The sequence below is a fragment of the Pelobates fuscus genome, chromosome 5, assembly GCF_036172605.1.
Source record: "Pelobates fuscus isolate aPelFus1 chromosome 5, aPelFus1.pri, whole genome shotgun sequence".
Lineage (NCBI taxonomy): Eukaryota > Metazoa > Chordata > Amphibia > Anura > Pelobatidae > Pelobates > Pelobates fuscus.
Window position 1 is genome coordinate 99,796,661 of NC_086321.1, and position 144,179 is coordinate 99,940,839.

The window sequence follows — 144,179 nt, forward strand, 5'->3', positions numbered from 1 at the left end:
CCTCCTGTCCTGTACCTTTTATTGTCCCCCCTCCTCTCATGTCTCTTTTATTGACCCCCTTCCTCTCCCCTCCTGTACCTTTTATTGCCTCCCCCCTCCTGTCCTGTAACTTTTATTGTCCCCCCTCCCCTCTTATACCTTTTACTATTGTTCTCCCTTCTGTATCTTTTATTGTCCCCCCTCCCAACTGTACCTATCCCCTTGTACCTTTCACTGAACCCTCCGCACCTCCATCCATGTGTCTGAGCTGGAGGTCCGTGGCGAATGATCCGGTTTCCTGTTCTGGTCTGACAGGAAATGCAAAGAACTGCTTCCTGTCAGACCAGAACAGGAAACCGGATCATTCGCCACGGACCTCCAGCTACGGGTAAGTAGCATTCCGCCCGCTCAGCCACGCACTACACAGTTACAGACAGGAGGGGAGCGATGCGAATGGCGCTCTCCTCCTTCTGGTCACCGGAGATCGTGCCCCCTGGACCCGTGCGCCCTAAGGCGGCCGCATTAGACACAGAAGGGTAATCCTTAAATCCTGGACAGTTCGGGGGTCCTTGAGGACTGGGTTGAGAACCCCTGGCTTAATACATTTAATTTCTCTTAGCAAAGTGCTCTCTCTTTTCCATGTACATACCATGCACTCATGCCTTATTTTTTTTGCAGCCTTATAATACAGTTGTTTAAATAATTTTTCCCACATCAATCTACACTCAGTACCTCAAAACAGCAAAGTGCAAAAAATACATATTTGAAATCCTTGCAAATTTATTAAAAACAAATATATATATAATCTACAGAACTGAAGTATTGTTACTTTAACTTGTGAAATAATAAAACCATCTTAATCCTCTTAGACGGACAAACAATAAACCTTGCTCATCAAGCCATTACTGGTAACAAGTAGAAAATTATATTTTGGATAATCCTATCGGATTAGCAGGACAAGCCTATTAGGATATTTAGCCACCATACTTACAAATGTAGAGTTTATTCTTAAATAGTTTCTCTAATTAACTAGAGTATATAATTGAAATTCACTGTATGTAATGTTGTTGTCTGTTATCAATGTATGTTTTGTCATATATACATCTGGCCCTTGCAGATTCAATGCTCAATTCTCTGCCATGTTGTTTCTATTGTACTTAAATGATAAGGTGTAGCGTCCCATGAAACAGGGATTTTCATTTAATCCTTAGTCATTCACAAATGGAAAAAATGAAAACAAGATATAGTTAAACCTTGACATTACAGTGATAAATATATAGTGAGTCCTAATCATATACTATCAAAGAAAGAGCCAGTCCTGAACTTATTGGTTCTTTAAGGCTACCCAGCAGCCACTATGGAAGCTGTACGTTAAAGAAAAGCCTTCACCCAGACAAAGAAACTCAGCCATCGACCCAATGGGAGAAAGACAATAAAGAATAGTGTAGACTGCTACAAATAAAACCAAAAAGGTGTATAGACAATGGCCAACTCACATTATATTGAGCCGGTTTAGGGGCTATACATTACGAGCACACAGTTGTTGTGTAATCCTCAGGCACAACCTCAAAAAGCCAAAAGGATACTGCTAGACAAGTAAATTTGTAATAAAAAAAATAGAAATATAGAAATAGAAATATTTAATCATAGAAAATGAATGTACCCAAACACGTTCCCCCCAATTCTTTTGGCTTCCTCAGTTCGTGAATTACAAATGCAAAATGTGAACATATACATATAAAAAGCTATGCATGTCTAATCGCAGTGTCCTATGTCAAATTTGGAATCCAATTTTTTTAAGAGACACAGCACCATATCATTTAAAGGACCACTCTAGGCACCCAGACCACTTCAGCTTAATGAAGTGGTCTGGGTGCCAGGTCCTTCTAGGGTTAACCCATTTTTTCATAAACATAGCAGTTTCAGAGAAACTGCTATGTTTATGAATGGGTTAAGCCTTCCCCTATTTCCTCTAGTGGCTGTCTCACTGACAGCCGCTAGAGGCGCTTGCGTGATTCTCACTGTGAAAATCACAGTGAGAGCACGCAAGCGTCCATAGGAAAGCATTATGAATGCTTTCCTATGTGATCGGCTGAATGCGCGCGCAGCTCTTGCCGCGCGTGCGCATTCAGCCGACGGGGAGGAGAAGAGGAGGATCGGAGGAGGAGAGCTCTCCGCCCACCGCTGGAAAAAGGTAAGTTTTTACCCCTTTCCTCTTTCCAGAGCCGGGCGGGAGGGGGTCCCTGAGGGTGGGGGCACCCTCAGGGCACTCTAGTGCCAGGAAAACGAGTATGTTTTCCTGGCACTAGAGTGGTCCTTTAAGTATTTGTTTTTAATTTTTTAGAGTAGGCACAATGTTGGTGTTTAGTGACAGTGATTGGTTATTCCGCTTTAGTTTTATTTCTTTTTGTGCGCTGGTACTTTTTAAATTTGTTCTTTTCCTTGTTTCTTTTTATGCAGCAGCAGTAGCAGCCATACATACCCTGGCTGTAACTCACACAATCTCCATGAACAGTGGTTCCATTTTCAATCAGCTCTTAGAGTGCAGTGTATTTACTTTAGAAGTTATCTCTAGCAGACTGTTAATAAAGCAGGGTGTAAGAAATTCTAAATTAAACACACAGTGCAATAAGTTTTAAAATCTCTCTGCACAGGAAGTGTGTTAGGAGACTGTGTAGGTTACATGCACTGTGTAGCTCACATGCACATGCGTCCTCACAGAGTCCAGCATCAAATAAGATCCCCATAGAGAAAACATTGAGTAATGCTTTCCTAAGGGCGGTTTGAATGTGCGCGCACCTCTGACTGCGCATGCACATTCGGCTCCACTCGGGAGCTGATGTCGGCAGGGGAGGAGATATCACCGGCGCCGGGGCGCTGGATTAAGGTAAGTGGCTGAAGGGGTTTTAACCCCTTCAGCGCCGAGGTAGGGGGGCCACAAGGGAGGGGGGCACTATAGGATCCCTTTAAAGGTCAAAATAGCCGAACTGGAAAAAGTAAGCTATGCTTTAAGTTCTGCTACTCTGGTCTTCAATGTTATATTTACTTTGAATTCTCAGTTCAGTGAATTACTTCGACAGAAACACATTATTCCTAGAATCGAGTAGACTATACCATTTTCTTATAGTTTCATTTTATAGCAAAATCAGGGCCACCATCAGTGGGTACAACTAGTACAGCCTGGGCCTATTAGCCCCAATGTGCATATATATATATATATATATATATATATATATACCCACAGAAGCCCCTATCCTACCCCAGAAATGTATATGTACTTTCCTTGTGGGCAGATTCGGGGGCCCAGGCCTTGAGCTGTGTAAGAGGCCCCAAAATTTCTGAAGGCAGCCCTGAGCAAGATTCACCATATCATCACACATAATGGATAGTCCACATTAGAGGATGGAGGGGGTAGGCAAACAAAATGCATCTTCATATGCTGGTACTCTTTTCCAGTCAGTTGGTATAAGAGAACAACCCTAACACTTGGTATAACCCCATCGATGCTAGTTCTGAAATTGTGAAATTTCAAATGATTTCTGGACTTGAGAGAACTATTTGCATACACTGCAACCTTGGGGATTTGAAGCAAACATTGGAATGCCCAAGGCAATTATATTGTATATTGTCTTCAGATGCTTGTGTCTTCCTAGGTGGATCACTTAAATATGGAGGGAGACCACAATATCTTTAATCAAAATTGCAGATACAAAATATATCTTCTCAAGGAGCATGTCTCTATATGTAGTAGAACACAGGAACAATCCCGCGATCTTCTATGTTAGTTCAATAAGTCCATAACAAAATAAAACAAATAAATAATACAGAAAAGCAGTATATTGAGGCATGTTTTGTCCGCTCTGTGACGACTTCTTTAGGAGAAGGGCTGGTTTGTAACACGCTCCCTCCCAACCTAGCTTTCTTAGAAAGTGCTTCATGCACGTTGTAAAGCATTTAACCAATCCAAAAAGGTTTCAGGGTCCATCTTGATCACTCCGTCCCTTTAGCGTTGCAAGTCTTGCTTTCGCATGTTGGCTGTATGATTTATTTGCGTTTCACGGACCTATGCAAAATAGCTTGAACTCGGGAAAGAAGAAAAACCTTAAGTTAACCACATAATACTTCACATAGTATTTATAAATTATATATATCTACTAAAAAAATCTACATAGGAAACTGAGGAAGAGATATTAGGCTATACTAAAAAAAATTATATACATCTACAAAACCACGTCCCTTACTTAAATTTTGCGAGTCCTCAATATGGCCATTTTAAAGGGATTCTGCAGTGCCAGGAAAACAAAGCCATTTTCCTGGCACTATAGAATCCTACAGTGCCACCCTTCCACTGGGTTGAAGGAGTTAAAACCCCTTCAGTCACTTACCTGAATCAAGCGCCAATGTCCCTTGGCGCTGGGTCAGGCTCCGCCCACGCTCCTCATCAGCCGGCGAGGAGACCTAATTTGCAGGCGCAGGAACAGATGCGCTCACATTAGGATTTCTCCATAGGAAAGCAATTTTCAATGCAGAGCATGAGGACGTCCAGCGTCACATAATGGACCAAATGTCGGTTTTGATACAGGAAGCCCTCTGGGGACAGACTTAGAGCACCAATGTAAACATTGCAGCACTAAGTGCAAAAGAGACACAGCACCCAGTCCACTTCGATGAGCTGAAGTGGTCTGGGTGCCCACAGTGTTTTCCCTCCCTCCTAAAAAATTTTTCCCCTCCCCCTCACTCTCTCGCTTTTAGCAAGCAGGACAGCATAACTACAGGATTCTCTAAGGCAGTTTGGTGATGGAGGCTTGACAGACAGAGTCCGGAGCTTCCCCTGGCAGTGGAGGCGAGTAAAAAATCTTTTGTTTGTAGGTTTTACTCCAAAATGAAGGGCAGGTGGCTAATTCATAGTGATTATTAGGGCATTTTAAATAAATCAATAAAATATGGGTAACCCTTTAAGTATTTGATATACATTTAAAAGAAAACATTTATAAGTTTATAGGTGATTTTCAATCGTTTATTCAGTGATATAATTTCCAGAGAAGTGGAAATCCTTTTTTCAATTTTTATAAACTATTTTGCTATGTCAAGATTGTGTCCAGGTTTATGTGATCTGCAAATGTCTACATTAGTAGCTCTAAAATGGAAAAGTATAGGCAAAAGAAGGAGGTATGTGTTTGCGTAAAGCCAAAAGAATGGGAATGCTGGTATCAATTATAGAGGAAAATGTATTCATACTTACCGTCATTTTCTTTTCCTGGCTGTTATTCATGGCAGCATATACACATGGGCAGGGCCGCCATCATAAATTTTGGGGCCCCTAACACAGCTCAAGGTCTGGGTCCCCCTTCAAGCCCGCCCACATGGCCCGCCTCCAAATCCCGCCCACAGGAATACACACACACTAACATATACAAATACTGAAACAGACATACACACATGCATAGGGAGATACTGACACACACACACATATATACATGCAGACATACATACTGACAAACATACATATACATACACATACTGCATACTGATATATACATACATACACACACACTGGCATACATACACACACTGTGGCATACATACGCACACTGGCATACACACTGGCATACATACACAGGCATACATACACTGGCATACATACATACATACACTGGCATAGACACATACATACACACATACACTGGCATACACACATACATACATAGGCATACATACACTGGCACACTGGCATTCATACACTGGCATACACTGGCATACACACATACATACACTGGCACACTGGCATACATACACTGGCAGTAAACACATACATACACTGGCACACTGGCATACACACATACATACACTGGCACACTGTCATACATACACTGGCACACTGGCATACACACATGCATACACTGGCACACACACATACATACACTGGCACACTGGCATACATACACTGGCATACACACATACATACACTGGCACACTGGCATACACACACACATACACTGGCACACTGGCATACATACACTGGCATACACACATACATACACTGGCACACATACACTGACATACACACATACATACACTGACATACACACATACATACACTGGCACACTGGCATACACACATACATACACTGGCACACTGGCATACATACATACATACACTGGCACACTGGCATATACACATACATACACTGGCATACACACATACACTGGCACACTGGCATACACACATACATACACTGGCACACTGGCATCCACACATACATACACTGGCATACACATACATACACTGGCACACTGGCATACACACATACATACATTGGCATACATACACTGGCATACATACACTGGCATACACACATACATACACTGGCACACTGGCATACACACATACATACACTGGCATACATACACTGGCACACATACACTGGCATACACACATACATACACACATACATACACTGGCACACTGGCATACATACACACACCTCATTTTCAGCCACCCTCCTCTCTTCCTTACCATTTCGTTGCAGGAGGGTGGCTGGGGATGATGTGCGTCGGCTGCCTCTCCTCGCAGCCTTTCTCTTCTCCTTCCCCCGCGTGGAGTAAACAGGGAGGAAGTGACCGGACGTCACTCCCTCCCAGCAGCACTTGCTTTCCGGCTGCATTTTCTTTTTAAAGGGGCCCGGTCGCGCTATTACAGCGCTGACCGGGCCCCTGAAGATAATAGGGCCAATTGGGTGGCCCTAAATGCTTGGGCCACCTGATGGGCCCCATCAGCGTGTGGGCCCCGGTGCAAATGCACCAGTGGCAGTTAAGCTAATACACGTGGGGCCCGGGCGGCTGGGCCCCCCAGGGCCGCCTGGCCCGTGACAATTGTCACGGTTGTCATGCCCTGATGGAGGCCCTGCACATGGGTTAGCTTTTTCTCTTACAGCCAATAGAACAGGAATAAAACAAATGCCTTTAAAAGGAGTATGGCTGGATAGCTCCCTCAGTCAGTAACAAGCTCCTACAGAAGAAGTAAAACCAACACTGGGTGGGTAGTATATGCCGCCATGAATAATAGCCAGGAAAAGAAAATTACGGTAAGTATGAATACATTTTACTCTTTCCTGGCAAATCATGGCAGCATATACACATGGGAATACCCAAGCTTATCAGGGAGGGACATAAACATACATAACTGCTGAACAAATAATCAGAACAATTCAACATAGATTAGAAGATTGAACTGAGTTAAGGACGTGACGTCCAAATTGCGCCTCATTGATTGCTTTATCGTCCAGTATGTAATGCTGGACAAACGCGTTCAAAGGGGTCCAAATGCCAACTTTACAAAGTTTCAGCAGAGACCATTGCCATGGAAGCCCACAGTGCTGCAACTGCATGAGTGGAGAGTGTCCCAAAACCCTTTGGTACAGGAAGAGAAGAGTTCAGACATTCACCTTGCTGAGGTACCAGCCACTAGCAACAGCACCTTATGTGCTAACAACATGGAAGCTCCTGCTAGAGGTTCGAATTATGGTTTAGTCAGAGCGTGTAAGACCAGTGGTAGGTCACATATTGGCTTCAACACTGTAAAGAAACCACACACTTTATTCATTAGCTTTGATTTTTCTTGTTCGGTAGATAAAACTACCGAACACAGACCACCCCCTGGCTCATTATTTACAAAGAAAACCGCAAATTAAGTGCTCTTCCTGTGTGGCCACTGTTCGTAAGGCCGAACACCATGTTTTGGAGAAAATGGCGGCCATCTTGTTCACAGGAAAAGAGGCAGCGGGACTTGATGGTCGAGTGCTTGGAACTAAAATCGGACATTCGACTTCCCGAACGCCAGTCAACTTCGCGAACGCCTGCTTCTTTTTACCGACCAGCCAGGAGAGCGCTATTCTGTAGTTTTGTTCTCACAAAGTAGGGGAACAAACGCTACCCATGAGCCAGGGGAACAGTTCGTGAAGTTCGTGAATTTGTTCGGTTTTTAGACTTTCCGAAATGGACCGACCGCTACCTCTGAAACTGTGGAACAGTTTTTGGGCGTAGAATCTTGTATGCTGTCGGTCAAATTATGACCTCCATGGGAATCCTGAACCCCTGAACCGATCTGGGTGATTTTTGGATATGTTGGTCCCCCAGATCTGGGCTATCAGGGCATTGATAAGCATTCAACTTAGGCAGAAGCTCCAGTGCTAAATGCAAGACAACCATATCCTGTTGAAAATTAGTGAATGGAGGTACACAGGATCAAGCCTGGAGTTCACACATTCACCTTGCTGAGGTACCAGCCACCAGCAACAGCACTTTCTCTGCTAACACCATGGAAGCTCCTTCTAGAGGTTTGAATGATGGTTTAGTCAGAGCCTGTAAGACCAGAGGTAGGTCACATATTGGCTTCAACACCCTCAGTGGAGGCTTGAATTTAATTGCTGCTTACATGAACAAAAGCACCATGGGTTCCAGTGCTCAATGGGTACCCATCAATGTGAAAAGTGACAATTTGTGCTCCTCTAGAGTGTTTTAACCATATCAGGCCTGATTGATGAGTAATTCAAACCTCTATTCTTGAGACCAACAAATGCATGCCAAGTTTTGTAATATGCAAAGCCTTTATAGGACTGAAAGAATGACCATCTCAGGGGTGCCTATACTTCTAGAGACACCTGCATCAACACCAGAGCTTAGGATCTTGGTGTGTCAAGGGACCTTATAATAATAGGTCTGGAAGTACTGGTATGTCCCTTGGATGTTCCAAATTCATCTTACTCATCATAGGGATTTAGAGTCTTTGTGGCCTTTCACTGCCTCCTTTTGAATTTCCTTTAGGAACATTGAAAACAGGAAAATATGTATATCAGACTGAGATTCCAAATCTAAATCAAAGTATCCTGACCTTGAGCATTCTGGTCCTAAAAACTAGAAAAATGCTGCTGGACCTGTTAGTTCTGAGAAGTGGCCCTCAGATCTACATAGGGTATCAGCCAAATCTTAGTCAGCCCTGAGGATACGTCGGGACAAAGTTGCCATTCCATCTTGTCCACTGTTACTCAGCTTAGGTAATCAGCCATTGTATTTTGAGCCCCTGGTTGTTCTCCTGTGCCCTGATCACCATGGGCTGTAATTCCCTTATCAATAAGTGGCTGTGAGACCCACATTGATGATTGATATAGGATACATGTGCATTGATATTTGAGCAAATTTGGACCACTTGTTCTACAGCAACCTTCTGAAGTGAAGAAGAGCCCTGAAAATGACTCGTAATTCCAAAAAATTGGATGGAAATATTGTTCCTTCCCTTATCCACAGACCTTGTGTAACATGGTCCAGACAATGTGTATCCAATCCTTGAAAACGGGAATCCGAGCTTATAATCGCCCAATGAAGTTCTGTTCATTGGAAACCCAGAGATATATTCTCTCTTTTCAGCTACCAGGTAAGGTGTAACTCCACTGATGGTGGCTAACTCCGATTCATCTTTCTCTTGTTTAACTGAGAAAGGAAGGACCTTTGAGGAATCCTGAGATGCCATTGAGCCCATTTGAGAAGTCTGATGGTGGAAGCCAGGATTCCTAGTAGTTGCATCTAATTTCTCGCTTTTACTAAGCGAAAATGAAGAAACTGGAAGAGAAAACTTCCACAATCTGTGGAACTGTTCCTGAGATATGGGGAAAAGCAGAGTATAGAATACTACACCCAGAAATGTCATCCTCTGAGCTTGTGTGAAACTGCTTTTCTTGGTATTCATCAAGCAGCCAAACTTCAGGCGTTCTCAAAGAACTATATCTCTCTGTGCGCCTGCCTTCTGTGGGTCTGAGGCTACCAGAAGTAGATACTCCAGATAATGGAACCAGGTGGTGTTCTGGACTCTAAAAATCACTAGAAGCACACGTAGGGTTCTTGGGGCTGCAGTGAGGCCAAATGGTAGGGCACTAAAGTGAAAGTCATCGGTATTGGGCCCTTAAGGCACAAACTGCACATGCGCGGGCGTCTTCGAAGTGCATTTGCTGTCTAGAGACCGGGGAGAGAGCATACATGGCCAGTGAACACCCAGGGAACCGGGCATAAATCTCAGGGACCGAGGGGAAGCATAAGAAAAAAAATAAAAGTGCCTGCAAGGTGATAAAAAGGCAACAAGGTACACAGTATAAAAGGCATCACAGCATAAGGCAGAAAATGCACAGCTGCATAATGCACCACAGTTTAAAGATATCACAGTTGAAAGGAATCACAGTGTAAAAGTACCATAATATAAAGGCACCACAGAAAGAAGGCACCCTAAAATAGCAAAAACAAATAAAGTAATGAAGAGAAAAAACATACATGTCCATGATTAAAGGGAACAGAAATGCTCACATCCTAAGTGCTGTAGGACAGGAAAAAGACTGAGGGACCAATGCAGGCTCTTTTTTTTTTTTAAATTCTTTATTTTTATTGTGCAGGTTAATACAAATCATAGCCATACGCCACAACAGCGTACAACCATATTCATGCATAGATAGGGTAAACAGTGGCATAGAAAATTGCACATTTTTTGTATTGAGAACATAACAAGGTACGCAGGGAGGCCTAAAATATAACAGTCTATTTGAGAACGATCATGTTTGCAACATCCTAACAATATTGGCATTCTGAATTTAACATAAGAAATAATCTCATTATATGGCATACGTGTTTGTATCATTCTGTGGTGCTGTGTCCTGGAAACTAATGTGTTTGGTAGTAATTAGCAACTGGTTAACCCTAAACTCACCTTAAGGTTTCAAAATGCTGTCTAGTGTTCATAGCATAAGCCTGCATGCATCTGAAAAATCTCAGATATAGCAGATTTTTAGTAAGTAAATTGAGCATTCACAAGATTAGTACATCAGGCATGGGATGTGAACCTATCACATTGTACGACTAGCTTCTTCCTCTTATTTTTTTTTCACTGTTTTTGTCTCCCCCTCCTCCCCCTTCCCTTCTAGTTCTTTGTTTTATTGTGCTCATAGGATATGTAATTGCAAGTGATGTCGCAACAGCATGTACCAGCCGGAGTGTCCACATTTCAAGACAATATTGGGCTTCAGTGTATATTGCACATGTATATGGTTTGGGTTGCAGGATTATATACACTAGCTGCATACAGCTCTTGTGCCCCCCCCTGGGCGAGTTAACGAAGTGTGACTCTAGGGTCGTGGTGGACACGTTGGGGGGTCCCCCTAACCGGATAGCTATATGTGTGAGTGACTCTAGTTCCTGGTAGGTCTGCGCTTTGCGTGGAATCCCGTTGTGGGTGAAAAATACTGCTCGCGGTGTTCCCCATCGATAGGGCATATCTTTGGCTCGGAGGTGCTGCAGGAGTGGTTGCATGGACTTTCGCCAGACAAGGGTGTTCTTGGTAATATACGGAAAAATAGTTAGAGTCGTGCCCTCGAACGGCAACGGTGTCTTATTTCTTAGCGCAGCTAGGAGAGTAGCTTTGTCCGACAGGGATTGGAGGCGCAGTATGAGGTCTGCAGGTGCGTCTGCTGGTGCTCTTACCGCCTTCGGTAGTCGGAACATCCCGTCTAATCTCAGGGATTTCACTTGTTTAGGTGGAATCAGGGTCCCCAGGAACCGCCTGATGTAGTGAGTCGGGTATCCCTCGGATTTTTAAGTTGTACCTCCTCCGCTGATCTTCTAGTGCGTCTAGCCGTTCCGTGGTGGCGTTCTGCTGTTTTATCAGGTCCGCCATTCGTTGTTCCACTGTGGTTAATCTGGAGTCCTGTGTGCTCGAGCTGGCTTCTAGCTGCGTGATTCTGGACTGGGCTCCTTCTATGGCCTCTCTATAGTGGGCCATGTCCGCCGCTAGGTCCCTGCGCAGGTCTGCCAGCATACTCTTTAGTTGGTCTGCTGTGACCGGATCCCCAGTCGCTTTAGGTGCAGTGTTACGGTCCGGTACGGGGCCAAAGCTCGCTCCCTCCATGAGGTCTGTGTCAAACTCCTCTGAGGAATATGAGGCTAGGTCATCCACCATTTTGGGCCACGCGGCCTGTTGAGTGTTTCTCAGCATGTCGCCGATGTCTCTGCCGTGAGTGCCTTTTTCTACCTTTGCCTTCTTAGTTTTTCAGCGCATGGTCTGCAGTGAGGCTTAGGCAGCTGTGTGGGCTCTTTTGGGGCTGGTTCCACCATGAAAAGTGTTACTTTAGATTGTTTGAGAGTCAGAGCTCACAAAAGCGTGTCTGCTCCGATGCGCTGCTAGCTCCGCCAGGCATACTCCTTTTAAAGGCATTTGTTTTATTTCTGTCCTATCGGCTGTATGGGGAGGAGCTAACCCATATGTATATGCTGCCATGATTAGCCTGGAAAGTACAATACTGCATAGTTATGGAAAAGGTATGACATAAGTACCAATACTAAACATTTAATAAAGTGCTTTTATGAAGGAGTGTTTCTGGGCAGCAATGATTTTACTGAAACTCTGTACTTATTATCATTAGCATCCTATGTGAAATATCTAATATTTATGTTGCTTTAATTGAAATACAATGGTTCCATTAATAAAAACAACTCATCACAAGCCACTAACAGATCTAGTAATCGAGAAACAGGCAGTTATCCAGTAAATCTATTGATTTTGAAAGGAGATAATGTTTAGAGTGTATATCCGGCATGCACTTCTCATTGCGTGTGGTAAAAAAATATAGTTGTAGAAAAACTGGTCACAATAACAAAGCATGTTTTCTTATAACTTGTATCCATTGCTTTTCATGCACTGCAGAATATGCTTTACAGATAAAGAATGTGAAACTTTTTTTCTCAATTTTGTATGTAACAAATTGTGCAATCTAATGTTTTACCCCCACATATTTTAACATGAGTTACAGACAGATATTTTTAAATTTCATTTCATAAAATGTGTGACAGTTTTGTGGCTATTCTGCTTTCATTCTCCATGATATACAGTAGGCAATAGACTTGTAATAGAAAAAATGTGGTTAGTCCGAATCAATCATTATAATTTTGTTAATGCAATTGGTTTGAGAATAGCAATTGCAAGAAAGCAAAATGGAGCAAAAAAAGCATCTAATAGTATAATGCAAATTAGTGAGGTGGAAAATATGTAATTACGTAAATATAGATTTATTTCTATTTACTGCTCCTCCTCCCCGCCACCCCCCCCCCCCCCCCCTGTTGGTCACTTCTCAGTTGTTCTGTGAAAAAAAAAATAAACAACATTTAGTAGTTCTCCCATAATCATCACACAGCTTTCTTTTTTGCACCATGGACATTCCACAACAATACATCTACTGTCCATTTCCTGTTCCGTGATACATCAATATGAGTTTAGAAGTAAACCAGCCAATCAACCCCCCACTTACAAGTCTTGTGCAATGCTTCCCATAATTGGTGCATTATGAGGCCAAATACATTCCGTAGACATTACTATCACACATCGGTCAAACCATTACACATCAGTGAAAATATAAAGATATAAGCATGGGAACTCACATATTCAAATTTGTTGTTAATGTGTACCTTAAGGTGATACTAATTTACGGAAGCTGTAGTTCAACCGACTGCTTTCTATTAAACGTTGTTCAGCTTGCGGTTAGTGTAATTTATAAAAAACAAAAAACAAAAAAAAAAAACATGGATAAAACGATTTGTACTGGTAATGTACGCTGGGCCAAGTAGCATCATTTATAATTGAAGTCCCATGAAGACTATAGCATTTTCTGTAGAAAGCTACAATTTGTGATAATTAACTTGATTTACTGGAATGCTGAAGACTGGGGGTGGATGCACAAGTGGTGGGTTCATGGGGAAAAAAAACTATTATTAAAGAAACAAACAAAACAAAAAATTATTTAAAAAAACACACACAAAACTTAACTAACGTAACCAAACCAACACATTTTGGAGATGCATTGTTTTTATTGCCTTAAAGGGACTCTCCAGTGCCAGGAAAACATATCCCTTTCCCTCCTGTAACCGCTGGCGGTTCCCTTATTTACCACTATAATGTCTTAAAGCATACAACTTAGTAGGGCTAACCAGACAGATATCTTAGCCATAATTTTATATAGTTAGTGTATGAGATCCTCTATTTAACGTATATAAATAATTGAGAATACAATATAAAATAAGTATTGTCTTGGAAGCAATAGTTTTGTCTTTTAGATATTTATTATATAAAAATATAAATATAGACATATAAAATCCATTATATTGTAATTCGTCTGGGACAAAATGGCGCAAACATATTATGCACTGAGGTTATTGCTTAAAGAAACAGTTATGAAAAACAATATGTTCCATTTCTAACACCTTGTCAGTTTGCAATATCTCTTAAAGACAAAGTACACAGTTTAAGAAATACAACTTTTCATTCTAAAACTTGTAATATTTGCATTTGCCCATAACACTCCCATCCCTCATCCCATGTTGCTGAAGGGGTTAAAACCCCATAAGTAACTTACCTGAATCCCACGCCGATGTCCCTCGGTGCTGGGTCAGGCTCCGACAACGCTCCTCCCCCGCTGACGTCAGCCGGCGGGGGAGACCTAATGCGCAATGTGCAGCAATGGCCGCGAGCATTAGACCTCCCCATAGAAAAGCATTATTTAATGCTTACTTATGGGGATTCCGGCAAAGCTGGAGGCCCTCATGCATTGCGTGAGTACATCCAGCGTCGTTGGGTTTTAAGAACCAGGAAGTCCCTCTAGTGGGTGTCTGATAGACAGCCACTAGATTAGGACTTAACCCTGCAAGGTAATTATTGCCGTTTATAAAAATGGCAATAAATACACTTGCAGGGTTAAGGGTGATGGGAGTTGGCACCCAGACCACTCCAATGGGTAGAAGTGGTCTGGATGGCTGGAGTGTCCATTTAAGCTTCTCTGTTAGTTTTAGTGTCATGTTTAAATATGGTTTTCTTTTCAAACAGTTTCCACCTATTAAGTGAACTGTTGAAGATGCCTTCATTGCACAAAACTTCATCCATGGCTGTTTTCCAACAGAAAACCTTTTGGCTGCAATTGTAAGCATGTTTAACCAGATAAATTAGTAAGAAAGTAACTCGTTACATGATACACTTGAACAGTATATTGTAACAAACAAAATGGATATCTCCTGACATGCTCCACTTTCTGACAAAAAGAGATCTAGTTTCACATTATGAGGCGAATGAAGGACTCAGAGATGAGGTTACTTCCGTATAACACAATGGGAGTGTCAGAGAAGGGCTTGACAGAAAACGGTCCAAAAGACAAATGTTAGAATAATCACTACTCATTGTGTTAATTTACAGAGAGCAAGTTATCACTTTTCTGGAAAACCTTTTAAAACAAGCATAATATTCTTCTCTAATATGATTGCAGGTCGCTATACATCTATACATTTATATTGTAGTATTCAGACCATTCATAAAATAGTTTGAGAATGTTCAAACTATATAATGTCATAAGATATAGATTACAATATCACACCAAACCATCTACACAACAGTGCTTGTTTGCAGGTTCAAATACACAACATGTGTGTTGTTAAGAATTCAGTGTAAATTTAAAGGGGATTTCAAATGTTACGGCAAAATAACTAATTAGGGAAATTGGTCCACATCACTTGAAAAATGCTATGAATTCCTAACCAACAATCCCCACGTTAGTGAATAGCCCTGCTAGAGTTATAATGATGAGCTGGATTACTGAGAAGACAGTGGATTCTAGAACCTAATTGTCCATCTTCAGCCATAACACCACATAAATACCCCACTGAAGACTTAGTTTTATGATGTCAAATTTCAGAATATATAACAATACGCATCAATCATCAAGAAAATGAATTACAAAAGAAGATAAATCATAAAAATGTCCAAGTTATATTCATCTCCCACACAAATTAAGTGCGTACACAATATATTATATTATATATATATCATATTTATCAAATAATATTATATATAAACCATTGCAGTAGAATAAACCCTAATTAAATATTATGATTACTTTTTTTTTCTTTTGGATTCATTATGTGAATGCCTACTGCAGGTTGTTTACAGAGATGGCTATTAGACATTTTGTACTGGACAGATATGAGTGTAATCAAATCATTGGCAATATGTGTTTATCCCTGTATAATAAATTTGATTAAAGGACACTCTAAGCAGCTAAACTACTTTAGCCCAATGGTGGTTTTGGTGTATAAATCATGTTCCTGCAGCTTCTCTGCTCAATTCTCCAACATTAAATCACTTTGTCTATGCAGCCCTAGTCATGCCTCCACTGGCTGTGACTTACACAGCCCCAATGAAAAAAAGTGACATTTCCAATCATATTGTAACTCAATTGGCAATAACGCAATAGGACCTGAAACCTCTAGATATTGCGCAATAAGAGGAGCTAAAAATAAATACACCAAAATCACTTAATTGGGCTGAAGTTGTATTGATGCTTAGGGTGTCCCTTTACAATCACAATTATTTATATAACACCAACATATTCCCCAGAGCTGTACAATACGTAAAGGATAACAAGCAATTAATACAAAGAAAACACATTTCACATATGGGAACAAAATGTGAAGAGTGCCAAGCCCTTTAAGCAAGTTCATTATAAAAAAAAAAAAGATAAGTACATATTGTCCATGATTCATGATTTGATTACACTGATATCTGCAAGTACGAATATTTTCTGCTAACCATCTCCGCTTACAACATGAAACAGGCACTGACATAACAAATGCAAGTGTATCTTAGATAAAGTCATAGAAGTATATGAGGGTCTTTAATCTTCTTTGCAGCAGGATATTACAAGAAACAGTATTTTCTAGAGCCTTAGATATGTCCACAGCAAGCTATCATAATTACAGCACAAGGTATCACTTGATGCAGCTGTTGGGAATATATTGGTTGGTACAGTTGGAAAGACTCTAGAACACCCCAAGCACATTACCTGTGTCAGCACCATGGACAGAGTAAGATATATGAAGCTGTTTCCCATTGTTGCTAAAATTGTATGAAACCCATTTTAATCATTACATATATTGTACACAACTCATTCAGGAACACCAGTAAGCTGGAAACTTTATAAGTTCTAGAGAAAAAATAAATAGTTTAGGAATATGAATAATGTAGATCCAGAATAAATTAACACATAGTTTGCCATGGTATATTTTATAATAAAAAAAAAAAAAAATTATATAGAAATACCCAACAAAACGATAAAATAAGATATTACATGTACAATTCAGTAAAGTGAAAGTGATTGCATTCAATAAGCATGACATTGTGGTAATAGTTAAGTTGGGAATACAATTCACAGTATTGTTAATATAACTGAAAGCAAGAGAGTGACCCAAACCAAAGAGCAGCAGGTAATAGTTGAAAGAAATAGGTACTCTTCTAAAAATAACACAGTAGTTTGGGCTTCAGGTTTACAAAGGATTGTTGATGGAATAGGATTGTAGTTGCTGTGATTAAGAGAATGAGAACAGACTTCTGATCTCCCATGTTATTCATTTCTCATCATGGATGATTTAATAATACCTTAAATATTTGGTTGTGGTTCTGCTTCAAATCTTGACTGTTAATCTTCACCATGTCTAATCCCACCATTGTTTGACAACCTGGTAAGCCTCATATTCTACAGGGTTCTATCTCAGTGGGAAAGTCAAGTCCAGGAGATCACTAAGATTGCAGGCTACTAGCCCAAATACAAACTGTTACAGAGCTTTGCTAGGGAAAGCCATGCACATTTCCTGCTGCTTATATTTGTGCTGTCAGGATGAAGCCCATACATTTTCTATGCTAATGACACAGAGGTAATTGCCAGCCTTGTTAGCCATACACTGCTGGTTAATATATGCAACATTATAACCTGGTCTGGGTCTAGTTTCTGATTGTAGAAATCGGGGAGCACTTCATTGGGTAATTCAGGTGCCATTATTGTAATGATTAACCCAACACGCAGTGTGAATACCCACCAATAGAAACAGAGACAGATAGAAAGTCCCTAAACCGGTCCCTTAGAATGGTCGGAATATAGAAAAAAACGACAAGAAATGTCAAAAACAAGCCAAGGTCCAGGGAAGCCAGAAATACAGAATCACAAGAAACAAAGCCGAGTCAGGGGAACTAGAAAACAGAGTGGTCAATAACAAGCCGGGTCAAATACCAAAAGGACAAAAGAACGCTCTATTGGGACACTAGAGACACTAGGAAAAGGAAACAGGGCACTGTGCCTTGGGCAAACAGAGTTTTTATATCTTTGGGGGTGTGGTTAGCATAACCACGCCCCCAAAAGGGGGCGAGTGTGCTGAGCTCTATTGATAGAGCTTTCATGACGTCATGACGATGTCATGATGCCAGCACGTGTGCGCCGCATCATAAAAAGGGGCGGGCGCACAGCGTCTGGCATCCGAGAGATTGACTGGTGCCTCTGACAGTGTGGGAGCGGTGGCAGATCAGTGAACCACCAGGGTGAGTACAGGAGAGCTTACAATTATGAGTCCCCGCTATGTGCATGCTCATTTTTTATTACGTCATTAAGTACTTTTAGTTAAACAATTATTCGCACAAAGGAGACATAATTGTCACTATCACCATAATCTACCATATTATAATGCACGTGTTCCATATTTAACAATACGTATTAATAAACAATCTGAACTAAATGTCAGACTTGTGAAATTAAAACAAGAAAAGACACATCAGAAGAGGGAGAAAGAGACAAAAAGGGGAGATAGGGATGAAAAGAGAGATAATTGCCTGATTGCCCTCTAACAAGGGGTTGAGATACTGTCAACTAGCCGTGTTACTAGCTATTTGTTAACGCATAATAAGGTAAATAAATAATTAAAGCAAGATAAATGAAATAAAGTAAATAGGCTTTGCTTGCTCTGCTAGGCGACTATCATACAACCTTGATTAATTTATTATTATCACTTGCTGTGATTTCATATATATTAGAATAAAATGAAATTGCGGGTCAGCACTCGATCATACAATAATGAGACATACTCTAAAAGTTCCTTCGGAAAAAATAACTGTAAATCTATAAATGGCATTGGTAACATCATTCAGTTTTAGGTCATTATTCCATACCTTTCACACTTTTGTCCAGGTATTAATATAAATCATAGATGCTCCAACGGTTTGTTCCATTTTACAATTTTGAGTTATTAGTTCTCTAACTTCTTGCAAGGAAGGGAGAGAGGTTGAGGCCCATTTCCAGGCTAATAATGTTAGGGCCGCTACTATAAAATGAAAAACAAAATATTTATTTATCTTTGTAAAATATGCAGGTGGATGATTTAAAAAAAAATAATGCTTTGGGGTATATTTGGTATTGTCACCCCAACACAAGTTTGAGTTAAAAAGAACTTGTGGCATGCGCATTAGATCTCCTCATAGGAAAGCATTGAATCAATGCTTTCCTACGGGGAAAAATCTGACGGTGGATGTCCTCATGCAGAATGTGAGGACGTCCAGCGTCAGATAATGGACCAAAAGTCAGTTTGGATTCCGGAAGCGCCCCCCATGGCTGTTTTGGTAGACAGCCACTGAGAGCAGACTTAGTGCTGCAATGTAAACATTGTAGTTCTCTGGAACTGCAATATTTCACATTGCAGCATTAAGTGCAAAAGGGACACTGCACCCAGACTACTTCAATTAGCTGAAGTGGTCTGATTGCCTACAGTGTCCTTTTAATGATGGTTGAGGCAGGTCTCAAAACTTCTACACAGCCTGTTACTATTAGTGAGCAGAAATAGAACCATGATGAGCAATTTTGGACTCCAGAAGCTGCAAGTTCCTGCTAGTAGCAAGCAGTGCAGATGTGGAGAGCAGGGCTTCTCATGTGACTTTTCCCACGTGGCGTGGCTTGCACTGAGCTGCTAGGAGAGACTTACATGCTGCAGCTGCGAGAGGCAGAGATCAAATTACACTCAGAGTGGGCTTCCAACCCATTCCATCACAGCCAGTTTGCCTCCATGTAGTGCATTTAACCCCCAACGATTGTCAGCAACCAAAAATAAAAAAACACACCTCCTGATCTGACCCTAAAGCAGGCAGACTGAGTAAAGAGTGATATGTGATATTTGCCCAAGTGATGCCTTTACGCTGTTCCAGTGTAACACATAGAGCCCATATTCACAGTTCTGCATGTAGGTGTGTCAATCTACATTTTATTTAGGCATGTGAGAAACAATCATAAACTTGACATGAGTAACATCGCAATGCAAAATGCAGAATAACGCATGCACAACATGTTGTACAGTTGAGTAACAGAGCACAACAAATAAAGTATGCAAGATAAAGTACAAGTGGTGCATAAACTGCGCAACAGGAGACACCACTGGCTAATTAGCCCTGTTTTTATGTAGTGTAATGTAAGTGATGAAAAACTTGTCGCCTGGGTTACGAGGCTAGATGTGAGGGAACTTGTGAAGGGCTTATTAAAGACAATCATCAAGTCTGTTTCCGATGCATTGTGAGTTTAACAATGTGATGTCCAGTGCCTCAATCTAGGAGCCACTAATGGTTCTGGTAGGGAAGTAGTACAGGTTTGCTGATGGGAGCAATATATAGTCAGCCCTGTCCAATCGGACCTCCGGCATGTAAAACATCGATATGACAGGATGTCATGGCCGTTACCAGTAATTCCTGTCTCTTCCGGGTTGACGGACTGTAACCACACCCCCCCTCTGACGCGGTCTCAGTGCGCTACATAATGCGACCGCGCCAGACAACAGACGCTGGATTAATGAACAGCGTACCGCGGAATTAAACCGGCTGCAACTCTTCTCTACAATTTACCTGTGTACCGAACCGGACTCGTACTCGACTAACCTCCTTCTCCTTCCCTCGACCACGGCTAGAACTTTGACTCCTCTCGACCTCTCTCCAACAGAACTTCCCCAGAGGGGACTCTGGGACCAACTTCAATCCACTGGAAGCTAAGTTACCTCACTGTGTTATATGAACTTTTCCCTGACTACTGAGCTCTCAAGCGTTATAGGAGTAATGCATATTCATTAACCCTTCAGTCTCCAGCTGAGATGTTTTCTATCAATTGAGCTAAATCAAATCTCTGCAAGTTAATCTGCATTACCTTTCTTCATTTTATTGCTGCAATTCAATTGTGTAAGATTGTCTAAGAATCCACTCAGCAATCCTGAAGTATTTAAAGATACAGTACCTATGGTTCTTCAATCAAGATACTAAAGACACAGTATCAGTGAATTCTCTGGTGAACTGTCATCTCTTTATTTCCTCAATTTATCACATTCACATCTAATTAATCTGAAATCTGCAGTTGAGCTCCATCAAACTCTATGTGAACGTGACACAGGATGAATGAGCTCCATATTCCTGGAACTCAAGGGGGGGGGGGGGACGAGGGGGAGGTGCCTACTTTAGTGCAGTGCCGGTGTGCGGGCAATTTAGGGCCATTGCATTTCAAGCGTAGGAGTGGGGGTGGGAGGGTACAACTAGGTGCAGAGTCTCCCATAAGTATGTGAAGGAGGTTCTACATGTAATTCTTTCAATCTCCCATACCCACCCTGTCCTTCCTATGGAAGTGTAAAAATTTAAAATAAAGTAACGTCATGAGGTGAGAGGGACTGCACAGTACGAGGGAGGGGAACACTATCTTCTTCTTCCAGACTTTCAGCTTACAAGGTAGAAGATCATATAGGTCGCCAGTGCTTTGTGCACGCTTGCGACAGATGCTAAATAGGCACAGAATTAACATTAGGAACAATGGGTGCACCTATCCCTGGCACACAATTAAAAATAACTCTGGATGTGCAGTGTTTCAAACAGACCACCATAATCACTTCAAATCACTAAATTATTTCCAGTTATTTAAGTTAAGGTTTGACCCCTGGACACAAAGCCGGCCATGGGGATCATAGGAAGGGTCCCATACACATATCCCCACATGTCCGTTATACATTTTCTCCTCGGGTGCTATTTCCCCCCAGAGGGGCACGCCAAGATGCCAAGATTGCACAAAGGCCCTGCATATGCTCTTGCTCACTGCATGCTGCCACTGTGCCACAAGGGAGGAAAGGGAAACACTCTCCCTCACTATCTGCTGCTGTGGCTCGATGACATCCTCAGTGTTCCGTCAGCCTCTATGATGTCACTGTGCAAGGCTCTCCTGCAGCCAGCAGAGAGCTGAGGCCTAGTCTAGACATTTACAGGGCAACTAAGTGGGGAGGGCATAGTTTGGCACCAGGGAGGGATGCAGGGAGTGCAGGTAACACTTTGATAGAAATAGTAAATATCAGCGCTAACTAATACAGCCCAAAGTGAGGCTAAAGGCAAAGTAAAGACAAGCTGGGCTTTGCCGGACAAGCCAGGTGTAGCCAAATCAACGAAACTAGAAATCATAACTCAGAACCAGGTACAAACTTAGTCAGTATGGGGAGACACTAATCACGTGTACAAATACCAGGAGCTGGCCTAGAATATGGCTAAAATGTGTATAGATGTTTATAGAATGGCAATGACTGCGTGAGAGATTATGTAAACAGTGGAACTGTTTCTTTAAGAAAAACGAGAGTTCAAAAAGAAATGTAAAAAACAAGATGAATGTAAAAAAAGTATAGAAAAAAATGGGACAAAAGAGAAATAGGCAAATGAAAAATGAATGTAAAATTAATATATAGATAAATAAATAAATAAATATATAACTAATGCAATATGTGCAGTGCAAGTGCCTCTATTGCTGCTATAGAACAGAATGGCTGGCACTTGCTCTAAATTATATACTTTGTACCATGCAAAGATAAAGATGCAAATAAAAATGAAATACTGCAATATTGTACAATACAGTATATGGAACTGTAAGCTAAGATGTATCACAATGTAGCAACAAGTGATAAGAAGCAATGGTTCCAAAACTGGATATAAGTAAAACACCAGTTTATTAGACAAAAATATAATAAAAGATGTAAAAATATATATATATTGTTAAAAAATATACTTCAGGAAAAGTTTTTCTTTTTTATTTATTTATTTATTTATTTTTAAATATTCTTTATTTTTGTGTGCATAAAGAGTACAAACATGCTGTTAATGCCACAATAGCTGGTACCGGCATCTCATAGTGAACATTCATATGGAATAGATTAAGACTGCACGTTTTTTTACAATATTCAAGCGTAACTTCAGTACATAACAACAAAGTAGCGTAAGTGTGGATATAGGATGAGTATTAACAATAAAATGAAATAAACCACAAAGATATGAATCCCTAGAACATGGCTGTCCTTGCTAGATATGTCAGGCAATGTGGTGGTTCATACAATATATGCTCAATCACTCTATGAAGCATGTAACTGCAAGATTAATAGAGGAAAAAGAGAAGAACGATAAACTCCACTGGTTAAATACATTGAGCTGTTTTTGCAGCTGGGTGAATAGCTCATTATTGGAGAAGGAGACAACTAAAGGATAGTTGGCATTATTAACAGTGAGAATGGCATTTGAACAACCCAGCCCTGCAAGACACTGACATGCCTCCTAACCAATGCCCCTACTTGCAGCCAAAGTTCCTGGAAAGTCCGTTCCGATCCTCTCCCCATAGTCAGCCCAGGTTTCCGCTGGGGTTTGCAGTTGCAGAGCTGTGGTCTTGCGCTCCCAGCAGCAGAAGGCAGAGACCTTCCATTTAGGCTTGTGCTGAAGGCAGGGGAGCAGATCCTCTTGCTGGTGAGGTGAGTGAGAACGGGAACACCCCTGGTATGTAGAGGAGCCGTCCGCCGTTGCAGCTTTTTACGCCATATCCTTTTTGGCACCTTTCGGGAGACACGTGTGGGATGCTTATGCTTGCGGTAGTGAGCAGTGTGGCGGCTCCGAGGAGCCACTGATTGATCAACAGGAGCGGAGGTGGGTGCCCTTTCGTATAGCTTTGCCCTGAGGGGGTACAGGTCCGGTCAGGTGCCCTAAGCTGCGGTTCCATGCGTGTTGGCCCCGGCAGGGCAGCATGTTTATCAGGGGATGTGAGCGTTTCAGATCTGTGTGTCAAACATTCCCAGAACCTCTGGCATATCTCCTCAAATCTTGCGTTGAAGTGCTCTGTCCACTCCGGGTCTGCTTGGTGTGGTTGAGGTTTGTGCATGGCGGCCATCTTGGTCGCGCCACGGTGCTTGTGGGTCTGCTGGAGTCTCCCGCACAGCGGGATAGAGTTTGCCCAGTGGGGACCGGGATATCCCCCGCCGGTCCAGAGGGGGGTGGTGGTGGTAACAGGACTCCCTGGATGCTGCCACAGAGCCTGCACACTGCCCCTTGAGATCGGCCACCTCTCACCGTTGCCTGTGCGCCAGCCCAGTAGGCCTCAAAGAAAGCAGGCGGGAATGCTGGTAAGCAGGGTGTCCTGTGCCAGATTTTTCAAGATGTACTGTTTTAAATAGTCGCTTTCTGCCTTTTCGGGTCCTCTGGTGTCAGAGTGTCAGCATTAATCATTGTTTTATAGCGCAATGTGCCAGGGCCTAGTGGCTAGTGGAAAGCACATCTGGCCATCTTGGATACCAGGCCCCGCCCCCATGCTGTTATTTTTCATTGCACTTTCTCTTGCTCCCTCTGGTCTCCCAGGCTGCTGCTCCTTCCCCTGCTGAGGGCTCTTCTTAAAGACACAGTTACACTGTTTACATAATCTCTCACGCAGTCATTGCCATTCTATAAACATCTATACACATTTTAGCCATATTCTAGGCCTGCTCCTGGTATTTGTACACGTGATTAGTGTCTCCCCATACTTACTCTTTTATAGGTTTTAATGGATCCCTATATATTTCCAGTTTTGAGCGGCCTAGTGCCAGTCCTACTCCCTCTATCCTGTGTAACACATTAGGTGTACCAGAACCAATAGTTTTTATTTTTCCTAATTTTCACAAACTTAGTCAGGACCACAAAAGCATATACTACAAAATAAGGTGGTTAAGAGTTTACAAATCCAAAGGCACTTGTCCTAAGGTTCACAGGAGTTTAAATAGGACCACGACCTTTTGGCCAGAGTGACATAAGCACAGAATTGAGGTTAAAATAGCGCAAGTGCATCTGGGTGACAATGACTCTGTACCCTCCCAAAGTAAACAGTCAAATTGTTTAAAGGAACACTCCAAGCACCATAAACTCTGCAGCGTTCAATGGTGGTTATGGTGTTTGGAATGTTCTATTAATAATGGTTTTGCAACTTTCCTGGGGGCCTGCAGTGTACCAGCTGCCAGCTCTACCACTGAGCTTAGGGCGGTGGTGCAGCTGACATTTTCAGCCAATGAATCAACCATACCAAGGATTCACACCGTGGAGAAAATAAAAGCCCCTTGTAGAAGGCTGCAATGGGCTCCAGGCAGGACACAGGTAATTTTAACATTCAAACAGCTTGACTATTTACTGTATGTGGGCACAAGGGCACTCCTGGAACCATAACTGCTGCAGTGTGCTTGGAGTGTTCCTTTAATTATCAAGGTAGTATGCATGAACATATTGTCATATAAATATAATACAAATGGTGCACTAAAAAATAAATACAATTCAATATACAATACTTGTGAATTAAGTTTTGTACTTTTTGCCAAAAGGAACCTAAAAATAAGTTACAAAGCACACATTGTGCAAATTAGTATCTACTAAACTATATAAAAAACATAACCACTCACAAAATCCAACTGTCTGAACTGCCACTCAAAACGTTCGATCCCAGGGAACATATTGAATATTGAACATATTGTCTACAATGAACTGTAACAAGTTCCATTTAAAGATGCCCTTCATAATATATTCAATGGACAGATAATACTATATATTAAACTTTTCCAAATGGGCCATTTCCAAATATGTAAGAACTACAACTCCCACCATGCGCTGCACAGAAAAAACACAAAGCCTTTTCCCACATCTGCTGTACACAAAATAAATAAATATAAAAAGGGAAAGGGTTCTGAGCAATACAACTCACAGTATTGATTGGCATGGATGAGTTCAAGAAGCTCCAAAACAATAATCCTCATGTTTGTATGCGCACCTCTGTGTAAATGTTGCATATGTGCCCTTTGGGAGGAAGGGGGGCGGCAAATTGCATCTTGGCCCACATAGCCAAAAATCAGGGCATGGATCCTACACTTGCCTCAAGGATTAATACCGTAGTAAGGACTGATTGGTCATTGTCATATGCACATGCCTACAGCTTTTAAAGCAGAAATGTGATATTGTTCTATGAGGCATGGAAATACAAAGAGCTAGATTATATAGAGAGAGTAATTTGCAAATCTGTTTACTGACAAGAAATATTCCCATAGATGTTAATGAGAATATTGTTATCCAAGAAGTAGAGTTAAAACCTACTAAGGGAATGCACTGTGTAAATAAATATGATTTTGCATAAATGAAGACTGTGCACAGCTATGTATCCTATCCACCACTGGGCTCCAGGCATCCCGCAGCAAGGACTTTCATCTACTGTAGGTTGCAGTTCTAAAGGTCCTACTTGCAAGTCCATGCTCCCAAATCATGTTGTAGGGCACTCTCCGTTTGCAGTCTGCCGTTGATGTCGTCCTACACTACTTTCAAGGCTTGCTGTCTCATAGCCATGGTGGTGGACTTCTAAGCAGTGACAAGGAAAGCTTCTCTTGAAGGATGGCCTCCACCAATGCCACATTTTCTGCCTCCATAAAATGTAGGCCCTTATGTCTCTCCTATGGTATGTCAATGCTTCCTGCCTCCCTCCCTGTTAAGACTAGTATCCCACATCCCTGTTTCTTTCAGCCCCATTCTGACTTGTGTGCTTCATTCATCTCACGTTTTTATTTACTTTTTGGGTATTTAAGAACAGGTTTTAGTTTCTCTCAACAGGCTCCCTTGATAAAGGCATTCTTGCCGAAACGTTGGGGGTGCTTTGGTGACTGACTCCGTCCCTGCTTCTCACTAGGTCTGCTATGCTTTATGTATTTCTTCTATATGTACTTATATTTGTGGGACTGTATTGTATTGGTATCTCACTGAACTACTTTTTGTACTGATATTTTGCTACTTTTACATTAAGCTTTTGGCGTTTATATATACATCCAGCATTGTTCTGGCTGTTACTTTATAATATGATATGACTTTATATCTTGGTTTCTCATGTAATGAGATATTCCAGTATTGTGTACCCACTGAACAAATACTTTTTTGTATATATAAAGGCTTGGCCTGTAGTTGTGGGAGGGGCTTGGTTTCCCTATAAAAGGGCTACCAATCCACTCTCACATTACCGTCAATGGTCTGGCGAGTCAGAAACGTTACTTCCGGTTCTGACCGCCATCTTGGATTTTCGTCTTACCTGTTCCTCGCGGTCTCCTGGTCTCCTGGTCTCCTGGTCTCCTGGTCTCCTCTTTCAGTGCTCTCCTGCGTTGTCCGGGCTCCCCAGGGTCTCTTTTCCCGCCACCGCTGTCCGCACAGTTTTCCGGTACTCGCTGCCGCCGAAAAACCGTAAGTGGGGCCCGCCGTAAAGCAAACTGCTTCTTACTCACAGCTTACACGGCGGAGCCCTTTCGCATTTCGGCACTTCTTTGTAAATCACTCCGCCGCTCAGTAAAATAATCCATGTCCTTTTAAACTGCAAAACGATATCGCTGCATTCGGCTACACACTTAAAATTTTCTGCTTTCAACTAAACGGTTTAAATATGTACTGTATCACTATTTTAAAATTCACACGTTAATTAGGAATTTTAACACGATCCGGCACCCACTTCTTAGGTGGAATTTCGCCCCCTACCGGTCAATAACGATACTACACACAAATTATTATTTTTTTTTTCTCCCTCTCTTTCTCTTATTATGTATACATAAATTATGCTACACCTGAATTATGATTTCTGACGTCTTCCCACAGGTTCTTTATCAGAAGTTATATTAAGAATTGGGCACCGGAGTCGGTACCATTTATACCTTATTTATAGGTTGGTAATATTGTCACTGGTTATGTTTTATGTAATGGCCATATAACATATAATATTAGGTTAAAAATATTATTTACTCTCCTAGGCTTAGTCAGCGGAACGGTAGCTTTTACAAGCAAGAAGCCGGTTTCTCTCGGTTATATCTCCTCCGCAAGTTATCGGGTAGGTTCTGGTTCTAAGGTCCACGATCTGGCCTAACCACTACCCCAGTTTCAGATATTTATATATCATCTTATACCCACAGGTTAACCCACCGACAATATCACAGTTTCTCTGCAATTGAGAGGTCAAGCCTGACTCACTCTTCAGGTACTACGCCAGATCCCACTATTTCCTAAAATATTATTTGAGGGGTACTGGTCCTAGATTAGGTGGCCCAATTAGATAAATATTTTCTGGTCTTAATCCTTAGGCTAGTGGTCCCGCGAGGCCAACATCCCTAACCTCACACTCGGAGGTAATACGTCCCTCGGGCCAAATCATAGCTAGCCGCCTCGCATCAATGCAAAGAGAGGGCCTCACCTGTCACTCCCAATCTTTCTTATGCTTTAAATGACACCGAGAGGCCAACACCCCGCCACAACGTTCGGTGGCCTCAAACGTCCCCTCGGGCCCACGCATAGATAGTGCCTCTCAAGCCGCTTGGCAACTAGCAGGGCCTCATCTGTCACGTTTCAAAAAAGCTTAATTGTTTCACCGCTTGGTATTTTGTTAGCCCACCAGTACCCAACCACAAAACAATTCATACGACTGACTATATATATTTATAATTTCAGTTATGTCACTAACGCCAGCTATTCCTGAAGAACTGTCACCACCTAGCACACCCGCTAGGCCTACCACCCCTGGTCCAAGTACAGACGTGAATAGCCCGGCATCCCTTAGATCGTGGACCATACCACGTCTTACAGCTGAACTAAGAAGACGCTGCATCCCTTTCCCAGCTACAGCTAGAAAGGCGGAGTTGTATAGGCTTCTGAACACTACCACTGACAACTCCGAGGCAGGGGAAGGCCCTAGCGGGTCTCAAGTACCAGCATTTCATACAATGATGACGTCCCTTATGACATCCATGGGGAAAATCACTGACAGGCTGGACATATTGGAGGCCGGTAGTGCTACTCACTCCACTACAAATACAACGGTCGCCACTCAGCCTCTTGCTGATACCTTACCCGGTAATACCCCACCAGCCACGGGGGACATAGAATCTATAGATCCCTCACACATGGTCCCAGCTCACCTTAAAAAGGACATTCTGGAAGGCAAGGACGTTAACCTAGCTTCATTGCTTATTGCCTCCCAGGATGTCCTTGAGAACAGGACCTTTGCTTGTGGGGACATTTCTGTAGTCCTTAAAGCTAGGGACCCTCGCCTGAATAAAAAATTGAATATACCAGAATTTGTGTTAGGTTTTGGCATCTATAGGGACGTATATTGCACTGTATACCCAGGGAAAAGAGCCGAGCTGGATGCGTACATGCACAAGTTGGTGGATTTGGGGCACAAATACGGTGGTACAGCGTTCTACGATTACCACCGTTCCTTCTCTGCAAAGGTGGCCGCAGCTCTGGCTCAGTTCAATTTAAGCATTAAGTGGAATAAATTGGACACGGAGCTATTCTGTAGGCACTTTGCAGGCCTCAAGCCCCCAACTTGTGCAGTATGCTCATCAGCAACCCACAGCACTAATTTCTGCCCTAATACAGCTGAGGCAGAACAAAACCAAGCAACTACTATCCCCTCAAGGTCAAATAAAGGTTTAAAAGACAAACTAGGAAGAGATATTGTCTTCTTAGGGAAATCCCAAGTATGCAACAATTTTAATGCTGGCAATTGTGGGTTTAGTTCATGTAGACTAATGCATGTCTGTTCACATTGTTTTAGGGCTCATTCCAAGACAATGTGCCCAAATAAAGCTTTTCCTAAACCCTATCTCACATGCGTGAACCTCAGCTTATTCACTGATTTACTACATCTACACCCATCACGACATTTTAGTGACTACCTCATAACAGGTCTATCGGAGGGTTTTCACACAGGGTTGATACACTTACCTACAGGCACACTGGAATGTGACAACTTACTTTCCACACGAGATGACCCACAGCTGGTACATAAACTTATCACAACTGAGGTGGACCAAGGGTTTTTGCTGGGTCCTTTCCACTCACCACCTTTTACTTCTTGGAGAACCAATCCCATTGGGATTGTCACGGGGAAAAACTCACTTAAACCCAGGCTAATCATTGATTTATCCGCACCACATTCCTCTACAGTCCCCAGCTTAAATTCCCTCATACCATCGGAAGAGTTTTCACTGCATTACGCCACTATCGACCATGCCATTGGGGCTATCATTAAAGCAGGCACAGGGGCATGGTTGAGTAAAACGGATGTAGTGAACGCCTTCAAATTACTTCCTATGCACCCTACACTTTGGCACCTTCACGGCATTAAATGGGAAGGGTTATACTATTTTTTCACTCGCCTCACTTTTGGCTCTAAAAGCAGCCCGCATATTTTCGACACATTTGCAGAGGCCTTATGTTGGTTGTTACTCAATATATGCAAATGTCCCTCAGTGATTCACTATTTAGACGATTTCCTCACAATTGAGAACAACACACTTCCACCCACAAGTTTAAGACACATGTTGGCATTATTTGAGTCACTTTCTATCCCAGTCTCCCCACATAAGACCCTGGGGCCTGACACTCAGATGCAATTTCTGGGGATACAACTAGATACAGTACACATGCAGGCTAGCCTCCCTCATGAGAAAATTGAGCGTATCCTGGCAAGCATTGACCATTACCTACAGCAAGGTCGTTGCACAAAAAAAGATTTACAATCATTGCTGGGATCGCTTAATTTTGCAATGAGAATCATTCCCCAAGGGAGATCATTTATTTCACATTTGCTGTCACTATTTCCACAATTTACCTCAGACACATCTTACATTTCATTGGACAACCACGCAACATCAGATTTGCACATGTGGAGAATTTTCCTCACTTCTTGGAACGGGCGTGCCATGTTTATACCACCTCACTCAGACACTTCACCTACACTATGGACAGACGCTGCAGCAAACACAGGTTTCGCAGCCATATGGGGAGACCAATGGCTTGGGGGTCCGTGGCCAACTGAGGTGACAGCTCTCACAAAATTCACAGAGACCTCTGCTTTATTTGAGTTGTACCCCATCGTGGCAGCAGCCGTTACCTGGGGCCACCAGTGGTCCGGTCACACGGTTTGGTGCTATTCTGACAACATGGCTACTTGCCATATTGTCAATAAAGGCCGGTCATCATCACTGGTAATTATGAGGCTCTTGAGACGACTCACATGGGTAGCAGCCACTTGTCAATTCTTTCTAACATGTATTCACGTTCCAGGGTGCACAAACATCAGTGCTGATCACTTGTCTCGATTTCGTTTTCAGGAATTCTTCTCGACACTGCCCACCGCTTCCAGACTGGCAACACCAGCCCCACTTTTCACAGACATGATAATGGATTAAAAGCCTTGTTAAATCACGCACGTCACATTTCTCACCTTGCACTTTCTGTAAATACAAGAAACACTTACGACAGAGCATTTCACATATTCAGGAAATTTATCACGGATTTTCACATTCACGACATGTTTACGATAGAAGCAATTTTGGGTTTCACTTCTTTTTGCCACATCAACCTAAAACTATCATTCAACACTATTAAATTATACCTCACGGGAATTCAACACCACATGCTTATTCAACAACCCAAAGCCACTAGTTTCTTGTCATCATATCAAATCAAGACAGTTCTTAGAGGCATTAAAAAATTAGACACACATGTCCCAGCAAAACGACTACCTATAGATAACCATATATTTCATGCCCTAATCAACTTGTTAGATTCCTCCCCGTTTGAGCCCAGGACAAACACGGTCATAAAGACAGCCATATATCTAGCTTTTTATGGATTCCTCCGTCCCAACGAATTCACAACCAGGACTATTATGACCACTGATTACTTAAGAACCATGGACTTAGAGAAACATAACGACCATTACCTACTCATACTCAAACACTCAAAAACCAGCACCATGGGTCATACCGTCACGATCCCTTTGTACCCTACTCATAACAAATGGTGCCCGGTACAAAATGTTGACAATTATCTGCAATCACTCCACAAACAACCATTACAACCTTTGCTAGAACTGCACGGTAACGTTCTAACTACAGCGAGGTTTATGCTCTATGTAAGATTGCTGTTGACTAGACTCGGCTTGAACCCTAGTCAATTTTCAGGTCATTCTTTCCGAATCGGGGCAGCATCCACAGCCTCTGCTAACCACATACCTCCACACATCATCAAAACAATGGGACGCTGGAAATCTTCCGCTTATACTCTTTATATACCCAATCCTGTTAAAGAATTAAGACTAGCTTTTTGTGACTTATCTAAATAAAGTTTGGTCAACGTATTATGTCTTATGGTATTTATTTTTGCCCACTTTTTACAGGCCTACTGCTCTGTCGGTTTCGGCACACCACAACCGACTAATTCCAACTAATTGGTATTTATGTTATTATATGTTATTATATGTTATGATCTCATATACGGCTATATGGCCACGACCACAAATATAAAGGCTTGGCCTGTAGTTGTGGGAGGGGCTTGGTTTCCCTATAAAAGGGCTACCAATCCACTCTCACATTACCGTCAATGGTCTGGCGAGTCACCCCACCCGCCACTCCCTCTATTACAAACACCCTCTAAGGTGGGCCCACTTTTTACAGGCCTACTGCTCTGTCGGTTTCGGCACACCACAACCGACTAATTCCAACTAATTGGTATTTATGTTATTATATGTTATTATATGTTATGATCTCATATACGGCTATATGGCCACGACCACAAATATATATATATATATACTTATGGTTGTGCTCCTTACTCTATTTGTATTTGTATTTGTATATATTTGGGCTTTTGGGGATAGAGCCTTTTGTTAGTGAGCACCCTATTTCTTATTTATATAGAAGCTCCATTTGGGGCTAGCTTATATTCAATATTGGAGTGTGCCTACCTTATTTCATGTTTTACTATTTACAGAGGGAACAACAGCAGGGGTGATCAACAGAACAATAGAACAATCCCTTCCCTGCACCACCAAGTCTGGGTTGTGAAACACTGATTTAGTCATTGTCCAGTTAATTAAATTTAAAAAAGTCTTGCCTTCACAGACATGAGCGCCAGGGATTCCGAACCCCAAACACCCTTCTTACCAACAGATACTCCCCAAATCTTGTACATCCTCAGTGTGGTTTGCTAGCACTTTTTAACAGTTTCATAACAGCTCCTTTTTATTTTAAATTTATATTAGCATACCTCCCAAAATTTTAAATGGACAAAGAAGGACACATTCATTTTAGGGGCAAGGCTGCCATTACAAATCCCGGGCCTGGGCCCCCACGAGCCCGTACCCACACACCGTGACACATCGATATTACTCACACACATGCACATACCCAGATACAAACTGCTTGACAAACATACTGTACACACAGGGATACTAAATGCTAAACACACAAACAGATACCAATACACACTAGCATACAGACACACACACATTTAGAGCCTTGCACAAACATATAAACACCCACTGCCAGAAACACCCACACTAACAGAAACACACACATATGCAATATGTTTTAGCCACCCTGTTCTTTGCCTACCTTTTTTCAGGTGGGTAGTTTCCTTGTGGTCCAGCAGGGCTCTGTCCCCAACTCCGAGTTGTGCTGAGGGGGCTGTGCTGGGCTGTTCTTCTCCTCCAACGTAGCTTCTTGGCCACATTGAGGATGTGAACAGACATCTCTTACTTCCTACATAAGGCAGATCATATTTAACTATGCTTGTCTTCAAAGGCCCCATGTGTCTCTAGTAACAAAAATAGGAAAAAAAACACACTTCGAAAATGTGCCCTGGAGTATAGTAATGAACTTTGTGCAGCCTTACAGAAAACACTTTCCATAAGCATCCTTGATTTATTCTGAAGGCAAGTAACACAACCTTAACAGATACAAACACGTGTGCAAACAAAACTACACAGGTGCATTTAAAGTTCATGTTTAAAGTATGCAAGTATGAACATAACCAGATCGCTAAATCTGATACATTTGGATTTATGCTCCTAGAAATATTTTATATTGCCAGAAATAGCTCACAGTTGCCTGTAACCTCCATATTTTTTAAGATATTTCTTGCCTGTTATATAATAATGTATATAAGGATTAGCAATTATATTGTCTTGGTGTTTTATTTAAAGGAACACTTAAGCGTTAGGAATACAAGTTTGCATTTCTAACACTTTAGTCTGCCTAGTTACAGAGGTCCCCCCTGCCCTTTTGTGTGGTTTAAATAATATAATAAGGTTTTTACTTACGTTTTCAGGTGCTGTTTAAATAATATAATAAAAACGTTTTTACGAACCGTTTTCCAGTGCCGAGACTCCTACAGTGCTGCTTAATTCTCTACCTTCTGTTACAGCATGGAGAAGGGATTACTTTCTCCACAATGGTCCAATCCAAAGCTCTTAATGGAGGAGCATAATGGACCAGATGTGCATGCTCTATAACCACTGCACTGCACATGCATCCAAGCTTCCCCATAAGAAAGCATTGAATCAAATTGACTAAATGTTTCTGCCATGCACAAGTCTGGTGTTCATATGAGCTTCTAATCACATTTACACACACCTATGGTTGCCAGGTTCACCAGTGACCAGTTCCCCCTCTGCACACTAGCTGACACACCTATGCCCACAGATATATGCTAACAGTCACACAGATATTTATTCCCAGACAAACTCACAGATATACACTCACAAATACAGATACACATTTATGCAAAAAACAAACACTTAAGGGTGCACACTGTAACATACATGCAAACGTAGATACACACAGCCACGCTCACAGGTACACACTTGAAGTCTTGAACATACAGATATACACTGCCACAAACACACTGCCAAACACTGCCACACACATATACAAACACATAGACAATGCCATACTCATCTAGATATATACACTTGTAATCAAAATTATTTAACCCCTATTGAAAATCAGGTTTATTGTCAAAATTTACAGACAAACAAAAGCAACTGAAATAGCTCAACACAATGGATGCTTCAAGTGGATTCCACCACCTGGAAATACAACTTATAATGACTTTTCCAGTCTCAAAATTATTCAACCATCTTAATAGACTACCTCACAAGAGCACAAATATGCAAAATATGTGTTGTCACAAGAGCAAATATATGCAAAATAGGTGTTGTCTCTAGTCAAGGGCTTCATTAGTTGCACCAGGGGTGCTTGAGCTGGAAAACTTGAAATAGCTGAACTGGCTAGGAGTTTGTTGAGTGTCACATTTTACTGCATGTTAGAAATGTGGCTAAGTCAAACGAATGGTCTACAAAGTTAGGGGAAGAGATAATCGCCCTTCACAAACAAGGAACAGTATACAAAAAGATAGTGAAGTCACTAAATGTTCCTAAAATCACCGTCGGAAGCATAGTTCGCAAGTTCAAAGTTGAAGGAACAGTGTACTCTACCTGGACAGGCAGGGCCGGACTGGGAAAACAATTCAGCCCGGGCATTTTTTGTTCACAGCGGCCCACTGAAAAGGGGGCGGGGCCAGATAGGGTGTGTTTTGTCATCCCCAATGACAAGCACGCCCCCATCTCAAAGTGAGCATGTTGGTTCAATGCTCTTCCAGGGCATGAGAAAAAGGCCCTATATTTGTTCTGCACAGTGCAAGCAAATTTAATAACATGCTTGCATTGTTTGCTTGAAACTTGTCTCAGGGGTTTCCATAATTGGGATACTCACTGTATCCCATTTATGGAGACACTATGTGTTTGCTTACATGGAATCTAGTGTGTGCATAGGGGATCCAGAGTGTGTATGTCAGAAATGTAGTGTGTGTGTAGGTGGTGCAGCGTCTGTGTGTAGGGGATCTAGTGTGTGTTTGAAGGACTCAGGAGTGTGTATAGGAGATCTAGTGAGTGTGTGTGTGCGTGTATAGAGGATTCAGAGTGTATATAGAGATCTAGTGTGTGTATATCTGTAGATATCCAGAGTTTGGTAGGAATCTATTGTTTGTCTGGAATTTAATGTGTTTAGGGGTGCAGTATGTGTGTGAGGGGTTCTGTAGTATATATACATATATGTTTGGTGTGTAGTATTGTGTGTGTGTGTGTGTGTGAGTGGTGCAGCGTGTTTGGGGGCTGCTGTGTGTGTGAGGTGTGCAGTGTGTGTGTGTGTGTGTGTGCTGTGTGAGGGTGATGTGTGTGTGTGTTAGGGTGCTGTGCGAGGGTGATGTGTGTGTGTTAGGGTGCTGTGCGAGGGTGATGTGTGTGTGTGTGTGTTTTAGGGTGCTGTGTGAAGGTTCTGTGTGTGAGTGAGGGTGCTGTGTGTTGGGGTACTGTGTTAGGGTGCTGTGTGTGTTAGAGTGGTGTGTGTGTTAGGGTGGTGTGTGTGTTAGGGTTGTGTGTGTGTTAGGGCGCTGTGTGTGTTAGCGTGCTGTGTGTGTTAGCGTGATTTGTGAGGACGCTGTGTGTGTTAGGGTGCTGTATGAGGGTGATGTGTGTTAGGGTGATGTATGAGGGTGATGTGTGTTAGGATGCTGTATGAGGGTGATGTGTGTTAGGGTGATGTATGAGGGTGGTGTGTGTTAGGATGCTGTATGAGGGTGGTGTGTGTTAGGATGCTGTATGATGGTGATGTGTGTTAGGGTGATGTATGATGGTGATGTGTGTTAGGGTGATGTATGAGGGTGATGTGTGTTAGGGTGATGTATGAGGGTGATGTGTGTTAAGGTGATGTATGAGGGTGATGTGTGTTAGGATGCTGTATGAGGGTGGTGTGTGTTAGGATTCTGTATGAGGGTGGTGTGTGTTAGGATGCTGTATGAGGGTGATGTGTGTTAGGATGCTGTATGAGGGTGATGTATGAGGGTGATGTGTGTTAGGATGCTGTATGAGGGTGATGTGTGTTAGGATGCTGTATGAGGGTGGTGTGTGTTAGGATGCTGTATGAGGGTGATGTGTGTTAGGATGCTGTATGAGGGTGGTGTGTGTTAGGATGCTGTATGAGGGTGATGTACCCTAAATAATACCCTAACACACATCACCCTCATACAATGATAATAATAAACATATATTTTAACCCCTCCAGTAGTTAAATCATTAGTATTACTAATGTGTTGGAGGAGGCAGGTAAATGCCAATATTGATGTGGTTTTTTTTTTATAATAAAAGTAAAAAAAAACAGACATTATACCCCCACCCTTAATTTCTTACCTATAGCCTGGAGAGGAGGGGGGCTGCTGATATCCATCCCTGGTGGTCCTCGTGGTAAGTGAACTCTAGCCCTTTGGGGCTAGAGTTCACTCTCGCGAGACCCGTCCGGTTGCCATGGCAACGGACGGATCTCGCGAGAGAAACGCGGCGGAGCTGCAAGTTAGAGCTCCGCCGGGTCCTCTTTCTAGGCAGGCTGTCTCCCTCCCTCTCTCCCCCGCCCGCTTTGATCTCCCCACCGGCCCTTCATGCAACACAGCTGGGCCGGCACTTGGATAGCGCCGGCCCTGCATAGACCGGCTGGATCTCCCCGGCCCGTGGCCATCGCGGCCCACCGGGCATTTGCCCGGTTTGCCTGATGGCCAGTCTGGGCCTGTGGACAGGGCAGAAAAAGGAAGCTATCAATGGCTGCAAAAGATCTGCAGCAAGACTTGGAGGCAAGTGACATTGAGGTTTCAGTGAGCATTGCAAGGGGCGTACTAAGCGCATAAAGTTTCTATGCCCGGACTCCAAGATGTAAACCACTACTGATCCAAAAGCCCCCAAAACAGCTCCAATATGCTCAAAATCATATAAATAATCGACAGTTTACAAAAAAAAAGTTTTGGTATTCTGTTCTGTGGAGCAATTAAACAAAACTGAAACTTTTCGGTCCAACGATTAACCGGTATGTCTGGAGGGAGAAGAATGAAGCATATGCTGAAAAGAGCACTCTGCCTACAGTCAGTGCCGGACTGGCCCACCGGGATACCGGGAAATTTCCCAGTGGGTCGCAGACAGCCTTAATAATCAGCATGATGAAGCCATTTAAATATTTCCCCTCGGACTGTGCCAGCCTGTCAGTCCGAGGGGAGTAAGGAGGGAGGAGCTGGGGGCTGGTGCGGCTGCAAGCGGCTGGAGGGAGACCTGTCAGTCTCCCTGCACAGCGTAAAAAAATTTTGCCCGCATGCCCGCCCCCACGTGGACGCCCCGCCTCCTGAACAGAAGCCCCGCCTCCCTACGCAAGCCCCGCCTCCACACACATTGGACCACCAGGAAATAATTACAGTGGAAATTTCACAGTCCCCCTACCCACCATACAGCCCCCCACCCACCTCACAGTCCCCCTACCCACTCACAGCCCCCTACCCACCATACAGCCCCCCTACCCACCTCACAGTCTCCCTACCCACCATACAGCCCCCCACCCACCTCACAGTCCCCCTACCCACTCACAGCCCCCATACCCACCTCAGAGTCCCCCTACCCACCAAACCCACCCCTACCCACTCACAGCCCCCTTATCCACTCACAGTCCCCCTACCACCATACAGCCTCCCCACCCGCCATATAGCCCTCCTAACCACCTTACAGAACCCTACCTACCTCACAGGCCCCCTATCCACCATACAGTCCCTCTACCCACCTTACAGCCCCCTACCTACTCACAGCCTCCCTACCCACCATATTAGAAAAATAAATATATACATATATATCTCAATAATATGTACGCCATATATGTATATGTATACATGTCTTGCCACCACAGATGATTGAGTAATATATGCACACATAATATATATATATATATGTGTGTGTGTGTATATATATATTACTAGATCATCCTCAGACTGACAGGCTGGAAATATTTAAATGGCTTCATCGTGCTGATTATTAGGGCTGTCTGCCTGGGGAAATTTCCCGGTATCCCGGTGGGCCAGCCCAGCACTGAGGCACTCTGAACTAATTGAAAACTGAATCCAGGATCTCAACCCAACACTTAAAAACCACTGAGATTGACTTCTCATTCTGCTCTTTTTTTTCACTTTTCATCAGTTTGACACTAAAACCTAGTGATGTTAACAGTGATTTTGCATGCAGCTATCCTTAAGAAGTGTTATCCAAAATGATGTAATGATAGTGTAGCCAGATAGCAACTTCCTTGACATGTAGATTTCTGTTGTGTTATGTGTCTGCAGATTGTTATAATCACTGGATACCCCCTTCACTCCCTATACCAGTCTATTCCAGTCCTATGGTTATATCTGCACTGGGACACATTGTTTAGGAGAGGGGAGGAGGCAGTGTAAGGGCGGTGCTGGCTCCTCACACAGCTAGGGTTGCTTGTCATGAATTGTTGATATCATCACAGCATATCAAGTTTATTTTGATTTTTCCATTAGCTCATCTCAAATAGCTTGTAATCCAAAACCATAAATATTCTGGCTCTAGTCTGTAGCCTGACTTTTTCTGTCAGATGTGTGAGGATCCAAACTGGTCTACATTAGATTGCAAGCTCTGCGGTCCACCTGCTCTCAGAAGGAATTTTTCTTTATTGCAGTACAAAGGGGACTCTTCTAAATGGTTAAAATGGTCGAGTCAGACGAAATCTTTCAGTTTGGCTTCATAATTGATACAATCTCAGCAAACCAGGTAGGAAGGTCTGTGGGGATGGTGGGTGTATCCTGAAAAGTATTTAATGAATGATACTGAGTAGCAGGAATTCGCATTGTTAGTAAATGGGTCTGAGAAAAATATCTATTGCTCTGTAAAAACTAGATACTGACTTTAAAATGTCATCAGCTTTATCTCCCAGTAAGTATGGCTTAAGAATTCTAAATCTGTTCAATAATGGGTGCTTTGTAGCAATAGATGGAGAGATCAGTGCCAATTGCCACAACATGTTCTGCCCTGGACTACAATTTCAGCAAGTCATACTGGGGATTGCTGTTCTATAAACACATTTGTTCTTTTTTTTTATGTATAGCTGATTGTCCCAATGTAACTTGTGTTTTAGTACTGGATTGTTTTAACATGTCGGTTTTTGTACTTTAAATTATAGGCTATTCTAAAATAAATAACATTCTTTGAAATTTCAATTAGAATACTGTTAGATTTCAGAGTATACAAAAAATGCACTTTGGATAATTAGTAAACCATCGGTGACCTCACAGGTCTTTAGTAAATAATCTATCTGTATTTTGGCTGACAAATATAATGTTGACATGATGTATCCATAATGTGTATAGATTTAAAGAGGAACTGTCACTTATCTTGGAATTAAACCATTTAATAAAACTCTGACAGTCACCTATACTTTGAGTTAAGGTTTTTTTTTTTCACTTGACACTATTTTCTTTTAAACCGGTTACAATGAACATTTAGCAAATTTATATCACTTTCCAGTTCTGGTCAGGCACAGCTAAGGCAAATATTGCAAATGAGCAGGATAAGTATAAACATTGCTTCATTATGTATGTTTTCTGTGTGTTGATTGCCAGGTACAAAGATTATAACAATGATGGTCAGGGAGCTAACATGTGGGCACACCATTGCAGGATTAAAAAGTGCGGGTTTCTGCATTAAATATTTATTTTTTCACACCTATATGAATTTGTTAATTATTGGGATATAATAATATTAAAAAATCCTGGCAGGCGACAATAACGGACTCAGCTCCACACTTTTAGCGAAACTGCCGTAGAACATTTTTCACCATAAAGGAAGACTTGGGAACCATAATCATCTCAGTGAAGTTGTTATGGTGCCTGAAGATCCTGGGCACTTTCTCACTATTATTTTTAGCGTTTATATTGCGCCAACATATTCCGCTGCACTTGACAATGATAGAATTGTGATATTTGACAAGTAATTGATATGTTTTAAGGCCGTAAGGCCTGTATTTGTGGGAGGAGTTAGCGTTCCATATAAACGCTACTCCCCCCCCTTCCTACCTGCCGTACGCACGCTGTTCACCCCACCCACCTCTCCCTCTTATACAATTCATTCGGGGGGGCCCTCTTTTTCAGGCCTACCCTCTACGTCGGTTCCGGCACACCACACCGACTTAATTCCAATCACAAGGTATTTCACTATACGATATTAACCGACCACAAATACAATATAAGAGAGACAAAAGGTGAAGGCCCTGCTCAAACAAGTTTACAATCTATGAGGCTTTAAAAGGTTAAACATGGGGTAAACCATTTAACCCCAAGTTGTGTAGACTGCTCTGCTCCAATATGGAAGAGCCTTGAACTGGGTACTGGTGATAAGCTGAAGGTATCAACTAATGCTCACAGCCTATTACTAGCCACCTAATGAGAAAACTTTGTGAGAAATGTAAAATGGTGTCCAGGACTTCCAGGCACCATAACAACTTAATTTACATAGTTTTGGTGCCCCATGTGTTCCTTTGAAATCTGGGTGCATTAGGATATATGCTACTTTATGAAGAGGTATTTTTTTGTACTTATTTACTTGTGACAACAATATCTGCAGACTACTCATTTTAATGCACCAGCTGGTACTCCTTGAGAATACATTGTAGGCAGTGGTGGATCCAGGGGGGAGCACTTCACCCTCCATACACACACTGCCCCCACTAAACTCCCATACACACACTACACCCTCATACACACACTGGCCCCATTCACAGTGTTCCCACTGCCCCCCCCCCTCCCCCCCCCTGGTTTGAATATTTACTCTGGGAGGGCACCACGGCATCCTGACACCATAACCACTACAGAGAGCTGTAGTGGTTATTGTGCCTGGATTGTTTCTTTAAATTATCTATGAGTGCCCCTCCCGAGATAAGGCTCTGAATCCGCCAGTGGTTGTAGGCAGCCCCGTTTTGATACGAAGAGTGGAGAGGGATGGAGCAATGAAATACTGTTCCTGATGGGAACTTTATCTTATTTGTTTAATTCAAGTTAGGAAACATTAATAGACTTTCATTACGGGACCAGTTTGACATGATTTTGCTGTCTTTCTTGAATTGTTATTATTTGCTTGTTTTATCTTCTCTGGCATCTCCCTAATGTAGACTCCTCCTTTAGATACACACAATGTATGATGCTTTCTTGTTATTTCCCCATATTTATTTGCTAAGAATGGTGATTTTCGTTGTTTTTTTTATAGACTTGTAAGACTTGGTAGGAGGAGGTGTTGGGTTGTGTGTTTGCTGTTCTCAATCAGTATTTTGTTTTTGTTCAGTGTCCTTGTGTGTGTTTGTATGGTTTGTCTGTTTGTACGAAAGATCAGTGTGTGTATGTACTTTTCTATATGTGTGTATGAGTAGAAGGGTCTCTATGTGGTCTGTATGTTTGGTCAATGTGTGTGACTCCAGGGGTTCCACCTCTTTCTCTGTCAGCTTTGTCTGTCTCAGTCAACTTTGCACTCTCTTGTTCAATGTCTTACAGAGTTATTTACAAATGTGAGAATTCAAAGTCGATTTTAAATTTAAGGTCAGAGTAGCTGAGCTCGAAGCAGAGCTGATTTTAGAATTATTCAATTTTGACTATTTTAATCTTAAAGCGATTCTAGAGTGCAAGGAATACAAAGTTGTATTCTTTACACTATAACTCTCTCTGGCGCTCCACCGCTTGCGCAACGCGACTACCTCCTTCCCCATTCTGACATGGAAAGGGTTAAAAACACTTTCTGTACTTACCCAATTTTTCGTCGGTGCTCCGCTTTCTCCAACATCACCCTGTGGGAGAGGCTAATACGCATTTGCCGTGAGCAACGCAAGTGTATTAGACCCTCCCTGTAGAGAAGTACTGCTTTAATCCTTTCCTATGGGGATTTTACTGACACTGGATGTCCTCATGCAGAGCATGATGATGTCCAACGTCAGTTAGGCGACCAAAAGTCGCCTGGCCACTAGAGGCAGTCTTAGTCCTGCAATGTAATTATTGCAATTTCTCTAAAGCTGCTATAATTTACATTGCAGGACTAAGAGGGACAGGGACATTGCACCCAGACCTCTTCAATGAGCTCAAGTGGTCTGGGTGCATACAGTCTCATTTAAATTCCCTTTAGAATAGAACTTTTTTAATCCTTACTTTAGTAAATAACCCTGTTAATGTTGCATTATTATTATTATTATTATTATTATTATTATTATTATTATTTATTTATTTTAAGTAAAACAAGAACAGTACATTTTTGGTAGACATAGGAAAATAGACTCCTAAGAAAATCTACCACTTTTTTTTTTTTTTTTTTTTAAGAAACTAGAAACATGCTGGATAATGTTGCTATGCTGACAGGTCTAGTCAGTGAACAAAATGTGATGCCTAAGGCAATTATGTAACCATAAGAAACATTAGTAAGTGATGCTAAATAGCACACTAGGCAGCAAGAACTACTTATGTCGTATAGGTTTAAAGGAATGCTTTAGTCACCAAAACAACTTAAACTTAACCCCTTAAGGACCAAACATCTGGAATAAATGGGAATCATGACGTCATGTGTCCTTAAGGGGTTAAGGAAGCTGTTTTAGTGTATAGATCATGATCCTGCCGTCTCACTTCTCAAATCTCTGCTATTTAGGAGTTAAATCCCTTGTTGTTTCTGTCCATGCAGTCCTAGTCACACACTCACACACCATGCATGAAAAAAAATGGTTTCACTTTCAATTAGATGTAACTTACTTTGAAAGTTCTTATTGCCTGCTCTCTAAAGTGAACTTTAATCATACACAGAATGCTTCTGTGGGGTCTAACTAGCTATAAACAGTGCAGGGGATAATACATTTTAAATTAAATAGCATTTGCAATGAAGGAAGTGTAAACATTAGCTGACTCTTTGCAGGAAGTGTTTAGGAAGGCTGTGCAAGTCACATGCAGGGAGGTGTGACGAGGGTGCATAAATAAAGTGATTTAACTCCTAAATGGCAGATAATTGAGCAGTGACACTGCAGGGAAATGGTCTATACACCAAAACTGCTTCAATAAGCTAAAGTTGTTTTGGTGACTATAGTGTCCCTTTAAGTTTATGTGGCCTGCAAAAATCCCCCCCCAAAAAACGTACATTTTCATAGATACATAGGTATAGTATAAAAAAAAAGTGGCATCTCCGGCTTCTAAACCTCAGTCCTACTAAATCCTATGAACCCCCTCTACTAAACACCGGCCCCCGTTTGAAAAAATATATATAAAAAAAACAAAAAAACAATATTTGCCAACAAGCAGACACCACACACATTGCCGCTGCCAGTATGCGACTCTGTAGTTCAGCCTCTGGTATACCCCCAGTGGTGCCGGCTGCACCTTTTGCCAAAGCATATCCTCACGCTATTCCTTGAAACCCTGTGAAGGTGGAGCATGTTGATATCACATCGGAACGTGGCGTTGCGTGCTTCAGTGCACCTCCAGGTCTTCCACTGTTCAGCTGCAGCCATCGCAACACTGACCAACACACACTCACTGACACACCCATACACACACACACACACTCACTCACTGACAGACACACAAACACATTTACATATTCTTGCACACACTCACAAATCATTTTATTTATCTCCATGGGGTGCAGTGGGGATCTTCTCTCTGGAGATCTCCCTTCTTGCTCCTCACTGCTCCCTCACGTGCGATGTTTAGTGATTTATGATTACGTCATATTTCGGCACCCAGCATCACTACAGAGGGCGCGCGCCAGGGAGCAGGAGGAGCAGGAAGAACAGACGGAACTCCCTCTAGCGTCCTCTTCCCCCTGGCTGGGTAAATTTTAGCAGAGTAGGCACCTGCTCTCCCCACTCTGCCTTAACAGTAAGCATGTCAAACTTGCGACTCGCTGGGCCACAAAGATATTCATTGTGGGCCATGAGTTTGACATGCTTGCTCTAGAACCACAAAAATATAGGTATTTGATATCATGTTAGCTGAAATGACTTAGAATGTAACCTCTAGGAGGAAATAGAACATTATTAAACCATACCACAATAATAAAAGAAAACGCTTATCTAAAAATAAATGAAAATGAGTGGCCAGGTATTTGAACAAATAAAATGTTGTCCGCTATCGAGTAAAAAATTAACTCAATTGACAGCCCTTTCAGCAACTTCAGCTGATTCCCATGAGCGCCAATGCTGTTTCATGTCCAAGGTAGATTCCGGACCAGGGTGCCCCCCCAGGCTTGCGCAAGGGCAGGTATCAATGTACCACAGACTAGAACACTTCTAGAGGCCAAGTCTATCCCCATCTGGGGGAGGACGGAGGGTTTAGATAGCAGTCATCACTGGATGAGGCTAAACTTCCACCCACGTGGGCGATGCGAGGAGGCCAAGCCTCGTTGTCTCTCAGCTTAGACAGGCGGGCAAAAGGTTGAGGGTGTTTCTTCTTAATGTTTTCACCCCGAGGGGGGCCTCACTATCACCAACTGCGTGTCCCCCTATTTCCCTTTCGGTGTGTAGGCTTGTTGGGTGTAGTGGTTCCTTATTTTTCACCAGAAGCGCTAAAGAACTTCATCAAGCCGTGACTAGAAAGAAGCAGTAGAGCTGTGGATAGCCCTCTATTTGAAGTTGCAAGAAGGGTGTTTGCCATTTTTGGCGTTTCGGTAAGTGGGTCAGAAGCAGCTCTGGATATAGGGTAGGTATAAGTAAGACTGCTTAGATCCTTTCAGAGGGGCTCGGGATATGAATAGAGGGATATAGATGTATTACCGAGCCTTAGAGTGATCGGACTTAGTATTATATAAAAATAAAAACACGGTCAGAAATAGCCATGGTCAGGACTAGATAAATTTAGATATACAAATAAATACTCCAAGTCAGGATACCAGACATATTCAAAGTGAAATTGCAAGCCAAGGTCAATATCAGAAATTCAAAAGAGACTATATGTGTATCGAGGTAGAAACCACCTGCATATTCCCTTCTCTGAGGAAAAGAGCTTCCCATCACTCACTGCTGCTCCACGCATTGGCTGACTAAATTAACACATAAGTAGAGAAAAATAATGCTGGTACCAGCCAGCTTCCCTGCCCAATACCCACAATACCCAAGATAAGGACTCGTATCCAGATCTTGACTGGGGGAATGAGAGCCATCTCATCAACACCACAATGTTACCTGGTGGGGAAGGGTTGTCCTTTGCTTTTTGTAAAATTGCAGCTGCCGGCAAGTAAGGTTGAGCAACAGTTTATCAGATATTAGTAGACTCTGACCCAAAATGGCTGCTGAGCAGATAAAAAAAGTGGAATGTTATAAAAAAAAATCAATAATTATTATTGCAAAAAATATATAAATTAGCACCATAGCGTTAGGAATACAAACACTTATTCCTAATGCTATAGTATTCACTTCACTATTTAGGCCCCCGCTCCCCAAGTTAAATAAAAAAAAAAAGTGAAAAACGGTTTTCCACCTTTTTACCCAAACCGACACTCACTTGGTGCTGCCACACACTCCACATATAGTGTAGTCGTCCTGCAGGTGGAACTCTACGATTGTCCAATCACATGCCTCTCATAAGGAAGCATTGAATCCAATGCTTCCCTACGATTAACATAAGTGTCAAACTCAGTTGTTGCCATGGAAGAAGAAGAAGAAGCCACTAGAGGTGTCAAGAAGACAGCCACTAGAGGTGTGTTTTATCTCTGCAATCAAAACTTTGCCGTATCTACTAAAGGCACCCGGAACCACCCAGAAAAGGGGTGAGTCCACCTGAGTTAATGGCAGGTCAGCCTGGCGTAAATATACACCAGGCTGCCTGTCCTTCATGCCGGCCGGTCCACTGAGGGCAGACTCTTTAGGGAGCACAGTTTCAGTGGTCACTACAGGGTCCTCGTGCCCTAATCCTAGCGTGAGCGTGTGTATTGATGCGCTCAAATTCTGTGAATGCTGGGTACAGGTCCCTGTTTTTTTCCAAAAGCTGGACAGTAGACAGGAAGGCAAGACAGGAACTGAATATCTGGACTGTCCCGCTGAACTCAGGACAGTTGGGAGTTTTAGTTTGCTGGATGCCTTTTAGTTTACAGACATACTGACACACACACACACACACACACACTTTACACTTTAAAAACCACCCTCCAGTTTCCTACCTTGGAGGCTGGCTTTCCTGCTGGTGGCTGCTCTCTCAGCCAACTACCCTCCCCTCTGCCTACTCTTCTCTCCGGCGCGTGCTCCTCTCTTTGTGGGAGGAAGTGACGTGCGGCCATCACTTCCTCCCAGCCGGCTGCCGAAAAGCAAGGGGCCCGGTCGCGCTGTTAAAGCGCCTCAACGTGCGACCGGCCCCTGCTGACAGAAGCCCACAGGATGGTTGAGGCCAGCGGGGCCCACGGTGCAGCTGCTTTGGGTAACAGGGCCCGGGGCAGCTGCCAGTTTGCCCTGCGTTATACAACGCCCTGCTTGTAACTGGGCAGTCTGGGGACCAATCTGAGACTTTAGCAGGACTGTCTCATTGCGAGGCAGTACAGCAATAGCAAAGTGACAGATTAAGTGCATGAGTATAGAAACTGAAAGCCTATCTGACTTAGAGAATTTTCCAGTTTATTTATTTTAACCTTAAATTTGAAATTCACTTTAAATTCTCCCTTTAGTAAATAAACCTGTGACAGTTACGTTCTGTCTTTCTATTTAAGCATTCTATCATTCATACGTAAAAGCATTTATTGTTTCTTTTATGAAAATGGTGTTCCTGTCATAGAAAACAAAGAGATAATTACAGACAATTATGCATGTATAATGGGATAGCTAACAGCACTTAGTTGCTTATCCTTGACCCCTTCTGTTATTTAAAGAGTACTTCTGGAGATAACAAGGTTGGTCTTTAGAAATGTTGCTTTAAGAGAATTCTCACCTTCTGAGTTCTTAATAATATTATGTGTGAAATGCTTGTTGTGTTCGGATGCAATGAGAAGGTGTTTTTGTGTGTAAATGTCTAATGTAATATAGAATTACTTACGCTAACATGCTCTCTTGTCCTGATTAATATAAGAAAGATATTTCTAAGCAGGATGTTAAGAAGAAGGGTGAACGGGTGCTAAATAAAAATAAATACTTTGTTTCCATATGTTCCTAAACTTATTAATTTACGCATATATGATTTGATTGATATGCTACTTGCTCCCTCTCAATTCCACTTTGGGGGGGAGATACGCTCAGACAGGTTTTAAAGCCGTGGCCCTTGGCTATCAACACTAATGATTCTTTACAGGAGGCGTTCCATATCCCAAGCAACTATCCTGTAAATCTGGGGAAAATCTTATCCACATTATTGCTTGTATATCACTAAAACATTCCACAGGGCATTATAATTATTTATGTTATATACTGGCTTGCGTGGCACCACCTATGTATGCAGTATAAATCTCAGTAACTCTTTATTTTTGGTTCATTGTTGTCTGTACTATATTGAATTTATTTTTTTTTTTAGCAAAAATGGCTGCCTCATACCAAATGGCATTATGGGGAAAAAAATAACCAACGACACATTACCTTCCTGTTAAGGAGACCATAAAAATGGAGAGGCGAGTATAGATTAGGTGCATATGTAACTGGTCTGTAAGCAATGTGGATGCTTTAAGGAGGCGTTTTCTCCATCTAAAAGATTCACTCAGTAGCAAATTAAGCTTATCTGAAGCTTGAGTCATTTTCCCCTGGCTGTTTTAAATAATCAATGAACACTTACTTAGCGTACCCAAAAGCCAGGTCTATTGGTGCAGTCACACACCATATCACAATAATTGTATAAAATATTTATTTATAATTTATTATTTCAGCTCTGGATTTGTTCGTTTTTTGTTTTTGTACAATATCTTGTATATCATGATTAAATTCTGCAGGGCCTTTTATAAAAGTCTCTATAACCACACTTTGTTTGACAAACATAAACATTAACAAAGCTGTAGAATAGGGTTTGAACGCCATGCCAGCTATCTTACCACTGGTCATTTTCATGTACAGGGTGTGTGTTATTCGTGTTTATTGATTTTAGACAAGAGTCTTTGTGTATGTATGACTCACACGTTATTTTTGTTATGACCGTGTGTGTTTTTATTAAGTTTATTGTGAGTCAACAAGCCACCTAGACTGTTGTTTGGCAAAAGTTGTGCTACTGTAACGATATAATTGATAAGACCCAATCTCCAGCATGGCAGATGGGGGCAAGAGGAACGTTTTAAAAGTCCCCAAAGTTAGATGAGGATCATATTGGCCTCTATAAGCTTCTATTTTATTTTTAAAAAAATAAAAAAAATGACTGTGTCAGCTGGTAACATGCCATGGCCAGCTGCCACGTGGTTAACCCTTGCACTGCTGAGGATTTAGATTTTAACTACCGTATTTTCCTGCTGCTACTAGTTTTTAGAGTTCACTTGCTTATATGCAAGTTTCTTAAAATGACTGGATGCATTTGTTCATCCACTGACTGGTGCTTTGTAATTGTGTAGATCTTTCACGTAATGTAGGATTAGGATATGAAAATACTGAATTTAAAGCTGACACTGAATGCATGTGACCAGATGGTGCAGACTTGATCAGAACGACTGAATTTTAAACAAATTTGCCTTTGGTAAATATGAGAATTGCTTATCCGGTTAGAATTTTTAGTGATTTTCACCACGTTTTGTCGGTCTGGACAAAGTTGGTTGTTTACTGAATAGCCCTGACAATGTTCTCGATCCTTTTACGATGCCATATAAAGTCACTTCCTGGTCACGGCCGAACTCAACGCAGATGCTGTGTATCTTGATGACTTAAAACAAATGCAAGAACCTCCTTTTAATAATAAATTCTATAGCCTGCTAGATGCAAGTTTCTTCCCTGACACAGTGTAATATTAGACTGGAGGGAGCATGAATAGAATCCACATTGAGGATAAACTGAATATGCCTTGGTGGTTTGAGCACGTTCTGTAATCCTCTGACATACATTATTCCAAATACACTAATAAGCCACAACATTAAAACCACTGACAGGTAAAGTGAATAACATTGATTATATCGTTACTATGACACTAGTCAAGGGGTGGGATATATTAGGCAGCAAGTGTCAACAGTCAGTTCTTGAATTTCATGTGTTCGAAGCAGGAATAATGCACAAGCAAAAAGGTTGGAGTGATTCTGACAAGGGTCAAATAATGATGGCTGGACAACTGGGTCAGAGCATCTCCAAAAAGGCAAGTCTTGTAGGGTGTTGCCAGTATGCAGTGGTTAGTACCTACCAAAACTGCTTCAAGGAAGGACAACTGATGAACCAGTTGTGCATGGGTAAAAAATTTGGTTCGGCACTTCCGAAATTTGGGACTTCGGCAATTCCATAACCCTACCCCTAACTCTAACCTTACCCCTACTCCTAACCCTACCCCTAACCCCAACCCTACTATGGTTAGGGTTGGGTTAGGGTTAGATTCCTGTCATCAATCCATTAATTTTCCCTCCCTCACCTGTTTTGCCACTTTTCAGAAATTCACCAATTCGGTTCAGGACTTTGGCAATTCGGCACGGCAATTCCGACATTTGAAAGCGTCCAAATTCCCGAAATTCATCCGAATTTACATTCGTACCGAAACAAATTGCACAAATCTAAGGATCATTGATCCACGTGGGGAGCGAAGGCTAGCCTGTCTGGCCCAATCACACAGAAGAGCTTCTGTAACTCAAATTGCTGAAAAACATAATGCTGCCCATGATATAAAGTTGTCAGAACACACTGCATCACATTAGAGTCCCCATGATTATCCCTGTCCTCAGCTGAAAACGCATTCAATGGGGACATGAGAGTCAGAATTGGACCATAAAGCAATGGAAGAAGATTACAATCATAACCTCAGGATTTAGGAAAAAACTGCTGGCAACACTATATTAAGGGCTGATAGTTGCCATCCTCACCATACTTTTTTTTTGTAAATATAATTTTTTATATGGTTTTCGTTCAGCAATGTACAACGAGGCTCGCAGGCCACAGTTTTGCATGTATTCATATGACTTAGGGTTGCAGTAGGTTAAGTTTATGCATCGGTATGTTCGGGCTCGCAGGCCCACATGTTGGATGGACACGCAGGTCCCTTACATTTTATTTTCAGGAGTATAAACCTTTGTAGTACGACCTTTGGTCTGGGTCTCTGTCTACGTGTTCCCTTCCAGGGATCTCGCTTTCTTTTTTTTCCTCAGTAGTCTGATGGGATAGAGCTCTCCCTGTCTGTCCCCCGTCTGTTATTTTGGGTTCACGGGCCCTGTGGCCGCTAGGCTCACTTAGGTCCTTGTGGAGGCTCTGTGTTTGTGGGGTTTATCAGTGCGGCTATTGCCATGGTACCTGTGTGTTATTCTATTGTATTCGGTCTCGTCCCCTTCTTCCGGTCTGTATCTGCCCGTATTGTTTGGGCCCTTTCGTGACCCTATCGGTCTGTCACCTCATGGGGTATAGTAGGGCTAGCCGGTCCCTTTGTTGGATGGTCTATGTTGGTCGGGTCTCATTTCCCTTGACTTCCCTGGCTCTGGTGTCTGTTTTGGGTTTCTCCGTTTCTCACCATACTTTTGATGCAATACCCTTAGGAGAATTTCTCAGACTACGTAGGAACGGTTCCACGGATTAAATATTCCACTCAAAGGCAGGGGACCTCAGAAATCGACTGCTTGAGAGGGGATATTAACATCAACAAATCAAGAGAGGATGGAACTTCGCATTAAAAAGGGAGAGAAAATCTCAATTGAAATCTAGGGTCAAATCAAAACCATTATTAAGTTCTTTCCTATTTTTGTACATATTTTAGTAACCAATTTAATTCCATAGCTTGCATAATACAAAAACATCTTCCTATCCTGAGATCAGATCCATTTTATAGAAAAATATGACTCAAAATTTAAAAAAAATAAAAAATTAAATGCAATTAGTGCAAGTAATCAAGTGTGTGGGCTTTCTCAAATGTGTAAGCCTCATTCTCCTAGTTACCTCCCTTTTTATATTCTGGGAATCTCTCTTCATACCCATGTTGAGAAAGCACAGGGTGGGGTACGAAATGCGTCCAGGGCATTTATTTTCGTTGACAACTAGTACATAAACATTGCTAGTACATGTGCTGGCACATTGCAAGACCAAATATACAAGTTGGCTAACACGGGCATAGCATATTTGGAACATGTACTGTGTTTCCATGAGGCGGCTAACTCTCTGAGGTGTGACCCCAGTCTGCCAATGCAGAGTCTCACCTGTCCTATTATCAGTTCACCATCTCGTTTCCCCCTTAGAAATATTGGGGGATATGTTCTCCCTGGTTAAGGAAAAGATAGTGATAAGAAAGAAAAGATATAGATATTAAGAGAAAGTAGGGTATAGGGGGGGGAGGGGGGCTTTGGGAGGAGGAGGAAGTCTTTTGGGTACCCCTAACTCTAGCTGTAAGGTCATCCATTATTATGTATGCATAATTTTATTGATGACTCCTGCCATGGGTGGGATGCTTTGTTTAAGCCAATCTGAGGCCACCGCTCTCCTAGCTGCAAGGGTTATTTTAAGTATGAGTTTTTGTTCGTGTCTGGTCCACCCGACCGTTGTTCTGCTTAGCAGGTATAACCATGGGTCCAGTGGGGGGGCTCTGGTCAATACCTGGGCTATAAGGTCTCTTATCTGTTGCCAAAGGCAGACAGTCCGACACGCTCAGTTATAGGCAGACAGTCAGACACGCTCAGTTATAGGCAGACAGTCAGACACGCTCAGTTATAGGCAGACAGTCAGACACGCTCAGTTACAGGCAGACAGTCAGACACGCTCAGTTACAGGCAGACAGTCAGACACGCTCAGTTACAGGCAGACAGTCAGACACGCTCAGTTACAGGCAGACAGTCAGACACGCTCAGTTACAGGCAGACAGTCAGACACGCTCAGTTACAGGCAGACAGTCAGACACGCTCAGTTACAGGCAGACAGTCAGACACGCTCAGTTACAGGCAGACAGTCAGACACGCTCAGTTACAGGCAGACAGTCAGACACGCTCAGTTACAGGCAGACAGTCAGACACGCTCAGTTACAGGCAGACAGTCAGACACGCTCAGTTACAGGCAGACAGTCAGACACGCTCAGTTACAGGCAGACAGTCAGACACGCTCAGTTACAGGCAGACAGTCAGACACGCTCAGTTACAGGCAGACAGTCAGACACGCTCAGTTACAGGCAGACAGTCAGACACGCTCAGTTACAGGCAGACAGTCAGACACGCTCAGTTACAGGCAGACAGTCAGACACGCTCAGTTACAGGCAGACAGTCAGACACGCTCAGTTACAGGCAGACAGTCAGACACGCTCAGTTACAGGCAGACAGTCACAGAGCCAAACACACAGTTAAAGGAAAACAGTCACACACAGTTACAGGCACACAATCACGAACAGTTGCAGATAGTCACACATGCAGGGAGGCAGTCACACATACAGGCAGGCAGACAGTCTCACACACACACACACACACACACACACAGGCAGGCAGTCAGACACACACACACAGGCAAGCAGTCACACACAGGCAGGCAGTCAGACACACACACACAGGCAGGCGGGCAGACAGTCGCAGACACACAGGCAGTCACATACACACAGGCAAGCAGACAGTCACACAAAGGCAGGCGGGCAGACAGACAGTCACACACAAAGGCAGGTAGTCACAAAGGCAGACAGACAGTCTCTCACTCACACACACAGACATGCAGACAGTCACACACAGTCACTCACACACACACACAAAGACATGCAGGCAGACAGTCACACAGACAGTCTCTCACACACAGGCAGGAAGTCACACAAACAGGCAGTCACACACACGCGCACACACACACAGACATACAGACTTACCTCTTTCCATTTTGGCTGGAAGGGGGAGTGGATGCACTTGGTTGTTGTCCTTCCTTCATCCCTCTTCCTGTGCCGGGGCTTTGGGTATTAACCCCGCCTCCGCCTCACGATAAGCCCTGCCCTGGCGATTTAAAAAAAAAAAAAATGTTATATATCCGGGTGGAGAATAATTAATCGTCCACCCGGGTACCTATTTTAGCTCCTCCGACATCGGCCGTGTGCGAGCTGTGTCGGCCACAGGGCGCCCCCTGTTCCATGGTGCCCTGTGTGGCCGCACAGCTCGCATACCCTAAGGTCGGCCCTGCTCCCACCACATATGAATGTACGTCCCCTTCAGCGTCACCATTTTCTGCATGGTCATCTTAGGTGGTCTCTCCCCTGAACAGTAGCTGCGGGTAGTTCATTCACTCGGGGTATATATATATATATATATATATACATATATATATATATATATATATATATATATATATATATATATATAAATACCTTGTTGGAAGTGCACTCACAGGACTTGATACTGTTGCCAAAAATGTGCCATTTATTCAAGCTTCAAAAGTTGATTACATAGTGTCGACGTTTCAGTCCACTAGGGACTTTTTTTCAAGATGTGAATTTTTTATATATATATATATATATATATATATATATATATATATATATAATTTGGATATTGTGTTACTTTAAACACTTGATACTATTTTCTACATATGATATTGAAACTGTCTTAGCATACATGAGGACTGCTGTTACAGTGTGATGCCATGTGAATTTATTTTTATTACTTTTTTTAATAAATGTGCTACTTTTTCATGACCTTTTTTTCCATTTGTGTAGTGTTTGGATTTACCCATGTGTGCGGAACGCGGTCTTTTTTCTGGTAATATAATGGAAGAAAATTGCCTGGTCTGATGAATTACATTTTCTGTCACATCAGGTGAATGGCTGGGTGCGTCATTTACCTGGGGAAGAGATGGCAGTAGGATGCAGTGTAGAAAGAAGGGTGGCGGAAGCAGTGTAATGCTCTGGGTAATGTTCTGCTGGAAACCTTGGGTTTTGGTGTGCATATGGATGTTCATTTGACACGTACCACCCGGCACCTACCTAGAGATTGTTGCAGCCCGCGTACACCCCTTCATGGCAATTGTACTTCGTGAGGGTAGTGGCCTCTTTCAGCAGGATAATTAACCCAACATGCAACTAATTTTTTTTCAGGTTTATTTTTTCAGAAACATAACAATGTGTTCAAGGTGTTGCCTGGGCCCCAAATTCCCCAGATCTTAATCTGATTGAGAATCTGTGGGATGTGCTGGAATAACAAATCTGATCCATGGAGGCTCCACCGAGCAACTTGCAGGACTTAAAGGATCTGCTGCTAATGTCTTGGTGCCAGATACCACAGGACACCTTCAGAGGTCTAGTGGAGTCCATGGCTCGACGCATCACAGCTCTTTTGGCAGCACGAGGGAGAAGTACACAATATTAGTCAGGTGGTTTTAATATTGTGGTGTGTGTGTGTATGTGTACATTTATAACACAACATTAAAACCAGGAACAAAATTCTTCCATGAGCCATGTCTTTATTCAGACATGATATGATTGCCAGTTACATTACACCAAGGGAAGGGAAGGTTTCTTTGGGCAAATGATCTCACTCCTGTGACATGATTTACAAGGGGTTTGGTCAGTGGTGTGGACTGCATCCCTAGTTAAAATAAAGAAAGAGGGTGAGAAAACTGTATAAAAATCCAAAGCAGGGTTCTTTCCTCCACACTTTAAACTATTGAGAGAGACTCCCTGCTGAGACGCCCTGTGACTGGTAGCCTGTGTCATTGATTCTGTGTGTCTGGTGAGCTAAGCCACTTACACAGCAGCCTGAGCATTTTCTTGATTATTGATTTGAAGCAGACCGTTCTTTTCCCCTCCTCTGCACTTACTTTTTGTGATGTGTACTTCTGGAACAGCTTTGCACACATTGTGCCTGCTTTTATAGCAGCAGCAGCCACATAGACCTCAATGCTGTACTCTCAAGCATGCGCAAGTATAGTATTGACGTTGGCTCCTGGCTTTGAAGCGCCATGAGCTGAAGAGCAGCAGACAGAGGAAGATGATGGCGCCTGTTTTGTTTCTATCCCTCACAATCAGCAGTGACGTGAACTATGTTGTGATACTGATATGGTGAATTAGTTCATTCTCTGTCAATCAACTAGTGAAAATAATTGGTTGCTGTATTTTATTTACAACTTTTTAGTTTTATGTGTTCTGTGTAACTGGAAAAGCTCCAAGGTAGCTGGAGCATTGCATTTTATGCAAGCAGTAGGTTTATTTCAAATAGTATTCCTCACAAACATATATATATTTAAGTGCTTTAAACACTCTTTGGATAGCCTATGTCTCTGTACATGCAGGATTTTGTACTGTCACAGAAGGCGGTGCAGAGAAAAAAAATCTTTCTTATTTTGTGACAATGTTTATATCAGGCTCTGTTTACAAGAGAGTTGTTCTACCAGACATGGTTCCAAATGACGATTTCCAAGCAATACAGTTAAACTCAAACCACCAAATCACAAACACCAAATTTAAAGTCCGCACCAAAATAAACCAAGAAGCCTTAATACACTATTTTTTTTTAATGTTGATTATATGCAACTCACCAACACCTTGGAGGCCAATGTCTTAACCACTATTACTGCTATTTTTGTTGTTGTAAGGGAGAAGTTTTCCTTATAACCAATTCAAAACAACCATGTGTGTGTGTCTGTGGCCCAGGTTCCATTTTGCATAGCAAAATGAAATAAAAAGAAAATAAAATTTCACTTCCTTTCATCTCTGCTCATGTCACGAGAAGAAACAATTTTTCCCACCCGACCCTGGTGTACTATATATGTTATCTGTTTCTCCAGTGCACAAGAGCCCACACAGCCCAATGTGTATAGTGTTGCTGAATAGCAGTCAGAGGAGGAGTTAGGCTAGGCTTTGGGGACACATAAATCACATTTACATACTGAATACTCCATTTGAACTGCAGATTTACTACATGCTCTTACTAGAAAGGACATTCCCCAACCTGATCCTTGTAGCTTCATACTACATTAATGTTGCTGTGTTGTAAAAGTTATGTATTTATTTTTAATGAATGCATAATCTTACATTAATCCGTACTGAAAATCATTAATCCGTACTGAAAATCACATCACATCATTACCTATCTCACCAAAGAGATACCTCCCTGAAGTATAGTATGGAGACTGGACAGGCAAGTAGTGAACGTGTGTGAATGATGCGTAGATGTGTGTGTGTGTGTATAGGCAAACCGAGACATGTACTGGACAGAGGCATCCTGAACATAGTGAATAGTTAAAAGGATGTACTAAGGCCTCTGTATCAAGATAAAGCCTTGCTGCTGTAACTGAATTACTAGTACCATGTTTATTTTTAAGTCTACGCCTTGCAGATAATTATAGCATTTAGAGTAGCATTACCCCAACAGCTAACGTGTCTTAGTTGGAGACACAGGTGCTACAAATTCTCTACTGTGAGAGTGATGGCAAATATGGTATAAGTATAGTATGTAACTTTTTAAAGGAAGGATGATCATTACGTTTGCTATAGTACACTTGAAATATATAACCGATGTCTGTAGCATTGTGAAATTTACTAAAATAACATTAGTTGTGAGCAAAAAGGAACAATTGCTAGTATTTTTTTTATTTTGTTTTTTAAACCCAACTGCGTACCAACTTAGCTTTTTACTCTTTATTAGACACAAACGGATGGATCAAGTTTCTTCTTGCATAATGTAAAAGCACCTAAAAGCATATTCCTTCAAAGCTGTTATTTCTCCCATCCGGTATTTTTGGCTATCACTGATCCACGCGGTGAACTGAGGGAGCAAACGCCTTTGTGAAATAGCATTAAGTGGAACATTTCTATTTACTTCAACATGTTCTTTCTCATTCATTGTTTAGCCTTTATTTTGGGGTTAGCAGTCCGTGAAACCCTTTTATCTTTTTAAATGTATTCTTTTGATCTAATCAAGTACCATAACTTTACCTAGTGCTGTACAATAGATAGATGAAGCAAGTAAGTCAATTTAGGTGAAAGAGAAGAAGGAAGTGAGGGTCTTGATCAAATTAATATACATTTATTACATATAAAGTGTACTTTGGGAAAGTATAAGACTTCTAAAAGAAAATATACAGTGATGCTGTTATGGCTTAACATAAATAGGAGCTCATGATGTAGGAACGAACAGGACACTGCAGATTCAGACAATACATACACCCTGTTCCAAATTATTATGCAAATTATATTTTTCTCATTTACCTAAATAATTGATGTAAATAACAGTCAGCATAATTCTCATGCACAATTCAAATTTTATTGAACAAACCTCCTAATGATAACTATTTTTTTTTATACATAAAAAACTTACAATGCACTGTTCCAAATTATTACGCATAGTAAGTTTCAAAACACATTATAGGTTGTAAAGAACTGAAAATTGTCATTTGTTGTGTTTGCAGCATATTTACTGAAATCAAAAGCTATTTCAATCAAACTTCTAACAACATTTTAACAGGTCACGTTACATTTTAACATAGGACCCCTTATTTGATAGCAGCTTCACAAGTCTTGCATCCATTGAACTTGTGAGTTTTTGGACAGTTTCTACTTGAATTTGTTTGCAAGATGTCAGAATAGCCTCCCAGAGCTGCTGTTTGGATGTAAACTGCCTCCCACCCTCATAGATCTTTTGCTTGAGGATGTTCCAAAGGTTCTCAATAGGATTGAGGTCAGGGGAGGATGGAGGCCACACCATGACTTTCTCTCCTTTTTATCCCCATAGCAGCCATTGATGCAGAGGTTTTTTGCAGCCTGAGATGGTGCATTGTCATGCATGAAGATGATTTTATAACGGAAAGCATAGTTCTTCCTTCTGTACCAGGGAAGAAAGTGGTCAGTCAGAAACTCCACATACTTTGCAGAGGTCATCTTTACACCTTCGGAGACCCTAAAGGGCATTGAACTATTTCACTCTTTTTGACAGCAGAGAGATCCTTCCCCCCCCCCCCCCCCATATTGCATGAAAATGGTACTCTGCTTAATAATGTGGAACATCCTCCTTTAGTAGTTTTTCTTTAAATTGGGCTCACCTGGCAATCTAATTATCACAGGTATCTAAGATTGTTTTCAGTGATCAAAAGAGCCCTGAGACACAATGCCATCCATGAGTTAAACTGAAAACCAAAATATTTAATCTTTGTGACACTTAAATAGAATTTGCATAATCATTTGGAACAGGGTGTATAGTGTTCATCGGAACGTTGGATCGAGCGGCTCAGGATTGTGGAGAGTTGTCCTCGTTTTAGTATGAGCTCCTGGTATACCCCTTCGTCCAGCGTGCATTTGTGCCTAGACTCCAGGCCCGCTATGTCCCTGCCTGAGGTCTATGGTAGCCTGTGCCGATTACCTTTTGCATGTGGAGCATACGGCGATGAAGTGCGGTGGATCACTGCCTTGTGGGCCTCCCAGCACATTGGGGGGTGGTATCTCCCGTTTCATTGGTGGTGAAGTAGTCTTGAAGTGTTTTCCCTGCTGTTTCAACCAATTGTGTGTCTGAAAGGATTAGTTTGTTCAGGTGCCCTGAAGTTTGATGGGATCGGAACAGGGGTGAGCTGAGTCGCAGGCGGAGGGGACTATGATCTGACCATGTTAATAGCAGAACTTCCGACTCCAAGAGGAGCGTCAGATTACCCTATGGCATTAGGAAATAATCTAATCTTGTGTAAGTGGCATGGGTCGAGGAGTAAAAAGTGTAGTCCCGTGCCGATGGGTTAAGCGCTCTACAGCAGTCCGTGAGCTGGTCGTGGTGGATGAGGCGGATGGTCTTGGCGTGTCTGTCTGGGTTTGGTCGCGTCCGGGATGTTGAGTCTTATTCAGAGTGCAGTGCCAAATTCAGGTCTCCTTCTATTACTAGGATGCCCTCAGAAAATGTCGTCAGGGCGTTGAGGGTGGTACGGAGGAAGTGGTATTGTTTCAAATTCGGGGCATAAATATTAGCGATGGTGTAGGTCTGATGCTGGATAGTGCTCTTTGTGAAAAGATATCTACCTTGTTTACAGTGGAGAGTGGATAGTTCTGTATAGGGAATCCGCCTTGAGAACAGGTTCCCCACCCTCTGGGTGTGGTTCAATGGGTTGTTGCCGAAGTATCCCAAAGGGTAGTTGCGGTTTCTCAGTTGCAGGGGTGCAGTATAACCCCTGGCCAACGCCTGGAGGAAAGTTATGTCCCTATATATGGGGTTCGCTATGTCCTATCACTCACGGGGGGTGGGTAGTCCCAGAGTGCCCAGAGTTATCTAGGTGTGAAGGCGGGAGAGATTCCGTATGCGCGCTCTCCGCTCTCTGGAGAAAGTATGTGAGAGTACTTCCCCTGTATGGCCTATGTAGGCGCGTGAAGTCGCTGCACCTGCCCGCAGCGGCATGGGTGTATGTAGTTCATAGTAAGAAGTCGCTCTCTACGTACTGTCGATGTCCGTGTGTACGGGGCTTCCCCTCACAGTCAGAATGATGGCTCAAGTCAGAAGGGACGTGTTCCGTGTGTGGGCCGTCGTGATGGGGCTACCGGGGTCAATGTGATAAGCATCTAATTGTGTTTCTCGCATTAGGTGAAGGAGAATCGCGTTATTGGCTGGCTTGTTACCATGAGGCATGTCTTGGCGGTAGCTGGTGGGGTCCCTGTCTTTCCTCCACACCCGCGGCCTCTGAGTTTGACTTCCAACCTTTCTGTGTGGGGGTTTGTCGCCTCACCACTCCCTGGCACGCGTATCTTCAGGTCTAGGTCAAGTGAGGTGACGTGGCGCCCAGTGAGTTTTGGGGGTCTAGTGTGTGCGTGCTTGTAGTGACATGGTCGGTGACCTGGGGACACGGATATACTGCAGGTGTTGCAGAGGGGGTACTATGCCGTATTATTTCACTCAGAAGTGTTTTCACTAAACAGTTTAAATGATATGCTTTCCTGAAGAACTGTGGGTTCAAAGATTTTTTGAATGAGTGGAGACTGGGTGAAAGTCTTATGGAGAAGGGAAGGGACTTCCACAGAAAAGGTGCAGCTCTATATTTCAAATAATCCTATGAGGTTAGTTAGACTCTGAATCTTTGCTAATGCGTGCGTTATGGCACCTCTTTTTATTTGTTTAGATCTAAAAGTTGAAAATTAATGCAATAAATAATATTTATATACTATATTGGCGTTGCTCATTCTGCTATACGGTATAATCCTATACCTTAATAAGCCTAACTTACTGAACTTTTTTCATTTTTACGTCCGTCATTTTGTATTTACATCCACCCATGGATCTGATCATAAGCCTGGTTGGTTTCATGAACATAAGACCTCACTAGTAGACCTTGCTATGGTATTCTAGGGATGTATGAGCACGGTTGAAAAAACATTCTTCATTTTGTTTCAATTTGTTTATTTTTTAAATTTTGGTTTGTCTATTTCGTATGAAAATATACATTTTTCTAAATTCGGAATTCAGAATGAATGAAGTTATTGGTCACAAAGTACCAATTTTGAAAGTTATCTTAATTTTGACCTTTCAGCAATTTAGCAAAGCCCCTTTTCTCGGTTTTATTTCAGCTGTTTAGTAGATAACTCCCAAACTTGCATTTTTTTTTTTAAATTTGTTTTAAATTTGTTCATTTTTATTTTCGGTTTCCCGCTGATTCAGAAGCTTTCGAATTAACATTTTTGAATGAAACTCATTTGGGAACAAAACTAATTGGACATATTTATAAAATACTTGGGTGTTCTCAGCAGGGTTAAACTTGCCAGTTAAAATTCCAACATATCTTGAGTTTCTTTTTGAATATTTTCTTTATATACATACATTATATATATATATATATACACACACACACACAGCATTTTAATTTTTTTTTTTTTTAAACAAGGCATTAACATTTTATGAGGACTTGCTGTCACGGGAGTACAGTAATATGCTTGGATGAATAATGTGTTTTGCTCCGTGAAGTCTGTTCCCACTCCTTTTTTTTTTCCTCTCTCTAAATGATGTAGGACAGAGCCTGACCAGAGAAGGACAAGAGCTAATCTAGCATTTTGTTTCCTTCTGTTGGGAGACCGGTTGTGGCTTTTCATAATGATCACTTGAATATCAGGTTGTGATATAGGTGGATAGATTAAGTGCACCATGAGGTAATATTTTTTGATTTTGTATTTATAGATTGCATTAGTGGGAGTAGAGAAACAAAAAAGTGAATGTGTAGAACGGTATAGATATGACTATTGATAAATATGTCAGTCAATTCAGTCAATACATACAGTTGGTTAGAAGGATGAAAATTGTAAATAGGAGTGAACAAAATTTTTTAGTTGTGATCATATGTAATGATTCCAAGCAAGTGCTGTTTTTTTCTGTGAGCATAATGTCAGCAATAAGTTCATGTATGTCCCCAAAAAGAGAAATAGAAGTGATGCAACCAAAAATTCTAATAAACATACTTTGCTGTCAACGTGTAGGCCTGATGTATGAATTTTTCAACATATAAATTGTTTTGTTTATAAGCTTGCTTAAATATGTTTAGTATATATTTATAGTTTTAAAAATTATTTACGTGCACCAAACTTTAATTACTGCTGAAAAAACCTACCGGTAAATATTTTTTGTTACCATTCCGCATTGCATAGTTTTGTTCACATGGACAAATGTGAGATGTCACTGCTTCTTCTAGAATACATATTCCTTTATAGCAAACTAAAAAAAACATAAAATAAAGCATGATCTGTAATTGTCAGGTTTGATTTGTTTAAACAGAGGGCTGACTTTATGACAAGGTAGCCTGTTGCTTCCAACAGCTTCATTCCTATTTTCATTGTGTCTGACTGAACATGATTCTATTCAGTGAGCGGTTTCTCACATCGGTTACCAATGGGAAAAATCTTCTCTGAATAGAATTGTAGACAGATGCATTCTCTTTCCTCCACTCTGACTTATTACTTTCCCACCATCGATTGCTGAACATTCCCGTTCTTTATTGCCCTCCTAGAACATAGAAAACGAAAAATATTACTTTCAACTATGTAAATTGTGTTCTATAGCAAAATGTCAGTATCATTCAAACAGGGAGATAATTTAATCAGGTTACAAATGAATGAGCAAACAATCTGTGCTCTAACACACCCAGCAAAGGTAAACAGACAGTCTGTAATCCAGTCATAACAAGATACATAATAATCAGACTCAAAGGGCCTCTCTATAGAAGCAAACTAAGTAAGGAAACATAACCAGATGGCTGCAGGTGAGGCTGGCATTAGTGACAAACAGGTTTTGTTTCCCCCCCCCCCCCCCTTACCATACAGATTTCTAAATCCTAATCTGTAATGCTCTCAGAGGGTATGAGGAATATTTCAAAAGGAGAAACCACTCAACATACAAATTAAGGTGTAATAAAGAAATAATAAAAAAAGTGATACAATGCAAGTAGCGCATGTGCAACTCAACATTACACAATTTTTAGGGACAGGACACTGGCTAGATCAATGTTCCCCTACGAGGGGGCGCAGAATGCACAACAAAGACAAAGCATGTAAATGAGAAAAACAAACATTTACCTGCTTTTTTCTGCTTGCAGAATGAGACAGCTGTCTCATTCAAAGGGAAATCTTTTGAATGATTCACTTGTCTTAAAGTCATGCATGTCCCTTTAACCCCTTAAGGACACATGACGTGTGTGACACGTCATGATTCCCTTTTATTCCAGAAGTTTGGTCCTTAAGGGGTTAAAGGGACACTTTCATCTTATTGAATTGGTTATAGTATGACACACGATGCATGTGTTGTCCTATGGTGTTTACATTTTAGGTTTTTAATACAGCTTTGGCATTATTACAATATCCGCCACAGTGGACATCCCTTCCCCAGTGCATACCCCCACAATTGAACACTTAAAGCGGCACTGTCAGGCCGAATTCTGTTTTTTTTTGTTTTTTTTTTAACCCCCCCCTCCCGCCTCCACTACATCCAATTGACCCCTTAGTCACCTCCAAATGCCCCTAAGCCCCCCAGATTACCTTTTTATTAATCTGTATTTTCTGCCCCGATCTATATTCAGGGCGCCACCATCTTTGTGTGGGTAGGTGAAGTCCCTGTGGGACACGTCATCTGCCCACACTAGATAGCGCTGAGATTCCTGCACATGCCCAGTGAAACATGACCCCCATAATAGCATACAGAGGCTGCTAACTGCTTACTAGACATGCCCCTACTCGCGGTATAGCAAGTAGGGGCATAATTTACTAATACTAAGTAATCTTTACTTAGTATTAGTAAATGTGGCTGAAAGACCAATTTAGGACTTTCAGCCTTTTAGTAGATAGCTCCCCAATTCCGTGGGAATTAGGGAGTTATCTACTAAGCGGCTGCAAGATGCAGCCACAGCTCGAATAGGATCGGAGTTTTATTCAGTCGAATGAAATTGCGATCCGAACAAAGTGCCGAATTGCGTTCTAAAACAAACAAACATACTGTTCTCATTCAGTTAGAACGCAATTCGGCAGTTTAGTCTAAAATGACAGGAAGCATTGTGGGAACAGGGAGGAAAGGTAAGAATTATGGGAAAATTGCTCTGACCAGCGGAAATGAAGCACACTTTGCTCCTCCGCTGGTCACGCGGAGGAATCCTCCATAAGAGTCCCTACTTTGTCTTATGATTTTAAAGAAAACTATAGCAGACAGGAAGAAAAGAAGAACAGATCCTGAGAGAGGGGGAGAAGAGGAATAGATTGAGGAAAGGTAAGTTCGGCATGACAGTGCCGCTTTAAATAATACATCCCCTACTGTGGCACCCCTCCCAGTAAATCCCCACAGATTCCTCACCTGGTATGTATCCCTCACAGCAACATTCATCCACCAGTGCATCCCTCATACAGTGTACAATTCCACAACCACATACCTATTGCAATATATACCCCCCTCATCCAGAAGTTACACTCCTCCCTAAAAGGGCATTCCTCTCACAGTGACATATATACCTATCCCCACATTGTACATCCACCATTGGTACCTTCTGCGATCTCCTACTCCAGGGGTTCCCAGCCCAGTCCTCAAGTACCACCTACCAGTCCCGGATTTAGGGATTATCCTATTGTTTGACTAAAGTGTTTTTGTTATCCCTCAAAAACATCTTAGACACAATTGAGTAATCCTTAAAGGGACACTATAGTCATCCAGACCACTTCAGCTCAATGAAATGGTCTGGGTGCCAGGTCCCTGAGGTTTTAACCCTTCAGATGCAAACATAGCAGTTTCAGAGAATTTGGGGTTAAGCCCGCCTCTAGTGGCTGTCTTCTGGACAGCCACTAGAGGCGCATCTGCGACGCTGTTGGCACATTTCCCCCCATCGCGCAGAGCGTCCATAGGAAAGAATTGAGAAATGCTTTCCTATGGACACTTTGCGCGCACGGCACTTGCTGCGCATGCTCATTCGGCTCTGCTTTTAACCCCTTCAGAGCCACAGGAGGGGGACCCTGAGGGTGGGAAATCCTTGCCCTACTCCATGCTGGACCTTTCTACAACCCCAAGCCCCCCAACTGGTCCTCCGTGCCACTCAATGTCCCCATGCTACCCACACACCCCAGCCCTGTTCCGGTCTGATGTCTATAATTCCAGCACACTCTGCCCCGCACGCTCTCACTGCAGCTGCTTCCATTCATACACACCCGGAGTCGGGAAGAATGCGTAAAACCCCGCCCCTTCAGACATAGCCCGTGCGCGTGCAGTCTGCCACGCCCCCACCACGAGGCAATAACGCCGCCTCTCCGCCGCTGTCCGCCAATAGCGTCACGGATCCTCATTGTTTCGTTGCGCTGCTCAGCGGCCCGCCCTCTGTCTGGACACGCCCTCTCCGCCTGGAGTAACTGTAGTCAGCACTCCGGAGACAGGCAGTGAGCGAGCGAGCGAGCTCCGTGTTAGCGCTTTCCATCCCCGGCCCCCGATACTGACCCACTCCGTGCATGGTGACCGATATCCCCTTACCCACACACTGACCATGGAGGGAACCCGAGCCGGCGGCGAGGCGGGGGATAGCCCGGTGAGTGCTGCCTATTGTTATAATCATTGTCTGTGGGGCGCTAACAGGATCCGCAGCGCAGTACAAAGGGCTCGCCTCACACACTGCGGGGATTAGTTAAGGCTGGCCTCTGTGGGGCTGTTACCTCCAGTCTGTCACACTGGCCGGGCTGGCTGTGCTCCATGGGAGTCCATTAGTCCATCATTGCTGTGACAGTGCGTAGACTGGCTTTATATGATTATAATACCTAGACTGTGTATTATAACCTGTGTGTATTATAACTGTATTATATAACCTGGTCCTCCCAGCACTGTTTATCTCCTCTATTACAGTGGTTTCAGCCAATGTAAGCTGCATTGTTGGCTATAACTCTGACATCCATATGTAGTAATTAAACTCCCCCAATGCTCTGTATTGGGAGCATGCTGTCACAGGGCTGCTATGGGTTCACTGTGCTGTAACCTGTAATAATAATTATTTTACCATTAACAGGTACTTTTTGGTCCTGTGTATCACAAACTTTTTTTTTTTAATACTAGTCTAACACATGTATTGGAATATCTTTTGTGCATGAAAAACATCATTAATTTACACAGTATATATTACTATGTGTTTTGAAAGATGCTAACCAACAAGGTGTTTTTATTTGTTGCCATGTCTTTATCTGCTTTATGATTGTAAGTTTATCTGTTGTAGGAGTGGCCATTTGCACTACAGCATCAGGCTAACTGCAGCACTTTCATGGGCGGCTCCTGCTGCTGGATACTTGCTGCATCCCTTGTGTGAGCTTTATGGGCTGATTGATTGTGGCCAGTCTTAACTTACAAGCTTATATTTCAGTCTATTGTCCAGATCATGTTTACAGGTAGAATAGAGCAATATTTCATTTCCTTAAATTCCGACATAATGTCTTACCTGTAACCTGAATACGTTTACCAGATTGATAAAAAAAAAAAAAAATGTTGTTGGTGAACAAACTGGTAATTGGAATTTGGATTTAAGTGGCTGTACTCTTCAATACTGCGTGTGAGCATCTCATTTTAAAATCTATAATAGTGGGTTCTGTTCTACTTTATTTGCTAACATTTTACTTTATTATTTGCATACTGTTGTAGTTCTGCCCAACAATGCAAGTGGACCTTTCTGACATTAAGGAGCAGCTGTAACTTCCATGATTTGTAGTGTTTTCTTATACTTGCATTTAACAAATATAAGGCGTGAATAAAGCAAAATGTAGAAATCCACACCCTTGGAACTTGACAGTCAGCATAGAGAAAGCATCCATATAAGAGGAGATATTAAATGTGTGCTTCTCTTCTTCATGTGCAATGGCTTCTTTGTATAGACTGAATTATGTTGTACGGTAATTTGCTAAATCTTTAACCCCTTAAGGACACATGACGTGTGTGACACGTCATGATTCCCTTTTATTCCAAAAGTTTGGTCCTTAAGGGGTTAAAGGAACACTTTAACACAAGCAGCGCCAACAATGATGAACACCAGAGAGCTACAAAGCAACTATTAAAGGACCACTATAGGCACCAAGGCCACTTCAGCTTAATGAAGTGGTCTGGGTGCCAGGTCCAGCTAGGTTTAACCCCTTCCACCCCCTAGAGCCCGGCGGGAGGGGGACCCTGAGGGTAGGGGCACCCTCAGGGCACTATAGTGCCAGGAAAACAAGTATGTTTTCCTGGCACTATAGTGGTGCTTTAATGTCAGAGAGCTGGAAGCAAGGCCTTGGCTGCGAGCGATAAGCTGATGGTCTTAGCCAATGAGCTAGTCCTGAATTGCAGGACTTGGCTCGCATGAGCTAATGGAAGCTCTTGTGTGCAAGGTTTTATTTTTTATCTGGCGTTAGTGGAGGCGGGGTGTTGTGCCTGGCGGACTCAAGGTAGAAAGTCAGATTGTTCAAAAAGGGAGGGAGCCAGGATACTTCTTGCACCATCAACGCTATACCAAGCTGTTGTACTTGGGGTTCTTGGAGTGTACCTTTAAAACAAATTTAAAAGTAATTTGTGAAAATAAGGTCAAAAAGACACTAAAGTCACTAGAACTACCACTTAATGTAGTGATTCTGGTGTCTACCCCCTGTAGCTGCTGGCATTTTAATGTAAACACTTTTACATTTCTGCCTAGAGACAGTTGCAGGTGCAGTCACTCAGATGACCACTAGAGGTGCTTGTGAGCACTGACGTTCGTTGCCTCCTCACAGAGCTTGGTGACGCTGAATGTTCCTCATAGAGATGCATTGATTAAATGCATCTCGATAAGGAGATGCTGGTTGACGCAGCGTTTGGTTTTTCCACGCATATGCAATAGCCTCCCAATCCTTTCCTATGGGAAATCATTGGATTGGCTGAGATCATCAGTATTGATGATCTCATCCAAGGTGGCGATGCATGGGCGGGGCCAGCTGCGACAAGACCCGAGTGATGCTGGAAAAAGTTGAGTAACTTTTTGCAAGGTGACTTGACACTTAAATGGTGTTTTCACACCTATAGTGTTAGGAATACCAATTTGTATTCATGACCCCATAGGGTTCCTTTTTTAATATTTTTTTTTTTACATCTTGTTCAATAGTGTACGTTCCAGAGATGTGACAGTCCACCTTTAAGACATGTGAAAAGTTAATTGTAATGTTTTAGGACGGTTTAATCTATTAGTAATGCAGGTGGCAAATGGATTTTTGTGTCCTGGTTACCAGAATATGCATTGTGTAAATTAAACTAAGACACTTGCAGTCAGTAACCAACAAAGTAGGGGTGCAGTGTTTAGGATATGGATACCAGGGAAGGACTGCTTTAATATTGTCTTATAGTTGGCATGACAGAGATGAACATGCAGCTTTGTTAGAACTTATCTGCTGAAAATTTATATAAAGGTTGCATGACTCTGCAAATGTTTATCACTGGGAGCTTGCAAAATTGTGGATCTTTTTTTAATTAAGGAAATCAGTTAATTTGTGGTAGATTAAGTACTACTGTTTATAGAACAGAATTTGTAGGCTATTAAAACACAATCTGCGTATCACACCTGCTACAGCGACAAAATCATTTGCATAGTTGTTAGTATGTTCTTGTGGACAGAGCTAACCCACATTGCACTTCTATTAGCAAAGTATTTAAAAAAAAAAAAATTGTCTTTTATGTTACTTTATTAATAATGCAATTGGATTTGGAATGACATAAAGGTGGTGATACTCAAGAATTTACCTCGATCAGGAAGAAGTCCTCTTGTAGCTTACACCCTTTGAGTATCCCAGTGAGCAGCTGGTATTTTAAGGGGGAACTATCACTACTCTGGGCTTTTAGTATTCTGTTTACGTAACCCTATATTTAAAGGGACACTATAGTCACCAGAACAACTACAGCTTATTTAATTTGTTCTGGTGTGTAGAATCATTACCTTCAGGATTTTTGCTGTAAACACTGTTTTTTCAGAGAAAAAGCTGTTTACATTACAGCCTAGTGATAACTTCACTGGCCACTCCGCAGATGGCTGTTAGAGATCCTTCCTGGGTCATGGGTGCCTAAAATGCATCCAAACATTCAGCGTCTCCTCCCTCTGCATGCAGACACTGAACTTTCCTCATTGAGATTCATTGATTCAATTCATCTCTATGAGGAGATGCTGATTGGCCAGGGCTGTGTTTGAATTGTGCTGGCTCTGCCCCTGATCTGCCTCTTTGTCAGTCTTAGCCAATCCTATGGAGAAGCATTGTGATCGGATCAGGCTACCACTTCTGACGATGTCAGCAGACTGCTTGTTTTTCTGAGTTTAACAGCATGCAGAGTTACAGCTTCTTGCTTGAATACAGTAAGATGTTGCTATATTTATGGAGGCATGAGGGGCCCAGGGGGGCTAGATGGTGTTTTTTTTGTTTTTGTTTTTTTTTATTAAGCAGTTTTCAAGTTTACAGTGAACATCATTTGTACAAGTTTGTATGCCGTTTCAATGATTACAAAAGGAAAAGTTTTGGTTATATGGTATCATATATACGTGACACATGTGTCCACTCTAAACAGATTTTTTAAATTAGAACTAGGATTGGTGGGGGGGGGGGGTGAGGGAAACGTGGGGGGGTTGGCGGGGTAGAGAGCCTAAGCTTAGGTTATCCAGTAACTGTCTTAGTCAAAAACGGTCCTATCTTGAGCTTTTTAAAGCTATAGAGGGGGTTTTCTATGTTTTAGAAATATTTTTGTATCACGGTGTATTTTGCTTATCCGGAGGGAAGATATTTTGCAACCATTAGTCTCATTACAGGTAGAGAGTGAGTAATGGCTATGATGGTGAACTCGGCTGTCGAGACTTCGCACCATGTTCTGCGGTAGGGCAAGGGAGGGGGGGGGGGGGGGGGGAGTCTCTGTTTTCAAAGGTCTCCCAGATTTGCCAGGCTTGTTTCCAGAAAGTTGCCGTGGTGGGAGAAGCTGTTCTGCTCGCCAGCTCGTATTGTCGGGTTGTGTATGAGTTGTTGACATTGGGACATGGTTGGTGCTTCCACTTTTACCTGGTTGTTTTTGTGAGTTTGGGTGGGTAGTTGTGGAGCAGTAGGCAATCCGGGGTTTGAGGTATGTGAACGCCTGTGCTGTCTTGGATCAACCTGGTCAACGCTGCCCAGTAGGGAAGTATTGTCGGGCATGTCCACCATATGTAGATCATTGATCCAACTGCGGAGGTGCATCTCCAACATTTGTCTTAGGCTTCGGGATATATACGTTTGAGGCGTGTGGGTACTAAGTACCATCTGTATAAAATCTTCCCGGATAATTCGGTATGGTTGTCGCTAAATGTGAGGCTTTTGGGAGTGAGGAAGATCTTCCTCCACGTTACCTCAGACAGTTTGTCCCAGGTCTCTTTCCCAAGCAACAACAAAGGGGTATCTGAGTGTGAGATTATGCTGCAGTATGTTGGAATACAGCGTTGAGAAGGTTTTACGTGTTGATGTCAAATTGAGTATGGTTTTCTCGAAGCTCGTCAGCTGAAGTTCACTTACAGTGTTACTTTTTGCACCTTGATGTTTTGTTAACCATGATTGGATTTGTCTGTGTGAAAAATAGGCTATGGTTGGGAGGCTGTAGCGGTTCTGTGCTTCTTGGAACATTAGCAGGTGAGTGTCTTGGTACAGCTGATGTATGTAGTGTATTCCATGTCGTTCCCAGATTTTATAGTTAAAGTTCGGGATCATGGAGGTTAGGGCGAATATTGGCATCGCTCTGGAATGTGGGGCTTGTGAGCAGCAAATATGTTTAGTTTTGTCCCACACGTGTAGTGTCACCTCTGTGGTTGGCAGTATGTTGGCATTCTTAGGTCTGCCGTGTTTGGGTGACCAAATTAGAGGTATAAGGGCGTGTGGGTGTACCGCGTCATTTTCTAGTGTTACCCATTGTGGTGGTGATCTCTGAGTATGAATTGGTACATGCTATTGAGGATAGCAGCTTGGTAGGGTGCATTCATCCCACCTTCGGGCGGTTTTTGAATGTTGGGTGCATTCATCCCACCTTCGGGCGGTTTTTGATAGAGGATATGTGCTTTCACCCTTGGTATCTTGTAGTCCCAAGTGAATCGGTTGAGTAGTCTTTGTGCTTCCTTAAAATATGCATTCGGAAGGTGGATGGGCAGCGTTCGGAATAAGTATTGGAATTTGGGGATTATGATCATTTTTATGGCAGCTAATCTGCCAGTCCATGACAGGTATTTTTTGTACCAGCTTGTTAATGTGGCTCTAGTTTCTTTCAGGAGTTTCTGGTAGTTGGCTTTGTAGAGGCCTGGGTGGTGAGTGTTCGGCTCAGTCCTAAAAAAGTGAGATGATCTGATTTTCACTCAAAGCCATATCTATTTTGTAGGGGTATTAATTGGCGTTGCTGCATGTTGATGCCTAAGGCTTGTGTCTTGGCCATATTGAGCTATTGTGTCTACTATATTCCTGTAAGAGTTGTAGGAATGTAGGGATAGAGCTGTGGGGGTTCGTGAGTGTGAGCAGAATATCATCACAAATAACGTGAGTTTATACTCAGCCGATCCGACCTGAACGCCATGGATATCTGGATTTTGTCTAATAAGGGTTGTGAGGGGTTCCAGGGCTAGAACGTATAACAGCGGGGAAAGGGGGCAGCCCTGTCTTGAGCCATTAGAGATATTAAATGGAATGGATGTGAATCCCCCTCCCGCTACTTTGGCTATTGGGTTGCTATACAGGGCCTGGACTACCGAGATAAATGTATCCGGGAATCCATATTTCCTCAGGACCGCGAGGAGGAATGGCCAGTGCAACCGATCAAATGCTTTTTCGGCGTTCAGTGAGAGGAATACACTGTGCTCACCCCTCCTCAGTGACTGCATTAAGTTTAGTACTTTGCGTGTACCGTCTCCCCTTGATAAACCGTACTTGATCTTGGTGTATGAGTGTCGGAAGAATATTGGATAGTCTATTCGCATACATTTTTGCAAATATTTTTATGTCCGTGTTTAATAGCGAGATAGGGCGTAAGTTTTGCCCTTTATTGGGGATTTTTACGGGTTTGGGGAGGGTCGTGATGTGCGCCATAAGCATATCTTCAGGCATGGTACCCTGTTTGGTCATTGTAGCGCAAGTTTCAAGGAGTTGTGGTGCTAGGGTGTGTGCGTACGTTTTATAATAAATATTTGAGAAGCCGTCTGGGCCTTGCGATTTTCCCGAGGGAAGCGATAGTATCGTTTGAGTGATCTCTTGTTCTGATATAGGTGCTTTTAAGGTGTCAGCGTAGTTTTGAGGAATGGGTGGTAGGGAAATTTTTGCTAAGAGAGACTGTATCTCAGTTGTGGTGGGTTGATGTGTATGCGTGTCAGAGTTTAGGTTGTACAATGTAGTGTAGTATTTGGCTAGTTCATCGACTATATCTTGCAGGTTGTATGATTTTTTTTTCCCCTCTGCGGTTAAGATATATGGAATTTTGCTTTGCCCATATTTGAGCCGTAGTTGTGCTGCAAGTAGCTTGCCTGTTTTGTTGTTGTGGTGGTAGTTACGGGTTTTGAGTTTTTGCTTCATATGTGTCGTTTTAGACATAGCCATTGTGTTTAATTGGTCAGTGAGATTCCCGATTTTCTCTAAGAGGGTTTTAGTGGGTTGTATGCAGTGTTGGGCTGTGGTGTCCCTGAGGGGTCTTAGCAATGCTGTGTGTTTTTTTTGTGTTTGCTTTTTAAGGTATGAAGCTCAGCTTAAAAAAAGGCCCCGCATGACGTATTTGTGAGCCTGCCATATCATTAGGGGGAAGTGTCTTCGGTGTTATTTGTAGAAAAATATGCTGTGAGCTCTGTTTGGATGGTGTTGCGGAAGGTGTCATCTCTCAGCAGAGATTCATTCATCCGCCAAGGAGCATACCCTCTAGTTGCAAATTGAGTCGATATGGTCATGATGTTGGGTGCATGATCTGACCAGAGAATGTCTCCTTTTTCGCTTTGTAGCACTCTCTTGAGGAGGGGTCCTGTGGTGAGGATATGATCTATCCTCGAGTGCGTCTTGTGGACTGAAGAGTAGTGAGAATAGTGACGGTCTGTTGGGTGTAGGGCCCTCCATGTGTCATAGAGATTAAACTGCAGTATCAGCTTTAAGGCCTGGCAATTTGGTTTAAGTTGTTGGCGGCGGGAGTTAGAGGTGAGCAGGGATGTGTCTTAATGTGTGGTCTAATATATGGTTTAGATCCCCGCATATCATTGTATGCTCAGTTCTAATGTGTTCGGTTTTGGAGAGAACTTTGTGGAGAAAGTTCCTTTGCTGGGTGTTAGGGCTGTATATGTTCACTATGGTATATGTGATGTCGTTAATCGTGCATAATACTATGAGGAACCTTCCTTGACTATCCGTAATTAGTTTAAGTAATTCAAAGGAAAGGGATTTGTGGATGAGTAGAGAGACGCCTCTGGCTTTAGAGGTATGTGAAGCGTGGAATTGTGTGGGGTAGTCACTGAGGCCAAATTTGGGGATGCGATGTTTTACAAAATGTCTCTTGTATACATACTAAATCTGCGGAGGCCCGCTTGAGGTCTTCTAATAATTTGCGGCGCTTGTGTGGGGTGTTAAGACTCCTTGCATTTTGAGAGTAAATTTTCATATTGGGAGGTGCTTGCACAGGGGATAGCGTTTTCATAGCTATTGGTATGGGCTTTGGAGGTCAAGCTTCCCACCGAGGGATGGATGTGGTGGTGTAGTCAGATCTGCGGGGTTAGAAAAGATGTGTTGAATGTTGAATGTTCGCTAATGCATTCATTGTGACATTTTAAATGCTTGTTCTTTGTGTTTTGACATTGTTAAACATGGCATATTTTCAAGATGGAATATGATGCAGAGGTTTTATTGATATTAAACAAACATTCCAAGCACCATAACATGCATGCTGTAGTGGTTATGGTGCCAGGATTGCCCGGGCTTCCTCTCAAAGAATCAAATCTTCTCTTTAAGAATCATTTAGCATCATCTTTCTGTTTGTGATGATGAAAAGACTTGCAGAGGACATGCCTCATGTGGTTGTCTGACAGCTACTGGAGGCATGTTTTAGGCAAAATGTATACATTACTCCTCACAATCTGCATCATTTTACATTGCCAATCAAAAGGGGAATCCTCTTTGCACCAAAATAATTACATTAAAATGCTTTTGATGCTTGAAATACTGGTTTTGGATTTAGTTACACTTTCTGTGGTGGTCTACCCCTCTCATCCCCCTCCCAACAAAAAGACTTGAGTGGTGGACAGGGATGGTACAGAGGGGCGTGACGCCATTGGCTGCATGGTGTGTGCTGGCATCAGACACTAATTTTACACAGAATTTATAGTAGCCAGCCTGGAACCTTGTTCAGAACTAGCTAATGACGCTGCCATAGATGGAGTTAGACCTCCTCTGGCAGATATGGTGTTAATCCAGTGGTTTCCAAACCAGTCCTCGAGGCACGCCTACGAGTCCAGGATTTAGATGTTACCCAGTTGTTTCAAGGTGGGGTTTGTTATTTTTATTTTTTTATATTTCTTCTAAAAATGCCTTTGACACAACCGGTTAATCCCTAAATCCTGGACTGGTCACCGTGCCTTGAGGACTGGTTTGGAAACTGTTAATCTCTATATGTGCAGTGTTTATAGCGACATGCTGCACATACAGAGTTCAGTGATTTTCAAGTGGTCATGGTGCTTGGAGTAATCCTTTTATTGTGCTTTCTAGTACAGTGGATTAAGGCATCTGGATTAATCTGTCAAATGTGAGTGAAGTAGACACATTTTGGTGAACCTTCAAGCCTCCCATGCGTCCTCTGAATCTGTTGGTTAACGTTTAGGGAATGGCTGCCCATTGTTTGCAACATAGAACAGCGTGATATTGCTAAATAGGAGCTAACTGGGCATTGTGGTTGTATGTAGACTTTTAAAACTGTTTTAGTATATGTGCACTCCTACACTTGTCAACTTATTTAGTTGACAAACCTTCACAGTGCTGAGAAGAGGAAACAGAATATTGTCTGACGTAGCCACATGCAAATTGCTGTGTGTATTGTTGTAGTTTTCTGTAGTTAGGGCCTGCTTGGCCTTACAGGAAAACGGTAACGTTTTAAATTTGCATGCTATGGTGGACACGTGAGGCAGTGCTCTTATTACACGATCCATTTAGTAGAATTTCTCAAACATACTAGGTTTTTGTCACAACTTGTGACTACTTAGTTGCCTTTAGTTCGACTACTCTGGCCTTAAACTTGAAATTCTCTTTGAAATCACTTTCAATGCTCACTTTAGTGAATAACCCTGATAGACTTGACTTTTTAATAATGGTAATTTAAATAAATAATATGCATTACATTTTAGTTAATGTGACCAGAATCCATCTGATGGTACTTTATGTAGTGGTAAACATACATAAAGTGTATTTTTTAATGAGGTAGATGAGCATTATTACCAGTTGCACACTAGAGGCCCGTCGAACACCATCTCCAAATAAAGAGCTACTCACAGCTTCTATGTCATAATTGCAACCAATTCTGGGGAGTAAATCTGGAAACCAGCTCTAGCTAAAACCATGTATTGAAGTCCTATAGAATGTAAGCTCGATTGAGCAGGGTCCTCTTCAACCTATTGTTCCTGTAAGTTTATTTGTAATTGTCCTATTTATAGTTAAATCCCCTCTCATAATATTGTAAAGCGCTAGGGAATCTGTTGGCGCTATATAAATGGCAATAATAATAAAAGTAACCACAAAAACCACGCTCCCTTCTGGTGAAGGAATAAACCACACTCCTCTAATTCTCAGTGCTACACATGGTACAAGACATGGTCTCTATTTTAAAGGGACCTTCTTTGCGTGAAATACAACATTTAATGTGGTGAATTTGATGTATGGATGCTGTCCCTTTTTCTCTGGAAATGTGAAACACTTGTGTGTGAAATAGCAATGTTTATATTTTGCTTAGGACACTTTTCTAGTGCCTGTAAGACAGACATCCCTTTGCAGCCCTTCCACTTAAAAGGTTTATCTCACCACCATGACCACTTCAGGGGTTAATAGTCAGTATAAAAACTTAAAAAGGTTCTTGAAACACTGCACATACAGATATATTTACACATGTTTGCTATGGGCTAGTTGCACCCCCAGCACAGGTGACATTGGCAACCTGAAACATAGTACTCTACTGAGTTGCCAATGTCAATTCTGTGATTTAAATAAATCTGTCATCAAGACGCACCGCACTCTGACAACAGATGTGCAAGCAGAGCACTTGCAAAAGTAAACTCTCCCCACCCACTCTGTGTGAATCCTTGGAATACATTAAGATAACATGACAATATTAATTTCTCCAAATTCTTAAATGTTATTCATATTAAATAGTTTAATATATGAATAGTTTGTGTGAGGAAAACCCTGTTTCTCCTGAACAAGATGATATATTCTAAGCGTGGGTGCACTTAAAATGAAAGAGGTTAAAAAATGGTTGGGGGGCGGGGCCACACCGCCGAGCCGAACGGTCGCACACCAGAACAGCTCCTGCAGTTTCTACTGGTTTTGGCCCTGAAAAACGCACAAGACCGGCACTTACTTGACGACTGGCAGCTGTGACCGAGCTGAAGACACCCTGGACCTGAGGAGAAGCTTGCTGCACAGTTTTAGTCCCTCAGAGGGGTGCTCACCGTCATCCAAGATGGAGAGCGCCTGGGCGGTGAGCGGGACGGACGGCCGCTGCCCTGCTATCCTGCCTACCAGCTGTCGACCAGAGGCACGAAGTTAGGCAGGTGTGGCCCCGTTTCCCCCCCCTCTGGACCGGTGGGGGTGATCCCGGTCCCCACCCCGTGGCCCCCTGTGAATGCAATACCACCAGCACTCCATTCCGCAGAAGGGTTAAACTAGAGCACGGAGGCCGCACACAAGATGGCGGAGACCACGTGCCGAGCCACTTATACTAGAGGGAAGCTCCCCCACTCACTTGACTCCGCACCAACGATATACCAGCGTGAACTAAACATGAACTGGCAGCTACCTGCTACGACCACACTAAAAGCACAAAGCCCGGTCCCAGGACGAGCCAAAACTGGCAGAGCAGCCAAAGACACAGCATGCCAACTTAAGAGCAGGGATCTGCTAACAGACAACACTACACTAACATGCTTCAACCTACAACCCTCGGCAAGGAACACTGTACCAACATGCTGGCCTCATCTGCCGTACTTCCCAAACCCAAACGTAAGGGGCAAAAAAAAAAAGAAACCGGAGCGGACTGCCTGCGTCGGCGGAGATAAAACATCGGATTACCCCATCTACTAAGCTCCGCATCCTGCATGCGACGGAAAAGACACAAGTCCACAGCAGGGGGTCTACCACTTCGACACTTACCTGGCAAGAATTCACTACGGAGAATTTCAAGCTGTCATCCCTCCTTGATCCCTCACTGAGAAGGGTCACACGGTACACGGACACTGACTGTCATCTTGCGGGCATGGGGGGTGGCGGGGGGGTAAAAAAGCTTGCAAAACACTCTTATCTGAAATTCTCTCATAATCTTATTATTCAGCTACCTAATAACCAAACTAAGTAACATGATGGTCCCCTCGGGAACAAGCATCTACCTTAACACCCTTAGACAAGCGTCTGCTACACTCTTATATAACATAACCTGTAGATAAGCCTGATTGCTCTTTCATATACACGTTAAGATTAGCATCATACTGTTGTCTACTCTTATATAATATAAAAAATGTGCACAGTCTATCCATGCCATATGATTGTCTATCTATGCTTATGAAAACTCTGGCATTTGCTGTTGTGGCATTGCTAGTATAGAATGTACCTTGTCTAAAAAATGCACAACAAAATAAAGAATTAAAAAAAAAAAATGGTTGAACAAATTACAGGTTTATAAAATTACCTCTGTCTTTAAGGGGTTAATAAAACAATTAAACAAATAATCCTAGACATAAGGTCTAAAACAGTCTACAGCTATAAATCAGGAAGATGTGTAAGATGAAAGATAAAAACTGCACAAAAATAGGCAATAAGTAAATTTGTGTAAAAAAATAAATAAAAAAAAAAATAAAAAAAATGAATTGAATAAAAGGATGATTTGGAAAATGAATTCAAGTGCACATCTAGAATCCAGCGATCTAGACGAATGTTCCATCTCCTCATCCTCTTCATCAGAAACAAACAGGACATCTGAATTCTCTTCAGACTCAGAAGTCCCGGATTCATGTCTGGAACGTCTGGCTGGGACAAATTTTCCTGAAGTGGATTTAAATCCTTCAGCTATAGCCTGGGAAATCCATTTTTAAGTTCTTCTTGAGGTGAATCCCTTCTGCTACATTCTCCAGCAGCATCTAATAAGCATGACCTGCACAACTTATTTTCCTCTATAGCAGTACCACTGCAATTCACACATCTTTTGGTCTTTTCTTTGTTTTCTAGTAGAAGAGTCCAGCGCTTTGGTGGGGCTGTAAAATAGTAAGGCCATATATAAATGTTACTGTCCCGTTTGGCACTCTTTTTGTTCCCCCAATAAAAACTTTGAAATTTGCTCACCTATTTCTTCTATCTGAATGTCTGGAGGCAGAGGAAGAAACTATTATTATAAGTAAGAAAACCAGGAAAGGAAATTAATTCTTAATATTTATCTTACCTTCCCTGCAGAATGAATTGTTTGGCAGCACTTTCTAATAGTAGGAAAAAACACACAAACGAGCACCAGAACTACAACACATTAGCAATTTGAATTTCAAGCCATTTCACTTTAAATCCTACTTACCGCAATTGCGCACTTACTTGGAGCCTACATTTACCTTGTAAGTCAAAGTCCCCATTCTCCCTGACTGTGCATGCTCGCGCCGGAACTAAGCAGGGCACCCGATGAAGTATTCTTCTGATGCTCCCTGCTGACGTAAGCGCCGTTAGGCAGAATTGGCACAAAACGAAGTTAATGAAAAGGTTCCCAGTGACAGAGAGCCACCGGTCAGCAGAATAGCACACCATGAGAGACTGCCTTCAACACCCATAAGTATTAAGAAATAACAGGTAAGGCAACAAATAAGCCATCCATAGTCATTGTTTCCTGCCTCACCGATCAATAAACCAAAATAACCACAATAAAAAGAGTGGCACACTTACCTAATCAGACTTCACTACAATATAAGGGAATGCTGAGATGTAAAGAATATACTCTATGCTCCTCCAAAAATATTTGCCTCCTATGGAAATTGAGCAGAAAATTACTCCATTCTGTAAATAGGGAACATATAGAATGGGATTAAGGATCACTGACCCCTCTATATAGCATACTTTCGTATCAGTATAGGGTATTCTGAAAGACTACAAACGCCTGATATCATGCTTGTAATTTTCACTGGTATCCACATGAGGTAGCCAACGATTCTAATTGTAGAACAGCTTGTAAACTGAACACACCAAACTCAGTTCTACCCGTGCAGCCTGATTACTGAGTTCTTCAGATGAAGAGAGGCTGAACTTCATCTGGTAAACCCACGGTAAACATGGGAGGTGGCCAAAAAATAAAAGTAAACAGAATAAAGTTCCTGTGGTCCGACGGAGGTCCGAAAAAAGACAGAGGTGTGGGAGGAGGGACCTTTTATGCCTACAGTCTACTTAATTGTTTTCTGTCCTGATCTGGCTGAGCGTGGAGCTACCCATAAGTGATGCTGCCATGATTAGCCATGAAACTGTCTTTTCTCTGAAAAGGCAATTGTGATGCACCGCCTGGCACCCCAACCGGGTACCTCTGTCAATCGCTGCTTCCTAGTACTTGCGAGTACCATATGCACTGCACTTGAACACCATAAGCCCCATGAATCGCTGCAGTTTGGTTGGGGTCTCGCTGTCCTCCACCCACCCTGGACCCAAGAACTTCCAGTAGGTAGACATCTCCTAGTCCAGAGAGCATAGCAGGAACAGCTTTTACAAGAGCTTAGTTATTATACCGGGGCGAAGTAAAAAAAAAAAGTGTGTTTGTGTTAGTGAGTGTGAGTGTGTTAGCGTGTGTGTGTGTGTATTTAGAATGCGGGGCGGGGTAAAGGTTGGGTGGGGGTGGCGCGCGGGGGCGCCTGAGTTTTGTCCTGCCTAGGGCAGCACAAAACCAGGATACAGCACTGTATTATACTCAGGGGAGCATTGTGATTATAGCAATCCCCAGAGTGAATGTCGTTCTCCAATCCTCCAAACATGAGCCTAGACTTCATGAAGGGTAAAACAAGTGTCTTTAAAGGGACACTATAGTTACCTGAACAACTTTAGCTTAATGAAGCAGTTTTGGTGTATAGAACATGCCCCTGCAGCCTTACTGCTCAATCCTCTGCCATTTAGGAGTTAAATCCCTTTGTTTATGAACCCTAGTCACACCTCCCTGCGTGTGACTTGTACAGCCTTCCATAAACACTTCCTGTAAAGAGAGCCCTATTTAGGCTTTCTTTATTGCAAGTTCTGTTTAATTAAAGGACCACTCTAGGCACCCAGACGACTTCAGCTTAATGAAGTGGTCTGGGTGCCAGGTACCTCTAGGATTAACCCTTTTTTTTTTTATAAACATAGCAGTTTCAGAGAAACTGCTATGTTTATAATGAGGGTTAATCCAGCCTCCAAATCCTCTAGTGGCTGTCTCATTGACAGCCGCTAGAGGCGCTTGCGTGCTTCTCACTGTGAAAATCACAGTGAGAGCACGCAAGCGTCCATAGGAAAGCATTGTAAATGCTTTCCTATGCGACCGGCTGAATGCGAGCGCGGCTCCTGCCGCGCATGCGCATTCAGCCGATGACGTCGCTATCAAGATGGAGAGGAAGGAGGAGGAAAGCTCCCCGCCCGGCGCTGGAAAAAGAGGTACGTTTAACCCCTTCCTCTCTCCAGAGCCCGGCGGGAGGGGGTCCCTGAGGGTGGGGGCACCCTCAGGGTACTCTAGTGCCAGGAAAACGAGTATGTTTTCCTGGCACTAGAGTGGTCCTTTAAGATTTTCTTATCCCCTGCTATGTTAATAGCTTGCTAGACCCTGCAAGAGCCTCCTGTATGTGATTCAAGTTCAAAATAGAGATTGAGATACAATTATTTAAGGTAAATTACATCTGATTAAAAGTGAAACCAGTTATTTTTTTTTATTTTATTTTTTTCATGCAGGCTCTGTCAATCATAGCCAGGGGAGGTGTGGCTAGGGCTGCATAAACAAAGTGATTTAACTCCTAAATGGCAGTGAATTTAGCAGTGAAATTGCAGGGGAATGAACAACACACTAAAACTGATTTATTTAGCTAAAGTAATTTAGGTGACTATAGTGTTCCTTTAAAGAAGCCACAGCTGGCCTTTTATGCAAGTCCCCATGCAAGGGGCACTCCCACATGTGGGGGACAGGGACACAGAGTTTACAGCCAATAACAAAAGTGACAAAATGTGACAAATAGATAATCCCCTCCTCTCTGCCTGTGAGATAATTGAGTCAGATACTGTAATGACTCAATTATCTCCAGGCAGAAAAAAACACATATTTCACAAAGTCTCATAAGTACCCCCAAAACACATCCACATGAATGTCCTGATCTGTGTGAACAACATATCCAAAAATCGCCCAGATCAGAGCAGGGGATCAGGAATTCCATGGAAGTTTCTTTTTAACCGACCGCACGCATGGCTTAATGCCCAAAATAGTTCCAGAGAATAAGGCTGTGCGGCCGGTCTATTTCAACAGTCGAAGTAACGTTCAAATAGTGGAACGGAGCCGTTCGTGCACAGTCAGTGAGTGTATCTGGTTTGGTAGATTATTTCTACTGAGCGGCGCTCCGTTCGTGTAATTATAATCGAACCTAACTGAAGGTGAAGTCCCAGCGGTGTTTGTGCCGTCGAGTGTCCGATTTTCGTTCCATGCGTTCGACTAAACAAGATGGCCGCCACCACGTGTTCGACTATACGTATGGCGACCACCCAGCCGTTCGTCAATTAAGCTGCTGTTAACCACAGCTTCTGGGAGATTAACGAGTAGCACACTCCACTTGTGGGTAGTCCGGCTGTTCGACAATTCGAAGTCCCACTTCGGAAGTTTGAAGTGCTAACTCCAAATGCCGAAGAGGGCTCAAACAGGGGGGTCCACACACAATACACAATAGATTCCAGGGCCATAGTCACAGGGTAGGAGGCTGGTGAACAGGCCCCTCCAAAAGTCAGTGGCAAAGTTAAGTTCGTCACAGCAATGTTTGCATGAAAATGCCTGAAGGCAATGATTATAATCACCAGAACAAATACATTAAGCTGTAGTTGTTCTGGTGACTATAGTGTCCCTTTTAATGTCTCTTTTTATAGGAGCTTAATATTGTTGGTGTGCACAACAGCAATAACTCACACATTACTTGTGTCTGTAAACTATAATGAATGTGTTTATAAATTAGTCTGTGCATAAATAATTTGTAAGCCACCTAAAATATGTCAGGATAGCTCTGCCCCTGGCCACACCCCACTCACACCCCCTGAAATTACATTGTTCCTCTTTGTCCATTTGAAAGATTGGGAGGTATGCAGTCGTTAGTGTATGTACAATGTATGTCAGATTGTGTGGGATTTTATGGGATATTGAATATGATAGATGCCCACTACAGATTATCCACACGATGGATATTATTGATGAACAGGGGCCACAGCCCTTTGAGAGCCTGACTGAGCCCCGATGATAACTGCCTGCTGAGAGGAAGTGACGGCGCGCATGGTGCGATTGTGCAGTTACTGGTGAAGCCACCTCCATGAAATGAGTCTTGGAATGTTGGGATGTCTGATAAGATTTTGGGTTTTCTCATGGCCTTAATAGACCAGACCTATGCTGTCTAGATTGCTGGACTTGTGCTATGAAGCTTTGGAAAGCCAATTAAAGTAACTCAGCCCCTTGACATTTTCTTAACTATATTTCAGTGAATTTTTTATTTTTGTATCCCTAGGGTGACATTGCCTCTTGTGTTTTTCCCACAGCAGCACAGAACGTTCAGACAAAACTCCCTTTCCAAGTGATTAATTGCAGTCTAGAGCTTTCTCCTAATTTATTCACCCAGATGCTAATTCACTCTTATCAGTGCATCTGTGTAATTGAAGGGGACAGCTACACCCTCTTGCTGCCACTGGGGATATCAGATCTAGTCCATAGGGGCAAGCTTTAGAGCATGTATCTCAGAATTCGATTGTCACAGCCTTGTAGCACTTGGTATGAATGTAAAAACCGAAATCAAACCGTTCCTATTGTACATAAGATATCAGTAAATAAAAATCTAACATTGTTTATGAATCTGCTAAAACACATTGGTTTGGCCCATTGTATTTGTTGTGAGCATATATTGAACGGGAAGCTTGCAAGCTATGATTCTTAGATTTCATGCAAAAGTAATTTAAAAAAAAAAATTGAGACATTATGTGGTTTTAAGTTGCTGCTATAAAAGAAAGTGTAACTGCGGATTTCAACCCAGTCCTCAAGGCACAAAAACCGGTCTATCTACTAAAGTAAGAATTAAAAGGGATTTTCAAATTTAAAGGACCAGTTTGGGCATCATTAAAACATAATCAAAAAGAAAACTATTATGCCAGTAGGTCACTGGCTCACCTAAACGGGACACAACAGTGCCAGGAAAACAAATAGTTTTCCTGGCACTGCAGGTCCCCTCTCCCTCCCACCACCCATCCCATGTTGCTGAAGGGGTGAAAACCCCTTCAGTGACTTACCTGAGACCCCCGCTGATGTCCCTCGGTGGTGGTTTCGAGTCCGCCCACGCTCCTCCCCCGCCAACGTCATCCGGCGGACGGAGACCGATCGTGCATGTACAGCCGCCGGCGGGGTAGACATAATGCGCAAGCGTGGCAATGCCGCGCGCGTGCGCGCGCGCAATAGAGCTCTCCAAAAGAAGGCATTGAAAATGCTTTTCTATGGGGAATTGAGTGACGCTGGAGGTCCTCACATAGCCTGAGGACCTCCAGCGATGCTCTAGCACAGAAAACCTGTGCTAGAAACCAGGAAGTGCCCTCTAGTGGCTGTCTAGTAGACAGCCACTAGAGGAGGAGTTAACCGTGCAATGTAATTATTGCAGTTTATGAAAATTGCAATAATTACACTTGCAGGGTTAAGGGTAGTGGGAGTTGTCACCCAGACCACTCCAATGGGCAGAAGTTGTCTGGGTGCCTGGAGTGTCCTTTAAGGGGCCAAACATTTCTCGAATGGTTTAACCCTAAAGTCTGTTAAATCATAACTACTACAAAGAAAGCTTACATATTAAAGTACTGGTAGATGCACTTAATATTTAAAAGGCTTATTCCAACCACACAAAAACATATTTACCACCTCCGGAGAGATCCAGTTATGTTTACTTCACTCTCTCTAGCTGTTGGGGAATGTTATAGGTGGTTCAAGGGACTGTTGCCAGCATGCTCTGTGTGTAATATGGAAGGGACTGCTATTAGCTGCTTTTCTTTGTGAAGCCCATGATTGGACTACATGAACCCCTGCTGTAATGTTAGAAGTAGGCGTGGAAGTCAGTACTGGGAGATTCTAGGTAAACTTTGCGTGTGTTGTTTTTTTTTGGTGTGTTTATAAACAAAGGGGGACAGGGGGGGTGGACCTTATCTATACATGATTACAGCTGTATTCAAAATTATTCAACCCCATTGAAAAACACATTAATTGTCAGAATTTACAATCTTTAAGTTCTTTGCAAAGAACTTGAACAAAAGCAATTGAAATGGCTCAACACAACACATGCTTCAAAATTCCCAAAATTCTGCTTAAAATGCAACTTGTAGGGACTTCTCCAGTCTCAAAATTATTCAACCCCTTGAATAATTGCATGTTCAGTTGAATTGGGGGAAGCCAATTGAAGCTTTTGTTGTGTTGAGCTATTGCAATTGATTTTGCTTGATTTTTGTTTGATTTGTTCATTGCAAGCAGCTGAAAGTCTGTACATTTTGACAATAAACCGGATTTTCAATGGTTGTTGAATAGTTTTGATTACAACTGTATCCCCAAGACATCAGGGCACAATTACAGTATATCCCCCAAAACACAAACTTAACCCCCACAAGTCTTGTATCTGCAGAAGCTCTCCCCCCTCCACCTCCTTTTGCCAGAGGAGCACTATTGTCACACTCACAATGTTGAATGGCCTCCCGGTTAAAGTTTTTTTTTTTTTTTAGATTTCCAATCCGATTAGAAGCCCATGTGACTGGCCAGAGTGATTGCTAGGAGACTCAGGGCTTCGCCACCAGGTGGTGTTGGAGTGAGGGCGTTCTTCAGGGCTCTGCCTAGTGCAGAGTAGGGGGAACCTCAGCTAGTGAGAACAGCTCTTAAGGGGAGAAAATGTCTCTTCATAGTGGCAGAAATGCAATTCTGTCACAGTGCACAGTAAGATATGTTACATAGAAAAGCACCCCATTCGGTTGGAGTAACCCTCTAAAAGGGAATCTGTAATTCCCCACCCTCGCCTCTCTTGTGCAGAAGGTGTCAAAAACATTTTCTGCCGCTTACAAGATTCCAGCACCGATGTCTCTGGGTGCTGGTTATGTCTCTGCCTCCGCTTCTCTGCCAATGCCAGCTGGCTGGGGAGACCTATTGAGCAAGGTCGCCTAATGACATGGAAGTCCCTCTAGTGGCTATCTGGTAGACCGCTACTAGAGGTGGTGTTAAGCCTCACAGGTAATTATTGCAGTTTGTTGAAAATTACGGTAATTACCACTGCAGGATTAAGAGACCTGGGACACTGAACCCAGACCACTTCAATAAGCTGAAGTTGTCTGGGTGCCTATAGTGTCCATTCAACCGCTTACAAAATATTGAATGGGCGGGAGGTTACTCTCCTCAATCTAGAGTCGTTGTGGACTTCATGAACATGTCTTTTCATTTAACATTCATGTTTGACTGGTTACATTGAAAGCATATTTTATTTATTATTGGCGCTTTCATCCACATTTTATTCGCCTAGATTCTTTAAGAGTACTATTTATATAAGGTTTTTAAAAATGTGTGCTAAAATAACTTTAATTTTTTTTTTTGTGTGTGTGTGTGTGTGTGTGTGCAATTTTGCCTTTCTGAATGCATCTTCAAAAAAACTATTGTTATGGATATAAACTTTGGTGCTTGATAATTACATTTGACATTTTTGTGGTAATTATTTAAAGCAGTGTTAATCACTCCACGAATCCCCAATGGCAACTGCAACATTGAATCTTATTCGTTTCAGTGCTTCCAGTTACCGTCTTGTTGGCACATTGTGGTTGCTGCGCATGCACAATGTAAAAAAAAAACTTGGTGCTGGAATAAAGTGAAGTTCAAATAAGTAAATTTACTTTTTTATTGCTGGAATTGGCATACATCTAAACCCCACCCCACCCTGAAATTCTCCAGTAAGAGCCATATACTGAGTCATTATGAATTCCCTCTCCTTCCAGATTTCGTTATCCATTGAAAGTGGCACTTCTTAAAGTAGTTGTGATGTCAAAAAGCAAATCACAAAAACTGCCAAGGTTTGGAATGCAAAGCAAGAGGCTCCAACCCCTCTCCTTCAATAATCTAAGATCCCTTGGTCAATGCAAACTGAAAGAGTTGTCCGATTGCAGTTGTCAGAACTAGAAACCATTCTGATCATAGATCCTGTTAATTGCCATCCCTGATACATTACAATAAAATGTGCAAGATAAAAATGATCTGTCCTATAGAAAGTGTTTTTTGTGTTAACGACCTTTTTAGAAATATAACGAGTAAATGTGCATTGGGGACATCTGGCTGAATGAAAACACAGCCCACTTTAGAACTGGCTGTTACAATCAATTATTCGGTGCCCCTCTGCCCTGCACTTATTCTCAAGGGAGGAGTAGCAGCATTCGACATTAAAAGGTCACAGTCAACTGATATGCCTCAATCTTTTGAATGACTTACCAGTATTTCCAGTCTAGAGCTACCAGGCTGCTGATTTTTATAGGTCTCTTTAAAATATGCGATCATTTGGTGATAAACTATAAATTGCAGTTAAAAATAAATTTTCTCTATACCCCATGTGTCTAGAATATTGTTCTCTTCAAAACTGTTTGGCGAGGATTCCTCTTTTCAGTATAATATTAAACTGTCACCTCTACCACGTGCTAGATCTGATGTACTGTGTAATAGCAATAACGCTCATGCTCTCCATGAGGAAATCCAGCATTATCTAAAACCCCATAGGAAAGCATGAAGCAATATTTTTCTAGGGTGTAGTCCTAATGCGAGTGCGTGCTCGCTGTGCATGCGCATTAGGTCCCACCGCCGGGTGACATCGGAGGAGGAGCGGAGCCTGACCCAGCGCCGAGGGACATCAGTGCTCGAATCGGGTAAGTGCAAAATTTGTTTTATGCCTGACGCTGGAGAAAGGCAAGTGTTTGCCCGCTTGAGCCCAGCAGGAGTGGGACCCTGAGGTTGGGGGGAACCTAAAGACCCTGTTGTGCCAGGAAAACGAGTTTGTTTTCCTGGCTCTATAGTGGTCCTTTAAATTTGTCAGTCTGAATTTCTTTGTATATTCGTTGAATAAAATTCGGAAAACTGATTACATTTTTAATGTCTTACTCATTCCAGGGGCATGAAGGGTTTAAATGGAAGCCTCATGCAACCAGAGCTGTGGGTAACATTGTTTAAAAGAGTGTAATGCCCATGGTGCTCAGCCTGCCCATTGACTGATTCGAACTTTTAATACAAATTGGGTTCAGCCTGGGCCAAAGCCTCACACCAAATGTGGCAGAAATGCAACACCTTGATATTTAGTCAGCAGGGCTGTGCATCATGGGATTTGCACTTCTGCCATAAATAGGGGCTAGCGCTGACCGCCAGGCTGATCAGTTTTGCCTATTTGTAGCAGCAGTGCAATGTTTTGGAAGGCAGGGCTTGGAGGTCTCTTACTCTAATAGTGCAGGCAGACAAATAGCCAGGTCTTCCCAATTTAATTTACACTCCCACCACTATCCTTCAAGGTATTTAAAATTAATTAAAATTAAATTCTTGCAGTAGATGAAAGAAGTCCATTCAATTTAATTTGCCCAGTATCAAATGTGAAAGTTGGGTGTTTAAGTGACATTTAGATGAGAATGGTCTCACACTTTTATTAATAAGCATTTTTTTCCCTTTTAGAATATAATTCCCAGTATTGGTAAATTGGTAAATAGATATGTGTCTTAATTTACCTCCGAGCTGGCAAATTCAATGGAGATGACTCTTGACATAATTTGATATTCAGAAATTATGGGGGCAAATGTGTGTGTGTGTGTGTGTGTGTGTGTACATTTTTATTTTTATTCTTGACTTTGCATATTTTTTCATGTTCATTACAATATTGTGGTACTCAGTGGGAGGCGGGAGAAATTACCGTACTTATACTTACCTGTTATAGTTCCTCCTTCACAACCCCGTATTCTGTGCCACAGTCTTTTGTAAGAGTAGTAAAAAATGGGGTTCTATAGAAAGTCCTGCAAGACCCTTGGTATCTTCCCCAGATTTTCTCGGAAAATGTCAAATGTCTAGGACTAAATCTTTTGCAAGATGTTGCAAGGAATTACTCTTGACTGCTTGCATAATTGGGGTATATCTTGCAAGTTTTCCTCCTTCTTAAAGTTTGCAGTGAGGAAGCCTCGTGTGGCTGCATTATTATATTTTGTCTTGTTTCAGTCTATTTTTGTTCTCAAAAGACAACTTTACATTTTGTCTATATGGACTCTTCTCACCTGCCACTTGCAGACCTAGTTGCCAAATTTGTCCAAATCCTTCTGCGACTGCATGTATTGCCTTGCCTAATTCGTCTTCTGCAAATACTGATTATACTTCCATTTCCAGAGGGAGATCACCAATACATACATTTGCTACTGTAATGGTCATTCTTCTAAAGTGAATTTTACATCTTATTTTTAAAAAAACTCAATAAGGCTTTGAGTGCCTTGCAGACATATTTTTCTCAGTGCACTATATAAATATCCATGATAGTTGCACTTAGCGTAGGGTTTTCCAGTGATTCTTTTCATTAATATATGGCCAGAGTCTATTTGTAGTGGCCTCTCCCATCTATGACGTGCCCCCTCATAAGCGCACGTCTGCTTGCCCTATAATTAACAGAAATGTTCTGTATTTACGTAGTTTCAACAGAAATAGTGCAGTTTATAAAATATTAATTCCCATTCACAGATTTGAAATACTGCAGCTTTTACCTTCCCTTCCAACTATATCAACTATTGCAGACATTTAAATGTCATGTGTGGAGATTTTTTTTCTTCTGCACTCTTGTATCTGTTAACTGTTTTATATGAAAAAAAAAAACCTCCCATGCTGCTTTTTCATTTCCTAACAGCTGGTCGGAAAAATTATCTCTCATTGTAACGAGGCTCTTGCACATAAAACTGCATATTGACCTCTTAGCATGTTGTAATTCAAAACCACTCTTAATTTCTCAAATGGGACATTACTCTTGGTGAAGAGTTAAAGGAACAGTTCAAACCACATATCCACTATAGCACATTGTATTGATATATAGTGCCAGGAGTGCCCCTCTATCCCCATAGTAATGTAGTACCATACTTGTGCTACCGTAGTCATACCATTTTACAATCTGGTCTGCCAGAAGCCAATACCTGCTAGAACAGCATGACTACTTGCAATAGGAACGAGAGAACACAATTGTACTGTGCTGGTGATAGTGCTTGAAGTGTTCCTTCAAATTAACGTTCAAGCAAAAATATTTTTTAAGACCTGGAATATTCAGTCCAGTTTTCACTTTTCTGGAATATTGGAGGCCGGACTGTGGAAACTTTTTTTTTTTTTACATTTTTAATTTTTGTAAGAACTTAATTAGGCATAAAACAGAGTTGATACAATTGATTTAAAATCAATATGATCTATTTTCTTTCTTTCTTGAATGTATTTATTTTTAAATCTAATGCTTTTGGAGGAACATGTATCTAAAGATGGTTTATTATAGTCCGGTGTTCCCAAGCAGGGTAAATCAATGAAGACTGTGGGTAGACTGGAGGTGGGTGTTACAGAGGTTTTCTGTTTCTTAGAAGATTGTTACTGCATTGGCACATGATTTAGACAGGAGGATATTTGCTGTTTTCAATATGTGTGCTTATGCTTATTGTGGTTTTGTTTTCTTCCCTCAAGGTAACAATTAAAAATATTGAACGGGAACTTATATGTCCTGCCTGCAAGGAATTGTACACACATCCTCTAATCTTGCCCTGTCAGCATAGCATCTGTCACAAGTGTGTCAAAGAGCTTCTCTTCATGACTCTTGAGGACTCCACTGATGTCAGCTCTGAAGCATCTACTCCAGGAAGCCCACGCGGTCGCATGCAGTCTCCTAGTGTTGAACGAATAGACAGACTTCTGAGATCAGGTTAGTAATAACGCTCGTGATTTAGTGTTGACAGCGTACCTTTTGACTGCTGGGTGCAGGTCACTTCCAGGACTGCTGCCCCTGCGCTTGTTTAGTTCAGCATTGCAGAGCTCTTAGCTTGTTGGCTGAGAATGCTGTCCAACAATAAGCAGATCCTGCACTGCTGGGCTTAGCTTGGAGAATTATGGGAAGCTTTGTACAGGGGCATCTGGATCTCCTGGAGGATGTGACTGGTGCCTAATGGACCGGTGGCATACTTGGAGTATTCATTTTAAAGGAGTGTCATACCCAAATATTATTATTCTGAGGCATTTACGTGTGCTACTTCGAAGAGCTTATTGATTAGGTTTAATTATATTTTGCAGTGTCTTAATAATTATTTAAATATTGCTTTGTAAATGTTTTTTTTTATTAAAAATGTAACTGAATTTTTTTTTTAATTTAAAATTTTGCTCTCCCCACATAACATAATGTATTTTGCTTTTATATTCCTGTAAAAATTTAGATGTATACAATTCTAAATGATAACCTAAAGTGTGTATCTGTGTCAAAGTGCAGTAATCACTTGGGGGTGAATTTAATTTAGTTTTAAAATTATCGATTACATAAGTCATAGAAAAGAGAAAAAATGCAGGGGCTTAGTTTGCTCGGTGCTTTTAAATTGACTTCATAAAAGTAACTTTAAGAAAATGCTTTTCACTAAGATCCCATACAATGTGTATAATGATGTATGTCATGTTACTTGCAGCCTCATATCGGAGCTCCCTCACGCTGAGAAGCAGAGGTGATATCTTCTTCTTCTGAATATCAAGATTTTATAGCTTGTGTGCCTTTTGTGCTGTTTCTGCTTATAGTATCTGTTATTCTACTTATTACAGTTTTCATTCTGTTGGACATTTCATATGAAACAGAAATGCACAGCAAATTCCCTTTCAATATCAGAGTTGTCCTGAGTGGTGTCCCTATTGATTGGGAAACCATTTGGAGCAAAGTTTGCGAAGGCAGTCCGATTGTAGGATCTGAGCATCTGCAGGCATTTGGGTCTCTAGTTTGGTATGACTCTACTTTACAATATCTTTAGAAATTTTAAATTCTATTTAATTGAAAGTATCTTGAGAACCTATAATTCCCCATAATTTAAGACCGGTCAGTCTTTCTACCAATAGTCATGTTGTCCCACTGTGTGGATTCTTTTGAGCTTGGGTGATCCTGATTTCCATCCCCTGTCCAATCAGACCCATAGTTCTGACACAGACCTTGGTTTTTGCATGTTCAACTGGATCTCCATAGAGGGCATCTCTCCCCTACCATCTATTTGGTAATCCTGCTCTTGAAAGTGCTGATAACCAGGCATTCATAAGAAAACTGTCACTTTGACCCTCAGTTTGTATACATGTTTTCCCATAGGCAAGAATTTTAACTATTTAAACCAATAGCTATAAGTGTGTTTGTTTATTTTAAGCATGAATGTGGTATTATTTTTATATGCATACAATGTGGTAGGGGCTGCCCGCAAATTTAGGAGGGAGACCTCTTCTAGACTAACCGTGTTTTCATCCGTGATCATTAATGGCAGCCAAATGCAGTCACATACTTATAACGCATGGCCCCGGTGGAGGAGAGTTGTGTATGCCTGTGTGGAGCATATCTAGTGCGCATTCCATTAGGCTGCTGTGCATGCCATCCCAGGAGGCAGCAGGAAATAAATGGTCATAGGGTTTTGCATCAAGTGGAATGCATGCATGGAATGAATAGGAGTTCCACTGCTTAGTTGTGTCACGTTGCATTCACAAACAATTAAGCAGAGTAGTGCCAAAAATGTTCAAAAGCTGTTTAATGGCTGCTAGGCCCACAAGGCATCGGTCAATACAGGTTATTTGTGTGCCACCTGCTTCCGCCCCACTTGAAAAGAAGCCTTTTATGGTGATTCAATCTTTGTGCTTCTAAGGCCTACTATGATACATTTTTTTAATTGTTTATTTCTTGCCCAACTGCAAAGATAAGGTTGTTGCAAAATCTGACAAAGTACATAATACTTCTCAAAAACCTAAACCAACTTTGTAATCAAAGATTTTGTCTGAAAGCTGTATAACTCTACCTGATGACTGTAAGAAATACTGATTAACATTACTAGGAATTGCTTGAAAACTCTCTAAGCAAAAGGTAATGTTTCCTCCAAATAGATGGTTCCAAGCTAGTTTACTGGCAGTCTTTTCCTGAAGTAAAATCGACTACAATGCAAACAACTATGCATACACAGGCAGCCTCAGCTAGAAATTGTAAGGAAAAACTGCATTATTTTTTAATTTTTTTGGCTCAGATTTATCTTCAGTAGGATGTTCACTCATCTTATAGCTCAGTTTCTAGTGAACAATACTCGAATTTAAAGATTATGGAAGATGAGCACAAAAATATAGAAAAAGAGATTTCTGTACCCTGACATGTTTACATGTTTGTTATACTATGAGGAGGTAATGAACAAAACTTGTATATTAAAGGGCTGTGTGCCTTTTTTTGTCTGAACATCTTGTTCAGTTTACAAGAGGGGGGGGGGGGGGGGGGGGTAAAAATCTAAAAAGGCTTCTTTGCCTATGTAGCCAAACATCCTTGCACAGGCCTGCTCCCTAAACTACAATAAATGTGTTTAGAAATCATTCGGTGTAAGTAAGATGCAGTGTTCTTAATTACCGTATTTATCGGCGTATAACATGCACTTTTTCTCCCTGAAAATAGGGGGAAAATGATGGGTGCGTGTTATACGCCGATATCCCATATTTACTTACCTGTCTTGAAGCGTGGGCCGGCTTCACAGCGCGCACCGCGGTACTGGAACTTCAATTTCAGGTTCCGGTTTCCGGCGGGACTGAAAGGAAGTGTGCACACTTCCTTTCAGTCCCGCTGGAACCTGAAATTGAAGTTCCTGTACCGCGGTGCGCGCTGTGAAGCCGGCCCACGCTTCAAGACAGGTAAGTAATTATGGGACAAGGGAAAGTGCACAAGGGGAGGGGGGACACTATGGCGGGGGGGGGTGGAGAATACTATTGGGGGGATACTATGGAAAGAGGGGGGGAACACTATGGGAGGGGGTGGAGAATACTATGGAAAGGGGGGGGGGGAAATTTCCTAGAATTTCCTTCTTAAAATGAGGTGCGTGTTATACGCCGATTAATACGGTACATTTCCTTGCATAAATTGTTGTTAGTAAATCACCTAAAATTTCTCACCACTTGCCTACTCACACGTCTAACAGTAATATGCCTCTCTTGAAATGTTGGTTTGGGCAAGGCCCGGGCCACTCTTAATATATGCCATGTGCACTGCCTCTATTCAAAAGAAAAAACAGAAATCTTACTTACCATAAGTTATTTGTTTCCTTCGTATAAGTGGCAGTACATCTTGCTTCCTTATTTATTACATTTAGAATTTGGCGTAGTAGATATGCATTTAAATTTTTCGTTGGTAAAACGAAACTCCAGGAAAGTTTTGTATGGAAGTACGTTTATAGAGGAATTGGAGACAATTGAAATCCTTTTCATTAATCCGATTTTGGGTATTTGCACTGCACTGGACAGCAGGTTGTGTACTGTCCCCAATCCAAAAAAAAATTATGGTAAGTAAAATTTCTGTTTTAAAAAAATTAAAAAAAATAGAGATTTTAAGCATACATGTCTAGAATATGGAGAGTAAAGATTTTTGGTGGAGATCCATGTTTGTGTGTCACTTATGTATTTTCATCTATCCATTTTCAACCAGTTTGCAAAACATGTAACAATCTGCAGACTTCCAACAGAATGAAAGGTCGCATAACAGATATGAGTGTTTTCATTTTTCATTCCCTAAATCGTGTGCATGCATTTTTGATTTGCTAAATCAAGTGTGTTCTGCAATACTCTGCTACTTTATTCCATATTTCAAGATCTTCTCTGCTTTACCTTATAGACCAATAACCTATTGTATCCCATCAGACCTCTCCTTTACTGTATCATAAAAGTTGTTAGATTTGTAAAATCACACCAAAGATCATGGCAACTAAAGTGTTTTTTAAGTGGTCATGGAGCTTGGAGTCTATGTGTAGCGTCTCACTATGAAACACTGTCACATACAGAGAAAATGCCATTGGCCAGCCTGAAACTAGAGTTCCGGCCTGGCTAATGTTAAAGGAACACTACATGATCAGGAACGCAAACATGTATTCCTGACCCTATAGTGTTAAAACCACCATCTAGCCTCCCTGGTCCCCCCTTGCCTCCCTAAATATAGTAAAATCTCACTTGTATTCAAGTTTGAAGCTGCTGCCTGTGCCCCTGAATTGCCTCCGTCTGCTGACCTTATCATGAGTGGTGGTCTGAGCCAAACTCAATGATTCCCCATAGGAGGCAGATCAGGGGCAGAGCCAGCACAAGTCAAACACAGTCCTGGCCAATCCGCATCTCCTCAGAGAGATGGATTGAACCAGTGCATCTCTGAGGAAAGTTCTCGGTCTGCATGCACAGGGTGGAGACACTGAATGGCAGTGCTGCTCACTGTGCAGCATTGCCCCAGGAAGCACCTCTAGCAGCCACCTGAGGAATGGCCAGTGGAGTTATCCATAGGCTGTAATGTAAACACTGCATTTTCTCTGAAAACACAATGTTTACTGCAAAAAGCATGAAGGGAATGACTACTCACCAGAACAATACAATAAGCTGTAGTTGTTCTGGTGACTATAGTGTCCCTTTAATTCTGTGCATAGTTGGCATCCGACATGCTTGACTTCAGCAAAGGGGAGTGACGTCACCTTGGACAACTTTGCCTCGTGGGACCCCTTTTTTCTTTTTTGGGTTGCAATAAAAATATGTAAAAAAATAAAAAAAAGAAGAAAATATTCCTTCCAAATGCTATAGGTTCATAGCGGAGAGGGACCGTAAATAATGTGTGCAAGGGGAACAACTTCAGGGTTACATCATTCAAAAACTCTTTAACCTCTTAAGGCAGGCATCCTCCCAACATTCTCCTTATTTTAGGATCCTGTCCTTACGTTCTCTGGTGATCCACATTTGGGGACACCAGGAAACTGACACAGCATGAGTGCATCCTTAGAAAAAAAACAAAAAACAACAACAAAAACTAAGGGAGGGTGTTGGCACTATAACTTAGATTTAGGACTTACATTTTGTAGTGTTATTCTACTAGCCTGGCCTCAAGTTACTCACCACTGCAAGCCATAGCATACCTTCCTGGGGTGAATTTCTAATCCCCAGGGCTAAATTTTCACTCGCCAATGGCAGGTGGAAATTTAGTCCTGTAGATCCAATGTATATATGTAGTATTAGTTTGTGCTTCAGAGGTCGATCATTTCTCCTCGGTACTGCTTTTGATAGCTGTGCCACATGAAAGATTTTTCTCCAGAATAACTATAAGTAGCTTTCATTTCTGTAATTTTGTGGACATTCTGATTTTGATTTGCATGTGTGTGATGTAGAATTTGTCTCTCCCTGCAATAGTTTTTAACAAAGCTCTTTAATCATCTTAGGTTCCAAGCGCAATTCATTGACTCCAAGGATGACCACTTTATCGTGCCCAGGATGTTTGCATGATATAGACCTTGGTGAACGGGGTATCAGTGGTCTGTTTCGGAATTTTACTTTAGAGACTATTGTAGAACGATACCGTCAAGCAGCTCGAGCAGCCACCGCTATTATGTGTGACTATTGCAAGCCTCCTGCGCAAGAATCCACTAAAAGCTGCATGGATTGTAATGCAAGCTTCTGCAATGAATGTTTCAAGGTCAACCATCCTTGGGGAACAATAAAAGCCCAGCATGAATATGTAGGGCCAACCACAAACTTCAGACCGAAGGTAGGATTCATACTAATTGTACCATAAGGTTCTCAAACCCCTGGCTTTTCCCTGTGTTAAAGTCAGCCAAATCTTATTTTTTTTTTTTTTTAATTCTTTAAGTGATTCTTTAAAATGTTGTTTTTTGTAAGAAAATACTGTGAGGTTACCATACAAACATAGAGCAACATGTTTCACTTATGAATAAGTGTTGATGCTCATTATTATTACACGGTTGTAATACATTCTGTATTGAATGGTTAATACATTTTCTCTACTAGAGTTTTTTTTTTTTTTTTTTTTTAAACTAAAGGGAGATTTCCAAGTGAAGGCCAAAGCAACCGAACTGAAAGAATAGCCGACTAGCTTTCTTTTTTTTTTTTAGTTTGGCTATTTTGACCTTAAAGGAACACTATAGTCACCTAAATTACTTTAGCTAAATAAAGCAGTTTTAGTGTATAGATCATTCCCCTGCAATTTCACTGCTCAATTCACTGTCATTTAGGAGTTAAATCACTTTGTTTCTGTTTATGCAGCCCTAGCCACACCTCCCCTGGCTATGATTGACAGAGCCTGCATGAAAAAAAAAAACTGGTTTCACTTAGGTCCCCCCCCTTATTGATAATTTTAGGGCCCCCACCCGCCGCGCCGGGGGGGGGGGGAGCAGTAGGTCCCCCCCCCCCTATTGATAATTTTAGGGCCCCCACCCGCCGCACAGGGGTGGGGACCGGGGGGGGGGAGAGACAGTAGGTCCCCCCCCCCTTATTGATAATTTTAGGGCCCCCACCCACCGCTCAGGGGGGGGACAGTAGGCCCCTCCCCTTATTTTTAGTTTTAGGGCCCCCACCCACCGCTCAGGGGTGGGGGCCGGGGAGGGACAGTAGCCCCCCCCCTTATTGTTAGTTTTAGAAAGCGAGCTGAGCTGTCAGTCAGACAGCTTAGCTCGCGAATGCGCATTCCGCGCACATGCGCGGTAAAGCGCTGAATTTCTTCATAGGGCGGCTGTCAATGCCGCTCTATGAAGAACGCGATTGGTGCAGCGCGAAGCCGCGCATGCGCACCACATCGCGATGACGCTTCTCTCAGAGAAGCGTCCTATTGGGCCCCGCGGTTTCGTCATTTTGACGAAAAAGGGGGCACGGCATGGCTGGGAGCTCGGCGCTGGAACGGAGGTAAGTTTTTAATATGAAAAACACTCCGAAAATTATTTTTAATCAATGATTAATTATTATTTATTTATTATTTTTAATCAATGATTTAATCAAGTTCATATAAAAGCAAGAAGGAAGGCTGGGGGACCTGTCTTTCTTGCTTTTATATGTTGACTATAGAGTCCCTTTAACTTGTGTAATGTGTATTTTAACCATACCATGGCAGCTCAATGTTGGCTGGATAATGCAGTGAGTGAGTCTTCTATATTGCCTCAGTGGCTGCAGAGAGCCCCAGTAAAGAACGACTTGAAAGCAATTTGATAAAAATGTAGCAACTGCACCAAAAGACTAATGGCATCCTATCTGCTCGAATGAACTGTAGTGGTTATTGTAATTAGAGTACCATTTTATGAACCAAAACATGTTGGCATTCTTATGTGTTTGTTAAACACTAGTTACCCTCATTTAATATAGCTACATATTTCCATAAATTCTAAAATTAGAAAAGTAGAACAAAATACTAGTTCACCAAATGTGAGGAGGAGAAGTGCCAAATGAAATAGAACACTCTCTCCTCTCTATATGGAGCTAGTATATATGAAGCAACCCATATTAACCATATAGATAGATAATTTCTTAAAATATAACCTTTAATGAAATCATTAAAACAGAGTATCAAAAATGTAGGTTTAAGGTAAAAATAATCGAAAAAAGGCTGTAATCAACAGACCATTAATTAATTACTGAGAAGGCTAAATTGCCTCGGTCTAATCGCAGCAGCGGTGGTTATAGGTTGAGGAAAAAATAATTATTATAAGTTAATAAAGTTTATAGTGAAGAATCAAAAAACAGCAACACGATCCTCACAACCCAAGTGTACCACCCTGGAGGTAAAAAAATGCAAGTAAACCTCCTAGTGTGTGCTGCAAAAACGTCACAGCAGCTAGGACACCTAAGCAGCGGTCTGTAAGATACGTTAACACATAGGGCTAGATAGTGACTAGGAGAAATCCTGATCTAAAACTTCAAAGTCCCTTAATAGTTTATCCCAGGGGGATATTTAAACCACCACCAGTCGGTAACCCGGTTCCCCTGGACGAGCCAAGTATTGGCGAAACGCGCGTCGGGACGCCTGTTTATTTATTATTTATCGTAGCTAGAAATGGAGTTTGAAACTAGGGACCGACAGGAAGTTTCTTTGATATAACTCTCCAGTGTACTCTCTAGCTAAAAGACTGATTGAACTATATTGCAGTCTTTTTTATCACCAGCGGCAGGGACACTTAGCAAATAAGACTTATCGTTAAACTATTAAGGGACTTTGAAGTTTTAGATCAGGATTTCTCCTAGTCACTATCTAGCCCTATGTGTTAACGTATCTTACAGACCGCTGCTTAGGTGTCCTAGCTGCTGTGACGTTTTTGCAGCACACACTAGGAGGTTTACTTGCATTTTTTTACCTCCAGGGTGGTACACTTGGGTTGTGAGGATCGTGTTGCTGTTTTTTGATTCTTCACTATAAACTTTATTAACTTATAATAATTATTTTTTCCTCAACCCATAACCACCGCTGCTGCGATAAGACCGAGGCAATTTAGCCTTCTCAGTAATTAATTAATGGTCTGTTGATTACAGCCTTTTTTCGATTTATTTTTACCTTAAACCTACATTTTTGATACTCTGTTTTAATGATTTCATTAAAGGTTATACTTTAAGAAATTATCTATCTATATGGTTAATATGGGTTGCTTCATATATACTAGCTCCATATAGAGAGGAGAGAGTGTTCTATTTCATTTGGCACTTCTCCTCCTCACATTTGGTGAACTAGTATTTTGTTCTACTTTTCTAATGTTACAATTCATAGGGGTTATCCCCCATTTATCTCTAGCAACCTGACACTGTCTCTCTACCTGTGTCTCCTTTTCTTTTCATAAATTCTAAAAGACTAATTGATCATTTGAAAGGATATTTCAAGAAAGAGACTGCACTGCACACTTATTTTTTTATTTTTATTCTTTATATTAGTGCGTGGAAAGGGACAGAAGCAGTTTACATGACATTAATAGTTAATGAGAAGGTGAATTGCATGTACATAACAGGTCATGTTAAGAGGCTTGCACTTTTTTTTGTTGTATAAATCATTCAAGAGGCAAGACATAGACATGAGTAAAACTTTGAGGAAAAAATCGCAATCGAGTTATGCATGTCGAGAAGAATGCTCATTTTGATAGTGTACTAAACGAGTATGTTGTCGCTTAAGCTAAGGCCATTGTAAGGAAATTACAAGAGAATCCAAGCAATGCTGCTAGATTATCAACTGCCTGGCTAGAAAGCCCGCCAGAACATCTGCATGGTGACATTTTTGTATCTTTGCTAGGCAATAGTCATGCTAGGCAGTGTCAAACAAGTATTAACTGATGAAAACTGAGACTAGCAAATCATAAACAAAAGGGAGCTGGTAGAAACCAATAGTAATCGGTATGGCAACTCTAAAGAGCTAAGGCGCTTAATGTATGCTTAAATACAAGATTTAACAAAATGACCGCCTATGCCTAGACAGGATAAACTCAGTGGGCTATGGGGTCCAACCAGATACTGGTCCAAGGAGATGATCAGGGTAGCCAGTGGGGATCCTCCGGTCTCACACTCTCAGCTCCAGGTGTGATCAGGAAGCAGTTCGCCATGTTTAGCAGCCCCTCCTCGCCGTTTGTGTATGGAGAGCTCCCTGTTCGGAGTCTGAGGGTAACCTTCACGGGACCATTCAGCTGCGCCTTTGAAGAGCCAGCGTGGGGCAGTGAAAAAGGAAGCAAAGTGGCAGCCGTCCACCTCACTCGATTAGGCCTCAATTTCTGAGGTCTCGTTGTATGGATTCAGGCTTTAGAATTCCCCAATTTGGGCCCGGCACCAGCACCAGCTGTCTTCAAAGTAGCAGTTCCCTGCTTTTCGGCTCCAGACAGGGTCAGGCTCTGCTGATTTTTCAGCTCTGCAAGTCCAAGACCCCAGGAGCTGCTCAGGCATGCGACCTGTCGGCATGGCGGTCCGGCCCCGCCCCCTGCACACTTATTTTACCTGCAATTGCTGTTGGTAATTGCTATATAATTTTAAAGGAAATCTAGCTATTGAGGTACTGCGTTCAGCAATATGAATATTTACTAGTGATCAACAAATGTACAAGTTAATCTTTCTTGATAACCCGCATGTAAACACTTGCTAGGAGGAGTAAATAAAATACCGTGAAATTTGAGCTCCACTGAGCATTGCCATCTCTGACTCTGTAATTGTACCTGATCAAATAAACGTGCTTAAAAGAACACTATAGCGTTAGGAATACAAATATATATTCCTAACTCTATAGAGCCCTAGTCACCTAAACAGTGACTAAGGCCCTGTTTTATGGTTAATTAACAATTTATTTGCTTACCTTAATCAAGCGCCGGGCTTCCTCGGCACTGGTGACCTCTCCACCTCCATCGACGTCGGCTCCCAAGTGGAGCCGAAAGCGCATGCGTGGCCAGAGGCACGCATGCATTCAAACCCGCCCATAATAAAGCATTACTCAATGCTTTCCTATGGGATCTTTTTTGATGCTGGAGGTCCGTGAAGATGTCCAGCGTCAAATAAGTGTGATTTACTCAGTGTAAATCGTGGAAGCGGCCTCTAGTGGCTGTCAGGGAGACAGCCACTAGAGACTGGATTAACCCTGCAGAGTAAACATAGCTGTTTCTCTGAAACTATTTTCAGCTAGGGGAACGTGGCACCCAGACCACTTCATTGAGCTGAAGTTGTTTGGGTGCCTATAGTGGTCCTTTGAAGAAAAAAGAAAAAAAAAAAGACGGTTAAACTCTAATTTGGCTTTTAAACAGGTTAGGTTGGTTTCTTCCAAAAGAGTATTCAGAAAGTTCCTCTGTAGAAAATCGTGTTTGCATATGAGACGGCAAATTCCTATCTCTTATGCTACAGAAATAAATGCTAATTTTAGAATACTTTCTGTAACGGCTTCTGCAATGAGTGATGATATAGATATGCTGAGCCATTTATGGATATGAAGACATTTACAAAGGACACTCCAGGCATAAAACATGCATTCAGGCATCCCGATGTTCGTTCACAAGGCCGGACACTTGCAGGATTTTTTTTTTTTTTTTTTTACTAAAGTGAGAATTGTTGGTTTAGAATTTAAATTGAAATTAAAATTTTAATACCAAAATGGCTAAACAGGAAAAAAAAAATCTCCAAGTCGGCTATTTTGGCCTTTAAATCTGGAAAACACTTTGAATTCCCAGCAATTCTCACTTTAGTGAATAACCTTTTAATTAGTTGCACAAATAATTAATCTAATAGGAAGTGTAGCGACACAGCTAAAATATGGACAGCCATTTCCTTATTAGTGTTTACCAAGTAATCCATTCACTTGAGCAATCAGCTGCTCTCTCCCACTGCATCTAAAAGCATCCCCCATTATAATCGAGCATCTTTAGGGAAAAAAGTACAAAATATGTGCATACTCGGGTAATTCTTCTTTTGGAAGAGGGCACCGGGGAAGAGATCATCAATGGTTCTTATCTTATGCGGATATTGCCACTTCACTTATCGGATCCCCAGAAAACAAAACTGGAAAGAAAAACTTGGTGAATAAGCCATGAATGTCATGTACATGGTATCCTGCTTCTGTAAGATGCAGCTACGCCTGCATGCGTCTCCCCGCCAGGCGGTACTGTTTGTGGGCTGCTGTTTAGGGTTGGTTGGGTAGGAGATTGTCTTATCTCGCACTGTGTGATGATTTGTTTAGTTCGGTTCAGTAAGCTCTGTCCTCTGTTTTTCCTCCCAGGTACTCATGTGCCCAGAGCATGAAATGGAAAAAGTCAATATGTACTGTGAAATCTGCAGAAGGCCTGTTTGTCATTTGTGTAAACTAGCAGGATCACATGCAAACCACAGAGTGACAACAATGAGTAATGCATACAAAACACTAAAGGTAAGCATGTTTATTTTAGAAACGTTTAAGGCTCAACATGTGACAAAGCACCATGACTATTAAAGCTCACTCACTGTAGTGGTTCTGTTCTACTTCCTTCCAGTTTATAGGCAGTGTTAACAAAAGCTGAGCCTAACCAGAGACCTCCTGCCCACCCAGCCTTTCTGTTTTACATTGCTAGTATAAAAGTGAACGTCTATATTATCCCATCCAAACTAACTGCTTTGATAGTCTGAGAGCTTGTAAAATCAATCAGTGAATTAACTCTCACATTAATTTTTACTATGAAATGAACACCCTGGGCTGCAGTAACTATGGTGCCAAAATTGCCATGGCACCCCTCTAATGTAAGTAGTCAAACAATTTTATGAATGGTTTAACTTCTCACCTGCAGTCCACTGTGTGTTGACCACTGCTTTTATGTAGAGCTGGGGGCTTCAGCATGGAGTGTCCATTGGATCTCCTGAGCTAAACCCTGGTATTAATGGTGAGCTCAGCTAAGTAGAGTGTCAGCTGATGAACGAAGCCCTGTGTGCCAGACTTGATTCAGAGTGCAATAAAATTTTACATTTTTAGAGAAAAATACTCTTCACCTTTTTGAGCACTGTATATTCATATAATTTTGTAGAAGAAAAAAAGTAGTTCCCTGTTTTTTTTTATTTATTTATTTATTTTTTTAAACGTTTTTACTTACGTTGACAAAAAGTATGAATAGTTCCTCTTTTGCAATATGTAGCACTATTCATAATAACTAAACATAACCCTGATGGAGATCGCTAATAATAATTGCTGTTTTACTTTCTCTCTCTATTCCGGTTTCCTGACCTTTTATTAATCTTAGCAGAATTTTCACCTTCTTTTCAAAGTGCTCTGAAATCTTAAATTTCTCAAATCTATGAATCTGTTCAGTATCTGATAGGGATACTGGAGGGTCATGAACATAATCATCCTGTTAAAGTTAAAAATACAGCCATATAATTTACGGCATTCTGTGAGAGTTGTACTCTAAAGACGGCTAAACTGCTCACTCCACGATTCCTTGGAAATGGCCCTTGCTACCAGTGGAAAACTGTGCGACAACCAGAACTGGCTGTTGTTTCTTCCTAGAAACTACCAACATACACCACAAATGACTAACTATCCCCATCCTGAAATAGTGATTACTGTAGCGGACCACGGGTAACCCGGACGGATACCTCCGCTATTACCTTCCTTCAGCCACTCTGGAACCCTTAACACAAGCAGGCATCCCTTTCCCCCAGTAACTGGACAAGACTCTGCTCTGGAGATACAACTCTGACTTTGTTTTTGTCACACAAGGTTTTACATGCACAGACCCAGCCATGGGTCTCCAAAGCAATCCACCAGGGGTTTCAATCTCAAGAAGCTGATGGGGGGGAATGGAAGAGGGACAAAGCAGCTAGTGGGACAGAGCCCTGCTAGGACGGGGAGGGGGAGAGGCACAGGCAAGCGATACATTTAACCTACCCTACCCAATAATGGGCACAGGGGGACTAAAATATAATGGGAATCTGGAAAATATACAAATAAGTGACGGTGTTTCATCACAATTACTATGTAGGATTTTAGTCTTATAAACATTCCTGTTTAAACAAGCATTTAAATTGACATGCTTTATTTCATCCTTCATCCTGTTGTATATCACCACAGTAAATTCTAATCAATTCCACTTTGTTCTGATGGGATTGTGATATAAACAAATAGCCGTAAAGTGCGTTCCATTTGTAGCTCTACTATATACTACAAACTGTGTACTGTTCTAGTTGGCTTATTTACTTTTTAAACCTGTATACCGTTTTATTTTTTCATTCAGGAAAAACTTACAAAAGGCATAAGCTATCTCATTAGCAAAGAAAGCCAAGTAAGGACCCAAATTTGTGAACTGGAGATACTGATCCAGCAGACGGTGGTAAGTATTTACATTGCAGAGCTCATGGTGGACAAGTCATATGCGCATGTTCATATTTTCTTAAGGTAGTGTTTTTAGCAACCTCTTCTAAAAGCACTGTCCTCACATTTGCCCCTTAATGTCTTTGGCAGTGGTGCCTTTGTAGTTTAAATCAATACTTAACAACATACTGGGAAGAGGATGCCATTTTCTTATTTTATAGATGGACTTTTTACATGATTACTGAATCGCATAATGCTGTCCACTATTATTTTCCTGGGATTTTGCTGTAATCAGATTTATCCATAATATTCTTTAGTGTCAAATATGTTACAGCCATTGAGTTTTCATTTTTTTATGGTGGTTAAGCTTGAAGGGGAAAGGTCACTACTTTGGAATTTACAACACTGAATAAAATACTGAAAATCACCTCTAACTTGTGTTAACTATTTTCAGTGAGATGCTTAGTTTTCTTTAAAATTGATATTAAACATTTAGCTGATGTCGTCATAATCCAGTTCAGACAAGGCACAGCCAAAGCAAACATTGTAAATGAAGATAAGAAAAAATAAACATTTCCCTTTTCTCTGTAATTTTGCTGTATTGACTGCCAGGTGCAAAGGGCAATGCTTATAAAACAATTGACATGGCGCTAAGATGGAGGCACCCAGTTACATGATTAAGAGGTGTGGACTCCTACATTTAACGTCAACCCCTTAATGACATTGAGGCGTTCCATGCCCGCCTAAAATAGTGGCCTTCAATGCAGTTTGGACAGCTTGGAATGTCCTACAGTTTGGTGTGATCAGGCCCTCACAGTGGGGAGTCCCTGGAGCTTCCTCTATTAGCTGGGACCATATTTAGTGCTCTCAGACTGGCAGTTGAGCTCTCATGCAAGAGAGGGAGATCTCCCTCTCATGCTGCATTCACATAGTACAGAGCGCTTTGTACTATGTGAGATGAGAAATCCTTCCCTTTGAGTGATGGTTAGGTGTATGGGCTAATGCTATTTTTAGTGTTGAGCTACTTGTAAGTTAGGTGTACAGTTATCACTTAGTGTGAGAATAGGGTTAGGGGTTGATTTGGTGTACAGTTGTTAATGTTAATTAGCAAATTTATTTGATCCATGACACGAGGCATTCAACAATCAGAACTGATACGTAAATCTATTTTGAATTATTTTTCTTTATTTGATGTGTAAAACTCTTTATAAGTTAAAACTGGGGGGAAAAATCCCTCTCCTCCTCCCCCCCCCACAAATATTTATATTTGATTTATTCTTAATGTTTTAGGTATACATGTATATTACAAAAAAAATTTATAATATGCACTACCCTTTTAATTATGGTGGAACAAACACAATGCAAATTTTAGATTTTGTTTTGGTTCAGAAGTTGGACAGCTGCTTCCGTCCTTAACCCCTTAACGCCGTTACGGCGTGCTATGCCGTCACGGGTTAAGTGGGCTTTAACGCCGTTATGACTGCATAGCACGCCGTAACGGCTTGCAGCCCCAGGAGGTAAGATGTACTTACCTCCGCCGCGATCCGCTTCGGGAGGACTGCCTCACAGCCCAGGCAGCCCTCCCACGGCAAATGAGGCCCCCGGGGGCCATGTGATCGCTCTCAAAGAGCGATCACATGGCCCCCTATAGCTGGCTGTGGATATGCCAGCAGGGGGACTGTTTGAAATATCAGACAGTCCCCCTGCTGGTGGGAAGAATTAAAAAAAATAATTAGACATGTGTAAAAATAAAATAAATGCATTTTTATATATATATATAATATGTATATATATTATATATATAATATATATACATATTATATATATGTAACGTCATACAAAGTGTATTTTAATATTAATATAAGTATATATATTAATATTAAAATACACTTAGAATGACATTACATATATATAATATGTATATATATATTATATATATAATAGATGTACATATATATATTATATATAAATACGTATAATTAAAATAATAAATAAATTAAATAATAAAATAAATAAATAAAATATTGAAACAAAATTTAATATAAATTATATATGCATATGTAATTTCATTCTAACTGTATTTTGTTATTAATATATATATATCGGTAACAAAATACACTTAGAATGACATTCTATATATATATATCTATCTATATATAAAATGCAAATAACCGCAAATATATATATATATATAGATAAATACATATAATTACATAAAAGATTACATCAGTATACACGTAGAATTTAAATACCTATAAATGCATATATATTAAAATTCTACATGTATATTTAAATAATCTTTTAACGTAATTATGTGATTTGATTAATTAAAATTTGATTGACATGCATGACAACACAGGGAGAAAGTGCAGAGAATTTAATTTGCAAGCACTATATTTGACCCTGTAACTCTCCAAGACACCATAAAACCTGTACATAGGGGGTACTGTTTTACCCGGGAGACTTCGCTGAACTCAAATATTCGTGTTTCAAACTGGTAAATTGTATTACAACGATGATATTTTAAGTAAAAGTGACGTTTTTTGCATTTTTTACAAGCGAACTGCACTTTTATGGTCTATATTATTGTTGTAATATGTTTTACTGTTTTAAAACACTAATATTTGTGTTTAGTGAAGTCTCCCGAGAATAACAGTACCCCCCATGTACAGGTTTTATGGTGTTTTGGAACGTTAGAGAGTCACATATAAGGCTTGCATTTCATTTTTTTCACATTGAAATTTGCCAGATTGGTTATGTTGCCTTTGAGAGCGTATGGTAGCCCAGGAATGAGAATTACCCCCATGATGGCATACCATTTGCAAAAGTAGACAACCCGAGGTATTGCAAGTGGGGTATGTCCAGTCTTTCTTAGTAGCCACTTAGTCACAAACACTGGCCAAATATTAGTTTTTTGCTTTTTTCACACAAAAACAAATATGAACGCTAACTTTGGCCAGTGTTTGTGACTAAGTGGCTACTAAAAAAGACTAAACATACCCCACTTTCAATACCTTGGCTTGTCTACTTTTTCAAATGGTATGCCATTATGGGGGTAATTCTCATTCCTGGGCTACCACACCGTCTCAAAGGTAACATTACCAATCTGGCAAATTTCAATTTGAAAATGTAATGTTCTATATTTGACCCTGTAACTTTCCAAAACAACATAAAACCTGTTAATAGGGGGTACTGTTGTACTCGTGAGACATCGCTGATTACAAATATGTGCATTTTTTTTGCAGTAAAACCTAACAGTATTATGACATTCACAGTTAAAATGTCAGACGGAAATGCAAATTTTAAAAAAAATCTTATTTTCTCACATTTTTTTTACTTTTATTCATAATAAATGATGTTCCATATATGAATAGTTAATGATAGATTAAAGCCCTGTTTCTCCTGAACAAAATGATATATAATAAGTGTGGGTGCACATAATATGAAAGAGGGGAACTACGGGTGAACAGACACATAGCGCAAATTCCAGTTTTTGTTTACGTTTTGTTTTGATCAGAACGTGCACTATTGACTCCGTCCTGAAGGGGTTAACATGTTAATTTTCCACTTTATTTTGGATGTCGGACTACCTGTAGTATATGAAAACATGGTGTTTTGTATTACAAATACTAGCATTTAGATCTGAGTATTAGCCAACCTGTATCTTATTTTAGATCAATGGTGATCGGGCTTATGAAGAGGCAACATACAATTTTGAGAAGCTGTATAATATTTTGGAGGAGCGAAAAACGTTTGCCCTAAAATCTATTCAGAATTCAAAGTCAACCAGGTTGGAGAAGCTGCAGAACCAGATGGAGGAATATCAAGGCCTTTTGGAAAATAATGGGCTAGTGGGATATGCACAGGAAGTACTGAAGGAAACTGATCATTCTTGCTTTGTTCAAACTGCAAGGCAACTACACACCAGGTATTCTGCTACACTTTTTAAGTATCTTAATTGAATTTCCTGTCTTTATTTCTTAATGATAAGTACACTTAATGATTTAGTAATGAAATTCAGATGGGGAAAAATGGTGTGAAAGGATTATCTTAAATTGTTTGCTTTTTAAAGTAACACTATTGCGTTGGGGATACAAATACCATCAGTCATGAAAGGGTTCAAACCTTTTTTTTTTTTTTCTCTCCCCGACTTACCTCTTTCCAGACCCGAGCTCCCCTGGCACTGGTGGTCTCCTTCTCCCCCGACGTTATGACGATAGCGCTACACGCACATTAGAGCTTCCCTGTAGAAAAGCACTGAATTAATGCTTTCCTATCTAAAAAAAGTTCCCTTTGTTATACTATTGCTTTCGGAACATGTTGGTGCTGTATAAATACTAATATTTTCTCTGCTTCTTGATGGCATTGGTGCCTAGTGTTATTGTATAGTGCTGGGAAGTAGAGGGAGATTTAGGATATCTGCTAGTAAATGCTTAAAGGTTGTGTTGGTGCTTGGGTTGTTCCTTTAAAGTAGAATTTAGACTTTAGTCTAAATGTGTTGTCACTTACAATACAATCCTTAAGTAAATTTACAGTTCTATCATTTTTGGATTTTTAGAGTTAGTTGAAATTTTTGCATAATGTATAGAAGTAAACAAAAATCGGTGTATATAGTCTGCTTGTATTTGTAGAAAAGAGTGCTTAGGTGACCTATGCTTGAAATAGTTTTATATATTTTTTTTAATTTGTGATGGACATGAGGCTTGGAAAGGGCACTTTCAAGATGGCTTTTGTAATTCATGTAATTCATTCATCAGGACTTAAAGGGACCCAAGTCACCCAGATCACATCATCTCAATGATGTGGTCTGGGTGCAAGGTCCTGTTATGTTAAACAATGCAGTTTTTAGCTGCACTCTTTACATTGCAGGATGAAAGGAACACTAAACATGTATTCCTGTCACTAAAATCCTGGTATGACTGTTTAGGTTTCCTGGCCCCGCTCAGATCGTGCTGAAAGTGTGTTTGCTACTCTGGTCTCGCCATAGCTGGCTCTGCTTAGCTCGTCCTTCATGGCTGAGATCATCAAACTTGGTCTCTGCCAATTCAATGCTTTTCCATAGGAAAGTATTAGGCTATGGTGCATTTGCGGCAAAACGCCACGCCGCACCAATCGGCATATCCTTGTAGAGATACGTTGAATTAATGCATCTCTATGGGGAACATTCAATGCTTTTATGCAGAGTGTGCAGACAATCAGAAATGTACACATCAGAGTGTAACAATCAGAAATGTACACAAACACAACCCTGTCACTCATGCTCGTTGTACAAAGTGAGTGATTTAAATTTTTATTTTCTGTACTTTGCTTACATTGTCGTTTTTCCTCTATACCCCATTTCTGTTCAACCATGTTTATAGAAGTAAAATATCCACGAGAGGAGGCTGACCCAGCGCCGAGGGACATCGGCGCTGGGTTCAGTTATGTTGCTAAAGGGGTGTGGACCTAATAACCTTATAGTGCCAGGAAAACTTGGTTTTCATGGCACTATATGATCCCTTTAGGCTTGTTTTGCCCTTTGCATTTAATGTTGCTTTATTTCATTTTGTTTGGGGTTTGTTTCTGCAGAATTCAGAAAGCTTCAGATTCTCTGAAAACATTCCGGCCAGCTGCAGATTCTAATTTTGAAGAATATTTTGTTGAGGTGTCGAAGGAAGTAGATCTGTTAAATGACCTTGCCTTCACCAAAGGTAGGGAAACAAAATACACTACTCTGATTAAAGATTCTTATTTATTGCTTTTATTAATAAGGATTTGTTCATGTGAGTTAGACTGAAAACCATATAAAAGAACATAGAGAAAACAATAAAAAAAATCCTGGCCTCTCTAATTTTAGAGAGCTCGCATAACAAAAACCAATATATATTAGCAGTTTGCACCTGCGCAATGCATAGATTTAATTTTATTTTCTCTTAAACAATAAAAGGTTATTTTTGTGTAACACGTGCACTTTAAACAAATGGTATTTTAGTGTTTGTTAGTTTATGATAGAAATTGGCATCTCTTGTATAAAATAAGGGATGTCCAAAGATTTACCCTAACTGATCGAAAACAGGTGATGCTTTGCCGACATTAAAGATGAACTGTTACTTCTCTGGAATTTATACCGTTCAATATAACATAGACAACAACCTATAATTTGTAATATCCTCTTGCTGCAAAGGGCAGAGTTTATAATGGCATGGAACAAAGATAGATGCATCCCGTCACAGGATGATGAGGAATAACGTTCTACATTTTAATTTTATTTTTCTTGCGTCTCACATACATATTTGCTAAATCCAAGAATTAGTAAACCTAATAATACAAATGTGGAAAGTGGCCTATCCCCTCCAAGGCTAACAAAGCATAGAGAGTTTTTTAAAACTACTAGAGGTTTTAGGTTCTAACCACCACTGGGTTACAAGTAATAAAAGTTCTATTTGAGCTTGAATACAAATTTTGATAATTTGTTAATATTTTTAAGTTTATTAAAGTGCCTACTTACTATTTACATTTTATTTTTGCAATCTAGCACTGGATATACCAGAAATCGATGTAGACCAGAGCTATGTTTACAACAAAGCTAAGATTTGTTGGAAGCAGCCTGACCATGAAGATTCTGTTGACAGCTATATCCTAGAATATCGAAAGCTTGACAAAAGCGAAGATATCCCATGGACTGAGGTTGAAACAACATCTACTTCTAAAATATTGTCTGACCTTGAAACCAACAGTGCCTACAGTTTCAGAGTGCGAGGATGCCGAGGTTCTGTGTGCAGTTCTCGTAGCAGGGAGGTTACCTTGCAAATGCCTCCAGCTCCAGGTACGCTAACTAGTGCATCTTTTGCCTGTTTTGGAAACTGTTTTAAGTAGGTCTATAAAAAGACTTGAAACTGCTACTGCGTTCTTCCCTTCTCCATGCCACCAGGCATCTCAGCACAATCACCCAAATAGTGATATATAAATAGAGCACCTTATCTACAGTGTGGGGGGGGGGGGGGGGGGGTGTGAGGGCAACAGTGGTCCATATGGGAGACGTTAGTGGGTACCAAGGCAACCAATTTGGATTGGTCTAGAGACCTCTCCTAGCTCACTAGAGCAATGCCCTGGTAAAACCATGTATTCAGCCGAGACCGTAATGGGAAGGGAAATCTACACCTACAATTGTCACTGTACAAATCTGAACTACAGCCACAAAGTATAGTATCTCAACCATTTTAAACCTCTACTGATGGGAAGCCACACTGTCTTGTATTGGGGCTGCAGAGACCAGTTCCACTTTACTACGGAGGACATGCAGTCCCTAGAAGGAGCTGGCCTCTAAGCTTCTCCACAAGCCATATAGTAGTCCTTTAGTGGTGTGAGGTGATACAGACTACAGTTCTAGGAAAACCCATAAGGAGGAAGTTTAGATTACGCTCTATGTATCCCATCATGTTTAAAATGAATCACTATGTATGATGAGTTTAATTGGTATAAAATATATATTTTTGCTTTTCTTCAACAGTGTTTAATTTTCTGTTTGATGATAAATGTGGATACAGCAAAGAGCACATTTTACTTAATGCCCAGCGAGACTCAGTGGAAAGCATTGCTGGGTTTCCTTTGTTGCATGGTGCGGAGCGTGTTCAGGTTGGCTGCTACATGTGCCTTGATTATATTATTGGTGATTGTGGAATTACAAAAGGGAGGCACTTCTGGGCCATTTCCGTTGCTTCCCATTCTTACTTGGTGAAAGTTGGAGTTGCATCCGATATTAAATTGCAAGAATGGCTTCATAATCCTCGTGACATAAGTAGTCCAAGGTACTGTACAACATCCTAAGTAATTAAAATAATGTAATGTGTGATCAGTATACCTTATCTACAGTCTCTCTATAATAGGAGTAGGAATTCTGAAACTAGAGGACATTAATATAGTTCTTTAATGAACTCGTTTTGCTTAAATGTAAGCCTTTTACCTGGAAACCAAACAAGGTTAAAGCCTGCTGTATTTTTGTATTTTCACTTTCGCACACAAATGTGTTACACTACTGGCGGTTGAAGTACTTGTCGGGTGGTGGTGATTTCTATGCACACAATATACATGTCTCACAGTGTAAACCTGTGTTGGAGTGTGTATGCTGCAATTAGATTCATAGAAAACCTATGAAATGAACAATCTGAAGGCAATTAAACTTGCTTTGTGTGCACATAGTGAAGATATTTTGTGGGTGTCATAACTGGTGATGCTCAGATACACAAAGATTCATAGAGACAGATATACACACACTGTAATAAACACACACACAATTCATATTTTTAGCCACCCTCCTGTTTCCTACCTTTTGGGCACAGGAGTGTGGCTTCCCTGGGCTCCAGTGGGACTTAACAGGAGCAGGTGCCAATGGGCTTGGCTGCGTCTGATGGGAGAGGGCTGCCGCTGGTAAAAAATTCCCCCCTCTTCCTCCTGTATCTCTATGCAGCTCTATGCGCGCCGGGAGGAAGTGAAGGGAACTGTAAATACTTCATCCCGATGCCGGGGAGCAGGCGGGCGGCCAGCTGTACAGAATGTGGATGGGATTCACGCTCTGGAATGGGAGCAGGTGATGGGCAGCGAGCAGAGCCGTCTTTACCCGGTGCTCTTATAGCTTGCAATTCCCCTAAGTGGCTGGGGGGAAGTAATTGCATCACCAATCACTTCCTTCCGGCGAGCAGATAGCTTCATGGGGATAGAGAGAACAGGCTGATAAATCCATGAGCCAGGAAAAATTTAGTCGCCCTGGTTTAAATGCTAGTATTTTTCTTTTCCTGCCACATCTAACTCAAAAGGATGTAAGCATTGCACATTTGACACACTTTATTTATATTTATAGATATGATCAGGACAGTGGACATGACAGTGGAAGTGAAGACATTTCTTATGATGCATCTCAGCCTTTTACACTGGCTACTATAGGAATGAAGAAATTCTTTATCCCCAAGGCTTCCAATGTATCCAGTATCCACACAGAGAGAGCTCTTCCTCTCCCAAACCGGATAGGGGTTTGTCTAGACTACGATAAAGGTGTCGTTGGGTTCTACGATGCAGACACCATGAAATGCTTATACGAACGTGAAGTTGACTGCATTGGAACAATGTACCCTGCATTTGCATTAATGGGTGGAGGAGAAATTTGTCTGGTGCAATCTATTACAGCTAAACATTTGGACTACTCTCATGAAACATAATTTCAATATCCCACTCGATATTGCGAGGAGAAACAAGTTTATGATCTCTTGTTTTTACTAAAGTGAATACATTACAACCAAATTCACCAGTGCATTGATTGAACTTTATTTTGTGCGTGTGGTTTTGTTTCTGTATTTGTATTTCTCTTCTTTTTCTGCTCATTCCATGGTCACCCCTCTCCAACTGCTGCAGTGTAAGTCTATAGCACAGTTGGTCTGTCTGTACATTTTCAGTGTGACCATTTCACTTAAATGGTGGAGTAAATTACGTTCAGAAAGAATCCTCCAATTTTAAATGTCAAAATTAGTTGTGGTCATCTTGAATTCAGTCATTTCAGCTGAATCGCTTTAAATGTGTTTTATGGTTTATTTAACAGTGTAATGGGGGTAAATAAACTAGAACCAACCAATTTCTGGTTCCACAGACCTTTTATGACCCTTTTATTAATGACCAGAGTAAACTGTTTTAACCAGTTACCTTTCTGCAGTCTGAGCCCTTGATTCCCAATAGGGTGAGCTTTGTGCACTCCTTCTGCCACAAGGGTTAATGTGAACCGATATTGTAAATGTATTTATTACTTGTTCTGCTCTGGCGTTGAAGGATTTTAAATCTCATGAATTTAAATGCTGTTTCGTTACAGATATGTTATGCCATTGTTTTTATGTGATATTTATGTTCTGTAAAATATACTGTATTTTAGCCCTGTCAAGCTTTTGGAGAAAATCCCAAAACACAATGAATCACCAATGAGCACATGCATTCATTTATTTTACTTGGTATTATTTATAACCTACCTAATGCAACATGAGAAGTTATTTAAAGTTAGAATACTAGTCACTCCCCCCCCAGATCCCCCCCCCCCCCCCCCCCCCCTCACCCTATCTCCAATCCACTTTTACACAATGATTGCGCAAAACCGACTGGTATTAAAGCAGTCTTTCATTGAATTTACAGCACGTTTAAAAGTTTAGTGAATATTACGTTTTTATTTTAGTGGTTTGTGTCAGCCTGCTCGTGATGTACATGACACATAATGCATTTTACACTTCTGACTACCTTCACATAAATAACACTACACACTTTGTTTACTATGATCCTGAAAAGTAATGGGAGGTTAGGTTGCTTTTTTTAATTTATTTTTTCTTCACTAGTTAAATGGCACTTTATAGTAGAGACCTGGCTAAATACTATGCAATGTTATAGGACTTGTGCAATGACGCTGCTAAATCGTATGTTTGGTACTACTGTTGATTGGTACTACTGTTAATGAAAATAATGTGTACATTAGGGATTTCTTGATTTTCCTTGTAGAAACGGTTATGGCATTTGGTATTAATACCATACAAAATGTTTCTATTTGTGTTTTTATAAATAAAATATTGAAATGGCGTTTTATTTATTTTAACTGGTTATCAAATTTTCAAATGCGTAAAATTGCCTTGATCTAGTAGTAGCTGCTATGCTTCAGTTTTTAGTAATGTACCCAAGTGGGTACAGCATCTCAAATAGACAAACTAGACCTTAGGGGGCAAGTTAATGTATATGTATTTTATATATACACATACACAACACGAAAATGAAGAGGTATACACAGGTAAAAAAATATAATTATCTCCAAAAATCTTGAACTTGAGACAGGGGGGATATGATAGAAACATTTAAATACATAAAGGGAATCAACACAGTAAAGGAGGAGACTATATTGAAAAGGGAAAAACTACCACAACAAGAGGACATAGTCTTAAATTAGAGGGGCAAAGGTTTAAACATAATATCAGGAAGTATTACTTTACTGAGAGGGTAGTGGATGCATGGAATAGCCTTCCAGCTGAAGTGGTAGAGGTTAACACAGTAAAGGAGTTTAAGCATGCGTGGGATAGGCATAAGGCTATCCTAACTATAAGATAAGGCCAGGGACAAATTACCGTATATACTCGAGTATAAGCAGTTTTTCAGCGCTTTTTTGTGCTGGAAAAAGCCCTCCTCGGCTTATACTCAAGTCACTGTATTATTACATTGCCATAATACAGACCAGGACCGCCGGGCTCATTACAAGCCCGGTGGTCCTGTTGAGGGCCGGCAGCAAGCTGTTACCTTTGTAGCAGCTCCGGTTAGCTCCCCCATTCGGCTCAGTGTAAGTCTTGCGAGACCTGCGACCGTCAGAGCATTGCCACGGGTTACTGTGGCAACGCTCCGCACGGCACGCAGACCGCAAGACTTACACTGGGAGCTGAATGGAGCTGCCACAAAGGTAACAGCTGTCTCCACCCCGCACCCCCCCGCCCATGCCACTGGACCACCAGGGCTTGAGAGAGCCCCCTCCCTGGCCAGGTAACCAGCAGGGAGTGGGGGCTAAAACATAAAATGAAACCAATAAATAATAAAATAAAATATTAAATATATATTAAAATAATAAAAATGCCCTCCCCCACCCAGTTTACACACACTACACAAACTACACACACGCACTCTGCATTCACATACACTGCATTATATACACAGTGTGTGTTTGTATGAATGTGTGTATAATGCACACACTGCATTCATACAAACACACTCTGCATTCATTATATACACACACTGTAAAAAAAAAAAAAGGTTCAATTGATGTAATTTTATTGGGATCTAGATTTATTTAGAAATGTACCAGTAGCTGCTGCATTTCTCACCCTAGGCTTTTACTCGAGTCAATAGGTTTTCCCAGTTTTTTGTGCTAAAATTAGCTGCCTCTGCTTCTATTCTCGAGTATACGGTAAAAGTATTTTGAAATATTGGGCAGACTAGATGGGCCGAATGGTTCTTATCTGCCGTCACATTCCGTGTTTCTATGTTTAACATCAACCTATTGCCTGTGCTTAATTAGGAAATCTTAGATATTCCAAAATAATAGTACTTAAGGGATAACTTCTGTTAGTTTGTAAAATTCTCTGATTTACTTTGATCAATGAACGTTTGTAATTTAAAACAAAGTGTTATTCTTTTGGAAATGTATCTTTCTCTAATTATTGGTTTATTATATCAATTATATTCTTTGCAGGAGTATCTTTTTTTTTTTAATTTTTATTCCTCTCTTGAATCTTGGGAAATACACTTACACTTCATCATTGATGTTTGTTATTCATGCAATACTCAATTTTCTCCATAAATGTAAAACACCGCAAATGTTACAGAGGGGAAAAAAAAGACGCATAATTGCATCTTACAGCAACATGAAGTATAAAATCCTTAGATTGAACCACTTATTGTGTCAGCTGTAAATGCATGGCCAATTTCATCATCCGTTAGCCAGTTGCAATTAGATCAGTTTATTTATTTTATTTTTTTCTGTTAAAATTGTAAAGTTTAATGTCACTTTAAGCCTGAACAATAATAAGGTATTTTTGCTGGCTACAGTTTTGCCAGATATATTCCAATAATTCTTTTGAAACGTTTTTTTCCTGGCATATGGTGGCAGTACAAGTGGGATGTACTCTATCCTTAGGCCAATCATCTGAAAGAAATAATTAACATAAAGGTCCCTCCCCTTACCAGGTATAAGAGGCCCAACCAGCCCAGAGACCTCAGTTCTCTTTCTTGCTCCAACAGGAACGGTCAGGCATCTGGAATGTGGATGAGGAATGGTGAGGCACATGGGTTGCTGCCTGGGGGATCCGGTCTGATAGCCTCCCGGGTGGAGAGCTGAATGGCCACAAGACATCCTGCTGGCTTACAGAGCACGTATGTAAGCCTGCTTTTATGCCGCGTACAGCACCGGCAAAGCAGGGAGGCGGTCTCTAGTGGCAGCTAATCACTGTCCGGAGGAGACGCATGCGCACAGCGGTGGAACGCACGTGGTTTTGCGTTCCACCGGAGTTCCTATCGCGCATGCGCGGTCTGATCTCCCCGAAAATGGCACCAAATGTGAAGGATCTGCCTGGTTATGCTGTGCAGATCTTCTTGTCAGCATGGATGCTCGGCAGTGAAGATCTCCCGTGTCGCCAGCCCCCCCACACGGGTCAGAGGTTTTGAAGGTATGATTTTTTAAAGTCTTATCTCTAAAGCTACCTAGAAATTCTAATTTTTTATATTGTTTTCTGCTATTACATGTTTAGTCCTGTCTAAGCCGGTTCCCAAATTAGACTTCTAAGTTGGTTTTCATAGGAAAGTCTTTAATGCCAAGGCTCCTTTAGTAAAGTACTTTCTATGCATGGCAAATATATGGAAAAACGTGTTTGGTTTATCACAAATCAGATCTGACTCTATCTTAGTCTGGTGTGGGACACCTATTCAGTTCAGATCATGTGCTGATGATTAGTGTAATCAGATCTGACTCTGTCTTAGCCTGGTGTGGGACACCTATTCAATTCAGATCATGTGCTGATGATTAGTGTTAATGACGTGGAATTCTTAGACAGGACTGCAGGCTCAGGTGCATAACCCTTATGAGGAAGGTGTAAATTCACGGTTTAAATATGAGTCGAATTGCTCCTACCTTGAGGCTAGCATAATCCTGGCTACAAGGAATGTAATTGCTTTTGTCTTGGTTTCAGGATATTTGACACAGACGTTTGAGTCTTTTAATAGTCTGCTCTTTCTTCTATGGTATATGCTACTAACAGAAGTTTAAATGGAAATGAACTCCGTATAGTTCACACTGTTTTTTTCCTTGTTCAGAATCCTCTATCGTAGTTTCTATTACAAAGGTTGAGCTGAGACTACTCTAGCATGATATTCACTGTCCATGACAAATATTCTAAGCTAGCAGACCTGGCTATGGCTTAAACTGGTATGGGAGACTAGTCTATGCTGACACTAATTCAATCCCATCATATTAGGGCCGGTGAAATAGCTCAGTGGGCTAATGCAGAATCTGTTCTAACCCTTGGGTCGCAGGTTCAGATCCCGGCAGGGTTAACTCAGCCCTTCATCCTTCTGAGGTAGATAAGATGAGTACCATCAAAATGAGTGATATTAACAACTCCTGGATGTTGGGCTAAGGTAACATCCCCAGGTTGACTTGGAAACCAGAGTAATCTGAATGTACCTTTCCTGGTTAAATATTTAAATGTGACTTGTAGAAATGGAAGGTGGTCCCTTCCTAACTCAACAAGAGGGTGCATTGAGTTGACTCTTGTTTTAAATAAGCAAAGAAAGTTTATTAAAAAATAAAGAGGTTTATGTTATGCTTTCTTTTATAATGGTTGATATACCAGGGGTAAAGCACTTCCAGTCCAACAAGTATTGCTGGTTGTTATATTCAGAAATTGGAAGAACCCTGAGTAAGGCCTTTTTTTGTTAAAGTACTTTCCCTTCTGGAATTCGGTTTGTCTATAAAGTTCTTATGTTTTTCCTCACGGTGGTGATTTTTGCTTTCGGCTCATTGCATGGTTTGTACTTCTGTGGCCCAGAGGGGCACTGTAGTTTGAAACTTGGACGGCAGACACTGCATCAAAAGTAAAGATGCATGGCGGAAATCTATGCCTGAAATTCCAGTTCAAAGATGACGCCAGAGGGGGCGGAAGGTTGAAAGGTTATAAATCCATAACTTTGTGTCTGCTGGGTCTCCCTATTGAGGAAGGTGTGGTAGGAAGGATTCCATCTTCCCGAGTATATTAACCCCTTAAGGACCAAACTTCTGGAATAAAAGGCAATCATGACGTGTCACACACGTCATGTGTCCTTAAGGGGTTAAAGGGTTTCTCCAGGTTGTTCCTAGTCCCAACCCGGATGTGTTTTTTCAACCAATCTTAGATATAAAAGTCCTGAACAAACTCGTTTTTTTTTTTTTTTTTTACCAACATGTCAAAATGGAGAATATGGCTTCTGTCGTTTATTTCCTTTAAAAAGAGACACTTCATGGCAACTTTAGATATAAAGATGCCTACCTGCCTTTTCCTATGTGAGGTCACTATTTTACCTGAGGTTTGCTATGAGGAAGGTGAAAAGGGTTCATTTTATACAATTCAGAGACCTTTTATTCGGGCTAGCTTCAGCACCCTGGTTTTTTTTTTTTCAGGTCCTCACTCTTTTCACAGTTTGTTTTTTTAAAGCTATAAAATCTATACGCTAGAAATCCTGGAAGAATGGGTTTGGTTTATGCCCCTACAAGGTCTGTCCTGTTTCTTGGGTTTTGATCGAGTCAGGAACTCGGTAGGTTCATCTCACATGAGAAAGTGTATGCAGATGAGGTTTGATGATGTACCTTCTTCGGCTGTCTGTAGGTTCGGTGAGAGAGCCTTGCAGGTTTTAGGTCATCTGACCTCTACAATCCCAGCGGTTGATTGGGCCTGAGCAAATTCGAGGCTCTTACAGTGAAAATTTTTGTCCGATAGTCTAAGAAGTTAGAAGACTTCTATTCTTTTAATGAGTATATCTGCTCTTACAATAGAAAAGTTCTCTTGTTGACTGAATAAGATGTCTTTATACGGTCTTTTTATCACGAATCTTGGATTGTGATTTCTACAGTCTCTTCGAATGAGAGTTTCCTGTATCGCTTATGACAGGGTGTTGGGTCATAAAAGGATACAGAATAATCTTCATTATTCCAAAGATTGTTGTTGGTTCTCTATGCTTTTCAGTAGTTCAAAGTTTTTCTTTGTAGGCTGTACAGCTGTGGTTAGGCATTCAGACTAGTCTCCTACCTAAAACGTACAAGGCAGTACGGAGGTTGTTATATTTTATTTCCTTGGCTCAAGGTTTATGTCCTGGGCTCGAAGTCATAGGGACTTCATTGCTGCCATTCCCTTTAGAGGTTTAGACAACGTAGTAGCGGATAATTTTAGCAGTTCAGAATGGTCCCAGAACGAGTGGTCCCTCGATCTAGTAATTTTTGCTTGGCGGTGAGGTGACTCAATCTGCCAGTCTTAAACCTTATGGCAAGTTGATCATATGCAAAGGTTGGGTCATTTGCCTCACTCTTCAAGGTAGTCGAGCCGATGGTAATGGACGGTCTTTCGTTCCGGGGGGTATTTCACCTTGCTTTCAGTTTTTCCTGGTGAACCTTGTCCCAAGGGTCTGCAGAAAGGGACATCAGATTGAGCTTGGATACTGAAGTGTATAATAAAAAATCTCCCAATATAATCTCTTTGAATGTAGACAGGAGGATCAATAGAATTTTCTTTCTCCCAAGGATTCACTTAAAGGAAAAAATAAAAGAACATAGTGTACCACTTTAAGGATATAGGAAACACTTTATTGTCTGCACTTACAAAATGCCAGAAGGTTAAAAGCCCATCAAATATCGTTGCCAACTTCTCGATGGATCCCAAGGTGGAAATACAGGAACCCAGATGGAAGAAGCACGAACAAAATAAAACTTTAAAATACAAAATTAAAAGTCCGTTATGTAAAGTATTCCTGCCGCCCTACGCGTTTCGTCCTTAGACTTCGTCAGGGGAATCCGGCTGGTGAAGTACACTTCATGATCTTCCACTCTTTTAAATGTCCCGCCGAGAACAAGTCTTTTCCGTCCGCCAATGAGAGGCGGTCACGTGTTCCACGACCACCTATCAAAAGGTGCATCTGCATGGCCAATAGGCTGCTCAGAACCGTAGTGTATCCAGCCTCTCGCGAGAAACTCCTCTCCTCACACCCTGCTGGAACGCAAATGCGTTCCAGTGCTCGGGTGGGTGTGACCTCGCGGAGGAAATGGATAGCACAACAGTTCATTGAGAAAAATGGGATAAAACAAAAGTTAATATCATCGGAACATATTACCCGTACAAAACATAAAAATAAATAAAAGATGCTGTGTATAATATATAAAAAAGAACCGTAAACACAAATGAATGTATAATATCATCATAATAAAACTTCCTACATGTCTCAGAAAAATATCGTACAAATCATAAACAGACTATATCAAAATCGATGTTCATACCCTCAGGTTGCATAGTATTGAGGGTATGGATCCAAAACCCCTCTTTGCCTCAATTTAAGTAATAAATCCATAGTATTGAGGGTATGGATATTGGCCTTAGTGCCGTACTGACTAGACCACAGCTGATTCTCGGTTTTTATTTAACATGTTCAGGTTGAAGGCTTGGCTGCGGCTGAACTTATTCTACGTGGTAGGGGCATTAAAGTAGTGAGGTTTCGGTTTCTGTTAGATTCTACCAGGTACTCTGCCTCTTCTGTCTACTAAAGAATTTGGACGTACTTCTCCTATTGTCACTATCCGGCATTCTTACGGTGTTTTTTCTCATGGTTTTAGTCTGTCTACCCTTAAAGTCCAAGTTTCCGCTCTTAGTCAAGATTGGAATTTGTTTGGAGCCAACTGAATGTGGATTGGTCTAGACAAATACATTTGGACCAATCCTCTTCATGTGGCATACTGATCATCTATTTGTGAATTCCTTTGGTGTTTTTAGGGGGCAGTTTCCTCCAGGGCCTCTTTAGCTAGATGGCTGGTGGATAGTATTTATTTGGTTTATTCTTCCTCAAATCTACCTTTACCTGCCTCCTTGATAGCTCATTCTGCTAATATTAATACTGCCTCTTGGCACAATAAAGGCATGTGCGTCACCGGAAGTTATATGCAGGGCTGCTACCTGGTTTTCTTTCAGCACTTTTTGCCGAGCGTTGCAACCTAAACGTGTTCTCTGCCTCTGACGCAGTTTTTTGGGCACTAGGTGTATTTCCCGCCCTTAGTGTGGATCTCGATATGTCCCACTTGTACTGCCACCATATGCCAGGAAAAACTGCAATTTTACTTACCGTAAATTCCTTTTTCCTTAATATGGTGGCAGTACAGCACTCCCCCTCTTTATATATGTATATAGTTTTTGGGTGTTTTCTAAAGTTTCTCGGTACGTACTGAGGTCTCTGGGCTGGTTGGGCCTCTTATACCTGGTAAGGGGAGGGACCTTTTTTATGTTAATTATTTCTTTCAGATGCTTGGCCTAAGGGAAGAGTACATCCCACTTGTGCTGCCACCATATTAAGGAAAAAGGAATTTACGGTAAGTAAAATAGCAGTTTTCATATAATTTGAGACCTATTATACAGGATGAGAGCATATATTCTAATAAGATATCCACTTTTGTGAACAGACTAGCAACCGTAAGAGTCAATGGAGAGGAATCTGTGTATTGTACTAAGGATATGGCCCTTTGGAGCAGCTGTGTGGGCTGATTAAATAGACAATGGTAACAGTCCCATATTGGCCATCTCAATCAAGGTACAGTTAAACGACATCCATAATATAGTTTCAGTTAAAGGGACATTAGAAGCACAAAAAAAACCTATTGCTTAATGAAGTGATTTTTGTATATAGATCATGCCCCTATAGTCTCACTGCTCAATTATCTGCCATTTAGGAGTAAAATCACTTTGTTTATGCAACCGTAACCACACCTATCACTGCATTTATTGGACGGTATGTTTTAAATTAGAATTTCTTATCTCCTGCTCTAAGGAACACTCTGGTCACCCTAACAACTTCTTCTGAAAGGCTTTTTTTTTTTTTTTTTTTTATTTAAATGGGGAGCTACTAATTTGCTTAGAGAATCAGCTGACCACTCTATCCAATCATCTGCGCCCATGCCTGGTTCCACTTCTCAGATTCAGAAGCAGAGTGCCAACCTGGAGATTGGTGCTTGAAGCATCCTTTGGGGTTAAACTGTTCGTGAACAGCTTAACCCCTTCAGGTAAAAAAGAGCACTCAGGGGTGGCCTCCTGGCATCATCCCAAATTTATTTATATGAAGTTGTTGTGGTACCTACACTATTTCTTTAATGTGCTTTTCATGTAAGTTATGTGAGTCACAGCCAGTGGAGGTCTTTCTAGGCCTGTATGAACAGAAACCCACAGTGATTTAATTCTTAAATAGCAAAGAATTGAGCAATTTGACTGCAAGAGAATCCAACCAAAAGTTTGTGTTCAAATTATTACCAGAGTGTGGGTTTACCCTGCTTATTGAGTAGTGATGCCTCCATTGAAGTTTGAACCAAAATTGCTCCTCCGTTAGCGAAAGCTCTAAGAGAATCCAGGCCTTCCCTGTAGGAAAGCATTGTTTTGATGCTTTCCTGTGTGGATTTAATGGACGCTGGATCGTCCTCATGCAGAGCGTGAGGATCTCCACCGTCGGTTAGGCGACCAAAAATCACCTAGGAAGCAGAAAGGGCCACTAGAGCAATAGAGTCTTATTACTGCAATGCAACTATTGCAGTTTCTTTAAAACTGCAGTGATTTTACATTGCAGGATTAAGGGAGTCATTGCACACAAACCATTTCAATGTGATGAAGTGGTCTAGGTGACTAGTGTCCATTGAATAATATTTGGAAGAGACCTCCAACATTAATTCCTCCACCTAAAATCCCTTTTGGCCACATACCTTCTTGAATACAAAAATTAAATGGAATGTTAATGTAACTGAATAGTTGATTGATGCAAGTTCTATTTAATTTAATTTAAGCCAAGTGAAACAAGTTGTAACTCAAACTGAAGCAATCAAATTTTGATTTAGCAATGCTAATATTTGTAGTATTCAGGGGAGCTGCCACTGTCCGCAAACTCCATTGAATACAACTTTTAAAATCCTACTATCACAAGTTATAGATGAATTTCAACCTATATTAAAGATTTAATAGATGACATCATTATCTCGTTCAGGCAAGGCCAGGTTAAACAACGCAAAAGAAGATGAGATATAGAAGCATTGTCAGAGAATTTTGTTAAAATTGTTATATATATACACATAATCCTTAATGTCCTGAGAATTGACATTGCTCCTTTAACAAATGGGCACATAACCGTGTAGCATTACCAGGTTAATAACCATCAAGATTTGGGTTCCAATAAACTCACAGGGTTACTCATTGGCCTCTGGAGTGTAGTGAATGATATACAAACTGAGGCTGAAACAGGTCCTTAAAACAATTGCCCAACTCTATAGTCACATCTTGGATATGTTAGCCGAAATTTTGATTTGAATTGATAAAATTTGGAGTTTAGGGAATAACTCTGTCCTGATTTACAATATTTTTTTGTATTGGCTAGTATTTTTAAATGCCTGTGTGTTTAAAGTTCTCTTAAGGTATCGGCAGATCATGCCGTAAGGCTGATTTAGTCAGTGTCACAGTGACGGGTGGACTTTGCAAAAAAATTAAACACAATAGCTGCACCTTGAAATGTCTTCCTGACCTCAGTTACAAACTCTGTGCTAAATTATCTATTGTCTAAAAGGAAAATAGAAAAATCTTTACGTAATGGTTAGCCATCCGACTTTATACTTTATTTTCTGAGCTTACAAAGATAAGCTTTTTGAATTCTACAAAAACGTACGGAGTACTTCCACTCTGTGATGAGTATTCAACATTTACACTGTAATGCTTGATTGATATATTGTAAACTAGAGTTTTGCTTATTTGAAAGAAAAGTACAAAATATGACAACTCACTTTGTTCTAAGGGGCTTGAATTGCAGCAAACCAGCATGATTTGTTTGCAATAGCGTATACCTGCCATCATGTTATCTAATTGAAATCACAAAGATTTTAAATTTTTTTTTTTTTTTTAAGCATAGTTCAATAATGAAATACAGATTTATGCAATCATAGAAATCAGTTTCAAACATGGCTGCCAGACCATGTGACCTAGGTGGGGCATACACAGATATTTGTAAAATTGATATAAATGCAAATTTATGTAATTGAATCACATCTTTATGTTCCTTCGTTAGCAGTGGCCTTCTTGATTTTGATCTCTACTTGCTTTGATCAATAGTGGTAGAGATCCTGTCTGTTCCTGTTGACATGACTCTCAAATGTGAACCAAACTCTTTCACTATTGTGTTGCATAGCAAACCGTATACCATAAGGTGTCTACCATTGTGCCACGTTTCTTGGGCTCTTGATTGGCAGTTCTGTTTTTATAGGCAGTTCAACAATGTGTCATAAAATAAACATAGTAATCTGAACAAACACTGTAGGTTGTCTAGCAAGGAAAATGAAAGATGTCTACACACACACTCACCAATATCATTCATTTTTATAGTTTAAGCAAGCATTTTTAAAATTTATTTATTCCAAGGAGTCCGAAGAAGTGAACAAAAGTAACCCCACTTTTTGAGTTACGCCATTTTAATTACACAATCCTTACCGGTTTAAATCTGATAGCAGTAGGTGCCTGCCAAAAGAGAAACAAGGTAATGGATTGTCATGGTTTAGAGAGGGGGGTAGGTAGGGGTTAAATACGTTTTTGGGGAGGGGGGTTACTAGGGGTTTGGGGACCCCTAGTCACCTGGGGGGGGGGGTTATATTTTTATTTAGGGCCCCCACCCACCGCTCAGGGCTGGGGACCGGGGGGCAGGGGGTAGGACCATAGGCCTCCCTTATTGGTGTTTAGAGCCCCCACCCACCGCTCAGGGGTAGGGGTTAGGACAATAGGTTCCCCCTCCCTTATTGGTATTTAGGGCCCCCACCCACCGCTCAGGGTTGGGGGCCGGGGAGGGAGGACTATAGTTCCCCCCCCCCTTATTCTAACTTAGGGCCCCACCCACTGCTCAGGGGTGGGGGCCAGGGGGAGGACAATAGGTCCAGCCCACCCTTTTCTGATTATTGGGCCCCGCCTCGCTGCTGGGGGGGGGGGGGGGGGAGCAATAGGTCCCCCTTTAGTTTAAAAGCCCCCCCCAGCCCATTTAATAGACATGCCCTATACCGTGGGAATTAGGGAGTTATCTACTAAGCGGCTGCAAGAGAAGTGCCGAGCCGAAGTCCCAAATCTCGGAATGCAGAACCGACTATTTTCCCCATGCACATCCCTACTCGTGATGTCTGTACTCTTTTGATCTTGGCTTGTTTAATCAAATATTTCTCCTGTCTTTTACTTCAGCATTCTCTCTGACTCTTTTTCTACCGTTAGTCTGGCCACTCTGAGGACCGGTACATGGAATATCAATATGTTGTGTAATAGATCTGTATGTTTAGGTTCCACACCAATCCTGATGGGCAAAAGTGCGGCAAGAATTACGCTAAAGCGTCTGATCCAGTAAGTGACCTTACAAGGATATGGCTACTGACTTTTGTTATGTAAAACATTTTAATACAAAACAAATGGGCAGAGTTAAGATCACCTCTTTTTAAAGCAGAACTCCAAAGACAAAATAACCACTAAAACGTATCGTAGTTATTACGTTGCCATGATTTCCCTGACACCACCTTATGTAAGGAGTCAAGCCATTTTGGAGAGGTTTGAGTTCTTACATGGGGTGTGCCAGGAGTCACTTTGTGCCACTCCTCTTTCAATTTGAACTGAGTTTCACTTAAGGTATCTCAGCCAACAATTAAAGGGACACTCTAGACAGCACAACTTTCTATGATTAAATTAACGTTTATAAAATAGACACATAATATATAGAAAACTGTGTAGGAATTTTGAGACTCACAGATACTCGCTGTACTCTTTGAAATGCAGTGTTCTGATCTGTATTACACAGAATTTTGTCAAGTTTTAAATTGTTAAGATTTTCCGCAACTACCAATTGAAAAATGTTATAACTTTTAAAAAGTCATGCACCGTATTTCGCAGTTGAAAACCAGTTTGAATTGTTACGGAGGAGTCAGCTAGTGAAGCGGAAATGTGCATGAGCCTCAATAAAGATCTGACTGAAATCTAAGTTCCAGAGTCTCCGTGACCACACGGGAAACAGAACAAGAACCACTACAGCTTAATGTGGTGGTTCTGGGGCAAAGAGGTTGTCCCTGCAGGCTCAGCAGTGTAAACTGAGAAATGGTAGTGTTAACATTGCAGCCTAACACCACCTCTTGTGACTATCAGACAACCACTAAAGGGACTTGTTGAATGCGGTCCAACAAAGATTGCAGGACTGATGTCTAGTGTCTCCACACTTTGCATTAAGAGGTGGAATACTCCGCATGAGTCAATGCATCTCTATTAGAAGATGCTGATTGGTACAGCACGACGATTGCCATGCATGTGCACTAGCCCCCCAATGCTGCCCTATAAGGAAGCATTGGATTGGCTACGAACATCAGCACTGATTATCTTAGCTGGGTGGAGCTAGACTGGCATGCTGGGGGAAATAAGGTAAGTAAAAAGCTTTATTTTATAACTGCGGCGGGTGGAGGATGAATGTGACTAGGTGGTATAACACTCTAGTGTCAGCAATACATGTCATGTTTGTCTCATTGATAAGCCTCTGTGGTGGAGTTACCAGCACACACGCAATTTTGGCTTTCCTATGCTTCTGAATAAGCTGTACACTACCACTACAGAGTCCCTTCGAAACAATTTATTTTAAACCACAGATCAGATAAAGGCAGTGAAAGAAATGAAAGCTGAATCTTGCAAAGTGTTTATATAAATATTGAGAACCCACTGTTTTTGTTTTTATGTTAGGTTGGGTGTGATTTGTTTTCCTGTATGTCAGTGATGTTACATCAATGATCATTCCTATGAACATTGACTGTTCTATGAAGATATGTACAGGCCCCAAATCTGTCCGTATTACAAAGACAGCAGTGAGCACAAGCAAAAGGGCTTTCTAAAACCAGGGATGATCTAATTGTAAAACAATTCAAACTGTGTTCACATTTCAAAATTGTTTCATCGTTGCACTCTTGGGAACAACTTCCATTATGTCATTCTTGAGAGGCCTATGTCGAGCTGTAAGTTATGGAGTTACACTAATTACACAATTCTCAGTATGTGGTAAATGTCAGCTTTCATCCAAGCTTATTTTTTTGAACACCTAGAAACAGCTATACATTTCATACTTCATATGTAATTATAATACCAGAATGTTGGAAAGCTGGTTTGAAAGCAAACCTGTAAGGGGCACACAAGCGATTAGGCATGCATGCCTCACATAACTGTTCCTAAAGTGTGTGTGATGAGTGCGCCATTCGTACTATTGTGAAGAAAGGATTCCAGGCAGGGTAGCATTGACTGACTTCACTAAACTGGGAATGTGTAGAAAACTGCAAGGGAATAGCACACTTAGACCTAAATAGTCACATTGACTCTGCTACAATAGGTCATTCTATTGCAGTTCCCCACACATTCCCTATTTAGTCACGAGCAGGGACATACTATAGTGGCTATGGGCCTATTACCCTCATCTTTCATGTGTAGTGGCCCAGTGTAAAATGTATGTGTGGAGTTAGCTGAGTGTGATTGCGTGTGTGGAGGTGTCTAAGTACAATTAAGTGTGATGCTGGTTTAAGGTGATTTTGAGGTTGGCTGCGTGTTATTGTTTGTGGAGTTGTCTAATGTGGGAATTAGCGTATGTGTGCAAATTATCATTAAAATGTTGGTGTTTCCCTCTGCATTCCCTTTTGTTCTTCTAGGGCATTCTGTCAATGTGCATGTGTACCTAACACTTCTTTACGTTTTATCTTTTTGTTAGGGAGAGGACACCTAACATCTTATATTCAATGAGAGCACGGTGAATGCAGTATTGTGTAGGGAAAGGGATAGTTACAAGTGGAGCTGCTGTGGTAGAACATGTCAATAATGATGTCCTTGAGGCGGCAGGACAATAAATGATGCCTCTCCAGGGTGCAAAGGGAGTAAATGGTATCTCTGGGGTGGAGAACAAGGGCTGAAAGAGGGCTATAGGTGTTGTTCCTGGGGGAGAAGGTCTCTAATAGTGCTGCTTCCAAGAAGAACGCGGGCTATAAATAGAGAGATAATTGGCAGGGGGTGTGAGAATGTTCATGAGGAAATATGGCGGGTGTGTAAATAGGAAAGTACTTTATCCCCATACCGACCAAGCTTCAGTTTACTTGTCTTGTGCTTAACGCAACTCTGTCACCCCTAACTTACCTTTCTCCAAATGTTTCCTTTTCTCTTCCTTTCTCTGAATCCTTTTTTTTGTTGTTGTAGTTTTCTCGTAAAATACATGTATTGTTCCTCTGCATGACAAATCTTAACATAATGTGTAGTTTAAATAAAGTGTCACCTCAAAATTCTTTCAATATAATAATCCTTTCAGCGTGTTCTGAAATAATTTTTTTTAAATGACCTTTGCTATATGACAGGATCAATCAGCCACATACATGCACCCTGGGTGAGACAGTGCTTGAAGATAAACAGTTAATGCTTGTGGTCTTTCCAGAGTGAAGCAAGGAAGGTCATAGAAACAAATTGTCATAAACCAAACACTGTCTGACTTAAAGGAGCACTATAGGGTCAGGAATACAAACATGTATTCCTGACCTTACAGTGTTAAAACCACTATCTGGCCGCCATGGCCCCCTTTGCTTCCCTAAAGATAGTAAAATAGTACTTGTATTCAAGTCTGAAGCTGCTGCCGCTGCCAGTGAACTTCATCTGACCTCTGACATCATCAGAAGTGGTGGCCTGATCCAATCACAATGCTTCCCCATAGGATTGGCTGAGACTGACAAAGAGGCAGATCAGGGGCAGAGCCACCACAATTCAAACACAGCCCTGGCCAATCAGCATCTCCTCATAGAGATGAATTGAATCAATGAATCTCTATGAGGAAAGTTTAGTGTCTGCATGCAGAGGGAGGAGATACTGATTGTTTGGATGCATTTTAGGCAGCCATGACCCAGGAAGGATCTGTAACAGCCATCTGAGGAGTGGCCAGTGGAGTTATCACTAGGTTGTAATGTAAACACTACATTTTCACTGAAAAGACAGTGTTTACAGCAAAAAGCCTGAAGGTAATGATTCTACACACCAGAACAAATTCAATAAGCTGTAGTTGTTCTGGTGACTATAGTGTCCCTTTAAGTTAACACAGTCGGACACACAAGTGCCTGAATAAACACGGTCTTGTAGGACCTCTTGTAAGAAACAGCAGCAGCATAATAAGGGACTCACAGGTCCCAGAATAGCAAATAACTGTAACTTGAAAACTTCTGGAAAAATATGTTCAAGAATTGTGTCTGAGTTAGAACAAATATAGTCAAATATTGCTTACAAAGTTGGCAAACAGTATAACATAAAAAAAGATATAGTATACCTCTGGTGGTTCCGTGTGTGTCATCATTGCCCAGGACGGTCTTTATCCCCATCCATTGTACAAGTTAGCGACTTAGTAAGCTATCTAGCTGGGGTGAGAGTACCCCTGGGCCGCGGCACCCCATCCTATAACAACCTCATGACCTGATGACTCGGGATAGAAGTGGAGGGCATGCATGGTTACCTCAATGACTCCTCTATCTCCAACAAGGAGAAAAAGTGCAGAGGCGGGCTACAAAATTAATAAAAGGAATGGAACATATCAGCTATGAAGAAAGGTTAACAAATTTAAACCTATTTAGTTTAGAAAAACGTCGCCTGAGAGGGGATATGATAACATTATACAAATATATTCGGGGCCAATACAAACCATTGTGTGGAAATCTATTCACAAACCGGACTTTACATAGGACACGAGGCCATGCGTTTAGACTGGAAGAAAGAAGATTTCGTCTAAGGCAAAGGAAAGGTTTTTTTACTGTAAGAACAATCAGGATGTGGAATTCTCTGCCTGAAGAAGTGGTTTTATCAGAGTCCATACAGATGTTCAAACAGCTACTAGATGCATACTTGCAAAGACAGAATATTCAAGGATATAATCTTTCAATGTAGGGTAATAACTGCTTGATTCAAGGATAAATCTGACTGCCATTCTGGGGTCAATAAGGAATTTTTTGTCCTAGCTTGTTGCAAAATTGTGCTTCAAACTGGGGTTTTTTTTTTTTTTTTTCTCTTTTGGATCAACAGCAAAAAACAGGTGTGAGGAAGGCTGAACTTGATGGACGCAAGTCTCTTTTCAGCTATCTAACTATGTAACTATGTAAGGACTCAAAGCATATTACCTGTACGTGAGCAGTTGCTGAAAATCCACGGTCAACCAATGCATCCAGGTTTTGGAGTATGTCTGCAACTGTTACTGAGCTGAAAAGGTGCCTCAAATCCTCCATTTTAGTATACCATAGGCAAGGGGTGGTGGGGTGTCCTACCTCCAATACAGAGGAACCACCTGTTTAGCCATGTTGAGAATGCGGATGGTAGAGGAATTCTTATATCCAGAACTTGGTACAGTAATTTGGTGGAGAAGAAATTGGGTGGTGTGAAAGGTTTGGAGAGAATGTGAGCTCATTGAGCAGGGCCCTCCACCTCTCTGTTCCTGTACGTCCAGTTGTCTGCTTACAATTACATGTCTGTTAGTCCACCCATTGTACAGTGCTACGGAACCTGATGGCTCTATCTAAATAATAAAATAATAATAATAATTGTCTAAAAATGTATGAAGAATAGTGTGAATATTCTTCCAAAGTTGGCTTATCTGTGGAAAATCGATCCAAATATGCAATAATGCATCCGGAGAGGCGTGGCAATGTCACTCCAAAGAGGGTTTAAAGGCCATCAGAAGTTGTGTAGTTTTATACCACATCGAAAACACCTTCTATGCTTTTTCCTGTGTCTTACTGGTCAGGGCACAGACGTGTACCAGGTCCCAGATCTTTTGCCACTTATTTGGTGTAAAGATTTTCCAAATGGCAGTTTCCCATTTGCCCATAAATAGTTATTTTGTTTAAATTATTTTCTGTGATCTAGTGAACAAAATCGAATAGTTCACATAATAACCAAATGCACTCCAAATATAATAAACATACCCTGATTTCAAATCAATAAGAAAAAAAGCAAATGATTTGTCAATATATTACATGGAATCAAAAGATGGACCCTATACAAGATACTCTTAGGTCATAAAGAATGTATCCAAATACATTAACAAGAAAAAAATGAATCATACTTATCTGGTCATATTATCTGGTAATATTACATGTGTTCAATTGTGCAAGAAAATCTAAAAATCCAGGAATCTAGAACTACCAGACCCCCTAACTGCTCACTTTCAACCTGCATGTATTGAATATGTGATGGGGCAGCAGCCAGCAACTCAATTACCAAACTGTCCATTCACACACCCGGTATTCGTTCTCTGAAAAGATAGTCTGGACATTGAGCTGATGGCTGCTTTGTGTGCGTGAGAGCTGGTGTCTCTGTTTTTATCTATGAGATTGTGTATCTCTAAAAGGGCTGGTGTAAGGGCTACATGGACCTGGTCCTGAGGATTTTGGTGGGCCTTTTAATGAAAATGCATAATGAAAAATGCAAACTACTTTAAAAAAAAAAAAAAGAAAATTAAAAATGTAAGCCCCTTCATAGGAACTTATTGAAAAAGCAATTTGTAGAGAATAGAACTCTTTATTAGTATGCTCCAGTGGTTATGGTATCATCATTATCCTGGACTCCCCACCCTATTGTAAGGAGTCTAGTGGTTTTAGAATGATTTTACGTCTTACCTGAGATCCATAGTGGTTTTAGTGATTGGAATGACCTTGAGCCTTCTCATTGTAACCTATCAATCTTTTTTGTCATGGTGTGACACTTAAATGGATCCCAGTGGGCGCCCACACTTCTCAAGTTGTAGAAACCGCATGTAAATTCTGTGCAACTCATTCATTGGCTGAGAGCACCATTCTGTGGAACTCATTCATTGGCTGAGAGCACCAACTGATACTCTAAGTCAGACACCGTTGCGTCAAATTGTGGTTGACACCTGCAGCAGGTGCAGAACTTAGTAAATGCACAGATTTCCGAGACTGTGAACGAAGATTTAAAAAAGGGTTATTCACTTAAGTGAGATTTGGGAATTCAAAGTGAACTTCAAATTTAAGGTAAAACTAGCTGATCTGATAATATTCTCCAAGTCAAGTTTTCTACCAGTTCAGTTACTTTGGCCTTAATTTTAAATTCAATTTTAATTACCAAACCCTGTAAAAGATGTCTGTGCCAAAATACAAAATAAATAAAAATAAATGTTATATTAAGAAACATTTAATTGTTGCCAGCCAAGCCACGTAGTGCTCGTCTTTGTTCCGTGTTTAAATCTAGCATGTCCAGTCTTGTGACTCACACGTGGTTAATCGATGTACCCAAAACAAAAAGGAAGCTATATTACATGATTACTATATTTAATATACAGCAGAATGGGAATATTTCCTAGTTACAAAAGGTCAAACTTATCGTAATACGTCAGCCCTGCCAGTGATGTGTTCCAGCACATCTGTTGAAAGGAAAATGTGCATACGTAACGCCAAAATGTATACAGAGTATAATTAACCATTTAACACATTTCACTTTTTAAAGGCCCGATGACATTTTAGGCCATCATCATATTCTGTCAGCATTGAAACGTTTACTTTTACCTTCAGCAGTTTTACAAGAAGATGATAAAGCTGAATGAATAGGACATTAGAAGGGTTATTCACTAAAATGAGAAATCTAGATGAATTAAAAGTTAATTTCAAAACCAAGGCCAGAGTAGTCAAACTAAAAGCATAGCTGACCTAGAGTTTTTTTCCAGTTCGATTCTGTAAGATTTTGAGATTTTGTAAAAAAAAAAAAAAGGTCTTGCAACATTCTGCCTCCTCTGTCCTCTCCCCCCCCATTTTAAATTACTTCCTTATGGTGGTTACTGTACCTTAGCACATGATGTCACAACTCCATTAACCCATAATATCTGCACTAAAAGTTAGTTATTGGATGTGCTAAAAGTTTTAAAAACTTCTGTTGATATCTTGAATAACAGATCAGATTTTGAATAACAAGTATTGCTGGCTAATACTGGACACGTATTTAAATTTTATCACATGACAGGAGGCTTCCTATTTTGCATAACTTTGTTTACTTATGCCTCCAGCAGCACAAGTCAATCAATCAAAACTTTTTAACCAATCCTAGGCCAAAGTAGCCTGTATATAAGTCTTGGTGGGCGTGTCTATTCCTCTTTCTTTGCTGCTTCCAGAAGGCACAGGTCAGAGTACTACCTTCAGAGCTTATGCTTATTTATTTATTACTGTAAGGAACATAGACATTGTTTTTTTCCATTATTCTATATTTGTTTTTTCTCACTCTCTACCCTACCTCTCCTCTCACCCTGTACTGTCTTTTCCTACATGACTACCTTACCCGCGGTAATTTACCGCGACCGCGCTAGTTTGCTAGGGCATGGAATAGGCATCAGGGGCCCTTTGGGAGGTGGGTGCGGGGTTGGAGGGGCGAGCCGCTAGCATTATCAGTGCGGCTTTAGTGCTTGACGGCGGACCGCGATCACGAACGGCGGCCATCTTGGATCTCGCACCCGCGAGACCCACGACGGCCATTGGCGCTCCTGGCGGTCGTGATTCAAACAACCCACCCAGCATTCTCTATTTCTTCGATATATGTATAGTGGTAAACTGATTTGTCACTGCCAATACTCTATATCTATATTAAGTGTCACAGTCCAGTACCAAACTCAAAGGGACCCCTCTATAGGGAGTGAACCCTCAGACTCCAGTGTCAAGTTAGAGCACATCCTCCCCTGCTGCACATCTTAAAGGTACAGTACATGCAGGCTCATCCCCTGCTGTACATCTTAAAGGCACAGTACAGGCAGGCTCATCCCCTGCTGTACTTCTCAAAGTCACTGTACGAGCAGGCTCATCCCCTGCTTTACATCTAGAGTCACAGTGCAAGCAGGCTCATCCCCTGCTATACACAGAACAGTCACAGTGCAAGCAGGGCCGGCGCCACCTGTAAGGCGACCTAGGCAGCCGCCTAGGGCGCAACTTACCAGGGGGCGCCGGATCCCTATCCCCGCTGCGCCTCCTCATGCTGCGCCGCATGAGCGCTTTAGCAAGCCCCAGGCGGCGCAGCACTGCTGCATGGAGGGCGGCCGGGTTCATGACCGGCAGGAGGGAAGCGCGGTCTCTCCATGTAGCGGTCTCTCCATGTAACCCTCCATGTCTCTCCATGTATGCTCTCAAGTGAGCATTTCCTGTCATTCCGCCGGCGGCCGGGTACAGGAAACAAAGGTTCCGCCTGTCATTCCGCCCGGCCACGCTACATGGGCAGGAGGGGAGGGTAAGGACCACTAAGAGGGGGGGGTTAAGGACCACTAAGGGGGGGGGGGGTTAAGGACCACTAAGGGGGGGGGGTTTAAGGACCACTAAGGGGGGGGAGGGGGGTTTAAGGACCACTAAGGGGGGGGGTTAAGGACCACAAGGGGGGGATTAAGGACCACTAAGGGAGAGGGGGGGGGGTTATAAGGACCACTAAAGGGGGGGTGGGGTGGTATAAGGACCACTAAGGGAGGGAGGGGGTATAAGGACCACTAAGGGAGGGGGGGGTATAAGGACCACTAAGGGGGGGTATAAGGACCACTAAGGGAGGGGGGTATAAGGACCACTAAGGGGGGTATAAGGACCACTAAGGGAGGGGGGTATAAGGACCACTAAGGGAGGGGGGTTTAAGGACCACTAAGGGAGGGGGGTTTAAGGACCACTACGGGAGGGGGGGGGTATAAGGACCACTAAGGGAGGGGGGGGGGTATAAGGACCACTAAGGGAGGGAGGGGGTATAAGGACGACTAAGGGAGGGGGGGTATAAGGACCACTAAGGGAGGGGGGGGTATAAGGACCATTAAGGGGGGGTATAAGGACCACTAAGGGAGGGGGGGGGGGTATAAGGACCACTAAGGGAGGGGGGGGGGTATAAGGACCACTAAGGGAGGGGGGGGGTATAAGGACCACTAAGGGAGGGGGGGTATAAGGACCACTAAGGGAGGGGGGGTATAAGGACCACTAAGGGAGGGGGGTATAAGGACCATTAAGGGGGGTATAAGGACCACTAAGGGAGGGGGGTTTAAGGACCACTAAGGGAGGGGGGGTATAAGGACCACTAAGGGGGGGGGGGTATAAGGACCACTAAGGGGGGGTATAAGGACCACTAAGGGAGGGGGGGGTATAAGGACCACTAAGTGAGGGGGGGTATAAGGACCACTAAGGGAGGGGGGTATAAGGACCACTAAGGGGGGGGGTATAAGGACCACTAGGGGAGGGGGGGTATAAGGACCACTAGGGGAGGGATGGGGGGGGTATAAGGACCACTATGGGGGGGATAAGGACCACTAGGGGAGGGGGGGATAAGGACCACTAAGGGGGGGAAGGACCACCAAAGGGGGGTAAGGAGGGAGGACTACTAAGGAGAGGGGAGGAGGGTGATTACCACTAAGGGGTGGGGGGAGTAGGGGAAGGTCTACTAAGGGGTTTGGGAGAGGGAGGACCACTAAGGGGGGAGGGGGGAGTGAGAAGACCACCAAGGGGGACTGCAGAGGGACAGGGGGCCAAGGGAGAGCACTAAGTGACAGAAGGGGAGAACACGGAGGGACAGAAGGGAAGGGGAAATCAATAATTGAGGGGAGAGCACTATGAATTTTTTTTTTTTTAAAAAGAAAGCTGTTCCCATCTCAGTCCCTATCCTACCCCACAAACCCTCTCTTTTACACTACACACATACACAATGCATCCCCCCCCACACACACAGAAACATACAATGCATTCCTACTCACACACAGACACACCCGAAACACACAATTCATCCCTTACGTTCTCTTACATAATTAATGCACCCCTTACAGACACACACTGCATTCAATTACATACACAGAAACAAACCCCTTACACACACACACACACACACAGAAACATACAATGCATTCCTTACACGCAAACACACACTACATCCCCTATAAACACACTACATCCCTTACACAAATTGCACGCATAAAACATCCCCAACTCATGGATGGGCCATGTAGGTGGATTTATGGGTGGGCATTGTAGGCGTATGCCCCCTGGGGGCCCAGACCTTGAGCTGTGTAAGGGGCCCTAAAAAATGGAGCTGCTTCCTGTTCGTTAATTGTTGTGAGCACTGTTAAAAACAGTCTCCAGAGAGCCTCTTCTACACCAGACCTGTGGAGCCAGACTGAGCCCATCATCAGCCTCTTGTTCTCATCTGGTGGTAAGTAGGCAATCCAATATATTATTAGTGGCACTAATCTCTAATTTACCTCACATTAAATGGATACTATAGTCACCAGAAGCACTACAGCATAATGTAGTGGTTCTGGTGTCTATAGCCTGTGCCTGTAGGCTTTTTAATGTAAACACACTGTCTTTTCAGATAAGACACTTTGTGAAGGCTGGCGTTGGCCCATATGGCAGAGCATATGGGCGGGGCATTGCTATGTCACATGGTGGGCTGGACATATGGGGGGGGCGGCAATTTTTTTTTTGCCTAGGGCGGCAAAACTCCTTGCACTGGCCCTGAGTGCAAGCAGACTCATCCTCTGCTATAATATAAGTGCCAATGCAAGTAGGCTCATCCCCTGCTATAAATCAAAGTGACACAGTGCCAGCAGGCTCATCCCCTGCTAAAAATATAAGTGACTCAGTGCAAGCAGGCTCATCCCCTGCTATTTATATACAAGTGACACAGTGCAAGCAGGCTCATCCCCTGCTATAAATCAAAGTTACACAGTGCAAGCAGGCTCATCCCCTGCTTTAAAATCTAAGTGACTCAGTACTAGCAGGCTCATCCCCTGCTATATCATTAAGAGTGTCAGTACCAGCAGGCTCATCCCCTGCTATACCATCATACGTATATGTGACTCTGTACATGGTACCCACAATACGACTGGGGTGAGCCACTCCCCTCACTGAAGAAAGGGGAAACATTTGGGGATAATCTGACTCTAACCCTTACTGTATGGCACTTTTATACGACCGCTCATCCTGGTCGAGCAGAGGGTGATCCCCTCCACAAACTATTCGGGGCAATAAAACGCTGGGTGATCCCCAGTCGTAAGTGGAAGCCATATCATGCGGCAATTCACGTACTTCAGTACCTAACACTCTCCTGTCTTCCACAGACAGACCCAACACATAACACAAGATGAGTGATTCACCACAGTTACCACCATCGGATTGGCAGACACTTATTAACTCGGCGGTAGCCGCCTCTGTGGAAAAAGCTATCGGCAGACTGCTTATGCAGAACCCAAAACCGGATACTGCCACAGAACAGTCCACGGAACTAACGGAAAATGCCCTCCCCAGAGACTTCCACGCCATAAAACGGCAACGGAAGGGCACCGGATCGGACACCCAGAGACAAAGAGGCAAAGCACCGTTGAAGAGGGGCCACCAGGCAGTGAGAAGAGAACCTTCTCTTCCATACTCTCTGTCCTCGGAGGACGATGACCGCAACCCCCCGCCATCGCTTGACATCATGGACGAGTGGAAAGCGGAGGCTTCACACTCGGAAGACGAGGAATGGTAAGGCGTCCAGGGGGACGACATGGAGTACGATCAAGACACATACCTTGAGCAGGAGTTCCCGCAACACTCACGGGATAAACGTGAAGAGGGCACCTTCATAGACCCCCAAGGGGTGGCCATGCTCGACCCCGCACGATCCGACATCCAAGAACGGCATAATGGGGATTGCCGGAACACCTGGCTCAGTTCATCCACTTCTGGCTGAGAAAGCCAATGGACAAAGAAGTGAGGGTGAGGCTACGGGCAGAATGCCCAAGACCCACACTACCAGATAAAATCGCACTGACCCCGGAATTTGATACTACCGTATCCCTGTCCATGTCCCGCGCGGGCCGGGACCCACGAAAAGGGATAGAGAAGGGCCTTAGGGAATCCCAAGACAAGCTCCTAGACATCCTGGGCCCTCTAGCAAAAATGCTATACCTGGCCGACCTAGCCCTCTCCCAGGGCACCGCACTGGACGCCCACACTATACGTGAATGGGCAGAACGGGCCCTCTGTATGCTGGGCAACACCAACGCGGCAATGTGCGCAGAACGCCGCAGAAACGGAATTACTGAAGATGGACCCAAAATTGATGGAGCTGGGTAAGAAAGAAATGGGACCGCTGGCGAACGGTCAACTATTCGGTGACTCATTCATAACTGAACTCAAAAAACATGTGAACATCTTCACCACTCTGAATAAGGCACATACCTCCATCAAGCAAGTATTTTGTAACACCACACCACGCCGGGGAGTTTTTGGCAGGGCTGGTTGCCAAAGGGGCCGAGCCACCAGCCGATTCTGGCCTACAGGCCCCAGAAACCAGTCATCTCAAGCCTTCTTCCCATACTCGAGAACCAACTTCCAGCGAGGATCTTTCCGTTCCAGAGGCACCCGCACCCGCGGACGGTTCAATGCAGGTGAGCATCCCCAACACGCCCTATCTATATTCGCACATGACTGCAGGCAGACTGTCTCTTTTTTCACAGGAATGGGAAAAGATATCTTTGGACAACTGGATCCTCAATACGGTAGCCGGCTACGAGATAGAGTTTCTCAGACACCCCAGTACAGGACCGATGCCCACCACCAATAAGAGCGTCGGCAATACACACCGGAATCATAGACAAGGAGATCCAAACCCTGTTCGACAAAGGGGCGGTGGAGGCCGCCCCGGACGTTACGGGTTTCTTCAGCAACATCTTCGTAGTCCAAAAGAAAACAGGAGAATACAGACCGGTCATCAACCTACGACAACTGAACGGATTCGTCACCTACAGGCATTTCAAAATGGAAGGGATCCACCTTCTCAGAGACCTACTGTTGCAACATGACTGGTTCACTCGACTAGACTTAAAGGACGCCTACCTATCGGTACCGATAGCCCGCGTCAGCCGTCCTTTCCGCCGCTTCACATGGAAACACCTCACCTGCCGATTCACTTGTCTCCCATTCGGCCTCAGCTCAGCACCATGGTGCTTTACGAAGCTCATGAAGCCGGTAATGGCTTACCTAAGGGAGAAAGGCATCCGCTGCCTAATATATCTGGACGATATTCTGATATTCTGCGAGTCTGCGCCCAGACTTCGATCTCAAATGAGATTCATAGTGCGCTTGCTAGAATCATTGGGCTTCATCGTAAACAGAGATAAATCTTCGCTCCAACCGGCCAGGGTGGTACAATTTCTGGGATTCGAAATAGATTCAAGAACGTGTACCCTCCGGTTACCCACTGCAAAGATTGCGACAATACGGAAAGAAATACGCCGGGTACGCCAAAAAGACTCAATACCGCTCCGCCTCCTGGCCAGAATGGTAGGCCTTTTATCATCCTCCATACAAGCGATCTTCCCGGGACTTCTACACTACCGGGCCATGCAACAGGCGAAGGCCCATCACTTGAGACAAGGACATACGTACGACCACTGGATCCCAGTGTCAACAGAAATACGTACGGAACTCCGATGGTGGCTCCTCCACATGGAGGCCTGGAACGGCAGAGCCATATTCGGCCCGAACCCGGACTTCGTCCTGGAGTCGGACGCCAGCCTATAGGGCTGGGGAGCCTACTGCACACAGGTGTCCACCGGAGGACCATGCTCGGAGGAAGAGAAGCTCCTACACATCAACTGCCTAGAGTTGATAGCGGGCTCCTTCGCAATCCGGAGTTTGGCCAAGCACATGTCCAACTGCTGCATACTTTTGCGCATGGACAACATTTCGGTAGTCCAGTACATAAACCACCTGGGCGGAGCCAGATCACGGGCCATCTATCGATTCTGCCTACCCCGCAACATCACGATCAAGGCAGAATACCTACCGGGAGTCAACAACCTCACAGCGCACTGGTTCTCTCGACATTGGAGAGACAGCAGCGATTGGCGCCTGGACACCACCATCTTTCACAGGATAAGGCAGGTAAGAGGTCCACTACACATAGACCTCTTCGCATCATGGACGAACACTCAGCTACCGAAATATAACAGTTGGCTCCCAGACCCTCAAAGCGAAGCAGTGGATGCGTTCCTGCAACAATGGCCACAAATAGGAGCATACGCGTTCCCACCATTCTCGATGCTGGCGAGAGTCCTCCACCACCTACGCAGAGCGGGGACATCTCTGATTCTGATCGCACCATTGTGGAAGAGCCAAGCATGGTTCCTGGACCTACTAGCTCTGTCACAAGACCATCCGCTAATCCTACCAGTATTCCCATTCCTCCTAGTGAACCCGGACAGGGAACCTCACCTGTTGATTACACAAGAACGGCTGGAACTGGTGGCCTGGAGTCTTTCCGGGGATCCTGGAGCGTCTCAGGCCTATCACAGACGACTAGAGACCTACTATGGGACTCCTGGGCACCTGGCACTAGGCGCTGCTACCTATCAGCATGGAACACGTGGAATCGCTGGTGCATGGAAAGAGACCTCGATCCCTTTACAGCACCTATTCCCTGCATTCTAAATTTCCTGTCAAACCTGTTTTTGGAAGGTAGAGCATACCGCTCGATTAATATCACCAGATCCGCCATCTCGGCAGCCCACACCCCGATAGACGGTACACCAGTGGGTCAGAACACCCTGATATGCCGTCTACTTCGGGGGATCAAACTAGCCAGACCTCCGGTCCCGAAGTATAACACTCTTTGGGATGTAGATTTGGTTATCCGATTCCTGGGGAACTGGCCAGACAACGAGACCTTGTCACTAAGACAACTATCAGCCAAACTGACTCTCCTACTATGTTTAGTTTTGTTTCGTAGGGTCTCGGACGTTAGGGCTTTTGACGTAAACGGTTTCACTGTAACACCACAAGGGGTTACCTTCACGGTGTCTCGCAGGACTAAGACGGACTCTACATCCGTATCTTACCCCTTTTTTCCTACGGTTCCTCTGCTATGCGTCGTGAACACCTTGCTTCGGTACGTAGAGGTAACCGAACCCCTCAATTTTTCCCGATCAGGTCAACTGCTGATATCATACACTAAACCATACAAACCTGTAACTACCTCTACGTTGGCCAGATGGGTACGATGGCTCTTATCCCTGGCAGGGGTAGAACCGAATTTCGGGGCCCACTCGGTACGCGGGGCGGTGGCTTCGCGTGCATATTCGGCGGGAGCATCACTAACGGACATCTTGCGCTCGGCAGACTGGACTAGAGAAAACACCTTCAGAGTTTTCTACTTTCGACAGACATCTCACGCATCTTTTTCGTTACCGCAGCGTTAAAAATGCAAATTAGGAAGCCTCCTGTCATGTGATAAAATTGTAGATTATGTTAACGTAGTGTACGTATAATCTTAATTTTAATAATGACAGGAGGAGAGTATTTCCCCCCCATAGATCTTGGGATTGTCCCCCCCTAGATACTCGCCGATTCAAGCATTTAATAGACAGTTATATGACGACATTACAGACTGATACCTTCATACTGTATTAAATCTCACGTAAACAGTATAGAAATAAGCTACAGCTAACAACTTAGTAGAATTGTCAATGTGATAACCTAATACTTTAGATATATTAAGTAACTGAATCATGCCTATAGGTTGCATGCGGACAATAGTTCATTTCCACATCTTTCACCTATTTCTGTTTCTTCCAGCATAAGATGATTCGGGAGCCGGGCAACAAAGACCCCTCAAGCTTCGATCGAATTTACGTTCGTTCAAAATAACAGAGTTCCAGTTTAAAAGATTCATCACAACCTGACGTTACAGGATTTCACACATCAAAGAAAGAGGAATAGACTCGCCTACCAAAGACTTCTATACAGGCTACGTTGGCCTAGGATTGGTTAAAAAGTTCTGATTGATTGACTTGTGCTGCTGGAGGCATAAGTAAAGAAAGTCATGCAAAATACTCGCCTCCTGTCATTATTAAAATTAAGATTATACGTACACTACGTTAACATAATCTACAATTATCTCTCACAGTGCTGTAAGCATTCTTACTATGGAATGCCCCTTACTAGGTGCCTGAGTGTGCATGCATGCATTTAAAATACTATGGGAGGGGGGAGGAAGTTCAGGGGAGGCAAGTACCTTTTTACTTTAAGGGTTACTCCAAGCACCATGACCACTTCAATGATTTGACGTTATCATCGTGTCTGGAGTCTCTATGTGTAGCTTTTCACTTTCGAAAAGCTATGCAGACAAATATTGACCTATTTGCTCCTGGAGGTGTAACTCCACCCCCAGCAGTGTCATTAGCCAGTCCAGAGCAAAGTTCTGGGCTGGCTAAAGTAAATTCTGTGCAAAATTGGTGTCTGAAGCCAGTATGCCAACGCGTTTTGTGCCTCACAGTTACTCCATAAAAACCTTTATACATACTCCCGTGCTTTATTCAACCCAGTAAAGATGCAATATTGACCTTGGGTGAAGGAACAAAGAAGTGTCAGAGTGTAAACTTAAATTCCTTAATACATTTGATGCTTGCTCTATTACCTCCTACTGAGGATGAAGAGATGATCTCTTCCAACCAGGTTGCATCAGAAAAATATGTACTGCCAGATTCCATTTAATTTATTGCTCCCCTGCTTTGTAAGTTATATCATGTGGTTAAGCATAAAATGTTTGAGACCGTATGTGGGTCAGCTGCTGTGCCCTCCCAATGTTACCTCCACATGCTCAATCAGAAATATGGCCCAACACAGTATGTTAATAAGGTTTGTAATTTCAATATAGCTCTTATAACGCATCCAACATTATTATTAATATTATTATTAAAATTTATATAGCATTATATATTATATTTCCATATTTATATGATGTTCC

The 144,179-nt window shown here is 41.9% G+C and overlaps 1 protein-coding gene across 3 annotated transcripts; it reads left to right on the top strand.

Annotated features, from left to right (window-relative positions):
- The first annotated feature begins 39,565 nt into the window (after positions 1 to 39,565).
- TRIM36 (tripartite motif containing 36) lies at positions 39,566 to 114,650 on the top strand. 3 transcript variants are annotated; one of them, XM_063454097.1, is made up of 11 exons: positions 39,566 to 39,659; positions 90,504 to 90,738; positions 91,487 to 91,522; positions 96,251 to 96,576; positions 102,538 to 102,684; positions 104,519 to 104,614; positions 108,270 to 108,523; positions 110,164 to 110,285; positions 111,110 to 111,400; positions 112,085 to 112,382; positions 113,432 to 114,650. In XM_063454097.1, the coding sequence occupies exons 1-11, from the start codon at positions 39,588 to 39,590 to the stop codon at positions 113,784 to 113,786; spliced, it is 2,232 nt and encodes a 743-aa protein (XP_063310167.1). In that variant the 5' UTR covers positions 39,566 to 39,587; the 3' UTR covers positions 113,787 to 114,650. The 3 variants fall into 3 exon arrangements, with proteins under 3 accessions (XP_063310167.1, XP_063310169.1, XP_063310168.1); XM_063454098.1 differs by lacking the exon at positions 39,566 to 39,659 and adding an exon at positions 65,670 to 65,910; XM_063454099.1 differs by lacking the exon at positions 91,487 to 91,522.
- The last annotated feature ends 29,529 nt before the right edge of the window (positions 114,651 to 144,179 follow it).

Bases quoted from the DNA above. Each gene is read 5' to 3' on its own strand.
- TRIM36 (XM_063454097.1), top strand. From the start codon at position 39,588: ATGGTTAAAATGGTCGAGTCAGACGAAATCTTTCAGTTTGGCTTCATA. The intron at 91,523-96,250 runs GTGATATCTTCT...TAATCATCTTAG, and splicing joins CCTCACGCTGAGAAGCAGAG to GTTCCAAGCGCAATTCATTG. The intron at 112,383-113,431 runs GTACTGTACAAC...TTATATTTATAG, and splicing joins CGTGACATAAGTAGTCCAAG to ATATGATCAGGACAGTGGAC.